Raw genomic sequence first — 125,822 nt, 5'->3', positions numbered from 1 at the left:
AACTATTTGATATACGGCGCTTAAATTGTTCCAAATTTAATGTTCTTTCAACATTACATAGCAAGTTTTGACCAAAAACCCATAGTTGTATAGTAAAAGTGCAAAAACCGAAAAAAGTCCGAAATTTTTGCAGTTTTTTGCAAATTACGAAGGGAGCACTACTTTTTTTTGCTTCCAAAACATAGTTTCACATTCCTCCAAGGACTCCAAACAACATACAAAAAAAATCTATATTTTTGTTTGATGTAGTTCTCTACATCACGCAATGATTTTTTATTGTAAGATTTGACTGATGTAATGACGAAGTTTTTTATTACTTCTTTACCTAGGTGAAAATGCATCTCCTTTAACCTTCCTATATCTAATATATTAGTTAAAATATGGCCTACTTTTAAAGGTAATGAAATGTTCCTCTTTAACCTCACCTGTTTTTATTATCCATAATAAGTCGCGGACAACCAAGTAGCAAATATTGTGTTAGTCAATTGATCACAGTTATCCATGTCACGAACAAATAAGCCTGCTTATTGGGGACAGTATTAAAATCCGTTATGAGAGGCAGTAAGAGTATGCTTGGAGCACTTGGTTTTTTCCAAACGCATTGAATAAACCTCACACATAAACATACCTATAAATGGTAGTCATGAGCAGTAGGTAGGTATGATACTGCGCAACACTTGGCAGCGCGAAATGTACCCAAAAGCGTACACTTGAACTAACAAAATAAATTATGAAGGTCGCACGATAATGTGACATACGCTTACTTTTTTATCATTCACGTCGCGAATCGATGAAACAGAAAGAATACGAAAGAACCCTAAAAATCAATGTGTCACGGTCGGGTCGGGATGACTTCCTTTATAAAACCGGAAAGTCCTCTCGACCATCGAAGCTTTCGGCAAACATACTGTCTACTTAAAGCGAATAATCTATATTTTTGGCAACCTATACTTGGTAATGCCCCGCCTAAGAAACTGATGGTCCCGGGTTCGAATCCGGGCAAGGGCGGTTAACGGTTATGCACGATAAACACAAAGTAAGTAGGTACCTCTATTTGTTAGTGAGTCATAAATATTCTGAAGTATTAAAGTGTTTAAGAAGGAAGTGGCTGTGGCCAACTAAATATACACGTAATTCATTGATACGGTCTCCGCAGGGCCCGCCGGTGTGCGAGTTAGACAATGGGTGTCTATATTCTTTGGTCTATAGCCTAGCATGGCCATCAGGACATGTCCTGTACCTACTATGAAACCGTTAAGTCGCTTCGGTGTGACAACAAGCTAAGAACTCTCAAAAATAATACAAAACCCAAAATATTAAAACCTACCACAACAAAAAACTTACAGTTAACCTAAAACATGACTGACATGACATGACAAGAAGCAATGAGCTATCTCAAGTGAGCAAAAAGTTAGTAAATCATAAATCCCTGCTTATTAATATATAAATATCTGGGAGAAACCATATAAAAACTCAAAAATGCGCGTTTTCGCAGAGATAAGACCTAGACAGATCGATTTATCACCCCCGAAAGCCCCCTTTAGCAAATTTCATCGAAACCGTTAGAGCCGTTTCTGAGATCCCCGAAATATATATATAAATAAATATACATATAAATAAATAAACAAGAATAAAGGTATTAGATAGATAGATAGATTAGATTTACTGGCTGTTGCCTGGGTTTATGCGTCGTTGGACTAAAAGTAAATATGGCGATGTATAAAAATGTCTAGATATAAAATAAAAATTGGTCCGAGTATTAGAAAGCCAATACTTCAAAATGTTTAAGTCTTATCAAGTCGGAATATAAAAATGACTACTTTCAAAGTATACAAATGTCTAAGTCTTATCAAGTCGGAATATAAAAATGACTACTTTCAAAGTATACAAATGTCTAAGTCTTATCAAGTCGGAATATTAAAATGACTACTTTCTTTACATAGGTCCAGGATTATAATAATACATATACGGAACAAATTCATCCCCTCGTAACATATTTATTTATATTTGGTCTAATATACAGATGCACATTTTTATACTTCGTCGAAATTATATACGCACGAACTTATGCAAGTAGACATTTTTATACATCGCCATATTTACTTTTAGTCTAGTGCCGCAACATATTTGTATTTGGTCTAATATACAGATGCACATTTTTATACTTCGTCGAAATTATATACGCACGAACTTATGCAAGTAGACATTTTTATACATCGCCATATTTACTTTTAGTCCAACGACGCATAAACCGTTGCCTGTTGCCCCCGACTTAATTCGCGTTGATTTTTATACTGATTGTTGTAATTCTACATGAACTTTGTGCAGCTAAATAAGCAGTTATAAACCCGTGACATTTGTATCACAATGTCTTCATCCAAAGTTTCAAGTTTTTCAGAAGTCTCAAGTCCCTCAAAAAATATTTGTCCGATACAAACTTTCGACCCTTTTGCCTCACCTCTTTACCGCCCCAGTGCGGTCACTAGCACAATACTTGCCTATGTCGAAAATTTAAACAGCCATAATTATGTACTGTAAAACATTGTACAATATACGTGCGAAAAGGTAGGACTTTTCGCAGTTGTATCGTAATGTTCTAATTCTTGTTTTGTAATACGAGTATTGTGTGTTCCTTCCAAATTCAAGTGCTTTATTTACTTAAATCGTTCCCTTTACAAACATGCAACCCCCTTAGGGAAAGACCTTTTAAAAACGCTGAAATTACTTTCCTTGTGTTGTAATATTGTGTCTTCCTACGAAATTTCAAGTCCCTCACTCACATAAATCTTTTTTCCCGATACAAACTTCAACCCCTTTTTCCTTACCTTAGGGGATGAATTTTCAAAAAGGCTGAAACCACTTTTCTCGTTAAAAATTTCAAGTTCCTCACTCACATTTTTTTTATTCCCGTTACAAACTTTCAACCACTTATTTACCCCCTTAGGGGTTGAATTTTTCAAAATCGCTTCTTAGCTTAGGTGTGCAAATTTCAACTTCCTAGCATGTGTAGTTTCGGATCTGCGTTGATGAGTCAGTCAGTCAATCACTTGCATTTATATATATAGATAGATAGATACTCGTAGATAAAATCAGTAGGTAGTAGGTAGTAGAAAAAATAAGTTTATGGCAAAAATTTCATTTCTGGTACAAGCTTTTATCGCTGACTGTACTTTTCTTACGACAGACAACTAATACTCATCGAGACAATTCTAAAAACCCCTAACACAATTAGGTTGCGTTGTTTCATCACACAGTTCCTTTGGCCACCTCCTGTCTCCATCATCAGATCAGCTCGATGGTACCATAATATTGCATTGTCACCCGACTTACTTGTGTATGCAAAATTTCAGCTCAATAGGAAACCGGGAAGTGGATCAAATTTAACTTGCAAGATTCCATTACATAAATGATTACATAGTTACATACAGGTCGACCTAATAAAAGCTTGTTAAATAATTTTTAAGAAAACAAAACCGACTTCTATGCGGCCCGGTGAAAGATTATTGTAGATGGTGCGCTATGTAGAAAAGGAGGTAAAACCACCCACTTTTCTAGTAGCATTTCGTTTCTGTAAGGCTCGCAGTTCTAACCTAACCTAACCCACTTTTGTTCGGTTCTGTGAGGATAGCAGTTCAAACATAACCTAATCCAATTAACAGCGCATATGCGGTGCGGTGTACGGGGGTTTGAGCGGGAGGGGTTTGGCCTCATCATACTTTATACCTACATTTTATGGTAGGTAATCATAGTGGTTTATTTAGGTTATTTTATTTTATTTATTTGGGGCATCAACAGCAATACAAAAAGTACATGATACACAATGAACAGAAAACAAAGCCAGTAACAGATGTCCACAATAAATACAGCTAACATGCAATAACAAGTGGCAACAATATAAACATCTTTAGGAAAAATGAAGGGAGGAAAAAAAAATTATACAAAGTAGGTGTGGGCTTGCGTAACGTGTGTGTGTGTTTACTTTGTGTGATTGTGTTTGTGTGTGTGTATACTGTGTCTGTGATAGTGTGTATGATGTATGGTATGTGTTTAGGTATCATAGTGGTTTTCCGGGTCAAGGTCCGTGTCTGTGTCCGAGTCCGGGTCCGAGTCCGGGTCTAGTCCAGGTCCGAGTCCGAGTCCAGGTCCGGGTCCGAACCGGATCCGGGTACGAGTCCGGATCTGGATCCGAGTCCGGGTCCCAGTCCAAGTCAAAGTCGAAATTCGAAATCACCAAATGTGTACTATGCGTCGTTGAAGAGTTCTGTTCTGATCATCATCAGCAGTTCCAGTTCATCAAATGCGACAGTTTTTAATTATTGCGAGCCTATTGTGTCCCACTGCTGGGCAAAGGCCTCCCCCCTCTTCTTCCACTCCTCCCGATTTTGAGCTGTTAATGCTTTATTTTATGATGAAAATACAGAAAATTCTATACGTGTGCCTTTAAGATTTGAGGAGTTCCCTCGATTCCTCATGGATCCCATGTTCAAAACTTGAGCTTGACATAAATATGGCTTAAAAACCTAACTTGCTTAACAAACATAACGAAGAGGAAAAATCGCCAAACGCGAGCTATGCGTCGTTAAAGAGTTTCGTTCTGGTCATCATCAGCAGTTACACTTCCTCAAATGTTACTTTTTTGAATGTATATGCTTGATTTGTTGATAAAAACACAACAATCACTATATGTATGCCTTTAAAATTTGAGGAGTTCCCTCGATTCCTTATGGATCCCATCATCAGAACTCGAGCTTGACAGAAATGTGGCTTAAAAACTAAACTTGCTTAACAAACATAACGAAGAGGACAAATCGCCAAACGTGAACTATGGGTCGTTGAAGAGTTCTGTTCTGATAAATCATCAGCAGTTCCACTTCATCAAATGCGACAGTTTTTAATAAAAATGCTTGATTTTCTGATGAAAATACAAAAATCTCTATACGCACGCCTTTAAGATTTGAAGAGTTCCCTCGATTCCTCATGGATCCCATCATCAGAACTCGAGCTTGACAAAAATGTGGCTTAAAAACTTAACTTGCTTAACAAACATAACGAAGAGGACAAATCGCCAAACGTGAACTATGCGTCGTTGAAGAGTTCCATTCTGATCATCATCAGCAGTTCCACTTCATCAAATGTCACGTTTTTGAATGTATATGCTTGATTTGTTGATAAAAACACAAAAATCACTATATGTATGCCTTTAAGATTTGAGGAGTTCCCTCGATTCCTCATGGATCCCATCACCAGAACTGGGTTTTGACAAAAACGGGACCAATCTGTATGCATATACATACAATCAAAAGAAGAATTTTCAAAATCGGTCCAGTAATGACGGAGATATGGAGTATAAACATAAAAAAAAATAAAAAAAAACAACCGAATTGATAACCTCCTTCTTTGAGATTTGGAAGTCGGTTAAAAAGTTCAACATGTATAGACGAGTATATGTACAAATCCCAACTTTTTCGCTTTTGTAGTTTCGGCTCTGCGTTGATGAGTCAGTCAGTTGAGGACATTCGCATTTATATTTATAGATAGATAGAGAGATAATCCCTACTAACAACTCTCTACCAGAAACGTTTGTTAGTGCACCATCGGTCAACACTTTCAAAAAGAGACTGAATACACATTTAAGAACTTTAAAAAGTGCAAAATAAAATACAAGTGCTTCGATATACACGCATCAGCTCCAAGAGCTGCTAGTGTATCAAATAAAATAAATAATAATAATAACATTATAATTCCGAAAGTAACTCCGTCGGTTACCTCTGCACGCTTAAACCACTGAACCGATTTGAATGAAATGTGGTATAGATATAGCTTGAGGCCCGGGACAGGACATAGGGTTGATATGATAGGTTAATTTTTAGCTTACCTCAAAAGGGAAACACGGAACCTAAATAGAATCACTCGTGCGTCTGTCAGTCCGTCTGTCACAGCCTATTTTCTCGGAAACTACTGGACCAATAAAGTTGAAATTTAGTACACATGTGTAAATTAGTGCCCAAATCAAATATATTTATTTTATAATTTTAAAATACATAGGTTAGAAGTTATTTAATAAAATAGCCAAAAAATTACCTTTCCCCTTTTATCTCCGAAACTATTGGGTCTAAAATTAAAAAAAAAATACACAAAAAATAGTTCTTTACCTATAGACGACAGCAAAACCTATTAGAAATGTGCAGTCAAGCGTGAGTCGGATTTAATGTACCCTTGGAACGCGAGTCTGACTCGCACTTGGCCGGTTTTTTTATCAATCATCATCATCATTCTACGCATACATAAATATGTTTAAGATCATAAAAAACGAATACAAACGTATTTGGAATTGATAGATAGGTAAATATGTGGAAAGCAGTTTTCCAACGGCAAACTTTTAAGTCCAGTTTCAGGCTCTTTTTTCAGTGTCCAGTTTATTTATTTTCGCCATTTTCATAGCTTGTGAACCTGGTAGCTACCTAATACAGTGATATTAGGTACCTACATGCATACATCTAGATATATGGGACTCTAGCACTTGGCGGTTTTTTTATGGTTTTATGGGTTTTACGTCCTAAAAGTTGTCAAAATTTAAAAGGTTATTCTGGGACAATTTAAGGCGGTTCACTATTCACATACAGAAACCGCTGTCACGGTTAGCGGAGCGATATACCGATTAGCCGCGCGCCGTCGCGACGTCAGGTTTATTAACAAAATGTTCTCCCTCCTACTTGCATACATACATCGTTAATTTTTATGAGGATAATTTGTATGACCTAAACATAATAATTACAAAACTATGGCTAAAAGTAACGAAAGTAACTACAACACTTGCGAAATGTAGATATAATAATATTAATAATATTACACCGCGGAAACTGCGGGACTAGTCTATTTGAGTAAGAATGTCGAATATACGAGTATATTTTTTTATTGATGTGTACACTGTACAGTATAGTTTATCAATCATAAATTAATATCGTGTTAAAGTATCCCAATATAACGTGTGTCATCTCATCATTGAAGATATCCCTAAAGGAATGATGGCGTGGCGGGAGCTGTCACGCGGCTGTCAATAGCTGTTCATTGTGCTCGCTGGACGAATTGTCACCGGCAATGCAACAATAGACGTTCAATGCGGGGATCATGTATACCATGTCACCGGAACATCAACTCTGTTATCTATTCAATCAATCAAACGCCTCGTACCTATTGGTTTCTTATGGCATTATTCATAAACGCACTACAATCCTCAAATAGCTAATTATCGTTTGTCCTTGTCTGTCATTTAGACTTATGTATTTGTAAAAAATATGGTTGTCTGTAAAGTCGGTTTACAGACGATAATTTTGGGTGATAACGTCATAAGAAAACATTGATGAAAAATTGCACACTTTTATACGTTAACATGGAGATATGTCCGCACCGTTAGCATGGAGATCTGTCCACACCGTTACCATGGAGATCTGTCCACAACGTGACACTTTTTCGTGCGTTCATCGATTTATAAGACGTTATCACGCCAAAAAAGAGGCCTGTAAAGTTATATGTAATGGGATTAACCGAGGGACAACTACACGTCTGTAAGGCACAATTTGTTTGCCAATGAAGTGGTACGATATTATGGGCCCGATTCGGATTTTGAAATAGACATCCATTAGACATCACCAAGATACGATAACGATATGTTTAAGATATCTAAACTGTCAAATTTGACATTTGCGCGATTCTGGAGATACTCTTGAACGATTTCCACAAGATATGGCTTAGAGATCCAATTCACATCTAATAATATCTAACTCTATCTAACGTAAAACTGACATTTGTTGCCCGAATTGCGCTGCAAAAGAGAACTAGTTGAAATCTAAACTATAACGTATCTAGAATGGATCTATTACGTGTCGTCTCTTGTGAATATCTTGAAGTTCGAATTGTAAGTAGGTTGCAATAAGTTGCAGTTTTGTTTTCAAAAGTTTTCTAGTGCTCTGCTACTAAGTAGCTGCTTTTGCGTTCTATACAGACTTATGAATATACGGGCTGGGTCTGAGACGTTCTACAAAAGAACAGCAAGTGAATGATTCATCAGTTGTTATCAAATTTATTGTCATCAGAAGATTTGATAACATCTACTAGGTACTACAAATTACTGACGAAGAGTAAAACGAATTGACCGGTTGGACCTTGGCGTCGTGGTCTAAGCCTTGATTAAGGTGCAGCGTAGATGAGGGGTCGGTTTTGCAACCTGCAATTCAAGGATTTCTTGTTAGCTTTTCCATTCTAGAGTTATTTTACTGTAGCCTATAGTATCTATCTATGGGTACACCATAATTTATTCCGATGTGATACAAGTCAATCTGAGCTAATCTGATTGATGATAAATACAAGATAATCTTTTTGTGTCAGACTAACACTACACAGAAAAAAGTGAATTTTAGTTCCAGCCTTCATCCTTCAATCCTTTTATACCTCTTATACTGATGCCTTGTCGAAAATTGGAAATGGAAGCTACGAACGCCACGACAAATTTTTATATGTATAGCGAATTCGACTGGTAAATATCAAATACGTTCCGAAAAACTCATTGGTACGAGACGGGGTTTGAACCTGCGACCTCTGGATTGAAAGTCACGCGCTCTTACGGCTAGGCCACCATCTAAAAAGCAGCTTACAAGTACATATGTAATTATAATAAAAATCAAGTGGTTCGAAGAACTCTACTGCGTGTAGTTGTAGGGTAATTGCGTATGGTCATGGATGGCATGATCCTCAGACAAGAGAAAGAAAATATACAGGCTATGCCTATTACATTTGAGGATTACTAAACACAGTGACTAGAATTTATCGAAAAAATATTTCATAATTAAAACTGATATGATCAAAAAGTCTACAAAATCAAAAACAAAGGATAGACGAAGTATCGAAGTAATTTTCAACAAAAAAAATAACAACTTCTTCTATTCATCAGTTTGCAATCTTTATAATTTACGAACAAATAATGCTTAAAATTCAAGCTTTGCTCGGAAAACATATAAAATTGAGGATCTCGGAAACTGCTCTAACGATTTCAATGAAATTTGCTATATGGGGGTTTTCGGAGGCGAAAAATCGATCTAGCTAGGTGTTATCTCTGGGAAAACGCGCATTTTTGAGTTTTAAGTAATATGTTTTTCGAGCAAAGCTCGGTCTCGCAGATATTTTGTAATAATTATGAACAACGCTAATTGAAAGTGTTTTTTTTTTAATTAGGTATGTATGGAAAATACCCAATATGAAGAGGGGGCAAAATTACAAAGTTTAGTTTCTAGGTAGGGTTTGCACGACGGATCCGAAATGTATGTGAATATCCGCGGATCCGGATCCAGATCCGGATAATTTCATACATTTCGGATCCGGATTGCAAACCCTATTTCTAGGTCAAGCGGGGTATCATTTGAAAAAGCTCAAAATGAACATTCCAAAACGTTTTTTTGTAGTAGTTTAAAGAAAGCTTTTTTTGACGTGAAAAAAAAATACCATCCCCATCTCTGAAGTTTCCCAATGAGAAATCATGAAAATTTTACACAGCATTACATTATCATAAATTATTACAGGAAAAATATAATCACGCCTCTATCTTATTTTTTTTGTATGGAGAACCGGTCATTCGCTTTCCCCCTAACCGGGGACTAAGCTTCAGCGCCACCGTGACCTACGGAGGTACTTGTTATTGGCATCATAGAGCACATGGAGCACCATATGCTGATAGAGCATATGGTGCCCCGAGTGGACGATAGAGACCGATCTCTATGGAACCAAGAATTGTGCGTATGGCGGTGACGCGCCGCGCGCCGCTGGCTGCAGACGCTCCGCTTCATATAAACCTGCCCGCGACGCGCGCCAGCCAGTAGAAGGGAGGTCAGCGCTCGCTCCGTGTTGATTGCTGCTCAAGCGCTCCGCGCACGCGCACCTCGGCCACAGCGCCAACGCCGCGCCGTGACAAACTATTTTCCCGACAAAAATGTTGGCTTTTATTTCGTATTGATATTGCGTAAACGACATTACGCGGACGAATAGATTTATTGATTCTATCATTTAGCTCTATTTATTTTTCGATCGATTATTAATATAATAAATATACAAAATGGTCAGTAGCAACAAAGACGCAAACGATCCCAAGAAAGTGCCGCCAAAGAATCGTGAAAAGAAAAGCAATAACTATGTACGGGCAAACTTCTTATCCCGAGCGTGGTTCGTGTGGATGATGCCGACCTTCTGGAGGGGCTACAAGCGGGACCTGTATGACGCCGACTTGACCAAGCCCAAAGACAACCATCTCTCCGACAAGCTGGGCGACCGCCTGGAGAAGTAAGTACCCAACCCAACACTACTTGTATTGCTCGTGCCCTACCAGGACATTCAGTGAAAGATGTAAACTGAATATGTAAACAAGAATTTACAAACTGACCTTTAGCTTTACAAGGTGATGTGCAAAAAAATATAAAAAAGAAACCTTCTTTAACTGCGTGCATATGTAATGCAACTCAGCTTTGTTCCATCGGTCAGGGTCAAATGCACAACATTAAATAAATGTTATAAAGGCAGGTATTTTTTGTACGCACATACTTCCTACATTCTTTAAAGGTACTCTACCTGATTCACATAAGGTACATGGGTACATCTTATACATAGATATACCCAAGTATTCATTTATTAATCCATTTATTTGATGTTGATATCGAAAACATTGCGAAATTGAATAAAAGGTTTACAGTTTCAATACTTTATAAGCTTAAATAGGCGTACATATGTGCAGTTTTGTCGATATCCATTGATGACGTTCGATGATGTTCGACGGTGATGATGCCGCTTGACACTTACGGGTCTTTGGTGGTAGGTAGACTAATGTTAAACACACATTAAGTATAATGAATGATCGAGGGTACAGAAACAAGGCCAAGGCAACTTTTACGATATACCCGATCAAAACATCGTTCTGTTATACGAATACCTCGTGCCTAATGATATGTTCTATTCGAGCAAGTTGCTAACTTCCTTTGTGATTGGTTTGTTGTATTCGGCAGAATGAAATCTAGTACAAGCTAGTATTGTTGTAAATCTCGATGTCATCAATAACTCGCTAGAGTGTGCTTGCTGTTGCTTTTAATATTTTTTGTTATATGTGTCTAATATTTATGCTGCATGAGAAAACTAATAAATGTGTCACTCATAAATCTGATAACTATTGGTATTCGTATATTCTATCAAAATTTGTTAATTTTAAAATGCAGATGCCTTGTTCATTTACTATTTCACTCATATTTTTATTAAATAAAATTAATGTGTTCTTAAAAATAAATTAAAACAGTATCCTGAAAATAATTGCACCATATTACATATAAAAAAGTGACGTAAATTATCCCGAGTAAACAATTACACAACTATTCTATATTTATAAACCTAATATTTGATGAGCATACTGAATTGATAAGCAGAGCTTAGCTGTTATTCCGAGTACATATGAATATAGGTACTCATTTATCAAAAAATCCAAGCATTTCTTAAGATTTCGTTTTACAGTTCCACTCCACCCCATATTTTACATAGGTATATAGCATAGCATCCATCTTGAGATCTAATATTCGATAGAATAGTGCCTGCCTAGTAGAACGAATACACTTATGTAAATATATGTATAATATCACCTGTGTTCTACGAATAAATTTTTACTTTACTTTATGGACAACATCCACGAATGATCCACAAATTATTAACTACATGAATGATGAAAAATTACTCAATAATGTATTCAATTAATAAACACTGGAATAGTTCAAATCAAGTTCTTCCTTTTTAACTATTTACAATGATAGTACCTACATTCGTACAAGTCGCACATGACATGATAAACACAAATTGTTTTTGCTGGTCAAATCATTTTATTGAAGACACAATGAAGAAACATGTTTTGCTTTAATCCTAAGAAAAGAAGAATACAATAAAACAAAACAGTAATAATATTGTCGTCGATTGCAAGCTTGAATTGTTTGGAAAATATAATTTAATCAGTGAAGAGATTACTTGATCACGAAACGGCCATCTCCTGATTATACGGAACCCTATAACATAGGATCACTTACTTATTTGTCCGTCCGTCTATCTGTCAAGACCCTTTATGTCGGGGACGCGTGGAGTTATTGAGTTGAAATTATAATACATAATATGTATAGGTACTTAGATCCCTTGAAGCTGTAAAAAAATCACCCTTGTGTAAAATCAAACGTTGACGTAAATAACTATACCATAAAATAAAAATAAAAAAACAACGGATCGCACTCCGGGAGTGCCGACAGATGTGAAAACTCAATGACTAGTCCAAAATGTCTGCAGCACTATGTATAATTGACCCATCCTCCTTTCTATTGAAAAACTTTAGTTCCGAAATTGCTGGTCAGTGAGCTTGTTTAAAATTCGAAATTCAAATTTGTAGCGTTAATTGTTTAAAATTCGAATAGAAATTGTAAAGTTACCTTGCAGACCTCGCATCTAAATATATTTGGTCATGATATTTTGAGTTTTATTCACCAGTACTAGAGTTCACTTTTATTAACGAATTCATCAAGATGTAGCTTTATTGAATTATATTTGAGTGATATAAAGTTAGAATGTAACTGTGAGATCCTCGTATTTCAGCCCGTACAAGATTAGAACCTTTTTCATGTAATGTCATTGAGTTTTTCTTTATTGATTTAAATGCCATATCTAAATGAGTGGCCATCTAAATCTTACCGTCACGTGATCGCCTTACGCTGTCTCGAGTTTATAATTTTTTCGCCACCTCAAAAAGTGCCCAGCGCCGCTAAAGAAGTTTTCACTTCAAAAAACCCCTAAGCTATATGCCAACAAAATCCATTTTATGCCAAAAATGTCTTACATCATTTAGGAAATAAGCTCTTCAAACTGCTGAATCGATTTCTATGAAACATAAATAAGAACCACCGCAAGAAACCTTGCTTGATCACGTAAAAAAAACGCATCGGAATCGGCCTATTCGTTGGAGAGCCACGATGCCACAGACAGGAAGACAGACAGATAGATAGACAAACAAACAGACATTAAGCCATTCGAACAAGTTTGTCAGTAGAAAAAGGCGCGAAATTCAAATTTTATATTGGACGATAACCCTTCACGCCTACATTTTTTAAATTTGCCGCTCTTTTCTACTGACGGTAATGGTTTCACAGAGTATATACCGAATACTACTGTCTTGCTACGGCCGCTGGTGAAATAAAACAGGGAATAAAGGAGAGAGAAATTCAGGTGTAACTACTCTGATACGAGCCAGAGATATAGTGTAGCGCAATAACGGTTAGACCAAGAGAAGTCTGCAACTATTTTGATAGCACACGCAGTGCACGCGTTATTTTAAACGTCAACTTCTATGAAATTATGAATAAACAACGCTTGCACTTCGTATGCTGTCAAAATCGTTGCAGACTTTTCTTGGTCTAACTCTGCGCTTCTGAAAGCCAATCCAAAATTATTGATTGAATGTCGTTTGAACTTTTTTTTGTCTCTTTCTTTTTGCTAACGACGTGAAAGGGACAGAGATAACAGAATCCAAGTATTTCGAATTTGTGTTAGGCCCCGTCTGTTGAAATGACATTTGAATATTAAGGTTACTTGAATGTCATTTTGTCTCACTCAGTGAGCAAAATGCGATTTTGCTCACTGTTTTTAAGTAGAAAAGTACCCTTGTTCGAGCTGCTGAGGTGAAAAACTGATTTGCAAGACCGAAGTGATCCCATAAGTGTTCACGGAAGTGAACGAAGTTTGTACGGAACACTAAAAAGGATAGGTAGGTACATTACTTTTGGTTTTGCCCTAATGCGGTAAAACAGTAGGTAGTTATTTGAACTGGGTTTTTTATTAGTAGGAAGAACTATCTATACATATACAAATATTATATTCTCGCTAGTACTGTCAAAGATTATTAATCGTTTATTAATCGAATTTATATAACTCACCCAAAATACGATTAAACGAGCACGTGTTCGACTCGACTTATACATCCTGGCTAATGGATTGCAATATCAGCTACATTGTCATTATTTATTTACTGAGTATAAGAGAAAACAAATTGCTTCAGCCTTAAACAATCAACTTCTGTGGTGATACATTTCTATTTGTAAATACCTATCATATTTAAATCTTTCGCGTTTAGAACACATATTATGTAACTCACATTGTTCGTTTAGTGTACTATACCACCACCACCATCACAAGTGAAACCTGTGTCGAAACGTCGGTAAATAAAGGTAATAAAATAAATTCGCGATAGACCCGTCTATAAATGTGAGTTAATATTTGTAAATAGCCTGTCAAACCATTCCGGCAGTAGAAATAAAAGCGGCCAAGTGCGAGTCGGACTCGCCCATGAAGGGTTCCGTATTTAGGCGATTTATGACGTATAAAAAAAAAACTACTTACTAGATCTCGTTCAAACCAATTTTCGGTGGAAGTTTACATGGTAATGTACATCATATATTTTTTTTAGTTTTATCATTCTCTTATTTTAGAAGTTACAGGGGGGGGGACATACATTTTATCACTTTGGATGTGTCTCTCGCGCAAACTATTCAGATTAGAAAAAAATGATATTAGAAACCTCAATATCATTTTTGCAGACCTATCCATAGATACCCCACACGTATGGGTTTGATGAAAAAAAAATTTTTGAGTTTCAGTTCGAAGTATGGGGAACCCCAAAAATTTATTGTTTTTTTTTCTATTTTTGTGTGAAAATCTTAATGCGGTTCACAGAATACATCTACTTACCAAGTTTCAACAGTATAGTTCTTATAGTTTCGGAGAAAAGTGGCTGTGACATACGGACGGACAGACAGACGGACAGACGGACAGACGGACAGACAGACAGACATGACGAATCTATAAGGGTTCCGTTTTTTGCCATTTGGCTACGGAACCCTAAAAAGCAGCACATTTAACAAATGTAGGTGCGCAGGGTTATCCTCTCATAGAAAATTTGAATTTCGCGCCTTTTTCTACTGACAAAGTTGTTTGACAGACCATATTATGCCTAAGGACTTTAGAATTTCTGCAAATTAGAATCCTCTTAAAAATAAGTAATTTCCAATTCGAAACTGTCGAGAAAATTATGCTTTAAAACGTTGTTGTTTTATACGAGCTAACGTAGTCCTAGATATCTTCAAGTACATTTATGAAATCAAACATTTTATTAGTAACTCGTGTTGCAGGTACATGCATTTAATTCTTCGATACGATAACATTACCACTATGTGTCATGAAGCATAATTACTTGGCTTATAAATAATGTATTATTCTAAACACAATGCGCACATCGAGAAGTGAACAAAAAACTGGATCGAATCGCCTTATCCCGCGTCTATTTATGAGACCTATCTACGGTTCTACATGCGGTTCCCAGGAGCCTAATAGTCAGATGTATTACTGAAAAATACCGGACATACGACCATCAATTGCCGAGAAGCAGTTTGCCAGCGCAGGGTACATTTACCCCGGGAGGCGTGTTTTTATACTATAAATTTTTATATCTTCCAAGCGATGAGCTATTTATAGGTGGCTCATTAGCTGGAACTAGTCTTTGAACTGGCCTAGCCTTTTTATCGGACCTAGCGAGCTTAGCGACAGATTTGTCCATAGGCTTTAAAATGAGTACACACTCGTAGGTCCGGTCGGACAGGATATTGAGCAAAATAAATATCTACTATACTTCGTTTTTTTAGGATTAGAAATTTGGTAAACAATCTTGATGTGTCTTTTAATTGAAAAACTGTTTTTAAAAATCAATAACTATTAATTATGAAAGCAGAAGACTATAAAATATCGTATTAGATTCATAATTGTTACATATTTACCGTAACTTATTTTTAAAATGTGTATTTCAATTAAAAGACACATCAAGATTGTTTACTTACCAAATTTCTAATCCTAAAAAAACGAAGTATAAAAATTGTTAACATTAGACTAAGTGTTACACACAATTCTTACATATCTTTAGTCAAAGAGACTATATACCGTATAAATGCATTTCTTGTGTTAAAACTTGAATTCATAACATGTTACATGAACAACAAATTGTATTATATGTATTTTCAATTTAATTTCAATTGTTATACCGCACTAAAAGTATGGGTTTATATATTGTACCTTCAGTATACCTTTGTACACGTTGTTACTACACCTTTAATAAAAATTGGTGTCCTTATCTCTAGAATCAGCTGCGCTCAAAACAAGGCTTTTTATCGGTAAAAACGATTACTTACAGATTTTTACACGTAGTAGTAGTATTGTAGCATTATTTAAGATTCAACTTAAATATACGTTAGATACCTATAATGCGAGATCGCATGGGTCCATCCGCCATCCTGACGTCAGAATGGAGTTTGCACATTTTTTAAATAACTCGTTTTAGGAAGATGAACGCTGGTTTCTATTAAAGATACACTGAGGTACACAGATGGTCAGGGCCGGATTAACCCTAAGGCAGAGTAGGCAACTGCCTATGGGCCCCGTCTCGGCTAGGGGGCCCCGCCTCGGCTAGGGGGCCCCGGCGGGCCCGCACGCGCCCAAAAAAAAATGTGTTTGCCAAGTTTGGCATATGGCCAAAATTCATAAATAATTTTTTATGTTACCTACTTATACCTAATGTCCAATATCAGTTTCTCAGACACACAATCATCAAATGATTATGTAAATTATGTTATTTTATAGCTTTTAAAGACTGTACATCGAACTCAAATTTCAGGCTCCCGAGGGCCTAAAACCTCCTTAATGAAACTTCGGCCCTCCGAGTAACTCTTGTATGACACATATATTATTGTTGAGTAACATTTGACGATAGGTTCGTATCAGAGCGCAGCTTTGATTCATTGATTTCAGAAGCTTAGCCTTTTGCCTCGCATGAAAGCTTACTTCGCTGGTTAAGTACACTTCGGGCTTGTTAAGTATGTGGAGATTACTGAGCTCGACCTTCAGCCTCACTTTTTACCTCAATTTTTGGTTCGCCTACCAAATCTCTTCTTCAGCTTAGCCTTTGGCCTCGCTGCGTCAAGCTCGGCCTGCGGTCTCGCTTATTAATACAATGGATATTGGTTGTCGTCTGTGATCTAGCTGAGCTTATCCTGAAGCACGGCTTTGACCTCGCATGAAAGCTCGCCTCACTGGGTAACTTCGGCTTTTTAGGTCTTTTTAACACGCTTTCACAATTTTTTCACAAAAGAATTCGAGCTCGCTGCGCTCGCGATTTTTATTGCTTTTCCGATTTAGCCTGTACTTACATGCTAGTTTGACTGGTTAATGAATAATCATTTAAACACATGTAAAATCTTTATTATTAGGTTAATTTTAATCATGTGGCTCATATGGTCGGATAATCGGTGTTCAGCCTCGCAAAATATTTAACTACTTATTGAGAAAAAACAGCTCTCCCCACACTGGACGCAAGGAGGAATCGGCAAAAACTAATATAAAAAACCTTTATGTCCACGCAAGAGCGAAAAAAATATTCGGCATGTTCGGATCGGCTCAACCGACACCTGAAGGTTGAAATTAAAACCGCAAACTTACTTGCCTGTACTGAACAACTGATCTTATGTATGCAGAATTAACTGTACGGGGGCCCCGAGCATAGCACTGCCTAGGGGCCCCGACATGCTTAATCCGGCCCTGCAGATGGTACAATATGTTTATAAATACATACTTCGTTGAAATTCGCTGAAGTTCACCCGCCATCCTGACGCTCACTTGCATACGTCGGTATAAAACTAATATCAGGTATCAGAAGTACACTTCCTAAGTATTATAATATCTGAAGATTTGTCGACGCGCCTAATAGAGGCCTCGGGCGACCAGCCAGCCTATTATGGATAGCTTTATCCATCTTTATCCACGTGATAAAATAACTGTCACTGTTTAACACCGTGGGAAAGAAAGTGACGGACACCGTTTTATCACGCTGTCACGTAGACAAGAACGACCATCATATCCGTACCATCCATCAGGGCTGGCTACTATTTCGCACAGCGTATTAGTATACAGCGAGGAAATTAAATACGGACAGCCTTCTGGGCACCATGCCCGTTGACGGCGATTTAGGCCAAATTTTTAGGATTCCGTAGCCAAATGGCAAAAACGGAACCCTTATGGATTCGTCATGTCTGTCTCTCTGTCCGTCCGTATATCACAGCCACTTTTTTCCGAAACTATAAGAACTATACTGTTGAAACTTGGTAAGTAGATGTATTCTGTGAACCGCATTAAGATTTTCACACAAAAATAGAAAAAAAAGCAAGACATTTTGGGAGTTCCCCATACTTAGAACTGAAACTCAAAAATTTTTTTTTCATCAAACCCATACGTGTGGGGTATCTATGGATAGGTCTTAAAAACCATTTTGAGGTTTCTAATATCATTTTTTTCTAAATTTAATAGTTTGCGCGACAGACACTTCCAAAGTGGTAAAATGTGCCGCCCCCCCCCCCCCCCCCATGTAACTTCTAAAATAAGAGAATGATAAAACTAAAAGTAGTTTTTTTTTATACGTCATAAATCCCCTAAATACGGAACCCTTCATGGGCGAGTCCGACTTGGCCGCTTTTTTACCTATAGGTAGGTTAATATCTAAATATTATTTTTGCGGTTAAAGCACCACTTCTAAATGCTTAATGTATGAAGATATTTATAGTCATTTCAACAGAATAAAAATAGGTACCTAGCTGGATAAATAAGTTTTTGGCAAAAAAAAATTCTTTTTGGTACAAGCTTTCATCACAGACTGTACTTTTCTTACAACTGACAACTAATACACATCGAGACAATTCTAAAAACCCCTAACACAATTAGGTTGCGTTGTTTCATCACAGAGTTCCTATGGCCACCTCCTGTCTCCATCATCAGATCAGCTCGATGGTACCATGATATGGCATTGTCACCCGACTTACATGTGTATGCAAAATTTCACCTCAATCGGAAACCGGGAAGTGGATCAAATTTAACTTGCAAGATTTGATTACAGACCGACAGACAGGCAACGGGACATGTGAAACTAAATAAAACCTTGAAAAATAGGAATGTCAATAATTTGTAATAAATTACCTAATACGTTTTTGCAGTATTTGCCCTCTTTTACAATTTTAGAATACAAGTTATTAGAAAACAATCCAAACAAATAAAATTAAGTAAAAACCACTCAAACAAAAATATGTAGGTACACAATTCTCAGTCACTTGGGAGACTTATTGTCACTTTAACTAGGTAGGTATATACCTAGTAAGTACCTATAGTATAGATACATTAAGACACTCGTACTCATACGCCTAAAATATTTATATTGAACTAATATATCACCCAAACTTATCACGTTTCATTTCATGAATCACTTAAGAAACATTTAAAATTCTAATAAAAAACATATTAATGTAATGTTTTCTTAACGCCTCACAATATCCGTTCTTAATTTGGAACGTGTTGCTTAATGAACTTGTAAATTTGTTAATGGAAATACCTACATCACTTTTAAGAACCTGGTGCCAACCTCGTTTGATAAGAAAACCCCGGTTTACCGCCGACCCGAGGTTGAGGATGCAGGCGGCCTAGCCAAGGTGACGATCGCTTGCGCTTTGCCATCGAATCGATTTGTGTCTCTCTATCACTCTTCTATATTAGTGTGACAGTGGAAGTTGCGTTTCGATCGCTACGGAGCGATAGCGATTGGCATGTTGTCTACGGGGCCAGGCCCGACACGACGACCACTACTGCGCAGCTCTTTTGTCTAATTAATTTGTATTAATACTATCCAATAGAAATGTCTTATCAAAATGACAAATGTATATTACTGTAATTAAATATCACTTAGGAACATAAACCGCAACACTGTGACTTTTATTTAATTATTAGGAGGACCATTTTTCGTAATATTTGATTGACGTTATATCGAGGTTCGTACGTAGCCCTCATGTATCTACTTCAAACAGTCCTATTATTACAATGTGAAGGTTGATGTCATTTATGGCCATCCTAATTCAAACCTGAAACTCAGTATAAGGAAGGCGCATGGTCTTTTAGACCAGGCAGCTTTAAATGTTCGAGAACAATTTTGTATAAATGTACGCTCGTCATTAAAATCTCTTCTGAAGGTTCTGTATTCGTGTGTCTGTGGTTTCCTATTGGATTCAGTGGTGGAGCAAACAGCAGGTTTTTGTGAAGAACATAAAATCAAATTTGGCGCTGGGTCTCAAAAACCAGTAGAGTAGATTTCAGTAGGTAACTACTCCGAAATGCATGTCAAAATGTCAATCCAATAATTGAACTTAGTTTGTTGATTTCAACTAAGTAATCGAAACGATATCGAAGATCTGTTCACTATCTATCGAAGATCAGATGTTACACTAATCATGGAGCGTCCGAACACTTCACCACTACATGTAATAGGGGCTTTAATTTCAGTACCTATTACCTAACTAAGTACAGTCGCCGTCAAAAATATGTTTCAATTTTTCGCCTTATTACATGGAGAAGTTAAGGTGCAAAAGCGTAAACATATCTTTGACGTCGACTGTACTGTACATGACACGACACATTTACCTATAATAATATATATTTTGAAATATAAAATATCGATAAATAATGTCACCGTATAAAAACCCGTTTTCCCTAATTAAAACTAGTTTAGTTTTAACTAGTAAAATCGCGTTTTCTGCTCCAGTCAAACCTAGTTTTGGATAAAATTTAATTTCAATAAATAATGAAAACTCGTTTTCACCAAAGGAAACAAAGTGTTAACTAGGATAAACGCGTTTTCGCTAAGGTACCTACGAGTTTATATGTAGAGTGAGAAGAATTTGTTCTAAAATTCGGTGTTGCTATTTTTAGACTAATTGCAGAGACCACAGAATTACCAATTTTCCACCAAGCTCAATTAAAAATCTATCATTTCGGAAGAGGTGCAATTTACCAGCTCTCGCGCCTCCTGCAGTAAACCATAAATACTATATCAAACACGTGATAAATGTACCAATACATCGTGGAAGCTATAAAAGTCGGAGACTTATAAGCCGACCCTTTACATTAATTGTTTGCCTCTGTCTACCTACTTATTCGTAATATGCTATGACGTCCTCCAAACTGACCGATAGTATGACTTGCGTTGCCACGCGGCTCCATATATCAAGCGTGAACTCAAGTTATATCAGAAATCAGAATAGGTACATATACAGAGTCCATTTCTCTAGGGTAGTTGATGTCCCGTGGTTTAAATATTATAGTTTTTTAATATCTCATATGTATGTAAGCAGTTAATATCATGTATGGTTGATATTTCGTCTTGTACGAAAACATTGCAGCCGTTTGCGCCAGATAAACCTGTACCTATGCAGCAAATTCGGTTCCACCAGCAAGCAGCATTGCTGCTGCCTACACCTAAAACGGTCCGACCGCGTTACCGCATTTCACAGAAAACTATATAATACAGTAGCTACAGTACCGGCCAATACCTCCATGTTTTTACAGTATCTTTTACTTTTTTTTATATTTGTGAATAATTTCCACATCACTACTTTAGGTAGTCTAGTAGTAGTACCTATAGTCCTTTGTACGAGCGATGAGAAAAATTGGTCTCATGTAATGTTTTCATAGAGGTTTTTTGTTTTACTTAATGGTCAACTTCATTTTTTTATGAGAGCTTTTTTAGAAATATGCTAAGTCTCCTATTGAAATTTACAGTATTTCATTGTATTTTAGGTAATACTTGCTTGTATTTATACAGCGCAGAGAGGTGAAGTGTACTGCAGATAAAAACTAAAATATGATGGAATTGGCCGTTTTCTCGTAGTGTTGGTTATTTATTGCTAAATATTATTAAAAAATGCCATACTATAAATAATAAATTAAAAATATGTATTAAATATTATAACTTCACAAAACTCTATACCTACAGTTGCGTACATTATGCGGTAACTCTTGTTGTCAAAAGTAGATATGGTGACAACATGGTGACAATTGAACAAAGAAGTGAAAAAAAGCGCTAGCCCATATTGGCGCATAGAGCGTGCGACTTCCAATCTGGAGGTCGCGGGTTCAAACATCGGCTCGTACCAATGAGTTTTTCGGAATTTATGTACGTAATATCATTTGATATAATCAGTCGCTTTTCGGTGAAGAAAAACATCGTGAGAAAACCGGACTAATCCCGATAAGGGCCTAATTTACCCTTTGGATTGGAAGGTCAGATGGCAGTCGCTTTCGTAAAAACTAGTGCCCACACGCCAATTCTTGGGATTAGTGGTTCCACCTCTGAAAAAATAACTACAAGACATTTATTAAATGTAGAATGCTTGCGCATTTAGAGGCAATTTCTATAATTTGATGATGAATCAGCGAACATTCGTATAGGTAAGTAACAGGTAAGTAAATATAAAAATAAACCATCTCTTTCGAGGTTGTAATAAATTTAGTACAACGCATTTTTACTGCAGTTAAGGTCAAAGATATTGTACTTAACACACGGCCTTAATGTCGTGACATAATATTTTTTTCCTTTGGCCCCTTTAAGAGGATATATTAGCGGAGCCCCATCTCAGATTTGAGATTGACAATACTGACATTACGAGTATCGATACGCTGTGACGATGCAAAACGACCATCATACTCGTGCTCGTATCCACTGGATAATAAAGATATCGTATAAATAATATCCATTTTTGGGGTTCCGTACCCAAAGGGTAAAAACGGGACCCTATTACTAAGACTCCGCTGTCCGTCCGTCCGTCCGTCCGTCTGTCACCAGGTTGTATCTCACGAACCGTGATAGCTAGACAGTTGAAATTTTCACAGATGATGTATTTGTGTTGCCGCTATAACAACAAATACTAAAAACAGAATAAAATAAAGATTTAAGTGGAGCTCCCATACAACAAACGTGATTTTTGACCGAAGTTAAGCAACGTCGGGCGGGGTCAGTACTTGGATGGGTGACCGTTTTTTTGCTTGTTTTGCTCTATTTATTGTTGATGGTGCGGAACCCTCCGTGCGCGAGTCCGACTCGCACTTGGCCGGTTTTTTTATTATCGCCAAAACAAATGCCGTAATGTAAACTTATTAATTAATCACATACTTTCCCCGGCAACTAATGCAAATAAATCTACTTTGATGGCTCTCTGCCTACATACGAATGTGTAAAATCCGCGAAGTACAGTAAAATTATTCACAAACTTCGTAAACTTCTTGACATTTGCCGCTAGCTGTTAATTAGATTCTATAAAAATGGTCTCTGTCATAAGTACCGTCAAACGTGGCAACTTTTTTATCTCCTGTTGTAACTTTACCATATTGGTATTACTTAACAGCAATATATGTAGCTCATAGAAACCTAAAACTATATATTTATAATTTACTTAGGTTAACTATTTAAGTATATTAAGTATTACATAATATGACCCATTTCTATGAAGTACATAATAAATAAATAATTAAATATTGGGGGACATCTTACACAGATCAACCTAGCCCCAAACTAAGCAAAGCTTGTACTATAGGTGCTAGGCGACGATATACATACTTATATAGATAAATACATACTTATATACATAGAAAACATCCATGACTCCGGAACAAATATTAGTGTTCATCACACAAATAAATGCCCTTACCGGGATTCGAACCCAGGACCATCGGCTTAGCAGGCAGGGTCACTACCCGCTAGGCCAGACCGGTCGTCAAGTATACCATATACCATAATATTATGTTAAAGTTACCACAGAAGGTAAAGTATGACAGAACCAACGAAACAGTTGACCGCGCTTAAAATCATTTCGCTATTGTGATACTGAGATTCTCGATATCCTTTACGTTTTTCTTTACACTTACTTACTATATTTCCCCTCCAAGTCATATGTTCCCTCTTTCTCACCCCTACTTTTAAATATTACAACAACTTTTTAACCTACCGAGCTGTTCAGTTAGGTACTTATAGAATACTTTGCTAGTAAAAATGTAACGTACAAATTATATGCCTAAAATGATTAATTATATGTACTGCACTTTCTTTTTTGGTTTCTTTACTGAACTTATGGCGCCTTCCATTTTTTGCTCCAGTACTTATTCCATGTTAGCTGTGCTCTACGTTCCACCTCCCGGTAATTGCTGTTTTATAGCAATATATTTAAAAATACCCACATATTACTCGTAGGTAGGTAACCTAAGGAATTAGGCAAGCTTTACATAGTAAATATGTATGCCTAGATCCTTCCCATTATAGATGAAGTGATGACCACAAGCTCAACGGAATAAGGTGCTCGATATTCATATAATAGAGCGATTGCTTTATTCATTTAGATCAAACTTATTAAAAACGAAGTATTTAGTTGACGGGTTCGCGCTGTTATTTGTTATTGTGTGAATGTGTTGTGTGTATGTCTGTAGGAGCGCGTTATTTGAGCGTCACGTTCGCGAGGCGCGACACCATGTATGTACGTCTGTCCACGAGTTAGCACGCCCGTGCTACATTAGCCCTTGAACGTCACGTGTCATACACCTACCTACTACTTGTTTTTTCTACCACAAATAACTACAAACTTAATAAATCAATATTTAATGTACTTACTGATAAAAAATTTACTATGAATTTTTTTTTTCTTTGTTTGTTATACATATTTATTAAAATTGATAATGAAAATCGTCGCGCGCCGTTTACCTACTTCATATATTCAATAAGCTAGCGTTTACATTGGCTCCTTTTAGGTGTGGACAGGTGGTATATATTTATTTATTTAACTATACCATATACATATACAGTACAGAAAATGTACCGTCAGCATCAATAGTAAGTAGTGGATAAAACAACGCACCAAAAGCATCTGCCACCCTGGACTGTTCCAAATAGAGAAAAATGCCTAAGTATATAATTTGTATTTAAAAGTATCTGCAACTGTGTAATTGTTTTAAATATTGAGAGAGAGATATATATATATATATATATATATATACATATACAGCACATAAAGACTCACCAGCTGTGCGGGCTCTAAGGCTACTAAACTCGCTTCTGTCATGGGCACCAATGTGATCTGATTTTCCTAAATATTATGAATATCTTACCTTGATGTATACAGTGATTTGGTCTTGATTGTAATGCTGTTATATGCTGTTAGAGGAATTGTAGATATGTAAGTACTTTTGCCTTGTCGACAAATCCGCTACTTTTGATGATGACTTTACAACTTAGAAAGTTCCCTTTTTAACTTAGAAAATTATCTAGTTTATTAATTCGTGAAAATTATAGTTACCCACAATTTTCATTTTGGGGAGGTTATAGGTTGATTGTTACCGATAAAGATAAGAGCGATTAATACTATACATGTAACTCGTAGGTATTCACTCTACCGGTAGAATAAAATGTTTCAACTCTTCCTCAAACATTCACAGTATGGATTCGATAGAAAGAACTTCATATTAAGCACAAATCAATCAAATTGTTTTAATATAAATGTGCAAATTATAATATCGACACTAATTTTATAGAAGGTGGACAAAACATTTGACAAGTCCCTTATTAGGAACTCGCCAATGTCCTCCAGGCGTGAGCATCGCCACCTTTGCTAATAAGTTAACATGTCTTCGCATACCTACTCTTGTGGCAAATAACGCTTTAGTATTTCACACTGTATAGCTATATAAATAACAACAAAATAAATGATATCATTTGAGATTTTCTTAGAACCATCCAACGTAAATAATTTGGCCATTTCGAGGTATCTACACAAATCAATCCGGTTTTTTACGTTTACGTAAAATAAACTTGCTGAGCATAAATGGCATAGTTGGGTATGTTTAAACAGAACATTACGAAACGCTTTGCGTGTGGAACGTACAAATACATTATATTTACCATATCGACAACTGGCACACGTCATACTTTATTCAAGTGAATCTAGAAATTTTCAAATAAATAATGGTAACAACATAGGTAACAGGGAAACTCCATATGGGTACGAGTCAAACTAAATAGAGGCTCAAAAGCAATTTAATTATGGTGCTCCTAGTATATTGGGTGTTATAAAATATGAAAATTTTGAATTTTTTATCCCTTTTACATACCTATAAACGTAAACGAATCTTTGTATACAGACATGAGAGTTTATAAATTAAAATTTAAAGTAAACAGTGGTACATTCTAGTTTCCTGTGTAATTCAGTAATGTTCCGGGTAATGGTGATTACGGAGATGCCTTCTCATTGGTTAATGCGAGCACGACAGGCGGCCGATAACTGTCCCGTACGCAGGAACCGGACTCTCATTAACCAATTTAAGACGGTACTTTGGACCCATTTCATACAACGCATTAAAACACAAATATGTCAAAAACTATTTTCACTTAAGATGCTTTGTTTAAGAAATTGTTTAAAAAGTACATAAATATAGAGCGTAGGTATGTCGAGTAAAATAGGCTACTTTCCTACTAGTCAAGTTTCTTTTTTAGAACTGTCAAAACGATTTGCTAAGTATTGTGACGTCACGGTTACTATATATCGATAGAAATATAAAAAGTAGGCGACGTTTTTTATATTTCTATCCAACTTATTAATTATAAATTGTATTTAAAAATAACTGCTGTCTATGTTTTTCGAATAATTCTCTGGTGCCTTATTTGGTTCACGGTGTGAAATAATTTATATTAAGTAGAAGAAACTTCCCTATTACGTACACAGCTATAGGTAGAATGCCAATAGTTCGAGGCTGAAATGATGCCTTTCAGCCGAGTTTCGAAAACGAGGAAAGTAAAATACATGTTTTTTTTTTAAACATGACTACCTAAGTATTATTTTTTATACTACTTCTTGGGTACTTTCAATTAGTGTAGGGGAGGTTAGCCTTTTTTTCAAAGTAGTTTTTATTTGACTACTTTGTTGGGATGATTGATTTATGTATATATCCATGCCAAATTGCAGCTTTCTAGCACTAACGATCACGGAGCAAAGCCTCGGACGGGGTTGGACAGACAGACATGTTCCTTCTTCCATGGTTCCTCGTTGACTACGGAACCCTAAAAATGATATTGGCCCGCGCTTGCGAAGGTTTAGGTTACAGTTAACCTAAACCTTTTAAATTGTTTTGGAACATTACCTACTTCTTGTTTGTTTAATTATAATTATAGGTACATTTTCTTCTACTTAATATCAAACACAGACCTGATTAACACATTCACTGTCAACGTTTTCAAAGCACTACGCTCTTAGCCGATATCAGCGTTTTGCCGCTTTGTAGAGGTTGCTGCTTAATTACATAGTTGACGTGCAAGGTATTATGCTAGCCATGCACTTCATTCCATTAGAGCCGCTGTAACAGGCATTGTTAACACGGCGACGCCTTGTTAACGCTTTACTTTGAGTAAATACGAAGCTTACTCACTCACGCTAAACGTCGTCTTAATTCCAATTTTCCTATTGAACCTAATTGAACAATTCATGATAGAACGATGACAACATTAAGTTAAGTAAGCGAGCGCCAAGCTTGGGAATATATACTTTGTTTGCATAAGTATTTAGTTTAAAGCACTGCGAATTTGAGGTAAATAATCCTGCTTTCAAATTATTTTATCTGTCTGCAGCATCTAGTTTATTATTATGACCCGAATTTGCACCAGAACAATAAGGAGAGGGTCACGTTTTCGAGCTTAAATAATATGTACCTAAGCATACAATATTTACAATTATTATATATACAAATATTTGTTTGTTCATATGTATATTTCATTCGCATATCTAATATTTGAACTCTTTATTGTACAGAACACATAAAGACATAAATATGGCACAAAATAGGCAGTACAAAGGCGCACCACGCGCGCAGTTGACCTAATGTCTGCAGATTAGATATGCGAAAGAACATAATTGTTATTTTCACGAGTTAGTATCTAGTAGTTAATACTGCGAAATTGATTGTAATAAGGTAATAATTATCCATATTCTTCATCTGTCTATATTACTAATCAAGGTTTACGCAAATCTGCCTATAACAAATTGAACCTCTATTTCCTTATGTCTAGATGTCAAAGTAGGGTTATAAGGTTATAACTAAAGTAATGTACGCCCAGGAAGTATGGAATCATCTGTTACTTCCGTATTGTCACTGTTAATCTATTGGCATTTATAGAAGGGTTTAATTAGTCATCAATCCAAGGTTATAAATCAGGCCATATATTTTCCATATATAAATCGTTAAAATGTCTTCATTATAATTAATAGTTCAAGTTCAAGCCACAGTTCAAACGAAATAAAATTATCTATATTTTATTTCATAAAACATAAAAAAAACCGGTAACCACATACTGCGAGACCAAACTAACTTTAGTATTGGCGATAAACCAATATGTGTTTAAAAGGGGAAACGATTGTAAATGAAGTCCTATAAAGATTAATGAAAGTAGTACATATATGTAATATTTTCCGGGACGAGCACAATCTCTTCTCGTGGTATAGGTAACTGGCTAGTCGTTGACCTCCGGCCGCGCGCCGCCGCCGCGCCATCCGGCCTCCTGCAGGCCGCTTGCAGTCCTCGCCGCTCAAACCATCGGCTATCGATGCAAGCAATGCATTGACTCCTTAATTCAATTCATGACGGAGCTTGATCCTGGCCTATATTGAAGTTACATCCAAGGATTGGATTTTAAAGAAAAGTATTCGTCAACCAAATGGAACTTTGACCCCCAATGGTACCTACCCAAAATGGTTATAGTGGCAATAAAAAAACAACATAAATAAGAGCAGATAAGATGAAGCTACCATTTTTACATAATAAACTTACCTATTCATTTATTCTATGAATATACATTATGACAGATTGTTAAATTGCGGTTACTTATATAGTTTTATAAGTACTTACTTCTAAATTATCATTTTTATTATTGTATGCAATGAGTCGCTTTTATTCATCGTTATCACGAATACTTCTTTCATCCCATTACAATATTATAATTTTGAAATGCTCGCCATGCGAATTCCACAAAATCAGTGGTTGGGACTCAGTAAATAAGGAAAAGTATATTGCACACATGTTTTTATTTTATTTCATTCGAAATTGTGTTTAATGAGGTTTTAATACCTACTAACAGAGTAGGAGTATGAGGCTTCTACAGACCTTGCAACAAATCGAATGCGATTTTTAATAGGTACATAGAGGCTCATAATCGATCAATCGAATGTTTGAACCTACTTAGCCGGCAATGTATCTAAAATCGCATGCGTTTTGTTGCAAGATAAAGCCTCTATGGTTAAGGAATAAGACAAATAAAATTGGCAAAAAAAATATTTTTTCTAAGCGAGGTCTACAGCACACAGAGTCACTAGCTTACTTTTATAGGATGTTTATTGACTCTATCAACGTTGGAAAGTACATACTATAGGTAAATAATATAAATTATATTTGATGAAAATTCCACAGAAATAGTTGTCAGTAGGGAATATTACGCGAAACTCTGCGTAGGGGGCGCCACTACCACAAACCAACACAATCGAAGGGTCTACCGCGAAACAAGAAAATCGAATGTTCGTTATTTAACCTCTCTATCACTCTTCCATATTCTGCTTAGCTGCTTATTTTGAGGCTTATCTGCCTCTTCATCGCTTGAAAATTTCAATTTTTGCGTTTCCCGGTAGGCCCTTTGTAAATATTCCGCCTTGATGCATCAATGTCAAATTTTATTATCTATGAAAACTTATCAAAAAACAGTTTCAGGCACAGTATGTATAAGTTACTCTATAGCTTACGATAGGCGCTAGTGCTCCACTCTGGCGACAGAACAATGCAGGAATACCCCAATTAAAATTAAATATCTGGGAGACCGAGCTTTGCTCGGAAAACTTATAATAATTTAATTTAATTTTCCAACGCATTTTGCCGTATCTGCCAATTCTAATAAATGTTGTGAGACATTTTGGCGTAACTCCCAACTTTTGTACAATACGCCCTTTTGCATCGTAAATTTTATTAAATTTGTGCTAATTTATTGACAGTTACGCCTATTTGCAGTAGATTTTTGAGTGCTAAATGTACGTTACGCCCACAACTAGTGGATATTTATACGAGTGTTAGAGAATTCAATGTAAGAGATACGCCAACATACTATGTACAATTTCAAGTTTATTAAGTGGGATGACCTAGTACTTTCCTTGTAATTTTTTTATTAAGTAGGTACTTGCAGTACCTGCTCATGTGCTCATTAATGCTTTATTTATAGGGTTACTAAAATTTGACAATTTAAACTGAACTAGTGGGTACTTTTCTCATCAGTTTTATGAAAATAATAAAACACGACTATAGTCAAATGATAATTATGGCGATTGATTAAGATTAGACTGATAACTTTTAGTTTTGTATGTGACTGGGCCATTTTCAATTTAGATTAGACGGAATATTAATACTTTTTTTGTTTAAACCCTAATTTATAGGATTAACCATATGAAAGTTACTGTCTATAAACGTTTACATAGAAGTACGTACTACGGATCAGATACCGGTATTTTTTGTATGGGAACGGAAACGGTATTTTTTCGTTCTTTGCTAATTACTTCATTTCTAATTGGGCAATCTAATAATACGAAGTCGTAACGTAAAAACACAACTGAGTGCTTTGCACAATTTCGAGTATAAAATAATTCGAAAAATATGGTTATTTCTATGTTTTTGCAAAAAACCGGTTCCGATCCCTGGTACGTAGGCCTGGCCATTTGTCTTTTTTGCTACCTACTCCGATGTTATATCATAGATAATATATACTCATTAAGTTTTACTGAACAGACATACAAGATGTGCTATGGTACTTAATAGTATTATGGTATGTAAAAGTAAAATTCATGATGAAATTAAGATTATAAACAGAAATAACGCATACATACTTTCTATAGTAAAAGTAAGTTACAAATTGTTTTGATATACATCAAATGGTTTGTTAGCTGTACGTCCAATACGCAGTTCGTCCAAATGATATTTCAATTCGCATTTCGTCCAACACGTATTTGGTCCAACATGCATTTCGTCCAACAGCATTTCGTCCAACGCGTATTACGTCAACACGTATTTCGTCCAACAGCAAGTCGTCCAACATGGATTTAGTCCAACACACATTTTGTCCAGTAGGCATTCCGTCCAACTCGTATATGTAGGAGTCTTGTCAAGAAAAATATAATTATGCGCTTCTCATTACTGCAGCCACGGGTCATTTATGAAAATTCGAACCGTTTGTCTGAGTTACGTACGCCTTTGTACGACACACCTGCTGCGCGTGAGCGGCGCGTTTTCGTGAACCTTGTAGAAAGGCACGAAGGTTGACATTGGGCTTTGGGCTGTAGCCGCACGGGTCAGTTGACGTATTTGAACACACGAATGGAAACAAAGATTCATTGATTGTCGAACGAGCGAGCGAAGCGAAGTTCTTCCAATCAACTTGGAACACACGGCTGGCTAGAGACGCACGTCCCGGCATTTCGATATTTCTTGACTGAACTATCCGAGGATAGTTTGTTACGCTATAACAAAATATAGTATATTTGTTCTAATTCAAATGAAATTAGGTAAATGGTAATTTTACTCAAATGGTACCTTTTCCCTGTCACTGTCACAGATATATGCCACGTTCACACAACTTCACATGAACGCGACATTTCCGTGCATTCCCTGCGCAAAGTTGCCAGCTCGCTCGCAAATCAAAGGGTCTACCGCGAACACTGAAGTCCGCAAATTGCGGGAATTTTTTTCTGTTTTACTCCAATTGGACGTAATTAAAGTGACAGATATAAATGCCCGCAATTTGCGAATTTCGGTGTTCGCGGTAGACCCTCAGGATGGAACTGTCGCATATTTGTTAATCAACATTACGTAACCAACGTCAATGAGGAATTTCACATGCATGTGTAAGTATTTATTCTTATCCTAGTCTTCCTTAGTCTTATCCCAGAGAACGGGACGAGCTTCCACTAGTGAAATTAAAAAGTCGACATCTAAATTGTCAGCCATTTTTGTGCATTAATTAGCACGTGAGAACTAGGCAACAGCAAAACAATAACTACCGAGCGGTGCGCCGTCCGCCGCGGCACGGCGCCGTGCCGTTGCACCGTGCACGGCACCGTACACGGCACCGTGCTACTGCACAACGCCGTGCCGTTACACGGTGGCCGGCGCCGCACCGTGGACATGTGGCCGGGCCCTAACAACTCGTTAACGGCTCCGACCGTGGGTCCCAGTAGCACCATATCATCGGCGTAGCTGATATTATTGACCATTTTCTCATTTCCCATATCCTCTTAATAGACGAATCACGAAATGGACGAACTCCGTAATGATGAATCGCGAAATGGACGAAATGCAGAGTGACAAATCGCGAAATGAACGAACTGCGTATTGACGAATCACGAAATGGACGCATCACTTATGGACAAACTGCGTAGTAGACGAATGGACGAAATGCGATTTGGACGAACTGCGTATTGGACGTCCAGCTAACAAATCACATAGAACAGATGGTAGGACAGAAGTGATTCTGTTGAAGTTATAAAAACAAATAAAAAAGAAAACATTGGTTTTGTGGTTAAAAAAAACTACCTTTTCCACGTTTAAGTATCCGAAATAACAAAAATGGGGAAAAACTTAACAATGAATATATCTATATAGGTTTTTGAAAAAAAAATGTAAATTATAGTACTTAGAAGTATAGTGTTCCTTAAATGCATGTTGCCATATTGCAACGAAATTGTTGGATTTACGCCAAATGGTACTGAAATAGTAATTTTTCTTGTACATTACGCCCTTTTTCGAATAAGATAATCCATAAAAAAGTGGCGTAAGAGACGCCCTTCTTAAAAACCGTCGTGTTTTTTGGCGTAACGGACATGCTATTTTCGTAACTAAGTATTGTATTATAAGTTCAAGCAATCTGTATAAAAGAGCTCAAAAAGTTAAGAATAAGCCACATATAGGCATCATTTTATTGAAACAAACAAAAAAGTTATGATTTTTTTTCTCAAAAAAAACTGTTTTTTGGCTCTCCTGAAAAATCGCGTTTTGTCTGTTAAGCCCTTTGAGCCTACGGTAGTCGACATGTTAAACTTCATACACCGCTCACTGTCAATTGCTAGTTACCATAACGTGACCATTCCATTTCCATTTGTTCCATAAAAACTAAATTTAAAAAGTCAACCTTAGTGTATAGGGATGGCGGGGTGAATAGGGATAATGCCCGGGATTTAAATTTACCTGACAACTTTAAAAAAATAGCTAATTGCACAAACTGTATCATGAGAATCTGAAAATACTCAGATTCTCGTGATACAGTTTCAATCGCATTGATGTGACAGTAGTTTTTAGGGTTCCGTTTACCTCCGAAACTATACTGGGTCTAAAATTTAAAAAAATACTCAAAATTGTTATTTGACAATTCTCAAAAACTTTGTACATTTCGACATAGAGAAAAAAATACATAGAGTGCTCACTGCATACATGAGTTTTAGTACCAAAAAGACTATTAACATCTAGCATCGAGTAGCGGAACTCACAGTCCTGCTACTTGACAATAGATGTAGCACCGACCGAAAAGTCTTATGCTGTTGAGATAAGACTTTCCGGTCGGTGCTACATCTATTGTCAAGTAGCAGTACTGATAGTTCCGCTACTCGATGCTAGATGTAGACACTGAAATTAATAGTCTGAACTGATGTATGGAGTGAGCACTCTTGTCTATATTTCTCTATGATTTCGATCACATCTTAGATTTCTATAAAAATTGGTATGCTGGTAAAGTACATGAAGCTGAACAACTTCCACCACATTTCCCAAAATGTCCCAGAATGTTTCTAAGAAACATGCCTTTTTTATTACCAGATTTCCTTACACATTTGGTAACTAAAAAGGAATGTCTCTTAGAAACTTTCTGGGACATTTTGGGAAATGTGGTGGAAGTAGTTCAGCTTCATGTACTTTACCAGCATACTAATTTTTATAGAAATCTAAGATGTGATCGAAATGTACAAACTTTTTGAGAATTGCTCATTTACCTATAGATAACAGGAAAATCTATTAGAAATGTGAGTCAGACTGAATTATACTTAGTTTTTGATCCGACCCTTACGGGTTTCTAAAAAACATTTCATTAACGTCCCACATAAAAAATACATTATTAAAATTTGGGTAATATACGGAACCCTTGGAACGCGAGTCCGACTCGCACTTGACCAGTTTCTAAAATTATCAGGTAGAGTCTGCTCGGAAAGAGAAGAGTCGTGGAATGTATTGGGCCCGATATATTCCACGACTCTTCTCTTGCCGCACTCTAAATGTTATTCCCGATTCTATCCCTATTCACCCCAATTGACGGTATAACATTTTTTCTTGCAATATCATCACAAATGACAATATCAGGAATAGTTAGTTAAAGTCTTTCGTGTTATATATTATTATTAAATAAACGGAAAAATTCTATTTGACGTTTATTTGCAGTTTGTCTGTTCGGTAGACTAAAATGACTTTTCTTAGTATGAACATCATGTGTCATTTCATACTATGAAATGTCATTTTAGTCTACCGAATAAAAAAATAGACTTTACACACGTTTGTAATGCACCAAGAAGTACACAAGTCTAAGCTAGTAGTGCACTGGTATAATAATCTAATAACCCTGAAATAAATATCTCAAAGGCTTCAATAAAACCTTACAACAAAGAAAAATCTGTATTCGTTGCGCAAAAGTAATTATTGGCATCTCTGACCGTCTAACTGTTGCATTATCCTGCGAGACAATAATATTGCATAATTCTTTGTTTAGTCTCCTCAAGATAAATTGTATGACAAAGTTGAGCTTGATGTGTACTCAATGTTATTTTCGTACAGCATTTAGTATGCAAACAATTAATTAAATATTAGCAGTCGCCAATCATGTGTCTATTTTGAGGGTTCCCCAGTCAACTAGGAGTATGTCCGGCGGACATTGTCCGCGGGTAGGTATAGCTAATTTCAAGTTATAGAATTTTTCAAACTCGATGGGTAGGATTGTCTTCTCCGTATAATTTATAACCTAAAAACGCCAAAACTCGCAAAATTGTACTTATTGAAATAACTGCTGTCATCCTACCCATCGAGTTTGAAAAATGTTATAGTTTATAGTATTAATTATGCTGGCATAATAATAAAAATAAAAACAAGAAACTATTATAAAATAAAACTATTATTAAAACAGATTATATCGCGTATATTAGTAGCGTGCATATTTCCTCAGTCACCCGTTGACCACGAACGCTGTAAAGGGTTCGAAACGTCGGGATGTAGTATAAATTCAATATAAGTGATATAATCCGTTTTAATAGTTTTATTTCATGAGTAACTATCGCGGTAACAGAAGACAATATTAAGAAACTTTTTTACTGTTCTGAGGTACATAACAATCTTTAAAAAAAAATAAACCGAACTGAGATCATCCTCACATAAACCGAACTGAGATCATCCTCCTTTTGAAATATTGAAATCGCTTTAAATGAAAAAAAATATGGTTGTCTGTAAAGTCGTTTTATGGACGATAGTTTTGCGTGATAACGTCATAAGAAAACATTGATGAAAAATTGCACGCGTGGGTTCGGATTCCATCCTCGTCGCCAATGTTGTATTTGGGAAACGCACGAGTGAAACAACCAATGGCTATAGACACACTGCTTTATTGCACGTTTAAAGGAAGCGGGGTGGTGCGCTCACACACACATACATAACACTTTTATACCCACGTTACCATGGAGATCTGTCCACAACGTGACACTTTTTCGTACATGCTACCGGTGTTCAGCGATTTATATCCCACCCATGAATGAGTTTTTATCAAAAAACTTCTGTTCGTTTTAAAAGGCCGTAAGTGACGGGAAGATACGCTGCGGCTTTTTTATATCGTATAAAAATGGTATGAAAGAGCGGAACCCTCCATTATGCGTGGAAAGACAAGCACTTGGCCGGTTCTTTATTTCCTTTCGGAGCAATTTTTTCCGAAAATATTTACTTTATAAAAAAATAGTTCTGAAAGGTACGCTTCTTAATTTTGAAAGTCACCATCCAACGACATCCCACACCGTAGGGTTGAAGTGGGAAAAAGATCATCCCACTTTACTACGTCTAGGGGACAACCCTAAAAAAATATTGTTTTTCATAATTTTATTTTACCGTTTAGTAAACGTGATTAATTTACATATCCATGCCACATTGCAGCTTTGGAGCACTACTGGTCAGTGAGCTAATATAAGCTGCGGGCGGACAGCGAAACAGACACAAAGGACATGGCAAAACTATAAGGGTCCCAAGTTAAAAACGGAATCCTAAAGAATCAATACAAATTACGTTGTTCTACAATTTAGGTTTCAGTTAAACACGCAAAGGATGTAAAACGCGATGGTCCTTAACAATGAACAATTAGATAAACACGATTAGAATTAAGGACAAGGCAAGGTATAGACATTATTTATTGCTCATTGAATGTTTTTTCTTGATTAACTTACAGATTTATCTCAGAGTATAGCGGTTACAATTAATTATAATATTAATTAAAAAATATATATATTATAGGACATTTTTACACAAATTGACTAAGCCCCAGGGTAAGCTCAAGAAAGCTTGTGTTGTGGGTACTCAGACAACGATATATATATATTAATATATATAATATACACATACATAAATACATAGAAAACACCCAAGACTCAGGAACAAATATCTGTGCTCATCACACAAATAAATGCCCTTACTAGGATTCGAACCCAGGACCGCGGCTTCACAGGCAGGGTCACTACCCACTAGGCCAGACCAGTCGTCAAATTATTCAAAGTTTAAGTATTTAATAATAAAGGCGTACACTTTCGACGCAAATTGAAGTTTGTTATATAAGGACCAATTGTCTATCGTTACTTTGTCTATCGTAAAGGCCTTAAGGATGACTCACGTTAGACCGGGCCGTGCCCGGGCCGGAGCTTCAGGCGCTTACTTTTCTATGACAGATGACCGGTGATCACGTGATGCTTTCCATAGAAAACGAAGCTCCGGAAGCTCCGGCCCGGTCGTGAGTCATCCTTTACGATACACGAAAGTATTGAATACCTAGGTATAGACAACGGCCTAACTGGTCAGACTTGGGTTACCTAAGGAGGGAAATTACTTATTATACAAAATCCCTTCATTGGTAGCTAAATACGTTTATCTAAAAGTGAAACTAGTCTCAGCTGGTTACTTAATCGAGTAACGACTTAGGTATTTAACTCTTTTCGATGGAACTTTCACATAACTGTCATAAGACACAATTATATACAGCTAATTTATTTCAAACTAGCGACCCGCTCCGGCTTAGCACGGGTTACACAACACCTTAAAAATTTATACACCTAAACCTTCCTCAAGAATCACACTATTGATGGGTGAAAACCTCTTGAAAATCCGTTCAGTAGTTTTCGAGTTTATCGCGAACATACATACACAAAACACAGACGCGGCGGGGGACTTTGTTTTATAAGGTGTAGTAATGATATATAGTAGTACTAGCTGTTGCCCGCGACTTTATACGTGTGGATTTGTATATTGGTGGTTATATATTCTACATTAGCTTAGAACATTATGCAGCAAAAGATTGCAGGAAGACGGTTAATCATTTGTTTTAATTATTAATATTATACAACGCATGAGACTTGTCTTTCACAACCTACGAAGTTTCAAGCCCCTAACTGAATAAAATTGTTCTCGATATAATCCCTCTCAACCCCCTTAGAAGATTAACATGTGCTCTATTTAATAAAACCTATTACCTAATTTTCAACCCCTTTTTCATCGCCTTAAAGGATGAATTTTGAAAAAACGCTAAAATAACTTTTCTTCTTTTTTTGATGAAAAACTTTTTACGAAGTTACAAATTCCTAGCTTAAAATAAAATTTGAACCCCATACAAACTTTCAACTCCTTTTTAACCCGTTTAAAGGATGAATTTTTAAAAACGCTGTAATTACTTTTCTTGTATTCTAATAATATGCCTTTATACAAAGATTCAAGCCCCGCATCTCACAAAAATATTTGGTCTCCATACAAATTTTCAACCCCTTTTTAACCCTTTTAAAGGATGAAATTTTAAAATCGCTGAAATAACTTTTCTTGTATTCTAATAATATGCTTTTGTACAAAGATTCAAGCCCCGCACTCACAAAAATGATTGATCTCCATACAAACTTTCAACCTCTTTTTCACAACCTTGAGATATGAATTTTCAAAAACGCTGAAATTAGTTTTTTGTTGATTTAAAATAATACCTTTTTACGAAGTTTCAAGTTCCTAGCTTAAAATAAAATTTGAACCCCATACAAACTTTCAATCCCCTTTTAACCCTGTTAGGGGATGAATTTTACAAAACGCTGAAATTACTTTTCCTGTCTTCTAATAATATCCTCAAATACCAAGATTCAAGTCCCGCGCTCGAAAAAATGTTTGAATCCATACAAACTTTCAACCCCTTTTTCACCACGTTAGGGGAAAAATTTTCAAAACGCTGAAATTAGTTTTCTTGTATTCTAATTTAATACGTTTTTACAAAGTTTCAAGTCCCTAGCCTAAAATAAAATTTGCACCACAAGACGAACTTTCATCCCCTTTTTAACCCTCTTAGGGGTTGAATTTCAAAAAATGTTGCGATTACGTTTTTTTTTTGTAATCGGCTATTATGCCTTTCTAAGAAGTTTCAAAGCATTTGTAATGGATTTCATCTTTCAACCCCTTTTTAACCCTGTTAGCGGATGAATTTTTAAAAACGCTGAAATTACTTTTCTTGTATTTTAATAATATGCCCATATACAAAGTTTGAAGTCCCGCACTCAAAATAATGATTGATCTCCATACAATCTTTCAACCCCCTTTTCACCTCTTTAGGGAATGAATTTTCAAAAACGCTGAAATTAGTTTTCTTTTATTTTAATAATATATCTTTTTACAAAGTTTCAAATTCCTAGCTTAAAATAAAACTTGAACCCCATACAAACTTTCATCCCCTTTTTAACCCCGTTAGGAGTTGAATTTCTCAATATCGCTTCTTATCTCTTGTACACTTTACAAATATAAACTTTCTATCTTTTGTAGTTTCGGCTCTGCGTTGATGAATCAGTCAGTCAGTCAGTCAGGACACTTGCATTTATATACAGGGTGCCCAGTAATTAGTGGATAACCTTCTAACCACCGACAGAGCACCTTAGGCTGGTCCAGAAAATGCACTTATAGGTCTAGTAAAAGTTTCGTGGTTTTCGAGATAATCGAACTTTTCTGTCTTTTTTAATGGCTAGCTCAATACTTCACTTTAATCACAATCTAGGCCATATCTTTGTCTGTAAAGATGTAATTAGCATGTGTGATACCATTTTAGAATCAGTATTAGATAAACTATTTTTAAAAAAGTTGGCCATTCTGTTCTCCATACATTTTTTTTTTCACCACAAACGATCAAACTTATTGAAATTTTTTAAGAAAAAATTGATTGGAATTTTTGTGTGGCTACCATAAAGCGACAACCATAGGTGGTAATGAAAGGTCCGATCGCTGTGTATCGCTCCAACCTATGGTTATCGCTGCCACGACATTGAGCGACTTGCGACGGTGGCAGCGATAACCATAGGTTAGTTATTCGTTATTCGTTTGTGCTTTAGTTATTCGTTTGTGCGGAGTCGCAGTTCTAACCTAACCTAACCCATTTATATCATGCTACTCTTATGCCACACAATTAATTATTATACCAATAATAACATGATGTATATCGTTAATTAGGTATTTCGGTAGTATGCCATTTATTACGTTATTCAAAATGACGATATATCAAACTATAATATATGAAAAGTAATTATAAAAAATGTAATGCACCCGGTTATAAGACTTATAAGTTAAATATTTACTAGACTCTGCAAAAAATAAAGTTTGGGCGAATTTAAGAAATATTTAATGAGTGATTTAATTTCATGTAGTATGTCGGATACGCCCTACTCGGAAGTCGGAACGCCATACAATACGTGATTTATTACTGCATTTTACAAGCTTTTAACTAGGAATAATCGTATGTAATTAAGTATGTGAGTAAGATGTAGGAATGTAATTTGATAGCATGCAAACCGGTTTTCGACTACCTATTTGTATCTGATTGAGTTGTGGCATAATTATGTAACAATGCAATTATATTACTTATCTTAACGAGATCGTTAGGTACATTTTTAAATAGTTGGTGGTCCTTATGAACTTGTCGCCCCGTTAGCTATCGATTATAAAAGCAATGCGAGTCGCACACACTCTCAGGGCTATGTCGACAACCTCGGTTCTCCTGCGGATGTCCTCGTTTCTAAATTGATTTTGCAGGGAAAGTCCGAACATAGCTCGCTCCATTGCCTTATGAATGTCCCACTGTCTGTCTGTCCGTCTCTCCATCCGCATTAGTACTATAAAGCTGTAATAAGGCATGGGTGTTATATCAGATATCAGTCACACAAAAATGAAAAATTAAAGACGAAAAAAACGTAGGGTTCCTCCCGTACACGTAAAGTGGGGAATCCCCACTAGGAAAGATTTATTTAGCTCAACCCTTTTTTGGGGTCATGTATAACCTTTTATGGCTAACTTTTCTTTACTTTCGCTTTAATTTTGGAATCTTTCGCTTACTCAGGTATCAATAATTAGCACGAGAGGTTAAACAAAAACTTTGCCCCCTAGTAAAACAAATAACTATTAAAAAACAATACACTCCTTTTTTTGGGCAGTCGTGTAATAAACAGTGTTTACTTTTTATGTACCGACCATACCAACCCTACCAAAGATTGCCTTTTCTACCGGAGAGTAGGAATAATGTTATTTGTAAATAGTAATAAATTGTAACATTACATTTACTATTTTAAGATACTGTCCAGATAAAGTCATGGTTTTTGTTTTATCGCAACTTTAACCGATTTGCTCTTGTAACATCAAAAAGCAATCATAACAGTTTAAAAAACCCTTTGGCGTGACACAGATTCCAAACAGTTTGGCGAGTGAACCGGTTCGCATATCTTTTGATATTGACATTTTTGGCTTGCTTCCTCTCGTATTGACCGGTCAGGTCTTAACGTAAAGCGACATGCAATCGGAGCTTACCCTGGTCGGCGGTGCCGGCGCCGGCGCCTGGGTAACGGGCTCTCTCGTAAATTTACCGTAAGACGTCCTGCGCCCGACCTATCACGCTATCTTATCACATTTAGTTAAACCTGTCATTCAGTTGGACGGAAGAAAATGTAACAGATCCATTTGTGGTAAACAACCTTAACGCTTAGAGATACATGAGAGCAATTATTAACCAAAACGTGTGTTTACTGTCTAAATCTCACCTATAAATAATAAGATAAATTTATCTAGAGAGATAAAGAATAGGTATAGGCACGTGATAACTTATGCATACATTAACTTGTATTCAAATGCTTACAAACATTATTGCATAAAATTACAGATGAATTACATATTCAAAATTAAGGGAGCACAGTTTTAATTAATCTACTTATGTTGATCATGTGTTACTCTGCAATGGCTTCAGAATTATTTCTATGATACATCAAAACAAATAAAAAAACAACGGTCTAATTTTATTTAATAAGAAGAAGTATGTGACCCAGGTGGTGTTAGTATGTCATTAGTGCCATGGAATGTATTGCATACGTATATACCGGTTATTCCTTTATTCACGAGTACCTACCATAGCCACTCGAGGCGCTTTCACTCACACTTTATTTGCATATCAACTTGAAGTTAGTTTTGTCCATCGATGGCTATTTATATATAGGTATGCACTGCTCAACTGAGCTGGACAGGTTCATTGGCAGTCATACTGTGACAGAATTACGTATCTATGGGAACATTGTAGACTCGTGAGTGATATTTTAAGCACGACCGCGTAAGTAGACAAACACATAACCTAATAAGAATATCTGCCAAATATGAACTCATTTATTTAAGCAATACGATAAAAACACCTCGTGAAACCACTGTAGATATAATTAATTGGTTACGCTAATAGTGCTAGATTTTTTAATCTTCCGGCTTTAGAGCGTTTGTTCTGTTGAAAAAGATCTTATTTTAAACAAGTGTACTGAAGGACAAAGCCCTACATGTATATTGTTCCCGCGAGAGTTATAGATTTTGAATAAAAATTTAGTTTATTTAATTTGATTACTTTTAGCAGTTTAAAATATTTTTACAGAATTTTCAATTGTGGCTGAATGCCGGATAGGCAGCGGATAGGTCTGTGCCTTCGATGCCTTCCCTGTCAAAAAATTACAATATGGCGGACGAATGTTTGAAATGTTTTTTCTTCGCAAGTTGTCGAGGACGAAGTAGGTTTTATATGATTATACCTTTTTGTCTATTAATATTTGTCACGTTTTATATAAAATACTTTTGTTTTTTAGTTGTCAGTAAAAATGCTCTGTGTGAATGCCGGCTTTTTCGTTGCTCCCGTATTTTAGCTATCGAATTGTGTAAATTGTCCTGGATTCCGGGACACAAGTGTAATAAAAATATTGTGTGTACTCCGGGGGTAAGAATATTGCAAACTCGAGTCTTTAATTCACTCCAGCCTGCGGCTGTCGTGAATCTAAAGACTTCGTTTCCAATATTTCACTTACCCCCTCTTACAATGTAGGTACTTAACAGTGAAAAATGTAAATAATTCATATAAATAAATACATTTATGTATGCCATATACTTTTAACGTCATGTGAACTTAAGGCGGTTATCACTCTGCTCCACAGTTCGTAGCTGCGTACGGTGCTGCGGTTTTTAACTTTGTACTGTAGAATCTTGTATGATATGCAAAAACCGCATGGCATAACACACCGAGATCCGTAGTAGGTATTAGTAGATCCGTAGTACCGTGTGGATTTTTGTTCATAAACGCGTTGCGTTCATCGTGCATCGCAGCCCCGGACGAAGATACGGAGCAACCCGCACCACCGTGCCGTCGACGTGCGAATCGGATCCAGGGCTATAACCGCGAAAATCGAATTTCGCAAATTACGGGCATTTTTCTCTGTCACTCTAATTACACCTGCATTGGAGTAAAAGAGAAAGATCCCGCAATTTGCGAATTTTGGTTTTGGCGGTAGCCCCTCAGTGTTCTAAGTGCCGTCGCCGCCGCACGCGCACTCGTCGCTCCGCAGAACTCCGCACTTTGCAACGAAATGCGGCGGCAGTGTGTTAACCGCCTAAGTGATTCCAGTAAGCTGCGCTATTCAGACTCGAGTAAAATACGCAGAATCAGACATCGCCAACAACTCAAGCATTCTACAAGCGTACTCTGAATAAATGGCTAAAATTATGCAGATTACTATTTAACCAATACTGCGCGGGCACGTAATATGAATGCCAGCCATGAATTAACTGACTGCTAATAGAATACAACTGGTTTACTTAATAGCGCCGGCCGGCGAGTTACCTGAGATTGGACAATGTATGTATGTACATACTTATATTTTTACCCTTAGTTTTTACCGGCGGCTACGGCTATGCTTAAAAGTAGGTAGTGTGACTATTTCGTTTTAACATTGCATTTTAGAGGCAATGCCAAACTAAGTACCTACTGCAGGAGGTAAACACATATTTAAGTCTAACCTCGAGAAATATAGGTACCTAGATAGGCTTCATTGGCTTGGCTATCATTCTTCAGGGCTTAAAACTGAACCCTGAAGGGGACGGCAGTTTCTCCATAAAAATGTAGTCCCCATTTTCCTCTCTGGATAAGATACGATAAAATTATATTTCATTGAAAATATCCAAATATTATAACATTCATAATACGCTTAAATACTACCTTACTACTTACTACCTTAGTACTTAAATACTGTAGAGTGTAGATATACAAACATGGTTCAGAAAAGTAGACATAAAATACAAAATCTTATACCTACGCAAAAATTGTTACAGCTCTAACATATTTTACATCAATACCTAAACTAAGTATTACATGCATATAAGTCACATTATGGAAAATATTTTTATATAAGTTGATGTTTAGTAAACATAGCTATGCCCCTTCGTTTGTCTTTTTTCGAGTTTTTGACTATTACTTCGGTATAAGAATTAGGAGCAAAGAACAATTTTCATACAAATTTTAATGCTCCTAACTCTTATAATAATTAAAAATTCGAAAACAATCAAACGTAGGGGCGTGGGTGTGGTCGATATACATCTAATGTATCAAAATATGTTCAATATATATTTTTCATTTAATAAGTAGTTTTTTCTGATAGTAATTATGATTACTTACTTAAAACAATTTCAAGAAAGTCGTCGTAGAAAAGGCATTTTATAATTCCTAAATGGTGTAATTAGCTAATTTTACAGTTACACTCCAGATCAATGAAAACGGTACACTTCGGGTATTAGGTAGGTATATGTATCTGTAACATATTGACGAAATACCAGTGCATTCTTGTATCATGTCAATATTGTCATTCTATCGATGGAAGAAGTTTCTAAAATAATGTTTGAAATGTGTTGTTATTTCTATCAATGAATATATAGTTATTTGTACAACAAGAGATCAAAGTTTGATATTTCTTCGAGTGCTTATTTTGAGTCCCGTGCAAGCGAAAGATTCTATACTATACTATACTATATAATTCTATACAAGATTCTATACTCGCTACGCTCGTCAATCTAATTTAGAATCTTGAGCGTAGTAAGGGACTCAAAAGTGCACGACATGTAAATAACTTTGATCTCGTGTAGTTCACAAAACTTTTCACCTCAGCAGTGAGAACATATTAGAGAACCCGAAAAATGTATTCCTTCTTCATCACTTACCTCTATTCACTCATGTTTTCTTAAGATATACCAACAATTAAATTTTCACCTCAGCAACTCGAACAAGGGTACTTTGCAAAACAGTGAGCAAAATCGCTGCGGCGTGAGCAAAAAAAAAAATACACAGTGAATTCTCAACTGTCGCGTAATATTACCTCTTTATAGAACTTCTGCTTTAGTTTTGATGACGTAGCAAATAATTTAGCTTGCAAATTAAATACCAAGACATACTTTAATACACCTATTAAAATTGAACAATTTGATACACCATTCCTGACAGTGCAGCTTTTTCATGTGGTAAGAAGAATGTTCTACTCATACAGTCAGATGCAGAGATAACTGGACCCCCCCCCCTCATAGAGAATTGCTTACAGGGTGGGTCAACTATCTCTGCAGCCGACTGTACAAAAAAATCAGCGTTGTTAGTCTTTGGTTAATATGCCTTCAATGTGTCTCGATACCTATTGATACCTCATTAAGTACTTACTACTCTTAACTAGTCTTAATATGCATGCTGATATTTAAATAGACTAGCACGAGTTATCGTGACTACGAAGTCATAAAGATTTTTTTCACCATATAGTGTGCGTACCTAACTATAAGTACGTCATTGAAAATAACGTACGTAAACGAGGTTCCGTCTAGAAGATTATCAGCTGATGGCGTTGCATATAGCATATCGCGAAATTTCAGCAGATAAGACTATTTGCATTAATAAATAGGTACCTACTGGATCTGCATTCGGATGGTTTTGAGGGTAGCAGGGTTATTATAGCTTCTCAAACATTTTGTTTCATTGTTAAGGTAGGAATTGAACTACAGGATGTAAAGTTGCGAAAACATTCCAAAAAGTTGGAAAAGTTCTGTGAAATTTCAGGAGAATTTCACAAAAAATTAAAGGAAATACAAAAATAATATTAATATTATTATATTATTAATTATTATTATATTATATTATTATATTATTTATTTAATTATTATATTAATTTTTGGTCTTAAGTTAGGTTATTTTATAATATGGATATAAAAATAAAATACAAAAACACTTACAAAAACAATACAAAATACTTATAAACATATTATAAAAAACCTAACCTAGGGTGCCGCCAGCAGCGGGGCAAGGCCCAAGCTGCCGGTGGTCAGGGCTGCAGAGAGAGGAACCGGCGGACTATCCGCGCCGTGTCCAAGATCACCGCCTTCTGCATCTGACCCTTGATCCAACCACCTAGCGAGAGTCTCTCAAGATGTTGGTCGAGACTCTTCGCTATTAGACCGTTCGCTGAAACAACTATCGGGACAATGATCGTCGAATCAACATCCCACATGGCGGTTATCTCGTGAGCCAAGTCTAGGTACTTACTAGACTTGTCCTTCTCGGCTTTCACTTATTATATTAATAAATGTTGCTCATTGTTCAATTACATATTTACCTTTGTAATAACACTTATTAAATTGAATGTTCTCACTTAACATTTCTAAGTAACATTTTATCACTATTCTAATAATAGGTATGTACATTATACAGTATACATACAACAAGTCTAATTTTGATAAGCCATGAAACAGTACACACGGACACTAGACTACCGATATTTGTAAGAACAGCCTCCAACCAAAACCTTAAATGTTTAAAGTTGGCTCAAAAAAATTACGTAAGTTAACATAAAATCGCTAATTTCTCTCAAAAACTGAAATAAACATATGTACTAAAAAGCTTTTATTTAACTTGCAATGTATGTACATATATGTATGAATGTTCGGGTCAAATGTTGTAAGTAAGCTAAATTAGACACACTTCCCAATTGAGCTGACTTCACATAATTATGTACCTACCTAAATATAAGTATTATGTAAGTTGGGTGACAATGCAATATGATGGTAGGTCATCGAGCTGATATGATATATGATGAATGATGATGGACCTCCTATGACCATAGGAACTCTGTGATAAAACAACGCAACCGGTTTGTGTTTGTAGAATCGATGAGTATTAGTTGCCTGTTGAAAGAAAAATACAGTCAGCGATACAAGGTTGTATGTATATAAAATAAATTTTAGAGAATAAACCTCCGTCAAGGCGGGAGCTGCGGGTACAACCGCTGAACAGAACAAGCGGCGCAAATATGCTGTCCTCGGCGAGGGCTACATATTTGCGCCGTTTGGCGTAAAGACTCTGGGAAGTCTGGGACCGTGGGGGCCTAGCGCAAAAAGCGTCTTTAAGGAAATGTCCCAGCGCCTCATTGACACCTCAGGTGACCGGAGGGCTGGCAGCTACCTCGGACAGAGGATAAGCCTGGCCACCCAAAAAGGTAACGCTGCCAGCCTTCTGGGCACCATATCGCATGAAGGTGACCTGGGGAGCATTTTTTACTTATAAGTTATGTTTAAGATTTGTTTTATTTTAGTTTTAATTTTAACGTTTAGTTTCTGTTTTTCTCCATTTTGTTTGTTATTAATAAACTAACCAGTAGGAAATATATAGCTAGTGATGTAGCCGAGGGATTTCACGAGAAAATAATTTAAACAGAAGTTACATATTTTCAAAGTAGGTAAGTAATTGAGATAAAAGTTAATAAAAGTATTCAAGCAAATAAATATATTCTATTCTATTCTATTCTATTCTATTCTATTCTAACTCGCGCCACAGCTATATCTTCCGTCGCAAATTTTTAATTTTCCTCTAATTTCTTGGTTTCACGCCCCCTATCGTGATATGATCCTATGATTTACTGTTTTGAACATTTACATGGTTATTACCTACGTTGCGAGCGTATCGAGTCGTGTCGTAGTGAGCGGTCCTATTAGTAGGCGTCGAATGACCTGCCATCGCCTCTCAGCACACTCACGGCTTAGGGTAAGGTTGCGAATATTGGACCTCTTCGATAAATACATGCAAATGTGCCGATTTCAAACAAAAGGTAATTAATAGACTCGGTGGTTATTAAAGCAATACTGTTATATCAACCTACTCGATTACCGTGAACTAGAAAGCTAATCGCATGTTCCCTTTTATAGTTCATGTAGTTTACTAAATATTGAACAGAGCACGAAGGTATTTTTGAAAATGTATGACAAATGGCAAAACTCCATCAAGTCCGATAGCAGAAGTAATTTCAAATCCAAAATTCAAGGAATCGATTGAATAAAAATAACCGCCATGAAAGATTTGGGTTTATAATTCGTTAGACAATGTCGTATGCACAGATTTTATATTTAAAACATTTCAGGACTATAGGGAGGCCTTTGCCCAGCAGTGGGACACTCTAGGCTCATATAAATAAATAAATAGATGTCGTAAAGGCATTTAAGGATGGGAATTTACGGGAATATTCTTGAGAAATATCCGGTAAATAAAAGAATCTCGTAACAATATTCCACTTTTTAACCCAAGTCCCAACATGAAACGTGGACATGTTTATTTAGCATTGCATTGAAAACAATATCATTTTTTAAGTTAACTACAACTACTTACGTTAACTAGCTGTTCATTACGAAATTATCAGCTACTTCTTTAAGTCGATTAATGATCAGTAGGGAGTTACAAATGTTCATAAAGAACCGACCACTTTGCAAGTTTACCCTACGTACGATCAAATACCAGTTTTAACTTTGATGGACCTCGATATGATAATTACTTGTTTCACGATATAGCTATTAAAGGCAGATAAAAGCGCTTATGAATTCAAGCAAGGTAGGAAGCGCTACTTCGTAATGTTTGTCGTGAGTTGGTCGTGTCCCTATAGTATTCTGAATAAAAAAACATGACATCACCCGGCGTTGATTTATTTTGTTAGGCACGTACTTGAGATTTCTATAAAAACAATTAAAAAAAAATTGGAGTCTAATTAAAATTCGATTTGTTGACGCTTGGTTAGAATCCCACTACAACGTAAGTAATGAAAAAGTATTTACCTACTTGACGCAATTTTAATTAGCCATTAGCGCATTCGAGAACAGAGCCAAGACTCCAAGAGTCGATGTAGTCGTCTATCACAGAATGGATTACAACCGGGTCACGATCACATGACACTTGTTGTGACCGCCCGAGGCCATGCTGAGAGCTCGCTGTTGCGCGCCACGCCACCACCGGACCCGGTCCGTGCCTGACTATTGTTTATGTGACACATTAACTTGACTTGCCACTCGTTAACAGTGACCTCTTTTGTTTGCAGGAAATGGCTAGAGGAGATTGCATTAGCCAGCAAACATGGACGAAAACCGTCGCTCCTGCGTGCTATGACCAAGACGTTTTGGATGAGTTTTGCCCCTTCCGGATTCATGTTCCTAATACAGGCCCTCCTGCTAAAGTGAGTATACGCGCACAAATTGTAACACCCGTCATATGCAATGCACGCGATAGACACATTTAGGTAACAAAGGCGTTTTAGCTATTTAGCTAACGTGACGAGTCACCCGTTTGTGATTCAATACTCAGTGACTACCACAAAAAATATTTCACTGCAGTGACTGTAAAATGATTTAAACCAGTAGGATGTTGCTAATTTAATGTAGGTATTTACTCGTATTGTACTTTATAAGCGTGCATGAACGTGTTCAGGAAAACGGATTATACACTAAATATGTATGCCCTGTCTATGGGCATACATAATATTTAGTTAGATGAGTGACACAACACAACTTACTTCATTTTTAGTGTTCCGTACAAAACTTTGTTCACGGAACACTTCGGTCTTGCAAATCAGTTAAATGCGTTTTTTAAATATAAAGGAGCCCTTTGCATCGTATTTGATCCTCATACCTATTATTATTATTTTCGATAGCAAAAAGGAGGAGTTATTTTCGATTTACTTGTAATAATATAATCTTTAATACAAAAAAACGACTTTACAGCATAGTTTGGAATGCTATTAAAATTATGTAGGTACGAACATATTTAGTGCATCTCAAATTTGAACCTTATTTAATTGTTGTTGTTATCCAATACTATATACCTATTCGTTATTTTTTATTGTTGTTACGCAGTGTTTAATATCAATACATGTAAGTATATAAAATAAAAGTTGTCCTTATATTCACCAGACCTTTCCAACCCGTGGCGCTGTCGATGCTGCTGGCATACTGGGAACCGGGCACGGACATGTCGTACGAGCAGGCAGTGTACTGCGCCACCGCCGTCATCTTCATGTCGCTGCTCATCGCCTTCCTCAACCACCACGGCGCCTACTCCACCCAGCAGTTCGGCATGAAAGTGCGCATCGCCGCTTGCTCCCTCATTTACAGAAAGGTTGGATCATTTCTGCTATTTCATTATACATACTGTTTAAGCTACATACTGATAATGAGCGGCAGCATTCATCTCCTAAAATGTATATTAAGTAGGTAGGCACAACATAACGTAATACTAAATGTTTAAATGGCTGAATTTTGTAAATGGGGTTTGTGATGAAAATTGAAATAGATAGTTTTTAGAGTGGGGAGACTCGATTGGTGAGCAAAGTCTGGAAAAACATCACAACTTTTTTTTCTCCATACAAAAGTGAAACACCCTATGGGGTAGTGAGGGTAATCCCGTACTGCTACGCGAAAATGGTCTTAGGAGACCTTCTGTAACTTTTTAATTAAAATTCCCCTTTTTTAAAGTTGAGAAGTTCCTCAATTCCTCATGGATCCAATTATCAGAATATATTTTGACAAAAATGGGGTCAACCTGTAAGTACATATATCCCACATTAACCAAAAAAATATTTTTCTAAATCGGTTGAGAAGTATTAGAGTTCTGAGGTAACTTACATTAAAAATAATACAATACAAAAAAAACATACAACCGAATCGAGGATCTCCTTTTGGAATTTTGAAATCTGTTAAAAATACTTAATGTAGAATTCTTACTTAATACTCAATATATAAATAAGTAAAACGTCATCAGATTCAAATTAATTCTCTTCCATGTCGATGAAATAATCATTATTCAACAAAAGCTCAGTTTGTACTGTATGTTTGTATGAGTGGCATAAGCATTGATTGCCCCCACAGGTGATGCGCATGAGCTCAGGCGCGCTGGCGCAGACGACGGCCGGCCAGGTGGTGAACCTGCTTTCCAACGACGTCAACCGCTTCGACTACGCGTTCATCTACTCGCACTTCATCTGGCTGCTGCCGCTGCAGGTTGTGCTCGTATGCTACCTCATCTACATCAGGATCGGGTACGCCGCGATCGTCGGAGTCATCGGAATCGTGCTGCAAACCATACCGGTGCAATGTACGTTCAATTATATTTTCCTCGAATTTTCAAGTGCTTTTATATTCTGTCTAACAACACAATATGGCATATGTTATGAAACCGTAAAAACAGTTTATTGTTCTTGCAGCTTATATGAGCAAATTGGCTGCTAGGTTACGAATGAAGACGGCACACAGAACCGATGAGCGTGTCCGAATTATGGATGAAATTATTAACGGCATGCAGGTAAACTCGTCATTTTACTAATAGGTAATACTTAACAGTAACACAATGCATTATTGACTTACCTCTCTACTATACACTATGGGCTCGAATAACCCGACAGATTTTAAAAGTGTATTCTTGACAGCATTTCTAGAGACTAAAATAACATACAACGTATTCTAACATCGGTCTTGTTTTAGAGATAGTGACTATTCTTGTGATTGTTTTTTCTGTTATCGCTGGAAACGGTTTTTTGGCTACCTACGACTACGACGCCTACGACGCTGCCACTATGTGACTTTGTTTAGACATACCTTGTTACAATTTTTTTTTCTCGAAAATGTAAAAAGAAATAACTTTTCGTGTGCAGAAAACACATATACACAAAAAAAAAATTTTTTTGGCAATTTTAACCAGAGTCACATAATTTTTAGGGTTCCGTACCCAAAGGGTAAAAACGGGACCCTATTACTAAGACTCCGCTGTCCGTCCGTCCGTCCGTCCGTCCGTCCGTCCGTCCGTCTGTCACCAGGCTGTATCTCACGAACCGTGATAGCTAGACAGTTGAAATTTTTACAGATGATGTATTTCAGTTGCCGCTATAACAACAAATACTAAAAACAGAATAAAATAAAGATTTAAGTGGGGCTTCCATACAACAAACGTGATTTTTGACCGAAATTAAGCAACGTCGGGCGGGGTCATTACTTGGATGGGTGACCGTTTTTTGCTTGTTTTGCTCTATTTTTTGTAGATAGTGCGGAACCCTCCGTGCGCGAGTCCGACTCGCACTTGGCCGGTTTTTTTTTTGCTCCATATGACCTCAGGAATGCGTTAGTAATATCTGTCGGGTTACTCGAACCCACAGTGTAGAAAATGGCGAATCTTGACTGAAGCTAAAATTTTATACCAAGTGTACCCATTTTCATTTTTATTGCGTATACTTATGGGTATGTTGTATGTATCCATGCATTAAAATAGTATTTTTTTATTATTCATGTAGGTATTTTATTGCATGAATCGAAACGTAACGAGCATGAAAGAGCGGCTGACGTAGCCTGATCCACGACAGAACACATTCATACTATACCAGACGTTAATAAATAAAAATACCTTATATAAATTCTGACCAAAAAGGGCACAGAAAGTTCTCTCGGTATTACTTTTATTGATACATTAAAGAAATATAAAACATTAAAAAACGATTAAGTAGATAGTTTTGACGAACGTATGATTTTCCGAGTCATTATGGTTCGGCGTATCCTGTTCTGACTATTATGTTTCGATCATTTTATTTTTGATGATGGATGGAAGGGCTATGTAGTTACCTTCAATTAGAATGGGTTATTACCTAGCGAAGTTAATAAGTATACAGATAAGTGATCTTTCTAAATAGGTATTGCAACGATATAAATTCAATTAAGACCGGTGACTTTTTGCAGCGGTACAGTCAGCGTGATATAGAATAAGCGATAGTGACAGCTAAATAGGGCAAATACATTGCAACACAATTTGTTACCATAGGATAAGGATGTATTGCGATATATTTTGTTGTCACTGTCTATTACCCTCTGTACCGCTGCTAATGCACGTTTCACGGACGAGCATTTGTATCGATTGATCCAAGCTATTGTATCGGTGCACTCGCTCTTACAAAACAATAAAAACCTGCGGTTGATTCTTTGTCGGTTGAACATGCGTTGTATTGTAATAGTACCAAAAGTACTCGATTGTGATATCATATGAAAACTGTGTCAATTTCTGAATAAAATTTACTATTGAAGCTTAAACATATTTTGCTAAAATATAATTCACATAAAATGTACTTTTGAAAGATACGATTTTACATGTATGAACTGCAACACTACCTGCAAGTCAGATTCACACTTGTCCGGTGTTTATAATATCTAACACTTGTTATGTATTATTTTCTAACGTACCCATGTACAGTCAAGTGTAAAAATATGGGTGCACAAATCATATTAAAAATACGTTTATGTCCCATAGCTCTTATGTCAGCGAATTAAGAACTATGAGACATATTTTTGAGTTGTCTACACCCATATTTTTACACTTGACTATACCATAGTTAAGCTCCGCTACTCGATGCTCGATGCTAATAGTCTTTTTGGTACTAAAACTGATGTATGGAGTGAGCACTCTATGTATTTTTTTCTCTATGACTATACACAGACAGTAATTAGTTACTTAAAGCATCATTTGAGAAACATCTGTTTCTTAATACTAGAGGCTGGTTTCATATAAAACAACATTTACATTACAGTACTAGTGCGTAAAATAGCACTTTTCGTGTGTATGTCAAAAGTTTAAAGGGCCATATGTACTTACTGTAAAACGTTGTACGATACACGTGCGAATAGGTAATTCGCAACTCGTGTCGATTTAAAACACTCTCTTCTGTCGTGTTTTAATTTATCGCCACTCGTTTCGAATTTCCTCTTTTCCGCACTTGTATCGTAAATAACTATTTCAGGTGATAAAAATGTACGCATGGGAAAAACCATTCGAGCAAGTCGTGGCGCTAGCCCGTCGCAACGAGATCAAGTGCATCACTCAGGCGTCGTACCTGCGCGGCGTGTACCTCAGCTTCATGGTGTTCACGGAGCGCCTCACGCTCTACATCACCCTACTCTCTTACTCGCTTTTCGGCTTCCAAGTCACGGCAGATATCGTAAGTATTTACAATACACTATAATTTATATCATACAAATACCTCTGGGGTAATAATTGATAACATTTCATTTTATTACCACTGGCACTGATTTATATTTTTTATTGATTCGGTAAACCTAAATAACCTACACTTGAAGTAAAAAACATTGTTTGCAACATAAACGAGCTTATTTACATTGTGCGGTTGTTTACATAAAGGTATTGTGGATGCGGATCGTCGCATTGTTCGTAAATGTTAAATATTTAAAGACAGCTTTTTCACAAGTTATCCTGAAATCTGCACTTCCCATGAGTCGTTTATTCCCAAAGTTAAAGCTAAGTAGCTCAGCCATGATTCTACTGACATAAACTAGAGCTTATGGGTCGGGTTTGGTGTCGGATAGGAACTTGAACACCATCGTAAAAAGTACTAATACTGTTGGGCGCCATATATAAGAAAATATGAAACGTTCTGACCATCATGCCTAACAGGATTAAAAATTAAAGTTGTTTAATTTCCCAATGTACAAGCTCCCAAACAAGATCTGAAATCTTGATATTTTTCAAAGACAGGTTGAGAACCACTTACATCTCTTTCCATTATTAGAGTAGTTTTCAAAGGTATGTAGGGAAAATATCAAACGATATTCCTAAATTACAGGGTATACAAAAGCAAGCTTTAGCAGAGTAAAATTCTCAAACTTTGAAACAAATAAGAGCTCACAATTCAGTCCTTTTTCAAATATGTATTTACAAGGATATTCCTAAAGACAAAAAGACGACGTAGACGCTTTTACTGGAACAAGTACTCATTGTTTCTAATAATGAGCGTAAAGTCTGAGTTTCATCGAGGAATATCATAAATTTTGTATTATTTCGACTTTTCTTGTGAAAGCGCTCTTAACACGTGAAAGTGCGGACGTATATACTAGAGCTTTTTAAGAAGGAATTGTTTTTCTAGTTAATTTCTTTGATTTCGAGGAAATAAGTAAAGAACTTAATCGCGTATCTAAGTTTTAAGATTTACCCCCGACGTTTCGAGGGCGGCGCCGTCCTCGAAACGTCGGGGGTAAATCTTAAAACTTAGATACGCGATTAAGTCCCGTTGTATAATTTAATAATGTGTAAAAATCGTGAAAGTTTAAATCAGTGTTAATAAGTAAAGACGTAAAAAACGTACCTAACGTGAAATCGACATCTAATATGATGCAATAACAATATGTATGGAAAGTAAATACACTTCGTACATGCTTCGTACCTACTTATTTAATAACAAGCATTCACTTTTTGAAGACTCCTTACAAGAGTGAAGCATAAAATAAACCATGAAGGCTTAGTTATAATGTAAAAGGTATTTAAAATGGTAATTTTCAAATACATTATGGCAACTGTTACAAAAAACTATGTCATCTTAAGGGTCGTTCTCGCATTTCGTGCAAATCGGTGTTTTCGGAAATTTACCAAAAATGTGGTGGCGTTTTCAAATATCTGTTAATGCAAGGTTGTAACATAGGGCCTAAAGTATATGTCTCTCCAATGAACAATTCTAAAAAGATATGTATTTTCTTTATATGTACAATTAACACTCAAATTTTTCATTCATCTCTACATGTAACGCGTGAAGATATAACTTTGACCTACATTTTAACCTTAAGATACTACAAATAGAAAATTCGTTGTTTGTTCAATAAATGATTTATTTAGTTATGTTTTAAATCGTATAATATTAGAAGCTAGAAATAAATAATAAAAACTATACAGCCTTATAAGTGTATGGTTCAAGTAATTTCTTCATTACCGACGCGAGAAATAGATTAGCTATATTTTGCTATATAGCGAGGGTATATAGCGCCTACCGCCGATGCAACACATTGTTCGTCAGTCAGTTGGCCGCGTGATCTCGTAGCGGACGCCCGTGTGCCGCTGTTAGCGAAAATATATACGATCTCTCGGGTCGGGAAGGAGTGTGGTTCTCGTTAGTCTTCATCGCCATCGCGTGATTTATACAGTAAGTAGCAAGTGTACATTATTATAATTATACGTAATGAAGTGTTTTAGTGTCCCCTTTCAGATGGTTTATTCTGCAAAATTAAGGTCTGATGCCAACTGATGTAGGCGACAAAAACTTCCAAAACTTCATTCATATCGGTTTCATTCACTTCTTTTCCGTCTAATTTTACTGGGAAAGGTAATGAATGACTTAAGAAGGTAATGATAATATATTCGAGGCAGTGCATTTAATGGAAAGAGGCTTAGTTATTATAAATATTACGTTGTTATAAACATTTAAAACTGTATATGATAATAGGGGAGCCCAACCGGGGAGCCTTTGTAGTCTAAGATGGTCGACCTTCACCGATATGTCTGACGGATGAAACTTACATATTATGAAAGAAAATATATTCCTGAACATAAATAAATAGGGTTGCTTAAGGGGACGGTATATGACGTTTTCGATTTAGACCTCACTTTGTGCAATCAATTTGTTCAATGAATGATTAATAACTGCATTAAATTATACGCAAATCTGTTCACGAAGAAGCCGTGTACCGGCTCTTCACGCCATATTTTTTTTTATTTCCTGTAATTCTCTACAAATCGACACTAAAAGTGTCCAAAAATCAAAATATGGAGTTCCGTTTGAGCAAGACGCATTACAGTTTTGTCTTTGACAGTAATTGAGTTGTTGTGGGATTTTGAAGGCTAGATAACTAAACTACCAGATTATTATCTACTTATATTTTTACTCACAAATACAACACAGAAATTCAATCCCAAATGTAAACTTTCGTATAATTTCCATACATTGACGACATCACTCAAAACTCTTCTTCGAGTCAGATGGCCGTTGGCCTTGCATCGAAGCAGACGTGTACATCGTCATAGCTCGTTTTTGACATTAATAAAGACATTTCATCATATACGCATACGAAAATGTATACCAGTAGATAAATTGTATTTCATAAAATAGGGTAAATAAATATAATCACGTCGAGCTCCAGTCAAATTTTAAATGTGAGTTGTTGTTATTTACGGGTCGTAACGGTCGAAAACAGCAGTAAATTATCCTAAAACAATACGATTACAATCGAATTTAAGTAACTTGTTCCTTCAAAACCCGCTTAAAATGAAAAAAGTTTAAAAACTCGTTTTACTGATTGGGATTGATTTTCATTATGCTGGTATCAATTTTGCGTCATTATAAAAATGTATATGACTTCTGTACGTCAATGACTTTTGATGTCAATTAATTGTAATCTTGTATTTATGTTAGAGAATATTATATGTTCATTTAAATATTACTCATCTATTAATACGTAATTCGTTTAATACCTAAAGACTTGCAGTGTCTACACCTACGTTCGTTCCGTCTATGTATGCGATTACGTAACGTGCTGTTCTGATAATCTTCAAGAATCAAGATAATTAATAACGGCAAGACCAGCATTTAGTACCAGCGAGTTTTGCGGATTTGGAGACCGAGATGAAGCTTACAGGCCAATATCGCTGCGGCCTGGCCTGCTTATTGTTATGTGTATAAATCGAATGTTATATTAATTTACTATAAAAAACAATGTTTTATTTCAATGACATTCTGTGCGTAGAGGTATGTATGTTTCGGTGATTATAAGAATTATGTCCACACAATAATCGTGCAAAGCAGAGACTGCATTATTTCTTTACGGTATAAGCGGTAAGGAAAAACTCATTGGTATCCTGGCTCGTACCAATGAGTTTTTCGGAACTTATGTACGAAATATCATTTGATATTTACCACTAGCTTTTCGGTGAAGGAGGAAACATCGTGAGGAAACCTGCATACTCGTAGTGCATACATTTGCGAAGAAATTCAAAGCTGTGTGTGAAGTCCCCAATCCGCATTGGGCTAGCGTTGAGATTATTGTCTATACAGGGTGGTCCAAACCGTGACGTCCAAAAATCGTGGGCTATCATAATGTACCCCATATGTATGTTAGCCGATTTTTCGTAGTTTTCAAGTTATGATTTTTTAAGCTTTTAACTTTTCCTATGTAGGTAATATTCTCCGACCGTCCATAGTCTGGGACCGGTCTGAAAACCAGCGCCGGGCACCTAGGCCCGGCACACGCTGAGACTGGAACCCTGTGCCTAATACAAAGATCTTCTCACTTTTGTTTTGTATATGATAACAACTGTTTTATTTTATTATGTAAGTAATTCTAACTCTATTTTATGTTCATGTATGTGGCAATAAACAATTCTTATTCTTATTCTTATTCCTATGAAATTCCGGGGTTCCCATACAGAGTGGCTGAAAAATAACTGCATTCCGTTGCCAGGGAGGTGTTGGGATTATACTGAGCAACTTTTACAACCTCCCTGGCAACGGAAATGCAGTTATTTTTTAGCCACTCTGTATGGGAACCCCGGAATTTCATATGAAAAGTTAAAAGTAAAAAAAAATCATAACTCGATAACTACGAAAAATCGGCTAACATACATGGGGTATATTCTGATAGCCCACGACGTGAGGAATCTAAAAAAAAATTTTTGGACGTCAAGGTTTGGACCACCCTGTATATAGGCTGAATTATTATTATTATTTATAGGCGGTACGGTACCGTTATTATTTATCAATACCGCTTCGTTTTGAAGGTACTATACCTGTTGAAATATAAAGTACGGTACCGGTATAAAATTGCAGCAGGTACAACAATTTTTTATAGGTGTACAGTCAGCTGCAGAGAAAAGGTACCACCCCTGCATACAATCTTCTATGCAGGGGTGACCTGCAGCTGACTGTACCTAAACCATCACTGACCGAGCGTAGGCGAAGGTCTCCGTTTCAGCTTGGGCAAAAATACTTTCGTTTGTTCGAATGTTCTCCTTTGCATATCACATTTCTCAAATATCTCGAGAAAATTTGTAAGCAGGTTCGGTAGTTGGATATAATTACTCGGTTTCTTTTTTTTTTATAAGTTCTAATAGGCAGAGATTGGCATAAAGGACTTAAGCGACAGTAGGGTCTGTGGTACTTAGACCATTGTGATTATTCGTAGTGTCCGACCGAAGATTCGGTTTCGGTTTCGGTTTCGGCCATAAAATCATGTTTCGGCCGTAGTTTCGGTTTCGGCCAAAAAACGGCCGAATCTTTCGGCCTGGCCGAAACATACGAAATAGTACTTCGTATTATGAAACTAAACTATGTGACAAAGACCAAAAGTTGGCGAGCAAGTAGGACAACAATATTTATATATACAGAAATTTGTGTTTCGGTCGGACACTAATTATTAGGTACTTACTGATTACGCTGCGCCGCGTGGAACGTGAGGTGCGTTGGGGTAAGTACATACAAATCATTCAAGAAAAAAATCCCTTTTAAGATCACTCGTGTGTCTGCCCCTAATAGACTAATTCAATTGAAATTTGGTACACATTTTTCACATATGACAAAGAGTCGGTGATCCAAAGATGGACTAGTAACGTAAATAAATAAACTTTTAACTTTGCGGCCATTTTTTTGTATCGTGTGATATATCAGATATTAAATTGTAAGATATTTACTAATAATAAGCATTGGTCACGTAAATTATTTTTAGTCTTTTTTTGCAAGTATGAATGATATAGAACATTATTTCAATTATTTTTAAAATTAAGCCTATCCAAAGGCGACTTGGAAGATGTGTCATGGGGATCTATATTCGTTGGGTGAAAAACAAGTTTTTTTGTCTAATTATCGTTTAAAACACAATCGATCGGCAATAACGCGGGCACATAAAACAAAAAACTTCTTTTTTCACTCATAAAACTCCTTAAACCTAATAAGAGCTAAACAAAAACAAGTGCGAGTCGGACTCGCATTCTAAGGGTTCCGTATATTAAGTCCGTCTCACGCTTGACTGCACATTTCTTATAGATTTTCCTGACATATATAGGTAAAGAACTACTTTGTGTATTTTTTTCAAAATTTTAGATCCAGTTGTTTCGGAGAAAGTGGGCGGAGAATGATCATTTTTTGCCTATTTTCATGAATAACTGCTGAACTATTAATCCTAAAATTATAAAAAAAGTTATGTTTGAGATTCTTACAATGAGCTCTTTTATTTGATATGTAACACTATATAGTTTAAAAAACATTTTTTAATTTTTTCATTTACCCCCCCCCCCCCCCCAAAAATGGCTACCGTATTTCAAATTCTCTAAAATACATTTTATTTACGTTACACGTCCATCTTTGGGTCACAAATTTACATTTGTGTGCCAAATTTACATATGTGTGCCAAATTTCAACTGAATTGGTCCAGTAGTTTCGGAGAAAATAGACTGTGACAGACGGACGGACAGACAGACAGACGCACGAAGAATTATATGTATATGCACTTATCCCAACGCACCTCTCGTTCTACGCTGCGCGGGGTTCATTGCCGCTCCTACCGCCGTAAGTGTAAGTACAACTACATCATCAAGGCTACGATCGAAGATAATCAGTTCAGCACTGAAATAATAGCGGTGGAATGCCAGTATAATATTTAATTATTTATTTTAATTTTATAAATTTAATAGCAAAATAAATAGCGAATATAGGATACTCGTACAAGTAAATCTGTAAAGATCTTAGGGGTACATCAGCCGACATATATTATTAAATTTTATTTTGTCGGCCTTAATTAAATTTCCACCCTGCCGAAACTTTATTTATTTAAATTTTTAATTGAATTGATTTTTCGCCTTATGAATAACCGTATAGAGTAGTAAATAACATTTTACATCTGACTTAATGACATCTGGGTTTATTCGGTTTAACTTTACAAAACGCGTATCTCGACAAAGCCATAATATGCAGAAAATAGTTAACAATCAAATGAATTAAATTAGAATTTAAATACGTCACGTGTGACATGAACAGACAAGGAGAGCAAGATTTAATGTATTGTTTCTCTTTCTTCTTTCAATGGAACGTTTTTACAGTTTCTGTTCCTCAAAAGAGGTCAGTGGTTAACACTAAACTCAAAACGCAATCTTAAAAAAACTTGATGGGTCAATGACCTGTCCCAGTAAAGTGAGGTAGTGTGCGTGAAGTGCGCTTGTGTGTGAAATGGGGTAAATTGACAGAATCTGAAAATTTACCCACCTCTACCGTCACCTTAAAGAAATATGGTCAAAACTATGTTTAATTATTTTTTGAAAAAAAAAATTTTTTTTTCTTTAAATTTCACCGATCTGTCTGACAAACGAAATAAGTTCCAATGGAAAGTATACAACTTGTACAATATAAATCAACTAGGTTGCCTATCTTTTTCCGGTCACTATTATGTGGTTATAGGGTTGCTTGCGAAAATCCGGTCACAAATAAGGTTTGCCAGGCTTTTAAATAAAATAAGAAGGGAAGACTTTTAGCGATAACTCATAAACGGCTTAACTTATCAAGTTCGCTTTAATTTTGTTTGAATGAGTTTATTAAGCACTATTTTTATGATTTTTTTCCATATTTTTTGGATCGATTTTTCAAAAGTTAGAAGGAATAACCGTTTTTTATTCTTTCTAAATTATTATTTCCGAATTGATTGACTTTATCAAAAAATGTTGTTTGCAAACTCCCATTTATTTTTAAAGACCTATCCGACGACACCCCACACTATAGGGTTAAAACGATAAAAAAAAATTACATAGGTACAAAACGCGAATGATTTAAATATATTTTGTCTATGCTAATTTTTGAAAATTTGAAAACTATGTTTAATGTGATATGGTGCGCAGATGATCAAACCGACTTAACAAACACTTGGGGTTAACAATCTCGACTTATAATGATGATAAGTAAATGGTGAATGTACCATCTAGCTTGAACATTATAAGTTGAGATTGTCAACTCCAAGTGTATGTCAAGTCGGTTTGATCATCTCCGCAGTGCTTAAGACACATGTTTTTAATATTGTTGATTTTAATTGGTGTTAATTTTCTTGAAATACAGTTTTTTATATAAATAATAAATAAATAAATAAATAAATAAATATTGGGGGACATCTTACACAGATCAACCTAGCCCCAAACTAAGCAAAGCTTGTACTATGGGTGATAGGCGACGATATACATACGTATATAGATAAATACATACTTATATACATAGAATATGTTCGATTTCATAAGTTTGTTTCATTACCGTTCACTGATAAAATTACCATCTCGGCCGAATTCATTACCAGCGCGTAGTTCATTACCAGTAGCCTTATTAAATGAAAAGTAATAACGTTACAAAGGTGCCTTTAGCAGAAAAATGTTAATAAATGAATCCACAAATTGACGAAACTCAAAAGTTTACCATTTAAAACAAAAATTACAAATCGAGAGAATCTCACCGATTTGCACGAAATGAGAGAATGACCCCTTAGTTAATTTGAAATGTTATCAATTGAATAATTTTCAGGTGTTCCCTTTGGCGCAATTCTACAACACCCTCCAAGGCACCCTATCTATTATAATGTCTAACGCGGTGTCGTTTCTGGCGGAAGCGCTGATCTCGGTTCAGCGCCTCGAGGCGTTCATGCTGTTTGGTACGTGGGGCTCAATGCCCCCGCATGCTGCACTTGCAAACTGCATGACTATACGTTTTACAAACGCTACATAACCTACTTCACACGAGTCCGAATTATAACTATGGCTCGATTTTTTATTTACAGAATTTTGGTACATGGTTTCAACAAGAACACGTAGTATATAGTTGATTTATTTTAAGATGACTGTTTAGGACTATGAGCTCTATATAGTCCTAAACGGACAGCTTAAAAAAAATCAACTATACCTTTATCGTTGGAATCCTTGTAGCCGATCAAACTACTGAGTGACCTAAAAATTCCTTCAAATTTGATTCAGTATTCAGGCATTTTTAAGTGATAACAATAGTTTGGCCTACTAAGGTTAGATTGTGTCGGTGTTTTTGCGTAGTAGCATAGAGAAATAAGTAAACTGTTGAAACTTCGCAACTTTGACATAATTATCATCTACTATACTATAGACTCAAGTTATATGTATGTATACTTAACGACACAAGTGTAATATCATAGCACCTGTTTTGAGCAGTAGACTGGTTTGGTGCAGCTCTTGAAACCACTGTTTTCGCAATTTCAGGAAATTGTCTATGTGTACTTACTCACGAGGAGGGTGCGAGGAGGTATCTATCGGAGGGTTGCATGGCATGCCGTATTAACATTAAAGCTTGCACGTTCTGGTTTCCGCAGGTTTTCCCGTTGGCACAAATGTTCAACACGCTCCAAGCGACATTTGCCATTACGATGCCGAACTCTCTTGCTCAGTCAATGGAAGCGTATGCCTCCATTCTTCGCATACAAGATATTTTACTAATGGGTATGAGACGTTATTAGTCTGACCAACTAAAGGTGGCAGTGAAATATGATGGCCAAAAACCTTGTACGGCTGTCGTTATCAGTTCGTAGATTATTCCAGTTATGATCTGACCTGCCTGCGGCCTGCCTCTGCTGATGTTCCAACTAAATCTATCTTTCCACTTTTTAATATACATATTTGTATCTTCCCTTAGTAACTATTTTTGCTTGCTTCCTTCCATTACCTAGTTCTCGCAGATATCCAGAATTTCATTTACTTAAAACTGTAATAATGTCACTGCCACTTGAGGTTGACCAGACAGTAGATGTCTACTGTAGCATTGTTATTGTAAAAAGTGTTGTAGTGTACAATTGTACATACGTGCCAATCCTCAGTCTTGTATCACCTTAAATTCAAACTTATTAATGTACATATTTAAACTGACTCTAACTGTTTGTTATTTGTTGGTAGGGGTTTGTGATGCCTATATATTTGTTTTTACTAAATGACTGGTTTCCGGTTTATGTATTGTGATCTAAATAATTTTAAGTGTAATACTTTGATGCATGTAGTATGATACCTGATAAATTATCTTGTGTACACTATTGTAACATGTGTATTTTATGACAGATGAACGCGAAGATCTTCGTAGTGTGCCTGACGTAGATATAGCCAAACTTGTACAGAGCGTGGAGCGCAAGAGAAACAATCTAAGCGAAGTGGACCTACGACCCAACACTTTCAAAAGGATAGACGAAGAGGGAATCTTTAATCCAGGTAATTACTCGTAATCTTCTTTTTAGTTTTCTTTAGTTTTTACTGGCTGAATGCGTATCTATTGAACTAAACTGTCATTCAATAGAACTTGCTAACTATGTCAGTGTGAGTGTGAGTCAGTGTCAATTTTAGTATGGCGGTTTGTTTACATAGTTAGCAAGTTCTATTGAATGACAGTTTAGGTCATGGTTAAGCTAACCTTATACGTAGACCGTAGTCCGTAGCAGTTTATGTTTTGTTTTATAGCAAACATTATTCGTAGTTGTGTGACGGCAATGTGTCGGGAGCTCGGGAGTTATGTCGCGTTTGAATAAAAATATATATAAAATCTCATAAACGGAATTATGAACACCTAAAAATGTTAATGTACGCAGGATTCGTGTGCAACGAGAAGAACCTGATGAGCGTGGTGCCGGCGGCCCCGGTGAGCCCCGACGTGGGCGTCCTGCTCCAGGACGTGTGCGCACAGTGGATCGAGGACGGGCCTGTCACGCTGCGCGGACTTAACTTCACAGTACCTAAGGGGAAACTTTGTGCCATCATTGGATCTGTCGGCTCAGGGAAGGTTTGTCTTTACACTTTACTATGATGAGCTATTCTTTACTAGTTGTAATCATGCTGACCTGGGATCGGGACATATATATCCACTCACAGGACCAAAAATGCTTTGGTTTACATGCGCCCTTACGGCTCGGCCACGACATTGAGCGACTGGCGACGGCGGCGGCGGCAACCATAGGTTGGAGCGGGACACAGCGTTCGGACTTTTCGTTCTCGCCTATGGTTGCCGCCGCCGCCGTCGCCGGTCGCGCAAAGTCGTGGGTGGGCCGGCCGGCCGTTACGTAGTCCCTAATTTCCTCCCTGATATTGACATTATAAAAAATGAATTTTGTATCAAGCAGAAACGTCTGCGAACCATGCTATGAAGCTTAGAAAGTATGTAAATTAAAAATGTACTGTCAGGGGTGAGACTTGAACTCACGACCTCTGGATCGCTAGCCCAGTGCTCTGCACACAACAAATACTAATTTATTATAGAAAATATTGTACACAGTTTGCATATTTATTTAGAGTTCCGTGTTGCAATTGCTGCTGAGCGAGCTCCGGTCGACGAGCGGCCGCATCCACCTGTCCGGGCCGCTCTCGTACGCGAGCCAGGAACCGTGGCTGTTTGTCGCCACTGTCCGACAGAACATCCTCTTTGGACTGCCTTATAATTCCAAAAAATACAAAGAAGTGAGTACCTATTATTTTTAATCGACTACTGCGAAGTAAACATGAAATCATTTAACAGTCTATCTTACTTAATACAATACGCATATCATTATTTCTTTAAAGGTAAGAAACGCTGATTTAGCATTATAGCTTAACTTAACCTAGCTGGGTAGCTTGAAAAATTGCCCCCATACTCCCTAGTTTAATTTAAAACGATATAATCTACATATAGCCAAACGACGTCTATAAGGATATAATTTAATAGCATGCAGAACTTTTCAACCCCCGGATTTGAACTATTATTGTAACTTAAGTTTGAATTTCTAACTATATTTTATGTTTATTTCAATGTTACTTTAATTTATTCGACTTGGTGTATTATGATAATATCATTTTTTATTATTATTTAACGTGTATGTTTTGTGTATACGGACAGTTGAGTCTGAAATAAAAGTTTTGAATGTGAATCTGAAAAATATTATTATAACCCCTTTCTTTATATTTAAGGTGGTGAGAGTATGCGCTCTGCAAAAAGATTTTCAACAATTCCCTCATGGAGACCAAACATTGGTCGGCGAAAGAGGCGCTTCACTTTCTGGTGGACAGCGGGCGCGCATTAACCTAGCAAGAGCAGTTTATAGACAGGTGAGCATCATTTAGACGTCTCAAACAATTGTGCAATGTTAACTTCAAAATTCGGGTAAATCTACATTCGACCCTCTCAGCAAATATCTACCCTATTACCTATTCTTAATAGTTACCTATTAATTAATACCAAAATCGCATAATCTAACAGTTGGATTTACCCGAGTTTGAAGTTAAGCGACTCAATTTTTGTTGTTATAAAAACATCATTGCGACAAGTGGGTTAGTACACCGTATTTGGCGAGCGGTCAAACCCAATAGGAATGATGGTGTAATTGTAAATGAACGGATATGCGGAGTGATTGATTGTGCGGCGGCGCGGCGGTTTCAGGCGGACATCTACCTGCTGGACGACCCGCTGTCGGCGGTGGACGCGCACGTGGGCCGGCAGCTATTCGACGAGTGCATCTGCGGCTACCTGCGCCACGCCACGCGCGTGCTCGTCACGCACCAACTCCACTACCTCAAGGATGCCGATTACATCATTATTATGAGCAATGTACGCCTGCATCATTTGCACACTGACTGCTTTATTGTTTTTTCATTCAATTAAAAAGTAAAGTACATGGTCTAAATAGAAAAATAACATTAAAAATTTCATTATCCGGTATTCCGATAGTATGTACCAAGAAATAACAAGCCAAGATAGTTTCACTTTATGAGTAAGTAGCTACGCTTGAATTGTATGGTATCATACTATTAAATTCAATTTCACTTTCTACTAACTACTTAACTTTGAACTAACACTTTCAATTTTACGACAAGTCAAATCATATTTTTGATGTTGTATTATATGTTACTATATCAATCGATCATCTCTATATTTTCAATCGACTTTCCCAATAAGTTTATACAAATAAGTAGGTGTATTAGGCGGTTATCACACTGGATGCGATTCGCACGTAGCTCTAATGTGCGAGTGGGATGTCGCTATAATACGCGCATAGCGTTGTCTCACTCAAACATCGGAGCGACGTGTGAATCGCATCGCTTATAGTTTTTCATAATAAAAATGCCTTACTTTTTTTGTACATAGGGCGCTGTAGAAGCAAAGGGAACTTACGCGGAGCTTATAAATTACGGAAAAGACTTCGCTAAACTTTTGAGTGCTACTCAAGAAGACGGTGAAAAAGTTGAAGAGAAGCCGAAACCGATGTCAAGACGAACATCAGCCAGAGTAAGTGCCAAAAACAGGAAAAAACAGCTAATTATCCGTCCCAAGCATCAATACCATTTTGACATGGCATGCATAATGTTAAAACTGGTGACACATTTTTTGGTTTCGTAGTTGTCGACAGCGCGCCGTCCATCATTGGCGGAGTCGACCGGGGGCGAAGTGCCGGCTCAGGAGATGGAGGAGGAGGAGCGCGAGTCGGGCTCGATGGGCTGGCACGTGTACGGCGCCTACCTGCGCGCCGGCGGCCGGGCGCCGCGCATACTGTTCATGCTGGTGCTGCTGATCGTCGGCCAACTCGCGGCCACACTCTGCGACTACTGGGTCACCTTCTGGTATCAATATGCTACCGATTCCGGCTATGTTCATATTTTATGTATCGTCGTCATTACTGTCTAATATTTTATTTTTATTCTCAGGACTAATGAAGTTACATTAAAAAAAGAAAGGCAATCCAACAGCACTATTAAGGAATACGATCGCAATTTGGAAGCGCCGGCTAACACATCGTTCTCTTTAACCAGCTACTTTTCTGGCATTGAGCTACAGTCAGGTTAGATTTTGTTTAACAATTTTGAAAAAAAAAACAGTATTGTAGTATTAACCTAACCTAAGTATGTGATAGTAAAGTTAAATAACAAAGTTCCATCTTCGGCACCCCTTATAAACAGTCGGTATTATTTACCTACATTGAATTAATAAACAAGTAGTAAACAAGTGATTCAAAGCGTATGTTGCATAGTTATTTATTTGTCACAAGTTTCAGATTTAGACATCCACGCGTACATCGGGCCGCTGGACACTGCACAGTACTTGTACGTTTATTCGGCTTTAATCGTGTGCTGCATCTTCTTCATCACGGCGCGCGCCTTCATGTTCTTCAAGGTGTGCATGACTGCCTCGCGCAACCTGCACAATGACATGTTCCACTCCATGCTGCGTGGCGTTATGCGCTTCTTCGATACCAACTCATCAGGTATTTACCACCATAACTGCCTTGATACTTAACCAATATTACTTAAGAAGGGACAGGACATGATCAAGTTCCACAGGTCTATATATAAATAAACCGCTCTATACTTATATTTTTTGTAAGGGATTATTCATTATTATTTTAGGTTACCTACGTAAAATCATGTAGAAGTTACAGGTCACATAAAGCCTAGGACTGTTATTACTTAAATTAAGTAGGTACCTAAGTGGGTTTACTGTACCTACTAAAGGTGTTCTGTAAAAGCTTAAATTAAATTTGTAAATGTCTTACTACTTAAGTACTTTCATTTTATTTCAGGTCGCATTTTGAACAGATTTTCGAAAGACATCGGTTCCTTAGATGAACTGCTGCCTCGGTTTCTATTGGAATGTATTCAGATCTACTTGGTGATGTTCAGTATCCTGGCTCTGAATGCGGCGGCGCTCGTTTGGACTCTACTACCAACTACAATTATTTTGCTCCTGTTTTACGTTATTCTACAGATATATCTGAAATCTGCGCAGTCCATTAAACGTCTAGAAGGAACTAGTAAGTGTTCTGTAGTATTTTTGGTACTCTGAAGATCACTCTGATATTTCTAGTGCTAGCAGTACCTAAGTATCACCCCAAATTATGTTTTGCTTGCTTGTTTTAATTACTTACTCGTCGATGTTTCTCTAGCACAAACTGCTGGTTATTCGTTTTTTAAACTTGCGTAAACCATTCTCGTTGCGTACTGAGGTAACTTTTATGTATTTCAGCGCGCAGTCCCGTGTTTTCGCATATGGCTGCCACATTGAACGGCATCAGCACTATACGTTCAGCAGGAGCACAGGAACGGCTAATAAAAGAATTCGATCGGTTCCAGGTAAAACTTACTACTTTTATCACTGAATAACAGAAACTAAAGTTTTGGCCTTGTCATTCGTGTTTAGAGTAGGTACTTATATTTGAATAACACCAACTTTGTTTCAGGACATTCACACTTCGACGTGGACCAGCTACCTGGCTAGTGGAGTCACTCTTGGTTTTTGGCTCGATTTCATTTGCGTAATATATTTAGCAATCGTCATCATCGCTTTCCTTGTTATTGATAGCAGTAAGTATCTAACTGAAGGATGATTACTAATGGAGTGTTCATATTCAAAGAGAAAATGATGTTGCTCGAATACTGGAGCTATTTTCAGTATTTTATTTTCTGTGACTAAACATTCTTACCTACATTGTTTATAAGCGTATATTTACGTACCTAATTGTTACTTCCGTGTTAAATGTTGGTTTGTTTGTGTTTAGAAACCATATTCTCCGGCAACGTGGGTTTGGCCATATCGCAGACACTGATTCTAACCGGAATGCTGCAGTTCGGTGTGCGTCAGACGGCCGAAGTTATTTCGCAAATGACGAGCGTTGAGAGAATATTGCAATACACGCACATAGAACGCGAGGCACTCTGGGAAAAAGGCGGTAGGTAGTCGCTGATTTTTATATTAGGTGTGTATTCTAGAGACAAGTGGACTAGAGGCAAGCGACTAACAATTTTATTGTTCCTGATACGATCATATTATACTTGTTGTCTTCTTTTTAATTTACATAGCAGTATAGGATATTACGGTACCATCGAGCTGATCTGATGATGGAGACATGAGGTGGCCATAGGAACTGTGATTAAACAACGCAACCTAACTGTATTTGGGGGTTTTAGAATTGTGGGTATTAGAGGGAAAAATACAGTTGGCGATAAAAGCTTTACCAAAAATGTTTTTTTTTTGCCAAAAACTTATTCTCTCTATCTGTCCACTATGTTTTGTTTTGCTTTGTACGTGTAATATAAATATTAATTTGAAATTCGCTTCCGTTACAGCGAAGGCAACTCCAAAGGGTTGGCCGTGGCGAGGCCGAGTCGAGTTCCGCAATGTCTTCATGAAGTACAACAATGAAGAACTGCCAATCCTTAAAAACCTCAACGTAGTAATAGAAAATGGATGGAAGGTAAACACTATTTATCTTTCATTAATTAATTATTTATTTGATTAAGAAATTTTTACCACCGACGTCTTCAGATACGAACATCGCCGATCGCAATGATGATTTCCGAAAGCAATACATCTTCCGAATGAGCCTTAATAAATAAGTACTTAACGTGCTTATATGATCCATCGGTTTCAAGGTTCCTAGGTTGATGGAAAAAGTAGTTGCCGAATAATTCTATTGGGAATTCGGGTATTTAAATAATAAGATAATGAGAATGACATAAGTCACTATTAAAGAATTACAACAGCGTGTATGTAAAGAAGCTTATTATTTTTTTAAGTGTACTGTACCTTCTCAATCAAGTGAATATGCGCGTGATTCAGGTCGGAGTTGTGGGGCGCACGGGGGCTGGCAAGTCCTCGCTCATCAGCTCGCTCTTCAGACTCGCCATCGTGGAGGGCGAGGTGCTTATCGACGACGTGGACACGGCTCACTTGGCTTTACAGGCAAGGTTCACTACGCTCGTCCATCAGACATCAATACAGTCCTATAATGCTGTTTTTGATTTATGGATACAATCAAATATTCACGAACTAAATATTAAGTACCTATAATAAACATTTATTCCTACAGGATTTACGATCCAAGATCTCCATCATACCTCAAGAACCAGTCCTCTTTTCTGCGACAGTCAGATACAATCTAGATCCGTTCAACAGTTATGATGATGAGGAGCTATGGCGGGCACTTGAAGCAGTAAGATTCATTTATATTTGCTAGGTATAAACCTTGCTCCTGTAGCACGTTCTTATTTTACAATTAATTTTATTCTCAGGTTGATTTGAAGTCAGCTGTACACTCATTGGACTTCAAAGTGTCAGAGGGCGGGTCGAATTTCTCGCTCGGACAGAGACAGCTGGTGTGCCTCGCTCGGGCCATTCTGCGAGGCAACCGCATCTTGGTGCTCGATGAGGCCACCGCTAATGTTGATCCTAAGTGAGTATAATATACCTACCCATTGATGTATTGGGCTCGTCTGTTCAATACAATTAAACTACTAGATACATACGAGAAATAACAGTACAAATCAAACTCGCGTAACAGCAGTAATAAATATAACCAAGGAGTGAATCCACCTACTCTAGGAATAGTAGGTACAGTCGGCCAAAAATGTGGTCTACCACCCTACGGTTGAGGTTCGTTTGAACGTCATGAGACAACGAGGTCGATTGTAATATTATGTCAGTGACAATTGTCAACCTTAGCGATCGTTAGATCTCTCAGAAACTTTTGTCAAAACTGGTAAACCACTTTCTTGGCCCACTGTACCTACTTAGGTCACAATTGTTGTAACACGGACATTACATATAACTCCACCAAACAATTGAAACCTATGACATATCAATGTCATTTCAAACATCGATCATCCGAGATACTAAGTACTTTTTGCATTTAGTAGCTAAACACTTAAATCAATGTGTAAACATGTCCTAACGCACGTGTACACGCTCGTAAGGGCCTTATCAGATAATAAAAATAAATGATTGATTATAAGCATGACCAGTAATATATGATAATTGTCAAGAGGGCGCTGTTATTCTCATGTATATTAGGGTGACAATTCAGTGTAGTATGAAAAAATTAGTTCCAGTGAAATTCCGCAACATGGCGCACCCTCAATAGATCCTGGTTCACCTATAACTTCAAAATGGAATTAATTAGAATACCGAAAAAATGCACCCTATAATTAAAGGAGTTTTAAAAAAACGCGATGTATATGGTCATCTAGTGTAACCTACCCACAATACAGGCTTTACCGCCGCCGCCGATATGTGTTTCAATTAACTAGGTAACTACATATTTTAACAATTCACAGGCCTTTGCTTTGACGCCTTGTATATAATTTTTGTAATAAAATAAGTAAATATTTTTTATCTATGAAGGTCATGAACTCTGATATCAAATAGGTATCGTGATTGTGAGTGTAATATTTTCAGGACGGACGAGTTTATTCAGGGAACCATTCGCAAGCGTTTCGCTGAGTGCACCGTGCTGACGGTGGCGCATCGACTCAACACGATCATGGACTCGGACCGCGTCATGGTGATGGACGCGGGCCGCCTGGTGGAGTTCGACCACCCTTACAAACTCCTCAGCAATCCCGAGGGCCACTTCACTAAAATGGTCAAAGAAACCAGTGACAAAATGTCAGAACAACTATTCCAGATTGCGAAGACCACATTCCTCAACAATGGAGGAGTTATAGAATAATAAGCGTGCCAGGTGTCATAAGTTGTTAAGTTTTTAATTATTTTTTAGAGTATCTACGTAATTTTTGAACTAAGTGATAGAAAGTTAAGATGTGGCATAAATAAGTATTAGGATCAGATGTACCAAGAGTTATCTTCCATTGCATTATTAAATAGAGTTGATGCGATCGTATCGTATCTGGTTCACTATATTAATGCCTCGCTATAAACCAGCGGTAATAAGTCGCTAAGGTTGCAAAACTATAGAATAGCGGGGCGAAAAATCAGCATAATTAAGAGAACCCTACTACTTAGCACACTATTTAGGGTTCCGAGCTTTAAAACATTTAACACATATTACGTCGGTGTCTGCTAGTGAGTTAGGAGCATTTAGGCATAACACTGAGGCGATATTGATTCCCCAGTGATGCCGTCGTGGACACGTACATGTACAACTGTATGTCACATTGATTCTATTACAACTTGACGCTAGGTCGATACCTGCCTATGTAATTAGGCCTACTGTATCAGACAGACCAAGAAGCCTCAAGTGTGGCCGCATTTATTGCAACTAAACTTATACGGGAATAATTAGTCGGGCTATAAGTTATGTCACAATTATTTCCAATACCTACGATGTTAACATGAAGCAACATACTATTTAAGGTAACCTACTTATAAACAAAACTATTTTACGTTAGTTTAGCTCTTACATGTAAAGCTAATATTAATAAACATGTATAATAAAGCTATAAACGGCTATGTACTCGTATAGCTGAAGTGATTTTTTAAATTCTCAAATTAAAAAATTAGTGCCGGTACATTCCGTATGTGAAAATACTTAGTGCAAACCAATGATATTATATAACCATAGATAGGTTATACTCATACTTGAGGAGCACAAAAAATACTTCCATATTTATTGCTGTGCCTACGAAGAAATTTGTTATTTTTAATTAGTTTTCTCATTACATCCATCTTTGTCACACTCGTTGTTAAACATAAGGTCGTCTCTTTCTCTTTCGGTGTGCGGGAGCTCGTTAGCACGTGCACATTTCTCGCTTGTCCAGCCGCTTCTAAAGGAAACTTGTCCAACTTGTCACAAGTTAAGCGCTTCAATTTTGGAACGCCTATAACCTATCTTGAGTTATAAATCATTGGTGCAAACTAGTAAAAATACGGTTGTAAAACAGTCGGTTACATGACGGTTTAGAACAACTTAAAAGCGGTGGCGGTAGCTGGGCGGTAGACTCCTACCACGCTACCTAAGCTATCACGTGCATTGCATATCCCATCGGATAGGATAAGGTAAAGGGCCCCAAGTTCGTGTTAGTACGTTATTTCGTTAGTTTTGTTTCTGGCGCAAATAATAAGGAATACAAATATTTTTTATTCAAATTATACATATGAAAAAAATCTGTATTATTTAATCTCTTCAATAAAATAATAACCAATATTTTAGTGATTAAACTGAGAGTAATACGACGGTCGAAACTGTCAGACGGCCGCGAACAGCTGTGTTGTATGCGTGCACTTTTTTTAGGCGTAAGGTGCGCGCTCTCACTTGTTAAGCTTATAGGAAGGAAAAGCTAAACCCATTCGAAAAAAAGTTTTTGGGAGTGTTTCTGTGGGTTCCTTAGTAATTGATTTGATAAGAAAAAAGATTGAATATATGCATAGAAATACCTTAAAATTGCAATAAATCGACTCACGAAATAGCGGTCATTATATTTTTCGTGTGTCTCCTGTTTCGTGCCACTAACGAATCAAGGATTTTCTAGATACATTTTGAGTGCTTGTTTTTAAATATAACAACGAAGATAATTAAAAAAATAAATTAGAAAACAATTAATGTATTTCATGAAGTTTCGTATGAGCGAAATTCGGTATATGTTTTTTTCACTAGAATTCTCATAAAACGAGTTTGAATGTGACCCGAGTTTAAGTTTTTAAGGTATATTCCACGTATATTCTCAATTTCTCATATTAACTACTAGCACAATTTTATTTATAATTCAATTTATTTGATTTATTTTTGTGTATGTTTATATTTAACGTATAAGATAGTTAATATTTTTTTTGTAAAAAAAAAAATATTTGGTAAAAAAAAGTTTTTTTTTTATTTTTTATTTATATAGTTTCGGCTTTTAATCAAGTATTAAAGTACTCATATGGTTTACGAAGTCTTAATTCAACCATTAAAGTCGACGAGTACAAAAAGCTTTAAGCTACTTAGCTCTCAATTAAATTTTTTTTTCAATATTATTTTTAATTTGACCTTACAATTACTCGTAAGTAGGTAATTTAAAATGATTATCAGCAAATTATCACCTATTACTCTAAGAAAACTTTATTACGAAACAGGGGACACGAATTCACGAACTTGGAGCTGAGCTAAATTTGTATCACGAAATGGGAGCCAAATAAGAGGTTCACGAAAAAATTCATATAAAAAAAAGTTTCAACTAAAACCCTATAGTTTATACATGAAATTATTAACAAAGAACTAATATAACTTACTCAAAAGCTTTCAAGGTGTTGATATGCTTAGTAATATTTAAAAAAAATGCTTGGTAATATACAAACTCTCAAGAGCCTTAACCTGCCGAAACAGGGGCCCTTTACCTTATATACCGGATGGGCCTGGTAACAAGAGCAAATAATAAAAACATATATTGTACTCCTCAAACGATAAAACTTTTAATTTAACAAGTTTGAAAAATTAGGAAGTCTTTAGACTTTCTATTAATTTTTCATAAAATTTAATTTTTACCTATCTTCAATGTATGCTATCATCATTGTAATTGAATTTGCTTATCACGCTTTAAACATAACAAAATGCGCAATACATTGCGTCTGAGAATAAACTTTAACTAGTATTAGATATTGATATGTATACAATTTATATAAAAACATACATTCCTTTCGTCAGAGCTTATGGATCGACTAAGGAAATTATAGAAGTAGGTACGTGAAGTCTGTCGTGGGTGTCATTTACAAATTCCCGAAGGAAGCGTCTGTCATGTTACAATTCAGAACGTGTTGCTAATTAGATAGGTTGTTTGTATAAGTGTGTATCCGTCTACCTACCTACGGAACCCTCTCAGAGCGCGAATCAACACGCTCAACTTCTAACCTACTTATTTAAGGTATGTTGCATGCATATTGAGAACATGAATTATTTATTATACCTACCTATCAGTAGGTACCTATTTTATGAAATACCTACATAGGTAGGTACAATTTACAAAATAATGTAGGTTAAGATCGCCTTGACTTTTTATTGTATTTGTATTGCCAGTATCTAAGTATAAATGTAGGAACGTCACTGTGTTATTTATTTTAGAATAGAATGTATTATAATGTAGCGGTATAAAAATTGTCTTAAAATTAATTCATCTATTTAGTTCGTTTCAACTGAACACCGACCATTGTGAATGCCATAGAGGATGATTTCCTCGAACAAATATTAAATAAGCTCTACCCATCGCCAATCGTTTTATTCACATATTTCCTACCAATTTATTTATTATTAACTTATTAACTATATCAACGAATCGTATATTTTGTCACAAAGAGTATTACCTCCTAAACAATTTTTAACACAATTGCCTATTATAGTTTTTTTGTGATTATTATTGTCAAAGTTGGAGGTTGGAGATACCGCCCCCTAGTGGGCGCTGAATAGTTTCAGGGGGACGGTCGGGGCCGCGGAAGCGATTGAGGGGCGTTCATGCTGCCCAGGAGGGCGCTTCCGCAAGTGAAAAAAAACTGAAATATTAGATAATACAAATAGATGTATACCTGCGTATACGGTTTATTTGTGTTTCCTACCTAGAACAGCATTTGAGGAATGAATTCTCAGCAAGCTGAAAAATCGTTTTAATACCTTCATTAAATATTTGGTTCTAAAATAAATGCGTGTAATCGGAGTTTGCTCAATTCCAGGAGGTGTGCATAAATTTTGTGAGCCTTGGAAGTTACATTTTTCTTGGATTTCCAAACCACTCAATGTAGAAGGAATCATCAATTACAATGTCACGACCAGCAAGATTTTGTGGATCGGATACTGGCGAAAAAGAATTTCGGATTTTAACACAACTATATATACCAAAAAAACAAATTCAAAGTGGCAGCCAATTTTACAAACTTTGACTACGAATTCATATTTAAGATACTTTTCGGATCCTCAGATATCAATTTTTATCATGTTTAGACGAAAATTTCCGTCAGACGTAGGTACACTAGGTACCGTTTTCGAGCTACAAGCAAAAAACTGAAAATGAGCTAGAATTGTATGCACACCACCTCCTAGGATTGCGCAAACTCGGATTACACGCAATTAGGACCAAATGAATGTTTTAAAATGGGTTCCAGCTTGCTGGGAATTAATTCCTCGAAATGTTTTTTTGTGGGAATCACAAATAAACTGTATGCTTAGGAATACATCTATTCGTATTGTCTAAAATTCAAATTTAATATAATTTTAACAAGATGAAAAAGTTATTAAATTAGGTTTCTTTAAATCTTTCAGGCCAATTCGAACGTGCCCTGACATCAAACCGTAATAAGTGTAGACATTCACGGTTATTCCGTGAATTAAAAATACGTTAATTCCGCTTTTAAACTGTGATGGTGGGCGCTGAATTTTTTTTTTACACCTAAGTGGGTGGTGGCCCAAAAAATTTGGGAACCTATGCTTTAAGACAATGGGTCCCATACATACATTTGATCCTCAATACAAACCTGATCGACTGATACCATTCATTAAAAAATGTCAAATACCTTATTACCTATGACCGAACGTTGCACAACGGTTTGTAGGGCTACAAACCGTTGTGTAACGTTGTCTAATTTTCAGTAGAAAATTAATACCCAAGCCGTAGTCGCATAGATATACTATAGATTTATGACCCGTAGCCGCCGCCGTAGCCAGCCATTTTGGTGGTAGGCAAGCTGTGTATGTGTGCGTATAATTGTGTTTGTGGGTTTCTAGCATGTTTTTTAGTATGTGGAGCAAATGTGGAGTCGATTTTAATCATGTTAAATATATCATATCGATAATCTCTACACAGAGAACGGAATAGCGATTAATTGAGCCTCGATATCAATTCGATATCTTTACTAAAAATAAATACCTATCATAGAAATGCTAATGGAAAATATAAAAGATACTTTATAATACCTATAATAAAATCTTGTATGGGGCCCAATACATTCCACGACTCTTCTCTAAAGCCCCCCATTCACACTCCTACCTTGTAGTCCCCCTCGTAGTCCGCCTCGTTGGGTAGGATTGTGTATGGGGGTTGCGGACTACGAGCCGTCCTACAAACGGCTAAACGGTAGGACCGCTCGTAGTCCGCAACCCCCATACACAATCCTACCCAACGAGGCGGACTACAAGGTAGGAGTGTGAATGGGGGGCTTAACTTCTCTTTCCGATCAGACTCGGCCGGTTTAAACTCTCGCGCGAGCCACGAGACGAGCCGCGAGCCGCGCCACGAGACGAGAGTGTAAGCGGTGGGCTCGCGGCTCGTCTCGTGGCTCGCAAGCTCGTCGAGGGAATATAATTTAAACACTAACGGCACGGCATAAGGTTTATAACCGAATGACAAGCCGAACGCGAGTGTAAGCGGTGGACTCGAGTCTCGTGGCGCGGCTCGCGGCTCGTCTCGTGGCTCGCGCGAGAGTCTAATTTGCGTATTAAACTGGCTATATGAGGAGTACAACCTACAGCCCCCTCCACACCCGTGCGCGAATCGCGACGCGAAGCCGCGAACGTATTATATAAGTGTAGAGTGGAGTCGATTTTCGCAGACAGCGAAATCGACTCCACACTCGCGTTCGCGACTTCGCGCCGCGATTCACACACATAGTCTGGAGGGGGCTTTACACTACAAGCACAAAAATATAAGTTACATTTGTACGGAACCCTCGGTGGGCGATTCCAACTCGCACTTGTCTGGTTTTTGAAAGGCAGAGACAAAGAATACAGAGATGAGGCAATATGGTCTATGATCGTTGCCCGTCCGAAAGGATGGTATAATAGCCCAAATACACTACCGCACCGCATCGCATCGCGACCTTGGTACGGTGCGGTAGTGTGTTATGGCTATAAGAAAAAATCAGAATGTCAAATGTCAATAGGTTCTGGCATGGAATTGAGTATGAGTATTGAGGAATTTGAGGTTATTGTAAACAACGTGTGCCCTATTTTGCTATTCGTGTTTTCTAAATACTATTCGCTGAAAAATAATTGTTTGCCATGAGTACATCGAGAGGAAATGCAATGAGAACAAGGCCTCAAAAACATCAAAACAAATCCGCATATAAAAATGACTTACACGATAAAACTAATAAAACTAAATTTTTGAATAATTTAGACGTCACAGGAGTGTGTAAACGTTGCAAAGATATAATTGACTGGAAAATCAAATATAAAAAATACAAACCATTAACAGCACCCAGAAAATGCGTGGGATGTGAGGAGAAAGCTATAAAATATGCATATCACATATTATGCACTAAATGCGCAACAAAACGAAACGTATGTGCTAAATGCAACACAGCTGTTGAGGTGAGCTACGCATGCTTTTATTGAAAATGTATAACATCAGAGATAGCTAATATGAAGGCGCATTGGTATAATTCAAATGTTGAATAGTGTAGTCAGGTTTACCATTTGAGTTCTCTCAAGTGAAAAATAAATAATTATTACTAAAGTTCATAACGTTTGTTAGATCTTCATCTACAATGGAAGTATTAAGAAATACAATCAGTATTAAGACAGTAAAGTTGCACCCTTACACTCAGAATGTATTAATTTTATAACTTTGCAGGCTAATGAACTAGAAATAGAAAAGGAGCCTAATGTTGACCTACAATTAATGTTGAAAGGAATACCTGAACGAAAACGACGCACGATTATGCGGTAAGGAACTCTTATTTTGTATGTGTAATAGGTATACAGAAACTTTTTTAATATCTATGACGGAAATAATGTCCTCGCAAAATAAGTGATTTTTCAACCATTTATTGTTTTGTTTTACAATATAAGTGACATAGTTTTTACTATTTTATTTCATGTGTTCAATAGCCAGCTACGATTGACGTATATCTCAGGACGAGCCTTACGGGCACTAAAAATGGTACTAGTTCAGTGGCCACTGTACCAATTGTGCAGTGTAACGCAACTAGTTGCGACCAATCGCGCGCGTGATACGAACTCATCAACCAATCGCCTTGTAGCGGTGTCACACCGCTGTACTGGTACCATTCATGTCCGATTTTTATTGCCCGTAAGGCCGGTCCTGAGATATACGTCAATGCCAGCTACACATCTTTTCTCTGTCAATATGCATTTGCCAGTGTATAATAATTGTAATTGCTAAAAAAATATTTCATATTACATATGTATAATTTGTTACTTACTACTAGGCCAATATTTAAAATCCAATTGGTGAGCAATTAACATATACAATTTACACACAAGCATTAGGTTATAAAATGAAAACATGATTCAAAACTAAAACCATAGCATATTTATTTTATGCTTTGGTTTCATGGCATCTTAAAATTCCTAGATCTCAAAATGGAATGCCCAAACTCCAAATTAATGTGATGTCATAATACCTAAATGTCAAATTACCCGCACAAAAGTGCTATATTATCCTTTATTATAGTCTGCTACAAAATAATAATTGTTGATATGACAAATGTTAAATGGTACTCCAACAATACTGGAGACAGGTTAAATGTCATGAGCCATGGCTATTAATTTTAAGTCAACTAACTTACATACAAATTACCTTATTTTAGTAATTTATGTTTGCAATTGACTTCAGGGTTTGTTACTTTTATTGCTTTGTGTCACTTGTCTGCCATGCGAAGGAAAAAAATGCAATGCGAATATTTGAGCAAATATGGCAAGGTGTGTTGCTGGCATTATGCCAATCTGACTTATGCATAAACAATCAAAATGAATGTCCAATTTTCGAATAGGACAAGGTAGCTTTAAGTCTTACATTAGTGTGGCTCAAATAACACATTCATTGCGATGTCCTGGTAGGCTTCCGTAGCTCAATTGGTTAAGAGCAACGCACGGATTGCGGAGGATGCGGGTTCAACTCCTGCCGGAAGCGTAACTTTTTCCATTTTTTTCCTTTAATATTAAATTTGGAATATCGCTCGCAGACGTATCTGCTTGTTAAATAATTGATTTAGTATGGGTTAGCACATTGTTACTGGTGAATTCTCAATGCAACTTGAGACTCCGGTGCCGTCAAAAGATGTAATCGTCTTTCGGTAGATGTCGCTATACGCCACCCTTATGGCGTGTGTGCTTAAAGGAAGGGATGGAAAGATTTGCGATGTCCTGGTAGGCTTCCGTAGCTCAATTGGTTAAGAGCAACGTACGGATTGCGGAGGATGCGGGTTCAAGTCCTGCCGGAAGCGTAACTTTTTCCATTTTTTCCTTTAATATAAAATTTGGAATATCGCTCGTAGACGTATCTGCTTGTTAAAAAATTGGTTAATTTTATGTTGATAGTGGACGACAGCTTCCCCATGCACACACTCCCCATTTTACTCTTCGGAGTTTTATTATCAATCGAAAAAAATATTCAAAGGGCATGGGCATGACTATATGTAGTTACCTAATGTATATCAAATTATGTAAAAGTACCTATTTCTATACTTAATGTTAATACCCAGAGGAAAATAGTGACTGTTTGTATGGCGAAGCTGTCGCGCGCGGTACACATTCCGCTCAACGGTCTTTTATTAACATAGATCGGACAAATTTGCGACATTGCTCGCAATAATGTGGACATGACTCCAAAATTGATTAAATAATTAATCATTTAATTAATTTCTTATCTGAGGTTTAATTTTGATTCCTAATCAATAAATAGCACTTAAATATATTTTTGATATAAAAAAATAAGTACCTACAGAAAATCTGGAAAACATACTGATTATTTTTTTAAATAAATTTACATTATAAGAACTCTTTGTGTTATTTATTGATTAGGAATCAAAATTAAACCTCAGGTAAGAAATTAATTAAATGATTAATTATTTAATCAATTTTGGAGTCATGTCCACATTATTGCGAGCAATGTCGCAAATTTGTCCGATCTCTGTTTATTAAACACATGCATTGATTAGGTACCTACCATGCCATGTGATTTTTTTTTAACTGCAGTTATTTGTCTTTCAGGGCTATTAATAAAACACATGGTGGAGACAGCAACCTCACGCCTGAGGTAATATCGCAAGTTGAAGAAATGCTGAAAAACATGGATAATTTAAATTTGGGTGATAATGATGATGAGTTGGATGACTTTGACGATTCGGACTCTGATGGCTCGGACAAGTCTGGAAATTATGAACAAGACTAAACGGAAATATTTTAAATAGTGTTTTATTTGATAAAATATTACAAATTAAAACCTTGTTATATTACATATTTAAGCTAATTTCATTTACATATAACTTAATATTCCATGATTAATATTAAATGAACAAAAAATTAACAATATGTTACAAATTAATACAATGCGTTGTTACAATAAAGTTTTTTTAGGCATTAGTTATTGTATTATAGGTTGACGCGCCGAATGATGATCCCTCTATGACAGTTCTTACAAGTCGCTTTTAGGTAGGTTTAATTTAAAAAAATAATTGAAATAATATGCTTTGCTTTAACAGTATTCTTGTTACTTAAATGCTACATTTCTAAATTAATTAATGTGCTATACTTCCAAAAATATCTACTAACATTTAGGTAAGCGACAGCTGCTCCATACGTATAAAAAAATGTAAGTATAAAAAAAAATGAACTGTCATAGGGATCATCATTAGACGCGTGAGGTATAGTAGAGCTTAACTAAATATATTATTATAATGTACCTATAGTAATTAAGTTATAAATATCGTCTTAATAACAAAGTAACCTTCAGCTAAAACATTGCTAATGTATTTTCCTAATTTACATAACAGTTTCTTATAAAAGGCAATCCAGTAAAAATGGTTATTGAATTCTTAAAGGTTGTTTACTGTTGCACTCTATCTTTAACCCTTAACCGCCAGAGTCCGATATATAAGACATTACATATCCACTATATCCAGCTCATTTCGCCACAGTCTGATAAATAAGACAAAGATCCGATTTGGTTTTTACAGCACATTTATAACTCCCGTAACTATGCCAACCTTACTCTACGTGGTACAATTACTGTCGGTGGCGACACGAGCACGCTCGATCAAAAATTGCTGAAGGTTATAAGGTTAAAAAAGTAAGTCTGTAATTTATAAAGCTACTATCATTACTGTATGACAATTATAAGGGCCATTTTATTTAAAGTTGTCCCCTACACTTTTTTTAATTTGTGATTTTCTATGTTATTTCTTCTCAGAATCACGAGCTCTTTCTATCCCAATAGGAGAAAAAAACTGTCCCACTGTGTCCTGTGTGTTTTCCCATTCCGTTACCATTTTTATAGACTTTGTATGGCGGTTACGGAATGGAAATACCGAAAAATGTATGGAAATTTTGGGAAACTTTTTTCTCTTATTAGGATCAAAAGAGCTCATGCTTCTGAGTAGAAATAACATTAAAAAATCCCAAAGTTTAACAAAAAATTTTAGGGGACAACTTTAAATAAAATCTCTCATAAGGTCTTTATCAAAATTTAATATTTTAATTGTAAATAAAAGACGCCTAGCACGAGGAATTTCGTACATTGACCCGCCTGTTATTACTGAATCGCGATTAGAAAGGGATTGAGATAGCTGTCAATCCATATTGATTTTGACGTAAGTGTATGGAAATCTGGGGCCTTATTCGACATGCCAATTTTGACGTCGCATGTTGAAGTTCATTTGAATCTGAACTATCGTGGGTTGTCGAATAGGTAAAGATCATTATCTGTCAGTGAATCTCATGTAAACAAATCATTTCATCGCTAGACTTGATTATCTATTGGTATGGCCGCCATGTTTGGATTTATGACATTTAAAAGGGGATTCTATGGCATAGAGTAAACTGCATTTCTATTTTCTATAGTTTTTTGATTCCTCTACTCGACGCAAGATGGAGTTAACAGTCAAATTTTGATCTTGGCGTTATAAAAATAAACCGCAAGAACATGACATGCAGTTGCGTTGGTGTAGATCTATCATGAAAACGAATATATGACAATTGTCCAGAATTAAAAAAAACTTGACAATAAACATACAGCAATACATATACCACTAAATGTCAAAAAGAAAACAGATTTATTATAATTACTAGGTAACAAATTATATATAAAGTTTAAATTTTAAACCAATCGTCGTGGTTCTTAGCAATGAACTTCTTGTAACTTGTGCGAAAAATATCATTTGATATTACACCAATTACTTTATGGTGAAGTAAAATATCATGAGTCATGAGGAAGACGGAGTAGCCACAATAAGCTATATTTTTGTCCTCTGGGTTAGATGGCAGTGAAACAGGGAGAGATAGTGAAGAATGCGGCAAAATAAGCATTTATTGTGTTGTTAGTAGTTAGTAGACTAGTTTTTTTTTCTAAAAATGAAAATTGACGCAACGGCGAGCTCATAGCCCCCTATGAGCCAGTCTGTTAGGTGCAGGCTTAAGGGCTAATCCCGGGGGAAGCGGAGCGTCGGCGACTAGCTGGTTGCATCTGCATATCAACCTCTTCTCACTTTTACCTCAGGTCCTTTGATTAATAAATTAAGGTAAAATTCGTAAGAACTAGTGCCTGTGCCATATTCTAAATTGGACGCTATGCCTAATTAGTTGATATAAATTAAATAATAAAATAATTATTTATTTAATTAAATTTATAACAACGCAACGTGGGGTTATTCATGTTGATATTTAATGGCTTATATAAGACAGCGGTCGTATATTGCCTCAGAAATTTGGATTTTGTCAGTTTGAATGAACAGCAAACTGGAGACATTGAGATTAATTTTAAACTTATTATTTTAGGTGTTCGTAAGAAATAAGGTATTGAACATTGACGGAAAATCGCGAAAACCCGGCCAGGTGCGTCGGACCACGCAAAATGGAGGAGGATTCCATACACTTACTTCTTCTACCATGTATCCATATGCCAAAATAGCAACAAAAAAGCCGAACAAAAATACCGTTTCTTCGCAGCACTAGATTTCAGTCCTTTTTTTAGAAAAGTAATATGTTTAGGTACATAATATATATGTAAGTAATTTTTGTTATAATGTGAAACTTATATGTTGTGTTACGAGACTTACGAGTAGCTAACTTTAAACTTTAACAGCCTAACAGATCCCAATAAGGTCTAGTTTACCCTCTGGGTTGGAAGGTCAGATGGCAGTTGCTTTCGGAAAAACTAGTGCCTACGCCAATTCTTGGGATTAATTGTCAAGCGAACCATAGGTTCTCATGATCCGTGGCAAAATCGGGATAACGCGAGGAAGAATAACTTTGTCACAATAAAGAATATTTGGCCAAATATAAATCCGTATTTTATTACTCATATTTGACCTACCTACTCGTATTGAGTCGTATTTTGCCGCCTAGTAGCCTCGAATTGGTTGTTGTATGTGGCTTTCCATAAATTAAGGGTCCTTATGCTTCAATAAGGACGTTTTCATCTGAAGTTGCAATAGAAATTGGAAAGCCACATTTTTACAAGCTTTTAGTTAGTTTCATCTGTCCCGGTTCCAATCAAATCATGCAAATTAAATTTGACCCACTTCCCGGGTGTTCAATGAAGCTGAAAATTTACATAAGTACATAATATGTAATATGGGCATAGAAGGTAGCATCCTATAGAAGTGGTCTACGCGTGCCTCCGTGAGGGACAAAACATACGCAATGCGACGCTATGATAGGTAGAATTTATTTGTTATGGTGGGCAACAAATAAATTCGACCAATCATCCATGCTAATTTACGGTGAGGAATAAAAAAAAATGTGAGACTGTGACAAGGACAAACAATAATAGCGCTTTCGCTGCTACTCCTACTGAAAGATACATAAGTCTATCCCGTTCTGTCAGTTATCCCCACCACTCATGCCCAATCCAGTTTAATACTAGATTCATGAATATGGGTGACAATACAATATTTTTATGGTACCATCGAGCTGATCTGATGGTGATGATACAGACAGTAGTCTTTTAAGTCTTTTTAACTTTGTGATAAAACAACTCAACTTAATTGTATTTGAAAATATTTAAAGAAAAATACAGTCAGAAATTCGAAATTTTGTTATCTAACCTCTCAATCACTCTTGCATATTCGAGCGATAAAGAGGCAAATAGCTGAGTTTCGATTTTCGCACTTCCCGGTAGGCCCCTTTGTAAACAAACCGCCTTGATGTATCAATGTCAAATTTTTAATTGTCTGTGAAAACTTGTCAAAAAAAAGTTTAAAGAAAAGGCAAAGAGTAGTATAATATATATAGCGCTGGCGGTACACCGAGAAATTCAGTAAAATGCTGCAAATGATGTTAAAGGTATGAAAATCGGTACGAACATTTGAAACAATTTGACCTGAAGCACCAACAAATAAAAAAAACGAGAGGAGTTATGACGTCATCTTTTTTTTTTATGGAATTTAAAAAAATATTGTACCTATCGTGTGTGGTATTAAACGAAAGGGCTTTCTGAGCCGATTCCAAAAATATATCACATCATTACATTTCAGTATTTTTTTTTTAATAATACAATAAATAATTTTCAAAACATACCAAGTTTGGGTTTCTCCAGATACAATACCGTTAAAAAATGTTTTGTAAAATATACCTCAAATTTTATACTTAATATCCTCATATCTAATCCTAATAAAGCAATTTTGAAATTATTTACATTTAGGTTTTTTTTAATTTTTCAGTTTTACAAAGTGTGATTATGAATCTCTCAATTAAATATTTAAAAAGAAAGCATAAAATTAATATATAACGTTTTTTTCAGAAAGTCGCTTATATCTCGGAATCTATAAGTCGTAGTAAAAATTGTCTATGTAAGAATTAAGAAAGAATTAACTGAAAAAACTCACCTTTAACGCCCCCCCCTCTCCCGAGTTCTCCACCCCCACTCATTAGAACTTTTTCTTACTTAAAGCTTAGATATTACCAAAGGAACATGCAGTAGTATTTTATGCAACCGTTGTTTAAGAGAGGTCAAAAAAGGCGAGTGGCGTGAGTAAGTAAATTTAATAAAGACGCCACGAGTATTTTTTGAAAGTTAAACAACGTTGCATACAATACTTTTTCTACGACCAAGCGCTTACTTTGAAATGCAATGAAATAATAATAAAAATGGATGATGATGATTGTTTCATGTCCTAATGTGATAGGTTGTTCAGTGGGTGGGACTTTTAAGGGGAACGAAAATTTTATTACTTTTGCGCTACGACGCACGGTTTAGGAGATACAGCCCTGTAAATATTTCTCTTCCTTTTTTTCTTTTTTTGTTTTTTAAATCTTACTTAGGGATTTCTTAAAGGGGAACGAAAATTTGATTATTTTTGCTCTACGACGCACGGTTTAGGAGATACAGCCCTATAAAGATGAAAAAAAAAAATCGTACCAGTAACCAAAACATGTCTATGGTTCACTCGTCTGTCAGAAATGACAATTAAAATTAGGTTGGCAACAATGTATTCCATACAATATTTTTTAAGTGGTGATTACACGAAGTATCGTAAAAGTGCCAAAAAGATACTGCTAACTATAAGATAAGAACTATAGGGGGTTTAAAGGTGTGTGCACGACCCTTTAAATGACAAATAAAAGTACGGGAGTAGAAAAACCAAGTTTCAATACTCTTATTTTACCCGAATGACATTATTACTCGTATTTATTCATTCGGACATAATATTCGGACATTATATTCGGCAGGGCTATTATTACACTTTGTAAAATTGAAAAATTAAAAAAAAAATTAAATGTAAATAATTTCAAAATTGCTTTATTACGGTTAGATATGAGGATATTACGGATAATTTGAGGTATATTTTACAAAAAAAAAATTAACGGGATTGTATCTGGAGAAGCCCAAACTTGGTATGTTTTGAAAACTATTTTTATTATAATTTAAACAAAATGACTGAAATGTAACGATGTGATATATTTTTAGCATTGGCTCAGAAAGCCCTTTCGTTGAATACCACACACGATAGGTTTCTAATTTTTTTTTTTTCATACAAAAGAAACATGACGTCATAACTCCTCTCGTTTTTTTTTATTTGTTGGCGCTTCGGGTCAAATTGTTTCAAATGTCCTAAAGATCAATCGTACCGATTTTCAGACCTTTAACACCATTTGCAGCATTTTACTGATTTTCGCGGTGTACCGCCAGCGCTAGAAGTCGGCAGCAAAGAGTAGTGTAATATATAGGACAGTCGGCAGTCAACGTTTGTTCCTAATAAATATAACATTGATGAATAAAGGCGGTTTCCTTCCGCGAAACCAATTTCGTTATGTGCCACCATTAAATTTCGCTCGGATATGCAAGAGTGATAGAGAAGCAAATACCTATCGCAATTTCCCCCATTCCCCTTTGGATGGTTCTTGTTTGAGTTATAATAATGTCATTGTATGGAGGACTCAACCTTTCCGTTGCATTTTTAAAGTGTTTTTATATCGACATGATACTGGCTAAATGCCAAAAAAAAACCGCTGTCATAGTAACGAAAATAATAAACACGTCAATCGAAATAAACAACGTAATATACAAGAAAAATTGGAAAAATAGTATATGATAAATATGTAAAACATCATTAATTATCGAATTAAAATTACATACAACATTGTGTAAAAAAATTGAGGCAAATTATACAGCCCGATTATACGGGTTACATCTTGAAAAAAAAAATGATTATCTTGGAAAGAAGAGTAAATATACATAGGTGAACACAATGGTGAACAAAGGTATAGTAAAATAGGTAGGTAAATAATTCAGGGTTTGCTTGTCTGGTCCACGCATGCTGTACCTACCACGACCACGGCACGGCCGTCTCCTGCTAACTTTTCGCTATAATATTAAAGTCATAGGTATTAGACCTATGATTTTACTATTATAGCGAACAAATATTTCATGTTCATGATCTCGAATTTAAGACTTTAGCTTAGATTTATGGCGTGCGGCCTAGCGCGCGTTGCCTCTATGAGGAGCTGTCAAAGCGCTTTATATCTATATGCTTCTGATGATGCGGATCAGCATTGTTATCCAGCGGGGCAAGCGGTCAGCCTGCAGCCTTTCTGGGCACCCTACCGCACTTGGTAGGTCACTACCACGATTTAGGGCAAATAATTTATTTATAAGTTTTTAATAATATATATCTTATACCTTTAAACGAGCAATTCTTGTATATTTATTTATTTATTTATATGTATATATATTTCGGGGATCTCGGGAACGACTCTAACGATTTAGATGAAATTTGCTATATGGGGGTTTTCGGGGGCGCAAAATCGATCTAGCTAGGTTTTATATCTGGGAAAACGCGCATTTTTGAGTTTTTATATGTTTTCGAGCAAAGCTGGGAAGACATTAAGTTTTTAATTTAAGTGTTTTTATCATGTTTCATATTTAAACTTACAGATGTGGACCACCAGCGTGGTTTTCTTATTTCCTGTTACCAACCTGAAACACCATACCTACTTGAATATCAGAAAATAATCTATAGTGAAGAAAATTAAATAAAGTTTAATGCTTAAAAACTTTAATGTTTTATTAAAATTAAACGAAAAAAAAATGTGTAAACTGAAATATAGCTGGTCAACCAAATCTTGTCAGTCAAAAAAGGCGCGAAATTCAAATTTTCTATGGGACGATATCCCTTCGCGCCTACAACTACATTTTTCAAATTTGCCGCCTTTTTCTACTGTCAAGTTCTGGTTGACCAAGTATAGATCTAATTTTTTTATTTGTAGTTGAATAACATATATGTATTTAATTTCCTTTAATTAAAAATCATCTCTGTGTAGATACATATTAAACAATAGGTACTTTTAGGTCTTGGTAAGTAATATAGCCAAATACAGTAGGTCTTATGACTATATTACTTACCAGTATTTGGCTACATTACTTACTAAGACCGGAGCCTGACCTGTCAGTCACCAACTATTTTGATGCTCTTTGTAGGTAGCATCAAAATAGTTGGTGACACAAAGTTACCAAGTTACTAAGGTAGGTACCTATATAGTAGGTAGTAGTAAAGTCTATTTTTTAATTCCATAGACTGAAATGACAGTTAATAGTATGAACATGAAATGTCATTTCATACTATTAACTGTCATTTCAGTCTACCGAATAAAAAAATAGACTTTAGTGCAATATTTAGTCAAAATATTTTGACTAATTTAGATTATTTTTATGCCAAAAAGGTAATACAAGCTATAGCTGGTCAAGCAGATCTTGTCAGTAGAAAAGGCGGCAAATTTGAAAAATGTAGGCGCGAAGGGATATCGTCCCATAGAAAATTTGAATTTCGCGCCTTTTTTACTGTCAAGATCTGCTTGACCAGCTATATTCATGTTCCACTTAGAAATAAAATACGGACTTTTCTGAATATATGGTTTACGAAATGTGTTAAGGTACAACTTGTGGTTTGTTAACGTGGATTAGAAATAGGCAGCTTGAGTTGAGAGAGGTGATGAGTAAATTGTTTATTTTTTTTTACAATTTTGAGCGTTTATAAGAGAATGTGTGGAGCAAGCATTATTTGACGTGTAGGTGTGGGTTCAACAAAAAGATCGCTTGTCAATAAGGCATTCTTGCTGTTAAAATTCAATTATTAATAGCCTTTATCGACCATCAGCAATGTAGTCCCTTTTTGATTGATGGAAATTGTCACGTAAGTTCCACTACTCGCCGCCGCATCGCCTACAGCGCATTCGTTGGTCTATCGCTCACAAGATGTCATTAATTCATGTAAACTTACGTACTGAAAAAAAAAAGTTTTACTCTTTGCTATAAATTACCCTTTCGCACGTCAAAAACTCCAAGATGGTGCCGAAGGTCATAGAGAACCAAGTCTACCTTTGGAATCATTACTTGTCAAAATTTGACATTAGCAATCCACAGTTAGGTGACAACCAAACCAAACCATTATAAACCTTAAAGTAATAATAAAACAAAGTTGTTTTTTGTTAAATTATTGTTTGTACCAAATGAACTTCAGCACTTGATGAACTTCAAATGAACTTCAGCAGTTGAATTTCAAATGACGCGAAATCTGACAGTTGTACATGTCGAATAAGGGCCCTGTTATTTCTAATCCCTTTCTGATCGCGGCATGATAATACTAACTTTCTCGCTGTCCCGCCCATGATGATGGCGGTCAGTGACACTGCGAGCGGGATAGCAATATAATTAAATATGCGCGCGTGCGATAAAGATAGGAACCCATTGACGTATAATATCTAAGGACGGGCTAATGGGGCACTAAACATCGTACTAGTTCAGCGGTGCTACCCACGAATTCCAGCCAATCGTGCAGTCTAATGCGACTAGTAGCGCGCGTAATGCGAACTCGTCAAATAATCGCGCGCGTGATGCGAACTCATCAACCAATCGCGTTGTAGCGATTTCACACCGCTGTACTGGCCCCTGTCATGCCTCATTATTATTGCCCGTAAAGCCAGTCCCTAGATATCTATGTCAATTTAGGAACCTATACGAAATTCCGCTAAGCGTCATTTCTTTAATTAACTAAAGTGCATTGGGATAACTTCGAAAATAGCAATAATCTACTAAACTAGAAGCAATTTCTACTGTAGCAACAGTAAGCAAGATGCCTTGGTAAACGTTGCAGTAGCGTAAGTGTTGCTAGAGTATGAATTGCTTCCGGTTTTATAGATATTAACCATAATTATTCAAAAGTCGGGTTAATTTTGTAGTTATCCCAATGCATTATGCAATATTATGACAAGTGTGATGAAATAAATTGTGTGTAAAACGGGATTTTTTACAATTGTAATCTTTTACGAGGCCCTCCGCTATTGGCATCGGGGTCTATTAAACTCAGAGGGGCTACCGAAATTCGCAAATTGCGGGGATCTTTCTCTTTTACTCCAATGAAGGCGTAATTAGAGAGACAGATGCCCGCAATTTGCGAACTTCGATTTTTGCGATTATAGCCCCGGTTTATAATTTCATTATTTCAGTCATATCGTCGTTATTGTACAATGTATTACAAATAATACAATAGGTACCTACCTACTTATTATTGTTGTCTACAATCCTTGAAGCGAATGTAGGATTTGAAGCCCATGTAAGTATAAATATTAAACGCTGCTTAAACATTAAATAAATGCCCAAAAACATGATAAAATACACTTTTTCACTTCTCATGCTCGTAAAGTTAGACTTTAAGTTAAGCTTTTTAAGCTCTAGTGCATAAAGTAAAATCATATATTACGACCCTTATTTACTTAGCAATAAAGTCCAAAATCTGCCATACAAACTGCCAGCCCTGCCGGCGCGCTCCCGACCGACGTGCCCCGCGCCCCCGACCGGCCCAAGTACAATTTTCTTCAGTCTTGAATGAATACGGTAAAATAACCTAAAATATTGGATATTTTTGTATATTTTACTCACAATCGAAGTGAAAAGCAGAGTGTCTAACTCAGGCATACATTTCCATTTTTATCCTTGACTGTACCTATTGGTCCTCGCTGCGCTCGGACCCATAAAGTACCTCGGGCAAGAATGGATCGCTTTATGCCCTTGTTGTACAATTTACTATTAAACAATGTTAGGTACATATTTACATTGGTAACATCGTTTCTCTTGTGATAGCAGAAATGTTACATACCATAGTGCACCTAATAATGATAATGAAATAGAAAATATTCTTGTAATTAGTACCATTACTGCAGGACGAGTGTGAACTAGAGTATCAGTATCACTATATCCATTAAACCTTTGACCGCCAAAGAAGTTCACTGACGTGCGCGGGTACAGCCCAATATCAACCTTCGTGCATATCGACAAGGTTCACAATAACGCGCCGCGCTAAATAGGCGTCGCGTTCTGAGGGTCATAGTATACGAAACGTTTAGAAAATTAAAGACAATAAAGTCGAGACTGTCTTGGAACCAAATAATATGCTGAATTTTAAAGAACACTTATGATAAAATATTTGAATGATCAAACAAAAACTTATAACAAAATAATGATTCATAACTTACACTTACTTAATATTACGAATATTATATTAAATCCCGAATGTGTTGAAACCAGCCTCCAGCGAGTAAAAAACTAAAATACATAGGTACATAATCTTTATTAAACATGATTAGTATGCTGGTTAGCATACCTAGGCTGCTTAATAAATCAACATATCATGCACACACCCGACGTTGACTACTACCAACTTGTGGAATAGGTATAGGTATGAAGAGACCGTATCACGAATTACTCTCCATAAATAAAATTAAAGCAAAATGTAAAGCCGTAACTGTAAATTCGATGTTACCGATATATGTATAATAACTAAATTCAAAGAGAGTAAATTTGATGACAGATTATAATGGTGACAAAAGGTTACTAATTAAGTAGCAGTAGCAGATAGTGCTAGAAAATAGGTATATAATTTCCAATTCTAAGAATGTGGCAAGGTGCAAATAGAGAAGGTTTAATAATAAGACTGTATTGACATAATAAATAGTTCACGAACGGAATCTGCGCCTAACAGATTGATATTTATACAATAATTTTATAAAAAATTGTAACATTCGTAGATAGAAACAAATTTATGACGTTGAGGACACTCTGTAACTATATATTTACAAGTTCTTTTTTTTAGGTTGGGTTGGGGTTAGAACATTGCACTAATCTTCAAAGCATATTGAAATGGTTTCTTATGAATCTTCAAACCTTCGCAGATATCATAGTAAGCCAAGCTGCCGCAGCTGTAAAATAAAAACAGACAATGAGACGGGCAAGGCACTTTTGCACACCATATTATTATTATTTTAGTGAAAGTAGCAAAGACATAATTTGAATTTATGAATCGCATTTTATTTATTCGAATATGTAGGTAAATTAACTTACCAAGCCTTGGCGTTCCTTCTCTTTCTGCAGAACTATGTTGGTTTGCATTTCATCAAATTTAACTACAGCTGCTAACACCTTTGCTAGTGTAATGGAATGTGTACCTGAACCGGTTAAATATTCGTAAAGAACATTGCGCAAATATTCTAATTCGGTATTTTCTTGTAAAGAATGCAAATGCCTTAAGCTTACTAGAGCTTCGTCCAATCGTCTCTCCAACTTCTCGTTAGAAAGTCTGAGTTTCTCGTTACTTTCCTGTACATTCTGTATATTTCCATTCATCGACTTATTAATTAGCTCCAAGTCTGATAATTGTTTCTCATACTTGTTCTTTGTAGCGAACAAGGTGTTGTATTTTTCTTTTAAGACTTCCAGTTCTGATTTATTTTCTACAGTATTTGTGGAATTATTGTTAGACGTTTCACCATAGTTTTGTGAGCGCAACTGATCTTTCAATTCTAGGTTTTCTTCAACAAGCAACATGTTTTCTCTTACCAATTCATTAATTCTGTCTGCGTCGGATTGGTTACCATTTGGTGATTCGACGAAATCCGATGAAATGTTCTCACTTTTATCTACATGTTCACTTGACGCAATTAACTCGCGTAGTTTATCGTTCAACGTACTATTTTCTTTAGATATTTTTGCAAGGTGCATTTGAAGCCCTTCGATATCAGATGTTAAACGTCGATTTTCATCTCTAAGTTTAACACATTCTCTTTTAATATCTTCTAATTCAGGCTCGTTTACCGCTTTATCATTTTTATCCCTGCACATATCTTCGAGGATCGATACTTTTAACAATAGTTCAGAATTTACTTCAGTAACTTTATTATTTTCTTCTTCTAATTCCAAGGTATAAGATTTTTGTGTTGCAATGTCAGCAACTAAGGTATCTTTATCATGTTCAACACTAATAAGCTTTTCGTAAAGGCTTTCTTTTTCTTGCTTAAACAGTTCACATTTGTCTTTTAGTACTTTATTCTCCTCAAAAAGCAAGTCTATGGAAAAACTGCTGTCGTCCGTCTGTACGTCTACATTTGTCTGGCATTGTTTAGCATTTTCGGTTTCTTCCAATTTCCTTATTATGGTATTCAGGTGGTCTTTTTCACTTTCAATTTCTGAATGCGACTTTCTCACTTCACTTATTTCCACCTCCAGTGCCTTAAGATTAGAAGCAATATTCTGCGACTGATTCTGTAACAAGATATTTTCTTGGGACAAGAGCTTGACGTCATCTTCTAATTTCCTAATATAAGCGCAGTTTTCGTCGCTCTTAGCTAAAAGTTTCTCATTTTGTGATTTTAAAGCCTCCATTTCTGAATCTTTAGTTTTCAAAACGTCATTATCAACCTCAACTTGATTTAGGTTTAGTAACAGTTTGTTGTTCTCCTTTTCCAGTAAAAGTAACTTTTCTTGTAATGGTAAGTTTTCTTCTCGTTCACGACTGATAGTACTTTGAAGAGTAGCAGTCAAACCCTCTAACTCGGTGACTTTTGTCAATAAAACAGATTTATCATTTTCCAACCGATTTAACTGGGATTGAGTATCATGATAATTATCTTCAGCTTTTTTAATGTTTATATCCATAGTAGTCTTATCTGAAAGTAGCGATTGTATTTTTTCACTCAAATTATTATTGACTTCTTGGCACTCAATTAACTCTTTTGAAGCTGTATCAAACTGCTGTTTTAACTCGGTGAGATTTTTTTGAGCAATAGATAACTCCTGTTGAAGTTTGTCAATAGTTGCCTTGAAACTTCCTATTTGATCATCATTTGACTGTTTGATCAATTCAGACACTTTGTTCCCTAAATGTGATAATAACTTTTCGTTGCTTTGCCTCATCATTTTGGCGTCCTCACTTGTTTCGTGAACTATTTTTTTAAGTATTGATATTTCGCCAACCAATGCCAAACACTTCTTGATGATTTGGTTATTATTATCTTTTAGGACGGCGTTCTTTGCAGTGAGTTCTGAAACTGATTCAAGAAGTTGTAAGTTACGAGATTGAGAAACTTCGTGATTTTGCAGCAGTTTTTCTATTTCTGACTGTAATTTCACCAATTCATCTCTTTCGTCCTGAATTTCCAATTCTAAAGTATAATACTTGTTTCGCCAGGATTCAAGCTCTTCAAGAACATTATTTTGGTCGGTCCGGTTTTCTCGTTCTTCGTTATATTTTCTTAATACATGCAGCTGAGTTTCTATCTCATTTATTTGAGAATTTTTTTTAGAATTTTCTTCGGTTAGTTTTGTATTTTTTGTCTCTAAGTAAGCATTTCTGTCAATCATTGCTAATTTTTCAGCTGTTTCCTGTTTTATTTGGAGTTGTAGGCATTTACATTCTTCTTCTGCCTTGATTTTGACCTGTTCTATATTTTTACATCTCAGTGTTAGTTCTTTAATCTGTGATTCTTTCTCCATTACTAGGGCTTTGATAGAATTCAGTTCACTAATATTACTATTTAGTTTGCACTTTTCATCCTCTAGTGATGACATACTTTTCTTGTAGTCATTGACTACTATATTAAGGGACTGTACCTCACTTTTACATGCTGTCAAATGATCTTTAAGCGATTTAATCTCGGCTTCTTTACTTTCTAATTCTTTATGTATACTTAGTTTATTTTCAGCCAAAGATATGGCATATTCTTCTTCTCTCTTATTGAACACCTCAATTTTACCTTGTAGTTGTTTTATTTCTTCTAGAGCTTTTTGCAAGTCTAATTCCAGCGCAGATTGTTCTTTCATTTGATTAAACTCATAAGTATTTAACTTATTTTGTATTTCTTCATTGCTTTCTTGTAATTCCAAAAATTTCTTTCGTGTCTCTTCCAACTCTTCTGAACTATGTTTTAACTGTTCATTTTCTTTTTTTTTGTTTTCTATTTCAGTGCTCAGAAGATGCATGTCGGTTGTTAATTGTGCATTTTTTTCTTTAGATAGCTTCAATGATTCTTTATATTTGTTCAATAACTGTTCTAATTTTTCAGTTTTGTTGGTTAACGCATTATCTACACCATCATCTCCTGATGTTTTTCTGTCATTATTTCCCGAAAAATCTATCAATTGCAATTCTTTAGCCTGTTCTTTAATAACTTCATCTTCGATATTAGAATCCTTATTATCAGTGTTATCCTGTATACAAGTTATCTTTGTTTGCAGTGCCTCTATTTTCATATTTCTTTCATCAATTTCCAAGCGTAAGGCCTTTTCCAAATGCGCCTGTAAAATGTTTTTGGTAAATTATGTAAGAACAAACTTGAACATTATTTATTATTCAAATTACAGCATTACCATTATTATTATAGTTTTAAAGATATTAAAGGAACCATACCTTGGCACTCTGTTCAAGAGTACATTGTTCTCTCAATTCAGATATACGCCTCAATGCTTTGTCTTGCGTTTCAACCAGCACACTCTGAAATATTACGAATTTATTTACGTTAATGGTGCACTTACATACACATGTAAATATTACCTTAGAGATTTATACACTGGCAATAGGTTAGACATATTTTTTAAGGTTATCTTTTTATATTCGTTTAGAGTGTATCTATACATTTTTATTTCGATGTGTTTTTCAATGCTGAAAAGTTAAGCTTTATCGCACATGAAAGCAGCATTTGTAAAATTTAAAATGTGTCAAATTTGCCATAAAAACCCTTTCCCTCGCTCTGCTTTGGCAGTTTTTACACATTTTAATCCCTTTCGAATGACACCAACTTAATTCTTACCCTAGCCTTGGCGTTGTCCCGTTCCAAGAATTTATAATGTCGGGCGAGGTCGGCGTATTGCGTCCGGTACTTCTGATAGCGCTGCTGTGTGCGCTTGTACGCGGCATAAAGCTGCTCCTTGGTTACGCGGTCCAGGCTGGCGGCTCCGCTAGAAAATCCCCGCTCCTCCGCTTCACTCGCCGATACTTCCATGTCCGACTAAAAAATACGTATCAAATTAAGTAGAACTTACGAAAGTTAACAAACTTGAACAGACTTTTTTTACGACCAATAAGCAAGTGTGCTTCTAATATACCATCAGGTCGCAATAACACGACTTCCGCATTTTACAGATTTTACCGGGTTCGAATGCCGCCAATGCCTGCTTGTTGTGTACGGCGTGTTTGTTCCGTACTGGATCAATATCGGCCTCCTGGTCCTTATAAGAACAAATGTACCTGTCTCTTATAGTTCCAACCACCTCATACCAAGTTTGAGGCTGGTATTTATTTAATAGTTACACTAGTTACTTAAAACAATAAACGCGTTTATTGTGTACACATCATTCACATCAATGCGTCCACACCCGCGTTGTTGGCCCTCATGTGATACCCGTCCAACCCGTTATGCCTAAGTTATTACAGATACAGAATGAGCTGTTTCGAAATGTTCGGAAATTGCGGCCAACTAATCAAGAGACACCTGTAGCAGATCAGTTGGAAACTAAACCATAGAGTAATCTTAAACTTGGTCCAGTAGTGTATATTCTTTGTAATCATTTTTGAAAAACTGCACTGTATACAAGTAGACTGCAAATGAAGTACCTACTTAAAGCCTTGCATACGTGCCTGCTAAACATAGCTGCAATAAAACCAATAAACTCACCTGCAAGTGGTACAGAGCGGGGCTTTCATAGTTTGGTAACCTGAATGAGACGTCGCTGGCAAAAGAGCTGTTTGACAATCGCCTCTGATTGTGACTTTCCTGCTTAAAAATAAAATTTTAAAATTAATAACTTATAATCCAAGTAATAGTCGAAGTTTTGTAGACACAGAGAAGTTATTAGTAACAACGGCATTGTTTAATTTATCATAAGTGTTAATGTGTTTTTTAAAACACATAAGATGCAACATATAAACATTCAAACATGCACACAGACAAAAAATATATATGTATAAACTCACGCTTTGTTCATGTCTGGGCGTGAAATCAATTTCTTCTGTGCTCGCTTGCATGGAAGCTGATTGCATCAGGGCGACATCTTGAAACGCATTTTGCTCTGCAGGTCTAGTTACTGCAGTAGAAGGTCTGACGGAGCGACCCTGAGAAATATCTGAAAGGAGAAAATAACCACCAGCCACCTCAGTGATGACGTGTCACAGAAAACAGTGTCAATTCCTTATGCATATTTCAGGTTCAAATATTAACGAGGGCATGTAATACATAGAATACATTTTAATACTACCAACCCATGTTTATGAAAGGGCTCCTAATTCCTTTGCAAATTCTCATCATTGGATACAATCCAACCACAGTAGGTAATTGCCACAGCAAAATCACTGTATGATAGTTTCTAGTTGTGAGACTGTTAGTACCTAATGTAAGTAGGTAATGTATAAGGTCGAAGTATGTATATAGGTGTAGTATGTATATGGCGCCAGCATAGTTTTCCTGTAAAACCTATTTTGGGGCCATGTATGTTGGCGCAGTTGTAATTATTATAATTTTAGTAAATCAAAGATAATTCAGCTGTTCTTGACCTTAGATCCCGTTGATAAAAAGTGACAACAGATGTCTTTACGTCAACACAGATGTGTTCACTAGTTCAGTGATATTCCTATTCAATTTTGCTTTGATTCTTGGATAAGTCAACAGATGCAATGCGGACAAATAATCAAAGGAGTCCTGTCCAGAACCATCCTCCCTGATGGCGCTTTGCCTTCACACCGGAACAGAACATTATGGCTTAGTGCAACACTGGAAAGAGCTTATGGTTGAGACCACCAGCAGTAATATAACATAATAAAATAATAAAAGTATTATTTAATTATAAGCGCCTTACACCTACTAGTACTGTTTATAAGGAGACGAAAATCCTAATTATTTCCCAAACTTATGTATACAACAAATGCATCCTTGTAAGAAAAATCATAAATAAAGATATACATAGCCATATAACGTTCACTAAAAGATAAGAAGTACGAAAAAGGTTGACACAACAAGCTAATAATATACTCCTTCGACCACCCAGAACATTATACGAGAAAAAGAATATATACTTGGTCAACCAGATCTTGACAGTAGAAAAAGGCGGCAAATTTGAAAATAGTAGGCTCGAAGGGATATCGTCCCATAGAAAATTTTAATTTCGCGCCTTTTTTTACTGACAAGATTTGGTTGACCAGGTATATGTAATATACGAAGAAGCTCAACTACACAACAAACTACCAAAAGATGTCAAAGACGCAAAATCAATGACAGTTTTCAAAAGAGCGCTAAAACAACACATATTAAATAATAAATCTAGGTAGGCAGTCTGCTTATTCACCAAGTACTAATTATACTTGGTCAACCAGATCTTGACAGTAGAAAAAGGCGGCAAATTTGAAAAATGTAGGCGCGAAGGGATGTCGTCCCATAGAAAATTTGAATTTCGCGCCTTTTTATACTGACAAGATTTGGTTGACCAGCTATAACAATAATTTTTATTCAATATAATCTTATCTAATATCTTTTAAGGCTGTTTCAAAAATATTTTTACCAATAGATATATACATAATTTTCATATTTCGATTTACTTGTAGTTAAAATACTTTGCTAAACAAGTAAAACCACCGTATAACTAACCAGTCGTCACACGGGTTGTTCAGTTTAACTGGACTCGACGCACTGTATGACATTATTGCATTACGCTTGTTATTACCAAACGTCTCCTAGTTAGATTTAAGCAAAATTATTGTTTTCTCAGTGAGTGATTTATCTAAATCTTTTGAGAAATAAATATCTTAAACCATAAACAACAAGCAGTAAATAACTCACCATTATCTCCAATGGAAAACAAGTCGTTGTTAGTTATGTCAGAAATGCTACTAGATGCTGATGTTACTGCCGCCTGGAACACATATACAACATAATGGTCAAACATTTTACTGTTTGCACAGCCACTCTAAATTTATTTCAAGTAAAATTATTAAAATATTTACCAGAACTTTAATAATGTTCCTATAGAAATCACATGTTTAGGCTGTGTCACCTGGGCCATACAATTATTTGATTGATACATCACTAATTATTAAAAAGAGGTCTGTACCTATTTTTTCTGGCTCAGATGGCAGAGCGTATCGATCCAGAGGCCGTGAGTTCAAGTCTCACACAAGACAGTAATTTTTCCACTTTTAAATTTAGATCTGTACCTAGTTTTGATTCTGTTGTTAAATAAACTTAATATTTTTACATACTTAGATCCTATCCTATCTTATTATAATCGCCCAATTCTAAAACAAAACCGAAATTTCCGCTGTTTTTCGATTTTTGACAAAGTTGCGTTTGCACAAACTTGGATTATTAACCCTTAAATGCATGATTTTTTCTTTTTGCTCGAAATTAATATCTGTGTTACGTAATTGTTTGCTGATTATGGGAAAAATGGTAAAAAAATGATAACATCGATTTTCACTGCAAAATCAGTCTTAGAAGTTGCATAGGCTAAATCATACAATACAATACAATACAATACAAATACTCTTTATCGCACACCTCATTACAGAAAACAATACGGATAATACAGGAAGAAGAGGTTAAACAACAGGCGGTCTTATCGCTAAAAAGCGATCTCTTCCAGACAACCTTTAGGTAGCGGAAATTAATAAATTTATGTCATGTCAGTAGGTGTTTCATATTCAATATAAGAATTTTAGCACAGAAAAACACAATACAAAACAGTATAACACAAATAAAAATAAAATAAGATAAGATACATACAGTGTGTAAGTCAAATACGGGCAATAAATTAAACCAGATATAGAATTTACCCGTCTTATCATTAATTAAGATGTTTTTTTAAGTTACACTTAATTATGACCCCGTGATTAATTTTTTCCACATGTACCGAGCAGCAATGTACTGTAAATATTAAGAAACAGAAGATGATAATGACATTACGAGATACGAGCTTTTCATAGTAACTGCCAACAAGCGTTGACAGTTACTTTAAAAAGCTCGTATCCCGTAACGTGTGTGGTGTATTACATTGCGGGCCGAATTATTTTGTATGGTTAAAATTTTCAATGCATTTCTAAGTGAAATCTATCTCAATATACTTTTTAGGTCCTATGCTAACCACCGTTTAAATATTCGCCCGTATTGGATTTACACACTGTATACATACACAAATACATATATATATGTAAATGTAAATATGCCAGCTATAGGGAAAAGGAAACAGGTAAAAGTATTACGGAGCAGATAAAAAGTGAAGTTTAACGAGTCTCTTGAAAGAATTAGGAGACTGGGCGCACCTTACGTCTGCAGGCAGAGAATTCCATAGTCGAACAGATTGGAAAGTGAAAGAATTAGTATAGAATTTAGACGAGGATGACGGGACAGAAAGAAGAAAATTCTGGGAGGACCTCACCGAACGGAGATAGCTGTAACGGTTTTTGAGATAGCGGGGAGTTGCGGGGTTAAAAAGAATGGAATACAGAAGTGACAAAACGTGGGAGTTACGACGTAGACGAATAGGGAGCCACTTGAGCTGCGACCGGAAGTGGGAGACATGGTCATATTTGCGTAGCCCAAATATAAACCGAATGCAGACATTTTGTTAAGTTGACTTATTAAGTTGCTCCTCAGTGAGATCGAGATAAGCAACGTGCCGACGAATTAACTTTGCCTTTTTACATATTAATTAATCAGTCTTTTACAGAAGTAATTTTTCCCGATATGTTAAAAAAATCAATTATAAAACCGATATATAAAAAAGGCAAAAAAACCGACCCCGGTAACTATCGCCCCGTGGCCCTTCTACCTACATCCTCTAAAATATTCGAGACTGCTATGTACAACCGCGTATATTCTTTTTGTGAAAGGTACAATATTTTTGATGACGCTCAAAACGGTTTCAGGAAAAACCGTTCTACTACTTTGGCTGCATACAAATATATATTAGAAATTTTAAATATACTTAATGATAAAAAATACGCAATTGGCATATTACTAGATATGTCTAAGGCATATGATATGGTTCAATACGACACGCTATTAAACAAACTATATGATATAGGAATAAGGGGAATTGCACACGATTGGTTTACGTCTTACCTCAAAAACAGAGAACAATGTGTTGCAATTGAGTTTTTGGATCACACAACGGGCGAAATAACATGTGTCAAATCTGATCAGCAGCCCATCACGCATTCCATCCCTCAGGGTAGTGTAATTGGATGTCTGCTCTTTTTAATTTACATTAATGATATCCCGAAAACATTAGCCCAATATTGCGTACTTTTCGCTGACGATATCTCAATTCTAACTTCATGTAACGACGGCACAAATACAAATCAAGATATAAATTCCATATTAAACTCTGTAATAGAATGGATGGGAGACCACAACTTAAAACTAAATATCTCAAAGACGAAAATTATTCAATTTAGACCTCATCAGAAAAACCGCTATCATTAAATTTCGACATAAATGGCATAAAATTGGATTTCGTGGACTCAGCAACATTATTAGGTTTCGTTATAGATTCAAATATTAATTGGAAGGAACATATAGCCAAAATTAAATCAAAATTATCATCTTTTGTGTACGCATTGAGGGAAGTTAAGAGATCTACTGATTTTAACTCCGCGATTACATCTTACTATTCTTACGCATACTCATGGCTTACATACGGCATCATACTATGGAGTAACAGTACAGACGTCGAAGATCTTTTTATCCTTCAAAAAAAGTGTGTACGCATACTAGCCAATATAAAAATCCCCGAGAGCTGTATTCCTTACTTTAGAAAATATGATATGTTAACATTAGTTTCCATATACATTTATGAGGTATGTAAATTTGTCAGAAAGAACCCGCAACTATACACTTCTATTCTAGATCAGACCCGCCGTTACGAATCTAGGTTCAAAAATAATCTAGTTACAGTCTCAGGATCTACAATGAAATTGCACAGTACAAGTCCACACGCCATGACAATTAAAATTTATAATAAATTAAGTGACACCTTAAAGGGAGAAAAGAACAATATACTATTTTTTAAACAATTAAAAAATAATTTAGTTGACAAATGTTACTACCATATGGGAGAGTATTTTGGTGACAAAGATGTTTAGTGTGCATAAGTTTAGTATATATTGTTATTTATTATTTATTGTAATTAGGATAATTTAGTATTTAAGTTCTAGAAAATAAGTTATCTGCTATGCCCCATCCGGGTTTCATAATATGACATGTACTTATATTTGTGTATATTTGTGTATGTTGTTTAGCATGAATAAATGAAATGAAATGAAATGAAACGTCAGCGTAATCCAGAATAGGGAGGAGAAGAGTTTGTGCGAGGGCAATTCTAGTAGGAATGGGAAGGAAGTTTCGTAATCTCCTGAGGGAAGCAACTGCCGCGAACATCTTCCTGCTGACTTCGCCCACCTGAGGACCCCACGATAAGGTCCTATCCATAATGATGCCAAGGTTTTTTACCTTCTGCGAGTAGGGAATTAAAACGCCATTAAAGTAAATAGGTGAGAGGTTGTTAAAGTCAATTCTGGGAAGCAGTTTTGGGCTACCTATTATAATAGTCTGTGTCTTTGACGGATTTACTTTTAGGCCAAAACTGCGACTCCAATTCGAGATTTTGTCTAAGTCGCTATTCACTTTACGGATAGCAGACGTGAGTTCGCCAATAACGCCCTGTGAGTAAATCTGAAGATCGTCGGCATAAAGGTGATAATGTGAAGTTAGGTTAGAAGTAATTGAATTTATGAATATGGAGAACAACAAAGGAGACAGCACGCCGCCTTGCGGAACGCCTGCCAACGTGTTGGACCAAGAAGAAAGACAATCAGCGACCTTTATGCGCTGCCGACGACCACTCAAGTAACTACGAAACCATCCGACTACCGCAGGAGATATATTAAGACAGCGTAGTGTTCCAAGGAGAAGAAATTGTTAAGAATGACGGAAATGACGGGAGTAAGTTGGTCAAGGAGAGGGAGGATCAATCATATTTATGTAAATATATAATTTTCAGTAAGAGATATATCATAAATTCTACTATCATCAGAAAGGTACACTATCTGTGATACACCTATGATAGAGTTTTTAAATATAAAATATTTACAAACCCCAAAAAAATCATCCAAAATCACATACTAAAAATCATCAAATTCTGGATTTTTTCTAATTTTCTGACATTTCGTCTTAAAACGAATGTAATTTTTATAAATTAAAATATTGCGTAAATTTATATAAAAAATTGGAAAACGGATTAGTTTTACTATTGAAATAATATATAAACAGACATATATAGGTTTTTCTAATTATGTATAAAATTAGATGTTTTTTGTGTAGGCTGCATCGTACACTATGCATTTAAGGGTTAATTGGGCCAACATCATAACTAAGTCTGCAAAAAATCAGTACTACCGGATTTGACGCAGAAGAGCCACGTTACAAAATTCGACAAATTTATCATAATCATAATCATTTATTGCCAACCATGGTGTTCACGGCAAATCGCCTAGAATCCATAGCTCAATGTAATTAAAACATATGAAGATGGAAAGTCATTCAATTCGATATTCATTCACCGTTCACCAGTCTAGTCACTGACTGGAAACGGCCCTGTTCAGATCCGAAGCTTGACGCGAGCGCACGCGCCGGAGCGCGCAGGTGAGAGCTGGTCGGTCATACCAGCCCGCCATGTTGTCAGTTAAAAGCCTAGAATATTCCTGAGCCGTGGCGGCCTAGGGTAACTAGTAATTTCGTGTTAGTAATAAGTATCTATAGACTTAAGGTGTCCGTGGTATTAGAAATATAAGCCATTCAAGTAAAGTCAGTGCTTTTCATTATCGACGACACGTGCACCTAACCTGAAGCAGGTTCCATCATCATCCCCAGCCGCTAGAGCAGCGGCTGGACTTCACACGGCTGGCCTGGGTGCTGGCGACGGCAGCGGCGCGTTGCCGGAGGCTCCGAGGGGCTGCTCACTGCTACGAAGCCACGTGTCTCCAGGTCAAGAGTATACGGAGGGCTAAGTACTAGAAGCTAGAGACAGCTGAGGCAGTTCCTAGAGTCCTGTTCATATCTATGGCCGTATTCGGGGAATCGGTCTCCATGATCATGTAGCCCACAGGAAGGGTTGCAGGTATCATGGTGGTGGCCCAGTTTAAGGTGCTGATGCATCGGCATCATTTTGGTCAACTATCGCCTTTGTACTGTTCATTTTGGTGGCCCATGTGAGGGGACCCGCCTTTGTCGCAGTCATTTTGGTGATCCCATGATGGGGAGAGAATCAGCACGATAAACAGAAGTCATCAGCACGAAAAAGAAGGATCAAGAAGGAAAAAGAAGGTAACATATCGCCGCGATATTTCGAGGTTAGAGACAACGCCGAAGGTCATCGACGCTCGTCTACGAAGGGAGAAGCGCCGGAGCGGTCGGAGAAAGAGAAGTCATATTCATATTTATCATATTTGTTAAGATTAATCAAGATTTCAAGAAATCAACGCGGGTTGTGCGGTAGGCGGAGAAAACGGCGGGTTACGTTACGTAACACGGCGCACACGCCGCGTCGGCATTTCATCGAGTCAACATAATATCATCGCTTCAAAGTAGTCATCGTGTCAGCATTATTTCATTTTTGTCGTTAAACTCAGTGATATCGGAGCCCGGTGCGGTTGGGTAAAATATAGTGCGAAATCTCAATCATAAAAGTGCAAAGTCAATTGGATGGGTGACGGCCATCTTTAAATTCGGAAAGTGCGTTAGAACTGGAAAGCGCTCGCCACGCCATCTTCGGCCGGTTCCGGTCACGTATGCGGTTAACTCTTCATTCATCGTTCGATCCGTTCATCAGTTAAAGACTTTAAGTGTTCATTCCATTCGTTCAGCCATTCAATACTCATTCGTTCTTTTCATTCTAAACGTCAAGTTCAACATCGATCTGTATTGATCGTATTTCGTATTCATTTGAATGGATTTAAATTGTTTCAAGTTAAAATCAGAGTTAGTTGCAAGTGTGACGTAATAATAATCATTCATTCATTCATAGGAATTACTCGTAAGTATTTGTAGCAATGTCTCAAGTTAGTTCAAGTTAATTAATTATAGGTTATCATTCGATCGCGAAGATTGAGTTTATTTCAAATCATTTATAAAGTTGTTATTGAGACATTGTTGACAAAAGGAAAGCAGCTGCTTGTATTCGAGGAATGCAATTACGCCGCGTCATCAAATATTTAAATTCAGGTGAGTTAAAACTGTTTATGTTATCAGTGTTTATGTTCTTGGAGTTTAATAGGATGGTTTTCCTGTTATCTTGTTCGCACGTCGTAGGTATTTACGAGTTGACGGTGTTATTCTGAGAGAATAATATTCAGTTGTTGTTTACATTTAGGTTGTTCAATTTATAGGCTAGTTAGTACCTAGATATATTCACTTACGTTGTCAATCAACGATCATTGTTAGATATTTATATTGTTTGCCTACTATTGTAGTTAGTAGTTGTCAGATTCGTAATTCATATGGAGGTTAAGTAAGTAAATTGGTAGATTTACGTTTGGTTTTAAATCATAGTAAGTAGGTATACTTATATTCAGATTTCGATTTAATTGTAGACCGAGGTCAAGAACGGTCAAGGTTTACAATATATAGGGAATCAATTCAAGAGCTGGAGAAGTGAACCAGCTGTCATTGAGTAGTCAAAACTTATTTGTTTTTGATAATATTTCAGAGGTTGCGTGTCAGAATAAGGACGTTGTTGAAGGAGCAACGCGGCAGTCACTTGGAGTGCTGCTTGCCAACCAGGAGTTGCTGGTCGAGCAGTGGAGTGAAGCAGGAGGTGCCACCTGCGGTGAATGGGGGAGCAGATACCTGTGCAGCTGGTCGAGCGCGGAGGCCGACGCCATCAGCGAGGTTCCGGTAGTGGACCGGGACTCGGGAGTGGAGATCAGGTGAATCTGTTACCGTATTATGCTCATGCTGCTCGAGTGATAGCAGCGTTCAGTACAAAGTGCCTGAGATCTCTAGACCAGGGGGTCTCGAAGCGGAGAACCCGGTCAGGGAAAGCCGGTACTTGTTTCTGGTGCCTATGCGGTCATTGTGAACTGGATTGTATGGAGCGCGACTGGTGCGCTTATGGTCAGTTGTCAGCGCATAACTTATTGCTGTGCGACGGGGGCAAAGGTCACGCCGCCCGCCACGTTAAGTAGGTACATCAATTAGTGAAACCGCAGGGTAAGCGGTCATTCAATTCAAGTTGTTATTTAAGTATAATCATTATCAGGCTCGAATTCCGGAGGAGGAAACTTAGAGGCCGAGAAGTGCGAGGCCTTCTCACAAGTCGAATCAGTAAGTCAGCTGATCGGCTAGTCATATAACGCGACCTGGGGTAGGTACGCGCGCGCAAGAAGCGCTATTGAATATTTCATTCATTAATACCTATTGAATAGATAATCAAGGGGTCAATGTGCAGAGCACATTTGAATGGAAATTTATATTTGACTTTATCAGTAATCATTAGCATTGTAGTTATAGTCATGTATGTATGAGGTCACAAGGAAATACCTTATAGAAATTTCAAGCTTGGGGATTCATTTGGATTCATCAAGGCTTCATCTGGATGACCCAGATTATCAAGGAAAATGTGTTCAATTATATTTCACTGTTTCAAAGATACTCACTGACATTCCAGGTGTTGAGAACAACAGCATCTGCTTCGGTCAAGTCTGATGGAAGTCACGCAGACTCGTCCATCATCATCATCAGCGCAGCAGGAGGACTTCAGTCAAGGACAGCAGTCTCCATGCGGCCTGACTCAAGGGAGTCTTGGAAGTTGGAAGGTGGAACCGTCCGTAGGACAGACGGAGCACCCCAGCAGATCACGAAAGAGAAAGGTCGTATACTTTCCTTACTAAAGGCTTGCCTAGAGGCAAAGATATGGACAGCTGCCGCTGCTGGCAGACAGACCCAGGCTTGGCGATCCCAAGGCCCTCGCCATGCTCTAGATTCATTCAGAGGAAGCAGAGTGTACCTAAAACCCAGTTTGCCGCAAAACAGGGAGCATTCATGTGAGAGATGAGCTACTAGGACACAGACACATGATGGTCAGGAAGACGTGGATGCTTCGCAGCGATAGGCGCTATCAGCTGTTACGAAAGCAGCGTCACAGGATGTACAGGTATAAAAGTTTGAATACTTATACCTAGGGACCTGCCAGGACTCAGGCAGCTACATCACATCATGTCACTCAAGAGACATGGGAGATAAGTCTACTGTCAAGACTCAGCTTATTCAATCCACTCGTCAAGGTCAGTTCAGATGTACTGCGAGATTGCAAGCATATTCGATTGCCGACGGAGCGACGAATATTTGCTCCGTCATACATTCAATAGCGACGGAATCGTGAGGACACGGATCATTGGAACAAATGTTCACGAATACCTATTACAAGGAAGTTGTATGGTATTTGGGAAATCGTTCATTCGCGTCGGAGGACGGCTGCGTAAATGAAATCAGCTGCTGGAACAGCAGGTTCATTGAACTCGGTGTGTCATGACTCAAATAGGACTCGTCATGTTTCAAATGGGACCCTGCCCATTTATATTTATATTTCAGAATAAACATTCTGGATTCGTCGATGCGACGTCAGATTTATCGTGTAGGTAGTCTGCGATTGTATGTCATGTTTCAGATTCAATGCTACAGTTCCAACCCGCTAATGGCAGATTTGACCTTCTACTAGTTTAGAGTAGTCGTATCAATATGCTTACTCAGTCAAGGCTTAAAATTGTATTTTTCATGTGTTTAGATACCGGGAAGATACATCTCAGGCTCGTGTCACTGCTGAGCCTCGAGGTTGTCGTTGTGGCGTTCACACGGTTTGTCATTCGACGAGGGTGCCCACCCTTAGTCGCATCAATACAGGTACAAGGTTCAATTTCATTTATTCGTTTAATCATTTTTTAATCATCTATTCATTTTAATCATCTAATTATTGCTCGATATTTACTTTCAATGTTCGTCACGTTTTCAACTCAACTCACATTCCAAACTATTGTCGAATGATGCTGTAATCAATTAGAATTACTTCAATCGATTCAATGTTAACATAAAGGTGTGTTCACCTAACTGTCATTAATTTTCAATGTGTGTTTATATGACTTATGTTAATTTTCAATGTTTTGTTTATCAACTATGAACTGTCACCCCCTCCCAAAGCATAGAAGCTATGTTAACTAGTGATTCAAGGGTGCAGAATGTATTGTCAAATTAGTCAATTTGTAATTCAGAGCGGTAAGATTAAACCGACTCATTTTCAACTTGTGTGTATTAACTATAGAGTATAGTAACTTGTAAGGAATAGTTCATAAGTCATTTCTTTGATTTCATTGCTCATGTTTATTTAATATTTAAGTATGTTCTTCATTCAATGGTGGATCAATTTCATTATTCAATTGTTTGTGATCATTACTAGGTACTGATTGCTCTATCATGTGTCAACTTGGTTACTTATACTATGTCATTTGCTTATGTGATCATCATTATTGTTATTATCAATAAGTTAGGGTAACTTTTGATAAAAGCTCATGTAATCGCTCAACTCTGGGGGCCGCCCCGCAGGAATGTTCACGGCAAATCGCCTAGAATCCATAGCTCAATGTAATTAAAACATATGAAGATGGAAAGTCATTCAATTCGATATTCATTCACCGTTCACCAGTCTAGTCACTGACTGGAAACGGCCCTGTTCAGATCCGAAGCTTGACGCGAGCGCACGCGCCGGAGCGCGCAGGTGAGAGCTGGTCGGTCATACCAGCCCGCCATGTTGTCAGTTAAAAGCCTAGAATATTCCTGAGCCGTGGCGGCCTAGGGTAACTAGTAATTTCGTGTTAGTAATAAGTATCTATAGACTTAAGGTGTCCGTGGTATTAGAAATATAAGCCATTCAAGTAAAGTCAGTGCTTTTCATTATCGACGACACGTGCACCTAACCTGAAGCAGGTTCCATCATCATCCCCAGCCGCTAGAGCAGCGGCTGGACTTCACACGGCTGGCCTGGGTGCTGGCGACGGCAGCGGCGCGTTGCCGGAGGCTCCGAGGGGCTGCTCACTGCTACGAAGCCACGTGTCTCCAGGTCAAGAGTATACGGAGGGCTAAGTACTAGAAGCTAGAGACAGCTGAGGCAGTTCCTAGAGTCCTGTTCATATCTATGGCCGTATTCGGGGAATCGGTCTCCATGATCATGTAGCCCACAGGAAGGGTTGCAGGTATCATGGTGGTGGCCCAGTTTAAGGTGCTGATGCATCGGCATCATTTTGGTCAACTATCGCCTTTGTACTGTTCATTTTGGTGGCCCATGTGAGGGGACCCGCCTTTGTCGCAGTCACATGGTACAAATGTTGTTACAGATATTTAAAGTATCACATGGACCCTGACAGGGTATAGCACGTAGTCTTAAAAAATAGTTTTTAACGCTAATTCTTAAAACTAATGCAGTGGGGTGATAATAATTTTGCCATTATAGATTTTGATCTTCCAGGAACTCTGTAACCGAGTAGTAGGCTTTCTGAATAAAAAACGCTTTTAATTTTTAATTTACTGGATTATTAATTAAATAAATTATGGTTTTAAAATACAACACATTTTTTTGGTATACTAGTTATTTTTGCTTGAGTCTGAGAAGTAGTCTATGTTGTAGTAAAAAGTGTTTTACTATTAAATAATGATCAGTATTTTTAGACCATTAAATATTAGTTATCAAGTAAAAACCTTTTCTTTGTTTTGATAGTAACAAAAAACAATAAATCGAATTATGATATATAAATACAGCTTGTTATACTGATAAAAGATTAGATGCAACTACATTAGACACGATAGATACAGCTTATGATTCGACGGTTCCTCTATACTACGAGATTAGGAAAGTAGGGCAGGGCTCAATTTTCGTTTTCATATGGTGATATGAAAACATACTATTATAAGGAAATATTTATTCAATCACAATACCTGCGCAGCTTGAGCGAATTGTTGAATTCGCTGTGGTGACGACTTCACTTCTTCTGCTAGTTTATCTTTAAGTTTCTTAAACATTTTTTAGTATTATAATATGTATAACGATTCCAGAAGTCCAACATTTAATTACGATGATACAGGTGGATATATTCGCACTTGCATGATATCAGTTCTTCCGTATTCACTTTTCTTATTTATTAAAAATAATTATTTACTTCACTCTAGCGATTAGCTTCATAGTTACACATATATATATCAATATCTCATAAAATAAAATCCTTTCAAGTTCCATTCCATCATTATATGTCAAACCTGGGTAACCCACAGACTATAAATAACTTTTTTTTTACCACAGACTATAAATAACGTTCCTTGTACCACAGACAGTACCAAGACAGTACTAATTTAAGGCCTCATACACAGCGCTTTTTCAACGGTAGTATTGCACCGTTTTGAAGCCCACTCCACACCGTAGGCCCGCAGGAAGAGGCTTGACGGTGCGGTGCGATAGTGTGGAAGTCCACGCCAGATGACGCCAGTACGAGCAATTCCCTTGCAATTCCTAGAACCGCTCCACGACTCTTCTCTTTCCGCACATTTATATACTCTAGTTTTTACTTAATTTTTTAGGGTTCCGTACCCAAAGGGTAAAAAACGGGACCCTATTACTAAGACTTCGCTGTCCGTCCGTCTGTCCGTCCGTCCGTCTGTCACCAGGCTGTATCTCATGAACCGCGATAGCTAGACAATTGAAATTTTCACAAATGATGTATCTCTGTTGCCGCTATAACAACAAATACTAAAAATAAAATAAAATAAATATTTAAGGGGGGCTCCCATACAACCAACACGATTTTTTTGCTCTATTTTTTGTTGACGGTGCGGAACCCTCCGTGCGCGAGTCCGACTCGCACTTGGCCGGTTGTTTTTCTTATTGACTGCTATTTTGCTGCTATTATAGCACACACCTGTACCATACTTGTACTGCTTTGGTTTCCTCCGAAAACGGTGCCGTCATATAGCGGCCGTCTCCATACAAATACTACGACATCCATATTTAGCCGTATTATTTAGTATGGAGACGGCCGCTATATGACGGCACCGCTATCCTAGGAAAACCGATCTTTATAGGACGATTCTATCTAGCAACTACAGTCAAACCAAACAATTGAACTCATAAAACATGTTTCAATTTATTAAATCTTATTTATTGATTACGTTTGGCTTCACTACATAACACTTGTTCTGATCAATATAATATATATCCTTTGATTTTTTTAGTATAATCCGAACAGTTTTCCTAATAGCTGCTGCAGCGTCGACAACTGGAACTGCGGCGGCGCCGGCGACAACGTCGTTCACGAAAGTAAATGTAGCATGTATACCCAAACACCACTGTTAATAGAGCAGCTAACAAAAACACTTGGTATTTGGGATCTTTAATATATTCGCTCACATCTGACAAAGATCTCTGATCATCTGATGTTACGCTTGGTTTGCGAAGGTCCCCTATTGACATTTTAAAATAGCGTTTTCTCGTTCAATCAATCTCGTTAATCACAACTGCGCCGTCTACACGGTTGTGAACAGGATTTATTTGCAGCATACCATACCAAAGATATCAGCAGAGCCATGAGACTAACTATCAAGACTACAACAGCACAGTTGTTGGAATCACTTCTGCCCCTAGACTTAGTGGGCGTTTTCTTTTTTGAGACTGCCTTCATTAACACACTTCCTCCGCCAGGCTCCGGAATGGTCATATTTTTGGTTATATAATTATTATTCTTACTTCGGTACACAAATAAATTGAACCGTGTCAATATGCGCAAAAAAATCCATTAGATCGGTGGTTATGATTAGGAATGCATGCCTCTAATTAGAGAGAAATACATGGAGCTTAGGAATGCATACCTATTATTGTAAGAATAACTCAATCTCAAATCCAGTCAATTTTTAGGTTTTTTTATTATTATTATTTCACGGTAGATTTCAGTACAGGGCTTTTTACATTTTGACACCAAATCACAATTGTCTCTTAAATTGTCATAGGTCATAGGTACTTATACTTGACTTGACAGTCAAAACAAAGAGATTGATTACTTAATTCGCCAGTGTTTATTTTTTTATTTTAGCATTCTTCTGAGGCTTTTCTGAGGGACTACCGCGAAAACAGAATTTCGCAAATTGCGGGCATGCTTCTCTGTCACTCTAATTACGCCTTCATTGGAGTAAAAGAGCAAGATCCCCGCAATTTGCGAAATTCGGTTTTCGCGGTAACCCCTCTGCTTGCGACTTCGTCTGCGTGGAATGACCCGAATGACGATGATGAATAATAACAACTGCCCTTGGAATCAGTCATGGTATAATAATATACGAATCAGTAATTTAGGTACAGTCACAGTCAGCTCAATTAATAACTCTTCTAAAACCTGTAAAAACTAATCATAGATGGTAGGATCCTATAGTAGAAGAGCCGGCCGTAAAATTTCTAACCGACTTGATACTACGATGAAATGCAGAATGGTTTCCCATAAAAGTGATGCTAAGTGCGAATTCGATAGTCTGCCACGGCGGAACTTGCCGAAAGTACGAAAAAGAAGGCCACTTCCGGTGCGAAAAAAGGGGGCTGATTTAACCCACCTGATACCGAAATAATAGTTAAGGGCACTGCGGGCAAGACCGTCTACAAGGCAAGTCCGTCAACACGTTATAACTTTTGAATTTAACTACTGGGTGATTCATGAGACGTGAGCAGGACTAAGCCTACACAATCAGTAAATGTAAAAGAATCGTTCACCACAATATTTAAGTAAAACAATCACGCTTTTTTTCTGTTGTTAAACTTATTGGTAAGGACAAATTTAATTATCTACAATCATCACCCTACAACATTTCATTAACAAAGATAAAACCTTTTTAACCGTTATGACAGCACTTTGCGTATGAAGAAAATAAAATATCACACTTAAGCATAAGGTCTGTGCACTTAAGTGAGAATATCTGGGTGAATATAAAAACTCGAAAATGCGCGTTTTCCCAGAGATAAGACCCAGCTAGATCGATTTTTCGCCCCCGAAAACCCCCATATAGCAAATTTCATCGAAATCCCGATATATATATATATATATATATACAAATATATATATATAAATAAATAAATAAATAAATAAACAAGAATTGCTCGTTTAAAGGTATTAGATAAATAAATATATAAATAAACAAGAATTGCTCGTTTAAAGGTATTAGATACGTACTTACGATTTTTCAAAAGTAACCAGACTCCGATGACATTGGACATGACCTTGGAGGACATGACACTTGTTATGTATAAAACAAAGAGGGTGACGATAAAAGTCGTAAATAAATTTTTAACTTTTTTTAAACAGTATAAATTAAAGTTAATCTCACAAATACTGGTACGAACCAGTTGTTTATTAACTTACTGTATGCGTGGGCTTGATCCTGCTCACGTCTCCTGAATATCCCTGTATATATGTAGGTAGGTAGGTAGACATTTTTTATTTATTTTGCCCGCAGCCAGTGCCCGCAGCGATTTACACAAGCAAGTATTATATATGTCATAATTACAAATTCCGCCGTGCCAGTTTATTAACTCAGTTAATATAATATTAAGTAGCAATAAGTGGGAGTTAAATTAAAAGATATAAAATATGTTAAAATAAATACATTATATTTTTAATTAAGCACGTACAAAATATTCAACAACCAAAGAAGCTTTATATTTCCTAAATGACAACATTTAGAAAAATATTATTAAAGGGAAAGTTAGTAAACCAGCACGTCAAAACCCACAAAATAGACACTCTTTGAGGAATAAGAGGAGAATGTGGTAGCAGAAGTCTCCCTTTCGGGCCGTCTCGTTCGGCACGCTCGCCGGAGACGAGAGCGCAGTCTATTTTATAATGTGTCTTTGGACCATTGAGCTATTATTACTAACGTTACTAACATTATACTTCAATGCTTTGGACGGCGCACGTACAAGGCCATCATGGCCGCACGCGCAATAACGAAATAATGATCGCTTGATGTATGTAATCTGTAATTACTTACCGATAAAATGAAATCTCATAAATTTATTAGATTTTTCTGTAACAGTTTTTACACCCTTTCACAACACAACTACCTAGACGTTTTTTTAAATTGTAAAATGCATTACGTGACAAGTTGACAACTTCACATTGCGCTGCTCGGCTCCCGACTGAGCGCGCTGGTGTGAATAAATGCGACTTTCACACCCATGAACTGGCCCCTTTCGTAGTGCCCCTAAAGCGCGTCCTTACGAAGTAATATATATGTCCATGGTAAACAGGCCCTAAGGCAAGTGTACACGCTCGTAGGTGTCTTTGGGAAAGTAGCTTAATTTAAACTCAGGAATGCATCCTTGAAATTAACAGTTTAAAAAAACATGATATATAAGCGTGTAGGTTGAATGCTATTAGTTCACATAGCCATTGCCATTTATATTAACACATTTGCGGACAGTAAGTGACCTCATCTGAGACAAGAGACTATGCGACTGCCGAGTTGTACAACTTAATCAGACTTGTAAAATTAAACAACATACCATTGGTAATAAAAGTTTATAGTGAAAATTACATATTATTATACATGTTAACAAACACCAAAATGAGCTAGTTAACTAAAACATAACATCCTTAAAAACATTTTGAATAAGGCTTTTAAGGATTAGAGTAAAAGTATGCACAACAAGCCGACTTTGGCCTTAACTGCTAGTCCTACAGGGCCTTCTGCCAGGGAAGGAGGGGTCCTTTCTATAATAGAAAAACTTACTCAAACGTTAAACTTGACTGTTTGCAAAAGAAAATCATCAAATCAGACTAGTCTATATCCTCTAAACTTAATTTGAATGTTTATACAATAAAACTTAAAGATAACAAGTCCTCATATTTCCCGTAAAACTAATGATAAAGAAAAAGTGGCTCAACTTCTACATTCAAATAAAAACTTGATTCAAGCCACTCGTTTCAAATACTTTTGCCAAATTACTAAGGCTAAATCATAGCTACCTGCACACTCTATTTCATATAAAAGCACAAACATTAATAATGCACTTAAATCTAAATGTCTAAAGAGTTTTACATGGCTATGGAGATTCGAGAATGTCTATTCTATATCAGGAAGATCCTCTTCCTCGGCAGAACTGGAGTCGTCCTTTTCAAGTTCATCCCCAAATGGGCCTATTTTGTTTGAAAACATGTCATTCATCTCAAGCATGCCATCATCGCTTTCATCCTCCTCCTGCCAGCGATTGAAGTCCACCTTTAGCCAATGGTGCTTCTTCTTGTCACTCGTTAGTGTGGGCCAAAATGACTCATCCGTCTTTTCTTTCATTAACACGAGCTCAATGTATCTGCCTTTGTTGACTTCTGTGCTCTTCTCGGGATCTATTTCGGCATACAAGGGTATATCAACTTGAAGTAGTTTGCGGTCTGGAGCACATATTCCTCTAAATGAAACCGATTTCTTTTCAATTTTTATATCCGGTTTTTCACATTCAACATTAAATGTCAAAAAAACACGAGTGCTTCTCTGAGCCCATGAAACCGATGGTGGGATAGCGATTGTTTCCGAAGTCATAATAACTGAAATGACAATATTATTATAGTCATCTAACCCGTATTGCAATTAGACTCGCATGGCTACAACATAGGCTTTAAATACTTACAGGGGTTAAATAATAGCTTGTTTGCGATATCAGCACGTTGCTACACAGTCGGCAGTTACAGGAAACCAACGAAAATGAAAACCAATCGTCACGTCATCGTCAAGTACTGTCATATTCAGTGTGATCAGTATAAAAAATAAATACTCAAAATATTATATTTCGAAAGTGCTAGAATAACACGCTATCGCACCAAGGTCGCAGTGCGGTGCGATAGTGCTTAAGTCCTAAGCGCCCTCCAGACTATGTGCGTGAATCTACTCTTTGTTTTTTTATTAATTACACAGTTTGGTCGACATAGTGACCAGCGACTGCTTTTTTTGTGAAAAGATTGGTGTCGTAACCGAAAGGCGACGTCACCACCAAGGACGAAAGGGAAAGGAAATTTATAGAAATAAGGATTTGGATAGAGAAGAGAAGTTAACTTGCAGCAAAACAATAACGCTATTACAGAATGTTTTGAGTTTATTGCAGGAGTTACCAGTTAAAACCTTCATAGTTGCTAATGTGATGTAATGCATTCTGGCTGACAAGAATTTGAACTTAGCCCGTTTCTACACTTGTAATAGTCGATTTAGACTCTCGCGCGAGTCACGAGACGAGCCGCGAGCCGAGCCCGAGACGTGAGTGTAAGCGGTGGGCTCGCGGCTCGTCTCGTGGCTCGCAAGCTCGTCGAGCTAATATAATTTAAACACTAACGGCACGGCATAAGGTTTATAACCGAATGACAACCCGAATGCGAGTGTAAACGGTGGACTCGCGTCTCGTGGCGCGGCTCGCGGCTCGTCTCGTGGCTCGCGCGGGAGTCTAAATTGACTATAAGTTTTACTTACGTAAGTACGGACACAGGTGCGATAGTGTGTTATCACTATAAATAATGAGAGCGAGGAACATGGAGGAAGAGGACCAGGTGCGGTGCGGAGGCGAATTGCGGCACGAAGCCGCGATTCACGCACATACTCACATAGTCTGGAGGGGGCTTATCGGTCGATTTGACTATCCCGTCGACTGGCCTTAAAATAAATCATCCTAGTGATTATAATAGCCGGTTTAAACTCTCGCGCGAGCCACGAGACGAGCCGCGAGCCCACCGCTTACACTCTCGTCTCGTGGCGCGGCTCGCGGCTCGTCTCGTGGCTCGCGCGAGAGTTTAAACCGGGGGTTTCAAGCCATAGCAGTGAAAGCATGCGTTGATTGCGGTGAATACAAAATTATACAATTTAAATTAAAGCCTACCTTGATACTTGATATCTAAAGTAGCGATCCATCGTAAGTCACCGGTCAATTTGCAACTTAAATCTTGTGCTTTCTTGATCTTAACGCACATAAACACAAAGATTTGTTAATTGAGTTGATCTGAGCCAAGATTTGGCACCTGGTACTTACTCTTTCTTTAAAGATAAGCCTATTATAGTGGCTCTAAAAGTTTGATACGTTATTAATATGACTGTATCCAATAGAACTTTAGTTCAAATTGCTGCCTGGGGTGGCATAATAGTGAGCACTACAGGGTTTTATCTACAACACCGGTTAATTGATAAGGTCCGAGACTACGAGTATTACAGAAATGCACTTAAAACCTTGCGAACTCATGCCGGGGCTGTGTACTATTTAGGAGAACCCATTAAAGACAAACGTTTTAAAATTACAGACCCAGAAAATAATTTCGCAGATGACAAATCTGCTAGATTTAAAATTCCGGTGGCGGGTCCAAAAGATAGAGGAACATACAGTTTTTGGGCTGAAAAGATCAATGACGAATGGAAACTAACTCGTGCTGAACTTGAATTGAAATCAAAACCAGATTCCAAGTTGGTGATATTGAAATAAGTAAATGTGGTTAGATATTCCAGACTTCTAATAAGGTAGTAATAGTCAAAAGTTGTATTAAATTTGTGTAACTATGTAAATGTTTATTTATTTGTTTCATATAGTTATTTTCCCTTTGTTTAGGCCAAGTAGAAACTAAATTCCTATTGTTGCTGCAGGTGAGAGTAAAACTTTTGCACCTTCCTGTGATATGAATCCTGATATTACCACTGTCATTTCACCTGATAGGTATATTAACACATTCAGTGCCAAAAACCCGACTAGCGGGTATTTTATGATTTAGTTCCCAGACGGGATAACCAAATATTTATATGAAGAAATGTTTGTGGCCTGGCATGGACGTCTTGTTTGGCTGGGTGGCAATGAACGTGTTAACACTGTCATGAAGTTACTGACACTGTTTTTCAGGAAAACTACAATGTTGAAGCATTTTGTTGGGACAGCGAAAGAGCAGTTTTTTTATCACAATACTTTACTTTGTCTGGTAAAAGCACTTGAGGGGCAAAACATAACAGTAGATTTGCGACATGACAGCCATGTCTGTGGAGAGGTCATCTTAGTTGATGGGTATGTTTTATTTTGCTACTATTGCACATATAATGACATGAGGTATGTCTATTCCCAAATGCCTGTAACTAGTTTATGTAGCTCCAGCTTATAAAACAAATTAAATAGGGCAAAAACATGTTTTGTATGAAAAACTAAATTCACTGTATTCTTTTAACAATGGTATCCGAAGCTAAAAGTTACATTCAAATAAGGCCCATTGTATACCTAATGTGATGTGATAACTGATAATCCATACAAATAGTACATCTAAATTTAATTAACTCTGTCATGGTAAACAATGAATGCGCAGCAGAACCAAGGATTTTCAGATTGAGGAAGCCCAAGAGTGGGGGCACCGAACACAGAGTTGTGCGGAGCAAATGCAGCTTACATACACCCAGCTGCAAAATAGCATGGCCGCTTTATAAATGAATTGATTAATAATGTGTCCATCGAATTTTGCAACTAGCTGTAGGTACAATTCCTCAAAGCTTGTGCGCAGATAGACCTACGTGGCGTGTAATAACTATACCAACATCAATGTGCTACTTGTACATGTAGATAATAATATTGTGTTTTAGGTACATGAACATTTCTTTTGGAACAGCAGTTTTCGTTGACTCTAAAGGCAATGAGTTCGTCTACGATAATCTGTTCATACAGGGACGCAATATCAGATACGTCCACATTCCCGAAAATGTGAGTATAGTTGTTACTATTATATTATATACATATGTATATGCCTTACGGTGCCGAGCTATTATGGCTCTGAAGCATCTAAAAGTACCAGGGCACCAGCTAGATTTCTTCTTTCACACGGTATAAGTACATATACTTAAATACCTACTAACCTCGTTCATGATATTAATTGCCGGTCTATAACTTCGGCTCGCTCGCCCTTTTATCTCACATTCATCCGACAAATCCCTATTTTCGGGCCTTCGTTATTATAAAGCTCCATCTCCATATCGCGCGGCAAACCATCGAACATTGGCTCGCGCGGCAGCCGCGCGCAATGGATACCGGGCTGCCGCGCGAGCCAACTCGATGCGTCTTCTAATAACATTTTATGATACCTAACTATTAAACATTATTTACACCAGATGGCGGCAAGGGATACTATTAAAACGGAATTATTAAAAGTTGCCCCAAAACCTAGAAATCAAAATGAGCAAGTACGAAAATCTAGAAAAGCCAAGAAAGCGCTCAAGCTTCACATGGAAACCGTGGCCAGACTGCAAGACACTAAGGACTGCTGATCAGTCATCTTTAGATAGGTTCATTACTCACTACTTGTACATATCTCTCATTGTCACATGCTCACATCATTGTTTTTATGAAAGAAATAAAATAGAGACAAAGTACCTATACTTTGTTTGAAATTTAATCCTACACGCCCTATAACAACCTTATAAAAACCAAATCAGGTTAGATAGAAGACCCCCTTAATCCGCCAAAGGCAGAAAGAGTAACCGCTACAAGCACCCTTAGTTTGGGAAATACTGATATTAAACAGGGTGTTTGGTACATCGTTTGCCAAATTAAAACACCTACATCTGCTTATACATCTAGAAAATAAAATGCGCACGTTTTCCCCCCAGCTCTATACCAGTCTTTCATTTCAGTTGTAAAAAAAACAATGCGCATTTTTTTTCTAGGCAGCAGAAGATAGCAAATGACTCAACCTATCTGCCGTTTTAATTTGGCAAACCAAACCAAACACCCTGTTTAGGAGTGGGTGTTACTGTGCCAATAATGTTTAACACTCATAAGTAAATCATATTATTATGAAAAAAAAAACTGCACTTATACAATTAAACTAGAGATACGATTTTGTAACATTTATTCGATAATTTCTTACTTTCCTAAAGCCAATTACATAAAAATACATAAAATATGAGACACGTACAAAATTAGGCTTACGTTGCATTTTCGCGGGTCAATTAGTAGGTACATCATCTTCCTCGCGTTGTCCCGGCATTTTGCCACGGCTCATGGGAGCCTGGGGTCCGCTTGGCAACTAATCCCAGTAATTGGCGTGGGCACTAGTTTATACGAAAGCGACTGCCATCTGACCTTCCAACCCAGAGGGTAAACTAGGCCCGTATTGGGATTAGTCCGGTTTCTTCACGATGTTTTCCTTCACCGAAAAGCGACTGCTGGTAAATATCAAATGATATTTCGTACATAAGTTCCGAAAAACTCATTGGTACGAGCCGGGGTTCAACTCGCGACCTCCGGATTGCAAGTCGCACGCTCTTACCGCTAGGCCACCAGCGCTTCAATCTTATACGTAAGGTATATTTTATGACAGTAACATAGCTGTTGAGCGAACCATAAGAATTAGGTATTATATAACAATAACATTCAAAATAAGACAGTATTTATTTTGTTAGGTACTAATTTATATTTCAAGTAAATAAGGGCACCAGATGATGATACTGAAACTTGTAGAATCCTAATACTTACATCAAATAAAATAATAATTGATAAATATATACTAAAGATTTGATTTTTAGGGTTCCGTAGCCAAATGGCAAAAAACGGAACCCTTATAGATTCGTCATGTCTGTCTGTCTGTCTGTCTGTCCGTCTGTCCGTCTGTCCGTCTGTCTGTCCGTCCGTATGTCACAGCCACTTTTCTCCGAAACTATAAGAACTAAACTGTTGAAACTTGGTAAGTAGATGTATTCTGTGAACCGCATTAAGATTTTCACACAAAAATAGAAAAAAAACAATAAATTTTTGGGGTTCCCCATACTTCGAACTGAAACTCAAAATTTTTTTTTTTCATCAAACCCATACGTGTGGGGTATCTATGGATAGGTCTTCAAAAATGATATTGAGGTTTCTAATATCGTTTTTTTCTAAACTGAATAGTTTGCGCGAGAGACACTTCCAAAGTGGTAAAATGTGTGTCCCCCCCCCCCCCCTAACTTCTAAAATAAGAGAATAATAAAACAAAAAAATATATATGATGTACATTACCATGTAAACTTCCACCGAAAATTGGTTTGAACGAGATCTAGTAAGTAGTTTTTTTTTATACGTCATAAATCGCCTAAATACGGAACCCTTCATGGGCGAGTCCGACTCGCACTTGTTTTCTAAACTGAATAGTTTGAGCGAGAGACACTTCCAAAGTGGTAAAATGTGTGTCCCCCCCCCCCCCTGTAACTTCTAAAATAAGAGAATGATAAAACTAAAAAAAAATATATGATGTACATTACCATGTAAACTTCCACCGAAAATTGGTTTGAACGAGATCTAGTTTAATACGTCATAAATCCCCTAAATACGGAACCCTTCATGGGCGAGTCCGACTCGCACTTGGCCGCTTTTTTTATATTTAAATACTGTATAACTGTTAAAAAACCGTACAAGTGCGAGTCGACTCGCGTTCCAAGGGTTCCGTACATTACACAATTTTTAACCGACTTCAATTTCATAGAAGGAGGAGGTTCTGTATTCGGGTTAGTCTATTTTTTTAGGGTTCCGTACCCAAAGGGTAAAAACGGGACCCTATTACTAAGACTCCGCTGTCCGTCCGTCCGTCCGTCCGTCTGTCACCAGGCTGTATCTCACGAACCGTGATAGCTAGACAGTTGAAATTTTCACAGATGATGTATTTCTGTTGCCGCTATAACAACAAATACTAAAAACAGAATAAAATAAAGATTTAAGTGGGGCTCCCATACAACAAACGTGATTTTTGACCGAAGTTAAGCAACGTCGGGCGGGGTCAGTACTTGGATGGGTGACCGTTTTTTTGCTTGTTTTGCTCTATTTTTTGTTGATGGTGCGGAACCCTCCGTGCGCGAGTCCGACTCGCACTTGGCCGGTTTTTTTATGTACGTTCACCGATTACTCCGACATTCGTGGTCCGATTTGAGTAATTCTTTTTTTGTTTGAAAGGAGCTACCTCCAAGTTGGTCCCATATTAATTTGGTTCTGTTCTGATGATGGGGGAATTGATGAGGAATTGAGGGAACTCCTCAATTTTTAAAGGCACATGCATGGTGATTTGGGTGTTTTCTTAAGCAACTCGAGTATTTTCTCCCGAAAACCACCAATTTGATGAAGTAGACCTGATGATGATGATTGTTTTGATGATAATGATGATGATTTTTAAAAATGTAGTATGTTCAGCGATTAATTCGGCACCTGTGATCCGATTTGAGTAATTCTTTTTTTGTTTGGAAGAAGTTACCTCCAAGGTGTTTCCGTATTATTTTTGGTTCTGGTCTGATGATGAAATCCATGAGGAATTGAGGGAACTCCTCAATTTTTAAAGGCACGTGTAAAGTGATTTCGGTGTTTCCTAAAGTATCTCGAGCATTTGCTTCGGAAAACCACCAATTTGATGTAGTGCGACTGTAGCCTTACCATGAGTTCGACACTACCCCTGATCAGTAGCCATATCACAAGTTTGGCATTGACATATTCGCTATTAACGTCTTCGTAACTTACTTTTTATGCATCTCGCTCGCACTAATATGCCAGTGCGAGCGAGATGCAAAGAAAGTAAGTTACACACACGCTAGCGAATATATTAATGTCAAACTCGTGGTATGCTGGTAAGGCTACTGATCGGGGGTTAGGGTTTGGGATTAAGGGGTCGGGGACTGGCGGTTGAAGGGCTGCTTCAGGGTCGAGGGGTTCCTGGATCAGGGGTTGATGCGCTGTGAGGTTGAGTGATCGGGGGGGTTGAGGAATTGGGTCAGTGGCGGGGCGGAGGATGGATTTAGTGTAGTGATAGTGACAGGAATTATAATTTCCCAGACGGACTGGGGAAAATTCCTGATTAGGTACACGAATTTAATGTTAAACGTGATCTCGTTTTTCATTCAAGCGTCGCGCTCTTAACAATGCGTTAAAACAAAAAATTGAAAAATAAAAACTTTACAAAAAAAAGAAAACCGACTTCAAAAAATATGAAATAAAATATTATCCTTTTTGAAGTCTATGTGTTACCGACTGATATGTTTGAAGTCGGTGCCAAGCCAAGTAGTAACAATACCAGTCAAAAATAATCAGCTTTATGGCTATAAATCCCATTAGAACTATACTAATAATAACTATTGTAAATGTGCAAGTAATTCTGTCTGCCTCTTTGTCGCCTTTTCATGGCTAAACAACTGAACTGCTTTAGGTGAAATTTGGCAAAAAGGTAAATTCCTTGAATTGTTTTATATTTTGAAATGTAGTCCTCTGGATAAGGGACGGGAAATAACTCAGTCCCAATCCCACACATTGGTAAGAAATGTTCTTTAAAAATACGACGGCTAAAAAATGCATTGGATTTACACTATGTGCCGACAAACATGGTATGGACTGCGCCAAGAAGGTTTGATCGTGTGTTCTTAGGTACAGTCGACGTCAAAGATATGTTTACACTTTTGCACCTTACTCCTTTGTAATAAGGCGAAAAGTGTAAACATATTTTTAACGTCAACTGTACCTACAGAAAGTACGTTCATTGTCGTCGTGTAAGACAATCCAACGTACATCCTTATTGAATCGGACCAAAATCATGGTATGCAACAAAATTTGGCTTGGCACCGACTTCAAACATATCAGTTTGTAACGCATAGACTTCAAAAAGGATAATATTTTATTTCATCCTTTTTGAAGTCGGTTATTTTATTGTAAAAAGTTTTTATTAACAATATGTTTTTTTTTAATGAAAAGGGAGTAAAATGTTTTTTGCTAAACTATTTATCTTAAAATTATAAAAAAATATTTGAGATGAATGAAATGAAATGATGAGATGAAATGAGCTCTTTCATTTGATATGTAACACGATATAGTTGCATTGCTGTTTTACCCCCAAAAGTGGCCTTCATATTTAAAATTCATTTTTTTACGTTACATGTATTTTTAACAATATGTTTTTTTTAATGATAAGTGAGTAAATAGTAGATTGTTAACCAAGGGGTGAAATGCACTCATTTCTGCCGAGGCAGTAGCTCGAACGCAGTGAGAGCGCCAATAGTCCGAGGCTGAAATGATGCCTTTCACCTGAGTTAAACACTCTACTTTTCATTTCGAATACGAAGAAAGTAAAATGCATGTGTTTTTTAATAACGTGAGTAAATATAAATTTTCATAATATTTCTTGAGGGTACTTTCAATTAACAATTTAGCCAAACGGATCGTTATTTATGGAATGCGGAGTTAAATATCAGAATGGAAATTGTATAACAAATCCATTTAAACCCAAATTTCAATTGCCCATTGTATTTTTTTTTAAATCGTAATTGGAACGTAAAATGCTCCAGTGCAGAAACGTATCATTTTCTGCACACCTTAGAACAACAATGGTGAGAGTCAGGATGGCGGGTGTATGTAAACAAAAATAAACAAAAAGCATACCATATTTTAGTACCTAATTTGTACTATTTGGTACCTCATATAAAAAAATTAGTACCTCACGGTATTTAAA

At 36.8% G+C, this 125,822-nt stretch overlaps 5 protein-coding genes and 1 long non-coding RNA gene across 6 annotated transcripts; 4 read left to right on the top strand and 2 right to left on the bottom strand.

The window, feature by feature from the left end:
* Window positions 1-9,857: 9,857 nt before the first annotated feature.
* LOC134661513 (ATP-binding cassette subfamily C member 4) lies at window positions 9,858-72,424 on the top strand. The gene is made up of 25 exons (XM_063517631.1): window positions 9,858-10,326; window positions 49,038-49,172; window positions 49,906-50,110; window positions 50,860-51,085; window positions 51,195-51,292; window positions 53,766-53,963; window positions 62,349-62,475; window positions 63,896-64,042; window positions 64,417-64,607; window positions 65,114-65,278; window positions 65,765-65,902; window positions 66,234-66,401; window positions 66,939-67,079; window positions 67,191-67,411; window positions 67,496-67,629; window positions 67,843-68,052; window positions 68,368-68,598; window positions 68,811-68,917; window positions 69,025-69,148; window positions 69,343-69,513; window positions 69,911-70,038; window positions 70,404-70,526; window positions 70,654-70,776; window positions 70,856-71,016; window positions 72,018-72,424. The coding sequence occupies exons 1-25, from the start codon at window positions 10,103-10,105 to the stop codon at window positions 72,289-72,291; spliced, it is 4,170 nt and encodes a 1,389-aa protein (XP_063373701.1). The 5' UTR covers window positions 9,858-10,102; the 3' UTR covers window positions 72,292-72,424.
* A 6,034-nt stretch (window positions 72,425-78,458) lies between these two features.
* Window positions 78,459-81,742, top strand: LOC134661927 (uncharacterized protein C9orf85 homolog). The gene is made up of 3 exons (XM_063518180.1): window positions 78,459-78,849; window positions 79,112-79,203; window positions 81,493-81,742. The coding sequence occupies exons 1-3, from the start codon at window positions 78,538-78,540 to the stop codon at window positions 81,671-81,673; spliced, it is 585 nt and encodes a 194-aa protein (XP_063374250.1). The 5' UTR covers window positions 78,459-78,537; the 3' UTR covers window positions 81,674-81,742.
* An 11,354-nt stretch (window positions 81,743-93,096) lies between these two features.
* On the bottom strand, window positions 93,097-111,534 carry LOC134661314 (golgin subfamily A member 4-like). The gene is made up of 8 exons (XM_063517316.1): window positions 111,286-111,534; window positions 100,090-100,162; window positions 98,235-98,383; window positions 97,936-98,034; window positions 97,072-97,269; window positions 96,672-96,755; window positions 93,332-96,559; window positions 93,097-93,189 (listed from the first exon to the last, which is right to left on the bottom strand). Exons 1-8 carry the CDS (start codon window positions 111,367-111,369, stop codon window positions 93,166-93,168), a joined length of 3,939 nt encoding a protein of 1,312 aa, XP_063373386.1. The 5' UTR covers window positions 111,370-111,534; the 3' UTR covers window positions 93,097-93,165.
* A 4,817-nt stretch (window positions 111,535-116,351) lies between these two features.
* Window positions 116,352-117,087, bottom strand: LOC134661633 (uncharacterized protein CG16817-like). The gene is made up of 2 exons (XM_063517774.1): window positions 117,002-117,087; window positions 116,352-116,918 (listed from the first exon to the last, which is right to left on the bottom strand). The coding sequence occupies exon 2, from the start codon at window positions 116,911-116,913 to the stop codon at window positions 116,440-116,442; it is 474 nt and encodes a 157-aa protein (XP_063373844.1). The 5' UTR covers window positions 116,914-116,918; window positions 117,002-117,087; the 3' UTR covers window positions 116,352-116,439.
* A 1,116-nt stretch (window positions 117,088-118,203) lies between these two features.
* Window positions 118,204-118,864, top strand: LOC134661036 (uncharacterized). Its single transcript, XR_010097920.1, has 2 exons — window positions 118,204-118,540; window positions 118,650-118,864. It is a non-coding gene; the product is annotated as an uncharacterized LOC134661036 (long non-coding RNA).
* A 362-nt stretch (window positions 118,865-119,226) lies between these two features.
* LOC134661035 (U7 snRNA-associated Sm-like protein LSm10) lies at window positions 119,227-120,654 on the top strand. Its single transcript, XM_063516936.1, has 3 exons — window positions 119,227-119,395; window positions 119,959-120,076; window positions 120,481-120,654. The coding sequence occupies exons 1-3, from the start codon at window positions 119,247-119,249 to the stop codon at window positions 120,634-120,636; spliced, it is 423 nt and encodes a 140-aa protein (XP_063373006.1). The 5' UTR covers window positions 119,227-119,246; the 3' UTR covers window positions 120,637-120,654.
* Window positions 120,655-125,822: the final 5,168 nt, after the last annotated feature.

This window comes from Cydia amplana, chromosome Z (genome assembly GCF_948474715.1).
Source record: "Cydia amplana chromosome Z, ilCydAmpl1.1, whole genome shotgun sequence".
NCBI lineage: Eukaryota > Metazoa > Arthropoda > Insecta > Lepidoptera > Tortricidae > Cydia > Cydia amplana.
The sequence above is the reverse complement of the archived record's forward strand: the minus strand, read 5'-3'. Positions and strand labels throughout refer to the sequence as shown.

Coding starts and splice junctions, on each gene's coding strand:
- LOC134661513 (XM_063517631.1), top strand. CDS start 10,103: ATGGTCAGTAGCAACAAAGACGCAAACGATCCCAAGAAAGTGCCGCCA. Junction 49,173..49,905: donor ATACAGGCCCTCCTGCTAAA/GTGAGTATACGC, acceptor TATATTCACCAG/ACCTTTCCAACCCGTGGCGC. Junction 53,964..62,348: donor TCCAAGTCACGGCAGATATC/GTAAGTATTTAC, acceptor AATAATTTTCAG/GTGTTCCCTTTGGCGCAATT.
- LOC134661927 (XM_063518180.1), top strand. CDS start 78,538: ATGAGTACATCGAGAGGAAATGCAATGAGAACAAGGCCTCAAAAACAT. Junction 78,850..79,111: donor AATGCAACACAGCTGTTGAG/GTGAGCTACGCA, acceptor ATAACTTTGCAG/GCTAATGAACTAGAAATAGA. Junction 79,204..81,492: donor AAACGACGCACGATTATGCG/GTAAGGAACTCT, acceptor TTTGTCTTTCAG/GGCTATTAATAAAACACATG.
- LOC134661314 (XM_063517316.1), bottom strand. CDS start 111,369: ATGTTTAAGAAACTTAAAGATAAACTAGCAGAAGAAGTGAAGTCGTCA. Junction 96,560..96,671: donor CTCTTGAACAGAGTGCCAAG/GTATGGTTCCTT, acceptor AACATTTTACAG/GCGCATTTGGAAAAGGCCTT. Junction 93,190..93,331: donor AGAAGGAACGCCAAGGCTTG/GTAAGTTAATTT, acceptor TTTATTTTACAG/CTGCGGCAGCTTGGCTTACT.
- LOC134661633 (XM_063517774.1), bottom strand. CDS start 116,913: ATGACTTCGGAAACAATCGCTATCCCACCATCGGTTTCATGGGCTCAG.
- LOC134661035 (XM_063516936.1), top strand. CDS start 119,247: ATGTTGAAGCATTTTGTTGGGACAGCGAAAGAGCAGTTTTTTTATCAC. Junction 119,396..119,958: donor GAGGTCATCTTAGTTGATGG/GTATGTTTTATT, acceptor ATTGTGTTTTAG/GTACATGAACATTTCTTTTG. Junction 120,077..120,480: donor ACGTCCACATTCCCGAAAAT/GTGAGTATAGTT, acceptor TATTTACACCAG/ATGGCGGCAAGGGATACTAT.